This window comes from Microtus pennsylvanicus, chromosome 1 (assembly GCF_037038515.1).
Source record: "Microtus pennsylvanicus isolate mMicPen1 chromosome 1, mMicPen1.hap1, whole genome shotgun sequence".
Taxonomy (NCBI): Eukaryota; Metazoa; Chordata; class Mammalia; order Rodentia; family Cricetidae; genus Microtus; species Microtus pennsylvanicus.
In genome coordinates, this window is record NC_134579.1 from 73,514,743 (window position 1) to 73,652,679 (window position 137,937).

The 137,937-nt window shown below is 48.8% G+C and overlaps 8 protein-coding genes across 37 annotated transcripts; 2 read left to right on the top strand and 6 right to left on the bottom strand.

Moving 5' to 3' along the window:
• Positions 1-3,503: 3,503 nt before the first annotated feature.
• Psmd2 (proteasome 26S subunit ubiquitin receptor, non-ATPase 2) lies at positions 3,504-15,054 on the bottom strand. The gene is made up of 21 exons (XM_075968474.1): positions 14,872-15,054; positions 14,418-14,474; positions 13,970-14,134; positions 12,379-12,500; positions 12,009-12,233; positions 11,593-11,751; positions 11,301-11,445; positions 11,094-11,154; positions 10,549-10,695; positions 10,321-10,427; positions 9,441-9,568; positions 9,060-9,147; positions 7,562-7,724; positions 7,343-7,444; positions 7,015-7,160; positions 6,680-6,763; positions 4,941-5,109; positions 4,767-4,861; positions 4,513-4,639; positions 4,004-4,122; positions 3,504-3,841 (listed from the first exon to the last, which is right to left on the bottom strand). The coding sequence occupies exons 1-21, from the start codon at positions 15,004-15,006 to the stop codon at positions 3,659-3,661; spliced, it is 2,727 nt and encodes a 908-aa protein (XP_075824589.1). The 5' UTR covers positions 15,007-15,054; the 3' UTR covers positions 3,504-3,658.
• A 5,454-nt stretch (positions 15,055-20,508) lies between these two features.
• Positions 20,509-55,128, bottom strand: Ece2 (endothelin converting enzyme 2). Of its 10 annotated transcripts, XM_075968566.1 has the most exons (20): positions 54,894-55,128; positions 48,811-49,094; positions 35,927-36,013; positions 35,448-35,583; positions 35,054-35,269; positions 34,031-34,155; positions 33,774-33,920; positions 33,550-33,615; positions 28,997-29,185; positions 28,090-28,232; positions 27,615-27,729; positions 25,888-25,998; positions 24,404-24,502; positions 24,227-24,304; positions 23,389-23,492; positions 23,107-23,217; positions 22,915-22,982; positions 22,562-22,752; positions 22,377-22,472; positions 20,858-21,723 (listed from the first exon to the last, which is right to left on the bottom strand). In XM_075968566.1, the coding sequence occupies exons 1-20, from the start codon at positions 55,087-55,089 to the stop codon at positions 21,547-21,549; spliced, it is 2,739 nt and encodes a 912-aa protein (XP_075824681.1). In that variant the 5' UTR covers positions 55,090-55,128; the 3' UTR covers positions 20,858-21,546. The 10 variants fall into 10 exon arrangements, with proteins under 10 accessions (XP_075824617.1, XP_075824681.1, XP_075824602.1 ...); XM_075968502.1 differs by lacking the exons at positions 20,858-21,723; positions 48,811-49,094; positions 54,894-55,128 and adding exons at positions 20,509-20,694; positions 36,318-36,544; XM_075968487.1 differs by lacking the exons at positions 48,811-49,094; positions 54,894-55,128 and adding an exon at positions 44,332-45,170.
• On the top strand, positions 45,345-46,640 carry Camk2n2 (calcium/calmodulin dependent protein kinase II inhibitor 2). The gene is made up of 2 exons (XM_075968580.1): positions 45,345-45,658; positions 46,431-46,640. The coding sequence occupies exons 1-2, from the start codon at positions 45,490-45,492 to the stop codon at positions 46,499-46,501; spliced, it is 240 nt and encodes a 79-aa protein (XP_075824695.1). The 5' UTR covers positions 45,345-45,489; the 3' UTR covers positions 46,502-46,640.
• Positions 55,129-55,935: 807 nt separating the features above from the next.
• On the top strand, positions 55,936-61,515 carry Alg3 (ALG3 alpha-1,3- mannosyltransferase). Of its 2 annotated transcripts, none has more exons than XM_075968757.1 (9): positions 55,936-56,103; positions 58,227-58,326; positions 58,405-58,552; positions 58,646-58,806; positions 59,238-59,358; positions 59,987-60,192; positions 60,344-60,419; positions 60,968-61,113; positions 61,268-61,515. In XM_075968757.1, the coding sequence occupies exons 1-9, from the start codon at positions 56,037-56,039 to the stop codon at positions 61,428-61,430; spliced, it is 1,188 nt and encodes a 395-aa protein (XP_075824872.1). In that variant the 5' UTR covers positions 55,936-56,036; the 3' UTR covers positions 61,431-61,515. The 2 variants fall into 2 exon arrangements, with proteins under 2 accessions (XP_075824872.1, XP_075824863.1); XM_075968748.1 differs by having other exon boundaries at positions 55,938-56,140.
• A 104-nt stretch (positions 61,516-61,619) lies between these two features.
• Positions 61,620-77,545, bottom strand: Vwa5b2 (von Willebrand factor A domain containing 5B2). Of its 18 annotated transcripts, none has more exons than XM_075968636.1 (22): positions 77,440-77,545; positions 76,842-76,930; positions 76,228-76,472; positions 75,856-76,004; positions 75,604-75,774; positions 73,087-73,306; positions 72,760-72,917; positions 71,695-71,826; positions 71,340-71,464; positions 70,815-70,970; positions 69,940-70,050; positions 69,652-69,860; positions 69,457-69,568; positions 68,836-69,021; positions 65,269-65,446; positions 64,869-65,182; positions 64,233-64,422; positions 63,783-64,136; positions 63,009-63,146; positions 62,846-62,926; positions 62,541-62,770; positions 61,620-62,456 (listed from the first exon to the last, which is right to left on the bottom strand). In XM_075968636.1, the coding sequence occupies exons 4-22, from the start codon at positions 75,992-75,994 to the stop codon at positions 61,908-61,910; spliced, it is 3,753 nt and encodes a 1,250-aa protein (XP_075824751.1). In that variant the 5' UTR covers positions 75,995-76,004; positions 76,228-76,472; positions 76,842-76,930; positions 77,440-77,545; the 3' UTR covers positions 61,620-61,907. The 18 variants fall into 18 exon arrangements, with proteins under 18 accessions (XP_075824751.1, XP_075824827.1, XP_075824810.1 ...); XM_075968712.1 differs by having other exon boundaries at positions 62,541-62,746; positions 77,440-77,540; XM_075968695.1 differs by having other exon boundaries at positions 62,541-62,746; positions 64,869-65,185; positions 77,440-77,535.
• Positions 77,546-94,681: 17,136 nt separating this feature from the next.
• Abcf3 (ATP binding cassette subfamily F member 3) lies at positions 94,682-106,069 on the bottom strand. 2 transcript variants are annotated; one of them, XM_075968770.1, is made up of 21 exons: positions 105,924-106,069; positions 105,554-105,701; positions 105,351-105,430; positions 104,340-104,386; positions 104,022-104,119; positions 103,801-103,923; positions 103,412-103,678; positions 102,743-102,823; positions 102,594-102,653; positions 102,439-102,495; positions 102,323-102,345; positions 102,155-102,210; positions 101,850-102,050; positions 101,681-101,757; positions 97,054-97,098; positions 96,846-96,978; positions 95,968-96,056; positions 95,750-95,841; positions 95,438-95,570; positions 95,234-95,321; positions 94,682-95,146 (listed from the first exon to the last, which is right to left on the bottom strand). In XM_075968770.1, exons 1-21 carry the CDS (start codon positions 106,000-106,002, stop codon positions 94,988-94,990), a joined length of 2,136 nt encoding a protein of 711 aa, XP_075824885.1. In that variant the 5' UTR covers positions 106,003-106,069; the 3' UTR covers positions 94,682-94,987. The 2 variants fall into 2 exon arrangements, with proteins under 2 accessions (XP_075824885.1, XP_075824896.1); XM_075968781.1 differs by lacking the exons at positions 103,801-103,923; positions 104,022-104,119; positions 104,340-104,386; ... (1 more) ...; positions 105,554-105,701; positions 105,924-106,069 and having other exon boundaries at positions 94,684-95,146; positions 102,743-102,848; positions 103,412-103,511.
• Positions 106,070-109,323: 3,254 nt separating this feature from the next.
• On the bottom strand, positions 109,324-118,257 carry Ap2m1 (adaptor related protein complex 2 subunit mu 1). The gene is made up of 12 exons (XM_075968792.1): positions 118,138-118,257; positions 115,942-116,058; positions 114,120-114,385; positions 112,947-113,029; positions 112,559-112,564; positions 112,259-112,394; positions 112,020-112,161; positions 111,539-111,658; positions 111,303-111,438; positions 111,105-111,202; positions 110,502-110,613; positions 109,324-109,914 (listed from the first exon to the last, which is right to left on the bottom strand). The coding sequence occupies exons 2-12, from the start codon at positions 116,013-116,015 to the stop codon at positions 109,780-109,782; spliced, it is 1,308 nt and encodes a 435-aa protein (XP_075824907.1). The 5' UTR covers positions 116,016-116,058; positions 118,138-118,257; the 3' UTR covers positions 109,324-109,779.
• Positions 118,258-119,397: 1,140 nt separating this feature from the next.
• Dvl3 (dishevelled segment polarity protein 3) lies at positions 119,398-136,540 on the bottom strand. 2 transcript variants are annotated; one of them, XM_075968814.1, is made up of 16 exons: positions 136,147-136,540; positions 130,975-131,044; positions 130,416-130,537; positions 130,191-130,300; positions 129,887-130,019; positions 129,632-129,725; positions 129,378-129,447; positions 128,428-128,567; positions 128,244-128,320; positions 128,085-128,152; positions 127,830-127,979; positions 127,256-127,387; positions 126,917-127,084; positions 122,275-122,490; positions 121,778-122,188; positions 119,398-121,000 (listed from the first exon to the last, which is right to left on the bottom strand). In XM_075968814.1, exons 1-16 carry the CDS (start codon positions 136,305-136,307, stop codon positions 120,969-120,971), a joined length of 2,154 nt encoding a protein of 717 aa, XP_075824929.1. In that variant the 5' UTR covers positions 136,308-136,540; the 3' UTR covers positions 119,398-120,968. The 2 variants fall into 2 exon arrangements, with proteins under 2 accessions (XP_075824929.1, XP_075824921.1); XM_075968806.1 differs by having other exon boundaries at positions 129,887-130,022.
• Between the last annotated feature and the right edge of the window lie 1,397 nt (positions 136,541-137,937).

Consider the following 137,937-nt stretch of genomic DNA (forward strand, 5'->3'; position numbering starts at 1 on the left):
GGTTTTTCAAGACACATTTCTCAGTAACTATGGAGCCAATTCTGGAACTTACTCTGTAAACCAGGCGGGCTTCAAACTCAGGAGATCTGCCTGCCTCTGCCTTCCAAGTGTTTGGATTAAAGGCGTGCGCCACCACTGCCCAGCATAACTAAAATATTTTAGAGCCCACCAAACTTCCTTCTCCCTTTCCCCTCCCACTTCCACTGCTCCAGTTCTGACTCTATATCCTACTCCTTATCAAGTGGCTCTGACACCCTGAGCTTCACCCAGACACATCCTCTTACCCACTCTCATTCAAACAGTCCTCAGGAAGAGCTCTTAGCAAAACTTGGCTTTTAGACCTGGCCTGAACTTAACCTTCTTTGTTCTTTCTTTTTTTGTTACTGTTGTTTGTTTTGCTTTTTGGCACAGGGTTTCTCTGTGTAGCCCTGGCTGTCCTGGAACTCATCCTGAAGATCAGGGGGCCTTGAACTCAGAACTGCTTCCCAAGTGCTGGGACAAAAGGTGTGCACTGTCACCACCTGACCTCAGCCTGAATTTCTAGCTTAATTTCCTTCCCCACATTTTCTTAGACTCTATATACTTAGCCAAGCAAAATTAAATATGGTTTCTGGAAACAATTAACTTTCCTCCTGCTTGCCTTTGCTTCTCCAAGCCACTTTCTACCTTCTTTGCCTCTGTATGTCCATCTTTCTCCTAGTCAGACTCCCCTGCCTGATCCAGGTACTTATGCACTTTTTTTTTTTTTTGGAACGTGGGAAGACAGGCACTATTGGGCACTGGACCTAGTGCCTTGTGCATTCAAAGGCAAACATTCCGTGAGTCTATATCCCTATTCCTCTTTGTTTTCTGAGACAGGGCCTCACCACACTGTCCATGGTAGTTTTCAACTCACCATTTCAACTAGCCCAGGCCAGCAGTGAACCTTCTATCAGACTCCTAAGTAGCTGAGGTTAGAGGCCTATAGCACCTGGTTCTGGCCTTAGGCCATCTCAGTGGTACCAAGTACCTCTGTTCACATTCCTCTACAATACTGATCACAACATAAACATACCACAATTGCTTTCATGTGATTTCTTTCATTGCATAATTCAGGGAGGGTAGGGACGCGATTTCACTCTGTAGACCCGACTGGCCTTGAAACCTTGGAAATCTGATGCCTCAGCTTTCTGAGTGCTGTGATTACAGGTGTGAGCCAGCACACCTGATTTACATTTGTTTTAAAATTTATTACATTTATTGTGTGTGTGTGCACATGTGCCAGTCAGCAGACAACTGCTAATAGCTGGTTCTCTTTCCACCATGTAGCTCCAGATATCATATCAAGATCAGGTCATCAGGTTTGGTGCAAGTGCCTTTACCTACTGAACCACCTTGCTGGCCCTGGTTTTTGTTGAGACAGGAACTCATATAGCTCAGGCTGATCTCAAACTCAGTATGTAGCCAAGAATGACTGCTTCTATGTACCACCTCACCCAATTTATGCAATCCAGGGGACTAAACCCAGGGCATGTAAGGCAAGCACTCTACCACCAACTAGACATATCACTAGACCACATTAAACTTTTTTTGTTGAAGACAAGGTTTCAATATGCAAACCAAGCTGGTATCTGCCTCCAAGTGCTCTAACTTACCTTATTGTCACTACATCTAGAAACCAAGTAAGGCAATTAATTTTATCACTATTAGACAATAACAGGCTCTTTCAGTCAGCAGTCACATTGAAGGGGCAAAATAATAATAATAGGCTTGCTGACATCCAAGGTTAAACCTTTCACACAGCTGCCAAGTGAGAGGAAGATGATGACTATGGAGCCCTCAAGTCACTTTGCTTCTCCAGCTAAGTTACTGGAGTACTCCTGCACCCACAAAGCAGCTCATAACCATCTGTAATTCTAGTCTTGAGAGATCTGATGCCCTCTGTGGCCACTTTACACACATCTAAACACAATATCCCTATATACCTTCTCTGAAGAGTGGATGGGGTGAGGTGGGGGAAAGGTAGAGGGGATGGGAGGAGGGGAGGGAGTGGCAACTGGGATTGGTATGTAAAATGAAAGTTTTTTTTTTTAGAAAAAAAAAAAAAGAGCCGGGCGGTGGTGGCGCACGCCTTTAATCCCAGCACTCGGGAGGCAGAGGCAGGCGGATCTCTGTGAGTTCGAGGCCAGCCTGGTCTACAGAGCTAGTTCCAGGACAGGCTCCAAAGCCGCAGAGAAACCCTGTCTCGAAAAACCAAAAAAAAAAAAAAAAAAAAACAGAAAAAAAAAAAAGAAATCAAGCCAAGTATGGTGGTGCACACTTTTAATACCAGAACCTGAGAGACAAGCAGATGATCTCTGAGAGTATAAGGCCAGCCTGGTCTATATTCCAGGACAGGGCTATTGCCCCAATAAACCATAAAAAAAGAAAATTAAAAATGGTGGCCTTTTTTTGTTTGTTTGTTTTTAAAACCAAGGGGGGATTAAGCATCAAATCCCAGAGACATTATTACCATAGTGACTAAGGCATTAGATATATTTCAGGTCCCAATCCTGGTCTCTACCTCTCATGTGACCATGAGCAAGTTATCAACCTCTGCGGAAAATATAGGTCTATACTCACCTCTGAAATTGCCGCAGTCTCAGAGACATAAACAACAGTTATTCTCCCAATATAGCACCTATTTAGTACCAGCTACTATTCAGAGATTAATTCAAGGTAAGTGGTAGGTAAACATTACCTATGATTATTTGGTAGGACTATATATGCTACTACCACTGCCAGGCCAGACACACACGTCCACACGGGACCAGGTCTCAGAGTGGTGGATTATACTTGTACTAGCCACACCCAGAGTGAACGCTACCTATCAACAGTGACAACTTTCCCAGGAAGAGGCTACTTCTCTTTCCTATGGCTCCAACTGGCCAGTCAAAGTCAAGCTTTCAAATTTCTCCAATAGCCCAGAGATCCTAGCATGACCAGATCACTTAAGCAGCAGCCTTCTAAGAGGAACACAGAATGGATCATAGGGGATAAAAACATCCCTCTGGCACACACACCAAGAGAGAAGAGTGGGGCTGTGCATTCTCAGGCACCTTTTCCCAAAGACAGAAAAAGATGGGCTTGAAGGGAGGAGTGCACAAAATCCTAAGTCTTTTAATGGCTGGCAGTGAGAGTTTACACCAAAAAACAAACAGATGAATCTTCTAGAATATTCTTTAAAGTTGGATGGGGTAATGTACAGTCTGTAATCTTAGCATCCTCAGAGGTGAAGGCAGACCCAAACTAAAAGATATTAAAAGACGGCGCTTGGATGCAAAGGCGGGCAATTCCCTTGAGGTTGAGGCAAGTGTTGTCTACATAGGAAACGAAATAAAAATACATCAAATCTATCAACTTCTTAGGGACTAATGACCTTAGTTTCTTTTAGGCTCAGTATTACTGTGAAAAATGCTTTCTCATATCCTCTCCACTCTCTGGTCTAACTCCAGGCCATGACACCCAATAAATAGACAGTGACCTTGGGGATAAAGGTCTTTATTCAACAAAGTTATCTTACTTAGTAACAAAACAACAAGAGGTAACAATTCCCCCAAAGATCTGGAACAGTATCCACCCCTGGCAGGCAGCATGGCCTGCTAAAAATCAGTTGCAGCCCAGGGTCTCTAGTGGCCACTTAAAGGTCATAGTTGGGGTTCTTCCGGAGGATAACAAAACCTTCCAGAATGGGGGTAACGGGAAGAAACTCCTCAGTGGCCAATTCTGCCCGTTCCCCATGGGCCAACAACACCGGCGTTGTGTGTGTCTGGAACCCTGTGATTGTTTTAGGCTTTCCAGCCTGGCCCACCACATCCACTGCCTGTGGGATGAGAAAATTGAAGTAAAGGGTTTCCAGAAGGGAGAGAAACAATATCCCCAACTCCCCTCATTGTCCACACCAGCACATCAAAAAGGATTGTACATACACTGTCCAACTTCTATGGTATACACTGAGCCCTCCTTTCTCTACCCAGTTCCTCACCTGACCCACACGGACAGAAACTGGCAATGGTCGCAGCTCCTCATCAAATGTAACCAGCATTCGGGGCTGCATGGCAGCCACCAGTCCATACAATACATAGTGTGATTTGCCTAGAATGACTGAGGGAAGAAAGCACAAAGAACAATGACTTGTAGACACTGGGGCAAACCTGGCCTGAACTTTAGGAATCTATCCCAGCCCTGACCCATTCATCTACTAAGACAAAATTCTGTTCTTTGTATGCTACACCACATCCCTAGCCCAAGATGCTTCTACCCTTCCTTGCTCACATCCCTAAGCCTGAAAATCACTTTTCCTAGTCACTGAGGCACTGATTCCTCTTGAAATCTTTTGGGCCAGATCATTAAGTGTGAGAAGTTAAAGTCTCAGGAGGCCTCCCACAAGCTCAGTGAACCTAAAAAAAGAGCTAACTTGGCATCTTGATCCTGACTGCCAAGGTGGCCCTGCTAAGGACACAAGGCACATGTGCAGCAGGAATAGGAACTCACTGTTTCGGACATCCAAGAAGGAAACAAGCACAGTGAGCAGACCGGCCACAGCTACTTGACTCATGAGCTGCCGATCACTGTGGTAGGGGCAGAGGGTCAGTGTGCCCTTCCCTAAATGTGTCAGACCCTGCAAAACAAACAGAAGTTGAGAAGTCAAAGCTTAGAAAAAAATATTCCCTTCTCTCTCAGGCCGTCCTACATCCTAACAGGTACTACTGCTGCCACACTAGAAAAAGGAGACTCCTATTCTTTACCTGTGCCAAGCGCACCATGAAGAGGTTATTGGGGTCCTTGGCATGATACTGGGCTAACTGGCGCAACATTGCAGCCAGACGAGCATTATTGGTACCTAGAAAAAGGAAACATTACCAAAACTTACAAAAAGAACCTTCAATCTTTCAGTCTGTTCAAGATTTTCCTGTACTTACCACTGCCCACCATGCCCATGGCAAAAATGGAGTTATAGGAAACTTCTGGATCAGCATCATGAGAGAATTTGCTTAGAGTATCCAGGATGTTGAGTCGAGGATTTGAAACAGAGATTAGTGCCAGTGCTAAAGGTACAGCACGGCGGAGGGTGGGCTCCCCATACCTCAGCTGGTGAAAAAAAAGAAGCAAAATAACGCATTAGAGAACAAGGTAAAACAAGCTCAGGGCTAAGGCAGCTACATGGGTAAGACTGTCTACGTGAAGACCTGAGGTTGAATACCTAGGACCAATAGAAAAGGCAGACTAGCAGTGCAGACATCCACAGTTCCAATGCTATTAGAAAGAGGTGTATAGACAGAGCAGCTCTGGAAGCTCTAGGACCAGCTAGCCTGGTGTACTCTGATGTGGGAGTGTCATATATCAATCTGTTGATTTCAATGGTTAAGCAATAAAGAAACTGCTTGGCCCTGATAGGTTAAAACATAGGTGGAAGGAGTAAACAGAACAGAATGCTGGGAGGAAGAGGAAGTGAGCTCTGAGAGACACCATGCTCCCCTCTCCCAGGCAGACGCGAGAGCTCTGCTCTCTGAGGCACACGCGATGAAGCTCCGACCCAGGATGGACATAGGCTAGAATCTCCCTGGTAAGCCACCTCGTGGGCTACACAGATTATTAGAAATGGGCTAGTCCAGGTGCAAGAGTTAGCCGAGAAGAGGCTAGATATAATGGGCCAAGCAGTGTTTAAAAGAATACAATTTGTGTGTTGTTATTTCGGGGCATAAGCTAGCCAGGCGGCCGGGGTGCTGGGGACGCAGCCCCGCCGCTCCTATTACAACAGTACTCAGAGGAGAAATGTATGAGATTGTGATGGTTTGAATAGAAATGGTCCTTATAGGCTCATATATTTGAGTGGCTGGTCATTAGGAAGTGGCAATACAAGACAGATTAGGAGGTGTGGCCTTGTTAGAGTAGGTGTGGCTTTGTTGGAAGAAATGTGTCACTAGGGGTGGGATTTGTAGTTTCAAAAACCCAAGTCAAGTCCAGAGTCTCTCTGCCTGCTGTCTATGGGATCTAGTTGTACAATTCTCAGCTATTCTCTAAGTTCTCAACCTGTGGGCTGCAATCCCTATGAGGTTGAATGACCCTTTCACAGGGTCACCTAAGCCCACTGGAAAACAGATGTTTACATTACACTTCATAACAGTAGGCAAAATTAGTTATGAAGTAGCAACAAAAATCATTTTTTATATCTAAGGTCACCATAACATGAGGACTGTAGCAACAGGAATGTTGAGAACCACTGTTTAACACCATGTCTGCCTGCGCTGCCATGCTTCCCATCATGCTAATAATGGACTACTAAACCTCGGAACTGTAAGCAAGACCCACTTAAATGCTTCCTTTGTTAGAGTTGCCATGGTCATGGTGTCTCTTCACAGGAATAGAACACGGACTAAGACAGAAACCCTGTCTTAGACAAGGTCTAGGCACCTCTTGGCATTTACATATGAGTATGTGTGGCAAACCAAGTTCAATTACAGAAACAGGCTAATGGATCAAAAGGGACTTGCTTCTTCACCAATCTCTACCAAGGAACTCTAAATCACCAAAGCTAGAATTAGCCAGGGATAAGGTGTGCCATGGTGGTGACTCAGACATCATGCATGCTTAAGGCCTTGGGTTTAATCCCAAGTAACACACACACGCACCATATTCTAGTGTACTCTGTGCTACTCACCAAGTGACCAAAGGTTCGTAGCGCCATCTCTGCACCGATCTCTTCCCCCATAGCAATAAGTGCAATCCCCAGAACAGCTACTCCCTGCAATTCCAGAGGCACAAATACCCAGTAAGTTCCAGGAACAAAAACCAAGTCACTAAACTTGACCCATGGCTCATCTAGGAAGAGCTATGCGAGAAGGAACACCTTGCCCTTCATGGACAAAACTCAGCCCTGCTAGTCTGTCATGTGGCAGTACCTAGGGGAGGAAGCAGAGGCCAAAACAAAGCTAACTCCACTCCACCCCTCCGATCTACGCTTCTCTTTTCTCAGAGTGCCTGCTGGTCCCACACCTGATGTGCTCCCATGTCAGCAGGGGCTTCCTTCTTATCCTTGTCCTTCTTCTCCTTCTTGTCCTTGTCCTCCTCCTTGTCCTTGGAGTCAAAGTGCTCACTACAGATGTGGAGGAGCTGCTGCACCTTCAGCACATTCCCAGAGCCTTCAATGGGGTAGCGAGTGAAGAGATAAAAATGAGAAGACAGCAAGAAAAAGTATATTCTGTAAATACAAGAAGCCTTTAAAAAAAAAAATCTAAAGAGCAGAAAGAAAGACAAAGGAGAAACAACCTGAGAAGAAAAGGTCAAGAGAAAAGTGGAGATGCTGAGAAACTGAGGCACAAACCTGCATAGGCACATACATCCACCAGAGTGTTCGCAAAGCTACGGAATGGTTCCGATACAACCTCCAGTGCAGCCAGGATTGCCTCGATAGCTTCACCCTTCCCTATAGGAGATTCAAAGAGTCCAAGAACACTGGTTTGCAACCGCTTAGTCTGACGCATAAACCCTCCAACTGTGTCCAATTACTGTCAGGCCTTTGATAAAATAAACATTCCCTCACCCAGGTGATTAAGGCCCAGGCCAAGAGGAAGCCAACGAGCATAGGTATCCTTGAGCTCAGTCTCCGATTTCTCCATGATGGTCTGAAGGATGGTGGAAGTGACATCCCCATTGCAGGATCCCACAGCTATCATCCCACAAGCTAGAGCCGTCACACCTGCTACCTAGAAATAAGAAAATCAGCATTATACACAGTAAAATGTCCTTTTGTTTTCTTTGTTTGAGACAGGAACTCACTATGTAGACTAGAATATCCTGGAAACTCAGGTCTCCCAGTATGTGCTGGATTCAAGTGTATACCACCATTCCCAACCACAATAAGGTACTAAAATGCTTATGTATCTTTATTCAAAACCCAATTCTTCTGGTCCACTGTAAGCTATTCTTCCTAACCATACTGGGTAATTATTTCTATAAAATCAGTGAATACTTACTTACATGTCAGACACTGTGCCAAGCCATTTGCATACTATTTTATTACATATACTTATTTAGTATTCACACACAAAGTACATGTGTGAAGTCAAAGAACAATTTGCAAGTCAGTTCTCTCCTTCTACCATACAGTCATCAAGCTTGCCTGGAATCCCAACAGCCCTAGTCCTGCATACCTCTAAACACTTAGTCCTTACAACGCCATAAGATAGGTGATAGGAAAAACTGAAGCCTAAAGAGATTGAGTTAATTGTCCAATATCTTCTGCTTGCAAGTACAAGCAGCAAGATTTGATCTTGGATTTTTTTACTCTAAAATCATTGGTAATCATACAATATTTATCACTAAAATGACTCTGCAAAAGCAAGGAAATTTAAGGTTAGCTAATGACTAGAAGTGAGAATCACTGCTGTGGCTTCTATCTACAATGTTCTCCAAACCACATGCAAGGCCTGAACCTCTTCTGCGTGTAAGGTCTTGAGAAGTAGTGGAAATTAAGGGGCGAGGCTTATTAGGAAGTCTTTGAAATCATTTATTCCCTTGAAGGGATAGTGGGGAAAACATAAAGGGGGAAAGGAGGACCCTGGGTCCTTCCTCTGCTTCCTGGCTTCCTGCTAAAGTGAACAGTTCTGTTCCACCATGTGTCTTCTGCCACGATGTGTTACTTTGGTATAGTGACAGAAAGTTGGACAGCAGAGTCATCCACCCTTAACTTCCTTAGAACTACGTGGTTTGACTGGGGTTTCAGAGGCTGAGGCTCAGTACAATATAACGTAACACCAAGTTTCATTGGGGCTCTAAATTCTAGTCTGTCCTTTTCCCCATTTTTGAGGGAGTGGGAGTGGGGTAGGGTAAGAGTAACAGGGTACTTGATACACAATTTATTCTGTAGCCCAGGCTGGCCTGGAACTCACAGAAATTTTCCTGCCTCAATCTCCCAAGCACTGAGATAAGAGCCATGCACCATCACACACAGCTTGAAATTGCAGTTCTAGGAGATTGTACTGAGGTGCTCCCTAACCCCAACACACCTCCTCTACCTTTTCCACTAGAAAATTACTCACCTCCATGCTGGACTTGGAATCTCCCATCACAGGCAGCAGCAGTGTTAGAACGTCTTCCCGATTGGAGCCAGCATAGGCCAAACCTAGTCTACAGAGTCAGGAGATAAAGTCCCCAACATATACCCAGGGACAAAGTAAAAGAGAATAAAAGTAGAACTGGTCACCAACACATTCACCAAGAGCCAGATATTCAATGGCACATGGCAGTCTTTAGCAATATTTTCTCTATAGAGTATTAAGCTGAGCACTAGCAGAAAGAGAAGGTGCCTAAGAAACGTAAGAATTTAAAAGTAGACAGATATAGATTAGATAGATAGATAGATAGATAGATAGATAGATAGATAGATAGATAGATAAGGGAAGAGCAGCAAGAAACCTTACCCAAAGATGGAACCAAGTCTCATGGTATTGCTGTTATGGAGAACATAATCTGAAAGCAGTGCCAGAGCAGGGTCACACTCATTTCGGACCCCAGAGTTCACGATACCACAGGCAAGGAGGGCTCCCGACTGGAAAAGGCAAGCACACGCTTTATTAGGGTATCTTCCCTCTTAACTACAAAGTGTGCAGCATGGCCTCTCTGTGGCACCTGCCTTACCTGGAATAAAAAACGGGGCATGCCTCATGTGGTCGTTTGAATTGAGACTGGTCCCCATAGGCTCATATATTTGAATGCTTGGTCCCTAGTTGGTGAAATTGTTCTGAGTAGGATTAGGAGATGTGGCCTTATTGGAGGAAGTGTGTCACCGGGGGTGGGCTTTGAAGTTTCAAAACCTCAGAAAATGCCCACTATCTCTCCTTGCCTCCAAGGATAAGATGCAAGCTTTCGGCTATTGCCCTAGCACCATCCTGCCTGCCTGCTGTCATATTCCCACAATGACGGTAATGGACTGACCCTCTGAAGCTATAAGCAAGCCCCCAACTAAATACTTTCTTCTTCTTTGATTCTTTTGTTAGTTTGTTTTGTTTTGTTTATAGAGACAGGGTTTCCCTGTGTAGCTTTGGCTGTCCTGAAATCTGTTCTGTAGAACAGACTGGTCTCGAACTCACAGAGATCTGCCTTGCCTGCCTCTGCCTTCTGAGTACTGTGATTAAAGGCATGTACCACTACCGCCCAGCTAAATATATTCTTTGTAAGTAATCTTGGTCATGGTGTCTCTTCCCAGAGATAGAAAGTAACTAAGACACCTCATCAATAAAAAGGAGGCATTAGAACATGAGAAGAAAAAGTCCCCAATGAATAAATTTTGAACGGACTAACCTTGATATAGTCCTCAGAGGAGTACAGGTACTTGTCAATCTGGGTGAGGCCACCATCCACATCCCACAGCAGAATCATGCCAAGGGACGCAGCAGCACTTAACATCCCTATGACAAGGAAGAGCATCAGCTTTAGAAGAGTATACCCAAAGAAACAGCTCCCCTAGGAAACTGCTGTGGGTTCTCCTCAGTTAACACCTGACTGCATGACAAAAAGAGAAAATTATACCATGGTCCTTGTTCTTGTACAGCCATTTGTTGCCATCATCAGTCAGCAGTTTATCTTGACCAAAGGCTGCATTCACAAAGCCATTCACAAAAGAAGAGGCCAGGTTCATCCGGGCGGAATCCACCTGAGAGCCACTGCCACCAAACCCTGTACAAGGGGAGAAAGAGACAGTTTAGCATAGGACCTGAAAGGAACACAGTTTGGTAGGCAGTCCTCAAATTTTTTTTTTTGTTGTTGTTATTGTTGTTTTGTCTTTTCGAGACAGGATTTCTCTGAGTAGCCCTGGCTGAACTGGAATTTGCTCAGTACAGCAGGCTGGCCTTGAACTCAGAGATTTGCTTGCCTCTATCTCTACCAAGTGCTGGGATCAAATGCATTCACTACCACCGCCCAGATTCAGTCCCTTAGTCTACATCTCCATCAATAACCTGGACACAAAGTTCAAGGGAATTTGAAGTTCTTTATAAGTGGGTTAGCCAAGACGTTATTCCCAATATAACAGAAACAAGTAACAGTCCCTCCAATCCCCACACAGAGCTACTCACTGTTATTCTCTAGGTGGGTTTTGTAGATGTCATCAGGCACCTTGGGTTCCATGATGTCCAGCTAAAGAGAAGCCAGAGGGTCACAACTGCCTTCTCAGTAATCCCCAATCTGTCCCTCCTGCTATCCAACTCAATAGCAACTTTAACCAGGAGTCTAGTAAAAGGTATCTAGGAGGTATAATGACAGGTAAGAGCAGAGACTCTCACCTCCCGAGCTAAGGCCAAGAAGTTGCTGTTGAGCTGGACGTTGGACATGATCTCTGTGAGGTCTTCATACTCCTCCACGTCTTCGCTCAGCTCCAGGAATACTCCATGCCGACCCAGCATGAATGCCATCTGCTTCTGTACCACCCTATGGGGAGAGCCACCAACCTGCTCATCCCACTTACTATGGGACAGAAAATCTCTCATGCTCTCCCCACAAACTGTCAAGTCTCTGATTTTCACACACACTCTCATGCACAAACTTATCTATTCCTTTACCAACTTCTCTACATACACATCCTTGCAGGAGGTGAAAATGTCTTCTACCAGTTCCATGTCATTGAGCATCAATGCCAATCTCAGAGCTTCAGGGAAACGGCTAAATTTTCGGAACACACCCAAGGCACAACGCAGTAGGGCAGAGTTCTCAGGTTCTGGTACGTAATTCACACAACTACAAAAGCATACGTAATAAAATTTCAGAAAGTGTCTAATTCCTTTACCCAAATACATACTCAATGCCTACTATATACAAAGCAGTGTACTGTGTTCTAAGACACTAAGGAGACACAAAGTTTCTGTCCTCAAGAAATTCATGGCATCACCAAGTAACTATAGCCTAAGGTGACCCTAAGATCACTCCGGGAGAACAGGAATGGACTAGTGCTGAAGAAGGCAGGCCTGCTACCCTCCTCTGCCATGCTCACTTACCTGGTGAGATACAGGCAGACCTTTGAGTATGCATTCTCATCTATGTCCTTTTCCAGCATGTCTACCTGCTCAATTTCCATGAGCAGGTCACAAGCCTCATGCTCTGCATTATGAGCCATATTGTAGGGGACAATTTCCTTCACCAAGGTAAGCAATGGCTCCCGTTGTGCTTTCTCTGCATCATCCAGCTCTTGCCACTCCTTAGCCACTTCTCCTGCAAGATGTCTATGGACAAACACAATCATTAGGGAAACAGGTCCCTGAAGTCAAGGACCTCGGTGTCTGGGGAATTCAATACATTGCTATTTCCCCAAACCAACAGAATTATGCCTCCAAGTCCTTTCACACTACCAAGAAGAAAATATCTTACCTGACATACTCATGACCCCATGATGCCAATTCCTCCTGGGAGCCCACTAGCCGATACTTGAGGCATTCACGCTCGCCACTCATGGTCATGGCCAAAACAGAGATGATGTCAGCAGCAAAACACTGCAAGGAAACCGATCTTTTAAGGTCAAAGCCAGCAGTCCAAGGAAAACAGTATGAGACATTACAGAATCAAGATCACTGTCCCCAAAATTCACCAATAAAATTCACTATAATATAATTCACTAATATAGTGTCTATACTAAAAATTTCCATGTGATCTAACCTAAGCCTCAGAGAAATTCTAAAGTGTTTTCTGTTGGTATTGTTAGCTCCTTCTGAAGCCAACCTAACAAACAACAGGGAACTGGTGAAAGATAAAGACTTGAATTCATGGAGACAGTGGCTCTCATTACAATGCTCAGTTTGGTCTCACTCAAGAGATGCTAAATGGTTGGGATCAGAAGTACCCATCGTAACTAGCAAAAATTTTTATTTTAATAGTAAACTATTAAAAGGTTTTAATAAGCCAGGCGGCGGTGGTGAGCGCTTTTAATCCCAGCACTCTGGAGGCAGAAGCTGGTAGATTTCTGAGTTTAAGGGTTTATTTAAAAAAAAAAAAAGGCCCATAATCTAGGGGTCTGGAGAACTGGCTCAACAGTCAAGAAAATATGCTGCTCCTGCAGAGGACCTGAGTTCAGTTCCCAGCACCCACACAAGGGTTCACAATAGTCTAACTTAACTTCAATTCTAGGGGATCTGTTCCCTGCTTCTGGCCTGCACAGACACTACATGCAGGTAGAGTACATACATCATACAGGCAGGCAGAACACTCATCCACATAGAGTAAAAATACATCTAATAAAATTTTCCATCTGGCAATGATGGTGCTTACCTTTAATCCCAGCACTCAGAAAAAGTTTGAGGTCATCCTGGTCTACAGAGTGAGTTCCAGGTCAGCTATGGCTACACAGAAAAACCCTGTCTTGTGGGGGGGTGAGGGGGAAATCCATGATCTATTTCAATCAAGTAACTACTGCTTTATGATATATATAGGAGGTCAAGGACAAGAGCAAACTCATTAGGAGACTACTCAATAATCCACTCGAATTAAAAACGTCTGGGGCTGGAGAGAGGGCTCAGAAGTTAAGAGCACCAGTTGCTCTTCCATAGGACCCTAGTTCTATTCCCAGCACCCACATGGCAGCTCAACACTGCCTGTAACTCAGGGATCTGCCATCCTCTTCTGGATTCTGGAATGCACATACTGCACAGACACGCAGGCAAACCACCCACACGCATAAAATAAATAATAGCAAAACGGAAAGAAAGAAAGAAAGTAAGTCAGTCAGGCATCATGCTGGTCTAGGCCTCTAATGCCAGCACTCCAGAGTCTAAAGCAAGAGAAGGAATGCCAGAGTCAAGCTCAGTCTAGGTGGCACAGTGAGTCTGAGTTTGAGGTCAGCCTGGTTTATGGAGTGAGTTCCAAAGCCAGAGCTACACAGAAACACTGTCTCAAAAAGAAAAAAAAGAAAGAAAGAAAGAAAAAGGAATTCTTCAACTGGACAGACTCCCACCATATTCTGAATTACCTTATTCTCCCCAGGGGCCATGTTCTCATAGATTTCCTTCAGTTTGCCATAGTGTGGACGCAGAAATTTGAGAGGCTTGGGTACTGAAGTCATGGAAGTTGTAGAAGAACGGATTTGTCTTCTCAGTTCCTCCAGAGCTGGTCGGTACAGGGATGTATCCTTTTCCTGATCAGGGGATGACAGGGTTCAGACCAAAAGGAGCCACATGCCTCCACATCATAACCCAGACATAATTAACCAATGCTTTGCTCAAAGACATAACTGCTCTCTCAACTCCTGCAAATTGCCCGAGACGCAAGACCCCATTCAAACAACCTTTGTAACTCTTTGCCCGCGAATTAGCATGCTATCTTATATGCGATGTCTAGTTGTTGCCTCCAAATGAAATAGAGCAAACAAGTAGGAAACACCCGAATACATCCCCCTCTCAAGTCCAATCTGGACTCACCCCAAGTCGCTCCACGAGCATCTCCAGTTCATCTTGAAGTTGTTTGTCCTCCTCAGACTGAACGGTTGGGGGAAGAAGCTCATTAAACCAAAGAATCCTGACCACATTCCCCTCCCATTCACCCCGGGACAGGCGGAAGAGTGTGAATGTAGCCTCAGGAGGGGCCAGGTGGACAAGAAACGGGAGTAGGGTGTCAAACAACACTGCTGAAAAGGCAGTCTAGCCAGGCAGGCTCTCCTTGAAGGCCGTTCTAGAAAATTACGGCGAAGACCCACGAAGTGGTGGTGAGGGTCGCAGGGGCTGGCAGTCCGTAATGAGGGGGGCATCAGGGCAGGGTCTCCCCATTCTGTGTCTCCCAGGTGTGGTGGGTCGTAGGGAGTCGGGCCTGAGGCCTTCAAGGCAGCAGTGACTCAGCCCAAGGCCTCCTCCCCGGGCTCCCGAAGCTGAGCCTCACCAGCTCCTGCTCTTTGTCTTTGTCCCCGGCATCCCGTCTCTCCTTGCCGCTCGACTTCTCGTCCGCGCCAGCGGGAGCTGTTGCTGAGGGTTGTTGGGACTGCACCGGCGTCTTGTCTCGTCCACCCTCCTCCATCTCTACCACCACTGCCGGCCTGCTGCGCGCGCACCTGCTCGCACCGCCCCTTTTCCCAGACGGCCTCGCGCCTCTTCCTCCGGACCGGAAACGCTCTGTGGAATCCGGGCCCCGCCTCCTGAAGCAGGCCGGGAATTATAGTTCCGGCCTCCAGCTCGGACCGCTAGTGTAGTGTTTCGGTGTCTCTGAACTCAGTCCTCGGTGGAACTGCCTAGCTCTCCTTTCCGGTAGCTTCACCTCAGCTGGATGCATGGGGCGACAAACGGACAAGACTCTTGAACTCTTGACTGAGATCTGTGCGACGGCCTCACACCGATCTGGAATAGTAACCAACTTTCCCCTCTCGAGGATGAGTGGTGCTGCCTGAAGCTTACTTATCTATTAGCGCGGGGTAGCCTCAGGGTCGCTATATAGCAGAGAATGGCTTTAAACCTCAGGTCCTGCCTCTGCCTCGGGAGTGCTGGCTTGCAGACATGAGCCGCCACCCCGCTGCTGCTGATCTTTAAAACCTATCACTTTTTCACTCAGTGCTGCATTCTAGGCATAACTATGCCCACTCCCAACCTCTCGACAGAAGGTGGACAGCCCGTAGTTGCGCTGCCTGTTCTGTCTTTAGGATGACCATACATTTTCATGCTTGCTTTAGTTCTCTGTCAGGAAACTCTACCAGTTTCTGTTTCTATGACTTCTACCATAGACCTTGGAATACACACACTCTCTGTCTGTATAGATATACACATAGATAGAGATATACCAGATATCAGTACGTTGGAGATGACTTGGATGTTGTGCCATAAAACAGTTTATCAAACAGCGGATGAGTTCAGATGAAGATTATGTGAAAAGATGTTGGGATACATTGCAACTTTTTTTTTGTAGGTATAAATTGTTTTTGAAAGAAAAACTTGGAAAGATGAGAGAACTCAAGCTTTAGAAAATATTAAAACTGAGTTCTGGCCAGACTGTGGTGCCCGCCATTAGTCCCAGCACTCAAAAGGCAGAGGCAAGCAGATCTCTGTGAGTTTGAGACAAGCCTGGTCTAGGGTGATTCCAGGACACCCAAGGTTATACAGATAAGCTCTGATGTGAAGAACCGAAAAACAAAGCAGAACAAATTCTGTCATGTACCAGTTGTGTTGTGTTGTTTGGTTAAGCTACCTAAACTCAGCCTATATTCCCCTATGTGAAGTATGAAATGTTTCTCTTGTAAGAACAAAATGAGGGGCTGGAGAGATGACTCAGCCTTTAAGAGCATTAGCTGCTCTTCTGGAAGACCTGGGTTCAATTCCCAGCACCCATGTGGCAGTTTTCTGCTGCCTAGAACTCAAGATCCAGGAAACTCAACACTCACACATAGACATACATGCAAAAAAAAAAAAAAAAACCCACCAATGCACATAAAAATAATTAAAAAAAAAAAAGAACAGCCTTTAATCCCAGCGCTCAGGAGGCAGAGGCAGGCGGATCTCTGTGAGTTTGAGACCAGCCTGGTCTACAGAGCTAGTTCCAGGACAGGCTCCAAAGCCACAGAGAAACCCTGTCTCGAAAAAGCAAAAAAAAAAAAAAAAAAAAAAAAAAAAAAAGAACAAAATAAGTCATTAAATATATCTAAGCCAGGCATGGTGACTCACTTTTTTTGTTTGTTTGTTACCCTGTTGAATTAAAAAAAAAAAGTCTAACATAATTCTCCCCACAAGTACCATAGAGAATCTATCAAAAACCCAGAGCCAGGCATAGGAAATCTTTAGAGTAAGCCAGGGGAGCCCAGGAGACTCCTAAAACTATGAGCTTTTGCTGTCATTCTTGGTTGCCTTCCAGAGCTTGAAGGTAAGGCTTTCTTAGTGAGGACACCACACGCTTCACAGGACTTGGAGGAACCGGGTGGACCTGACCTGGAAGCCTTCTCCCTGGGTACTAGCTCTCCTAGTGTCTGAAGGTCCTGTGCAAGCTGCCAAGGAGAAAAGCAATCAACAGTCCTGCCCAGCTGTAAAGGGTACGAACTGCAATGACCAGCTCAGTGTGATATTTCCCGGGGTGCAATAGTGGCATTTATATTTGGGGGTAACCAACAACCGCCTGATTGGACTTGTGGACCACTCAATAGGAGGGAATTCATGCCAAGCACTGTAAACCTAGCCAATAAGGATTGCCATTTTCTGTATGTGATATTTTCCTAATAGCCAGATGTTTTGTGGAGATTTTTACTGCTAACTTTAGGAACGACAGCAGATGTTTCATTCACTCTTTTATTACCGCCACCCAGGTGGAAATTGTATTATGTCCCTTCCACGTATATTCTGATCGTCCTGCCCATTTCACATTTCTGAATATTCTCCACCCGCCCCCCAAGCTGTCTTTCCGAGTGGTTATTCCATCAGTAAGGAATGCCCTTCTGTTTTCAGTTGAGAATTTCTACTATCCTCTGAGCTCCAGATCAATGTTCCCTTCCTTTTTCCTTCCTTGCTTCTCAGGTTATGCATTTCTCCTGAGATCCACCGTACATTTGACACATATCTCTCACACCTTGTACTCTGAGCTCCTGGAGGGCAAGGGACTATATCTGGCTAATCTTTGTATCCTTAGTACCCAGCTAATGCCTGGTTTGAAGCAGGTCTTAACAAACATTTAACAGATGGCTGGCTTTGCATTGGTCTTTAGGTCATTTTTGTATATAGTAAGAATTTTGGGTTTCTCCCTGGAGCCCAGAGCAATGAATTAGAAAACTGTCAGGATTCTCCACTGGTAAACCACGGGCGTCCCCTTTGAAATTGGGCTTATTTTTAAGAAGTACTCTCTACTAGTAATATTTCTAGAGTTTTATCAAGGTGAAATCATGTTTCTTGGCAGGCTTCCTTATTTTGGTTGGGATGAGTTACCCAATGGGATAGCATAGATGATCCAGTATTGTTCATTTTCTCTTCTGCCACAACACAACAGGCACATAACAGAAGCCATCATTCATCAACTTGACAGGGCTCTTGAGGCGAAGATCACATCCATTACCCGAGGCTCACTTTGCCTTACCTCTGGAACCAGTTCCCTGCAGAGTGCCCCACAAAGAGGTACTCCCTGCTGTAACTTTGATTCACTGGGCATAACTTTCCTGTAGCTAGCTGGTTGTGCAGGTGCCTGGCCCAGGAGACTTGTGTTGCATGGAAATGCACCTCCTGCTGGTGATGGTCCCACTCAGCCTGAAGAATCTGGCTGGAAGACAGATGTCTGCATTTGACTTACAAGATTAACAGTGGTGATGTAGACACCCAAGAGTTTTTTGTCAGACAGGGCTGGCCTCCAGTTCAAATCTCTAACCGAGAATGATCTTGAACGTCTGATCCTTCTTTGTCCACCTTATGACCTATGATTACGTGAACGCATGCATGTCAAAGTGCACATCTTTGTGGAGTCTGTTTTCTTCTTCCACCCAGATGTGGATTCTGTGGCTCAAACTCAGGTTAACCACTGGGTTATCTCACTGGCCCCAATCAGGGTTTTGTCTTGTTTTGCTTAAACAGGGTCTCACCATGTAGCTGGGATGAAATCACAAAAATAAAACAAACAAACAAAAAACCCACCTGCTTCTGGCATTACAGGTGCATGAGACCACACTTGACCTAATCCAGGTCTCAATGGAAGGCAAAGTTTTATCTTGCCAAGTGTCAGTGTGCTCTAACATTGTGAGTCTTACCCTATGCTCAACAGCCAACTTCCACACGTTATTTATTAGTATCTCTTTGGGTTCTGGAATTTGCAGAGCCCATAAAGGCATTTCCCCCAGTATGCAGATGAACCTAGAACCTCATTCATGTTAGGCAAGCAGTCTACCACTGAGCTACAGTCATAGGCCCTTGACATTATTTTGAGACAGTGTCTTACTAAGTTATTCAAACTGGCCTCTGACATCCCCCTGCCTCAGCCTCCCAAATAGATGGGATTAAAATCCTGTATCATTATGCCTGGGTTGAATTTCTCTTTCAAGGCATTGAAGCTGAATGATCTCAGAAATAATCTTACCCAGTCCACTTATTTTACAGACTGCTAAGACACCAAGACCTGAAGAGGGAATGAGCCCTGCCTGGTGTCATACGCTAGTGGGTGACAGAAGCTGGCACCAGAGCCAGTTCTCCGGAAATGAAAGCTCTCCTCTTCCCAGCACACTTTGCCATCTACCCTGTAGTTGAACCTAGAGGTTTGGAATTAGCAGTGTGGTTCAGTGGTTCAAAAGACATCTTGTTCCTTCTGCCCTCTTTCAGTAAGCAGCTAGCACATCCAGGTGACATGACATGGCCCCATATGGGAACAGCCTGGCCCACTGAAAAACTGGGGTAGGACACAAGTTGTGGGGTAAATATTAGTGACATTCGAGAGACCAGAGACACCAGAAGCAATTACAACAAGCCCTCATTCTGTTCCTTGCAAACCTGACAAACTCACCCTTGATGCTTGCACCTCCAGGAGCGTGTGTGTGTGTGTGTGTGTGTGTGTGTGTGTGTGTGTGTGTGTTTACTGGGAATTGATCTCACGACCTCAGGAAGAGCAGCTACTGCTCTTAATCTCTGAGCCATCTCTTCAGTCCCGACTCGTGTGTATGACTGGACTCTTTCCACTGTTTTGCTGTCATTCTTATTTTACAGATGAAGAAACTAAGGCTTACCGGATTTAGGTCATAATTATCAGAGCCCCCGTTTCAGATTTCTTTGGCTGCAGTAATAGGGGTTGGGGCTAGGTCTGCATCATGGGAACAGAGCACTGGTAGAAAGTGGTGGCTGTGGGGGCATGAGTTTGTGAGCGTGAAAGTGAAATAGCTGGCGTCCCCAAAGGACAGAGACCTTTTTTTTTTTTTTTTTTTTTTTTTTTGGATTTTCGAGACAGGGTTTCTCCTTATTTGGTTCCTGTCCTAGAACTAGCTCCTGTAGACCAGGCTGGCTTCGAACTCACAGAGATCCGCCTGCCTCTGCCTCCCGAGTGCTGGGATTAAAGGCCTGAACCACCACCGCCCGGCCCGACAGAGACCATTTTATCCCCAGTGCCTGAGACACAAATTACTGGTAGCCAATATATCATTCGAAAGTAAATTTAAAGAACAATAAAAGTTGGGTGGGATGGCAAACGCCTTTAATCCCAGCGGTTTGGAGACAGAAGCAGGGAGTTCAAAGCCAACCTGATCTACAGAGCGAGATCCAAGCCAGCCAGGGCTATATAGTGAGATCCTGTCTCAAAAACACAAAAACCAAAGCTGACCTGACCGTCTACTCCCCAGATTCAGTGACAGAATGGCCACAGAGGCAGTGGGGAGCTGCAGACCCTTCTAGCTGTGACCGAACAGACCCAACTGTGCGTCTCTCTCAACCTTTGCCTCCCTTGGACTTCAAATCTCAGTCCCCTATTTCTGCAAGTAAACCAGTATCGGAAGAATTACTACTGTATTGTTGTGGTGGTTTGAAGGTAATTGCGCCCCCACCACAAGCTCATGAGGAGTAGCACTTTTAGGAGGTGTGGCCTTGTTGGAGGAAGTGTGTCACTGCGGGGGTGGGCTTTGAAACTTCAAATATCCTCAAGCCACTCCCAGTGTCTTGGTTCATTTCCTGTTGCCTTCTGGTCAAAATGTAGAACTCTCAGCTCCTTCTCTAGCACCATGTCGGCTGTGTGCCACCATGTCCTGCCGTGATGATATGGACTAAACCTCTGAAACTGTAAGACATCCCCATGAAATGTTTTCCTTATAGGAGTTGCCGTGGTCACGGTGTCTCTTCACAGCAATAGAAAACCCTAATTAAGACAATTGTAGTTGCTCAAATATTGACCGGATGAGAGGATGAATAAGGAAAGGGAGAACTGAAGGAAGAGACAGGCTGACTGATATGGATCTATTTATTAGCAAAGGGTCCTATAAAGCCAAGACCACACCCTCCCCACCCTCTGCCCTGCAAAAATAAACACTTTCCTTTTCTCTACTAGATCTGCTCTTCTGTTTGGCCCAGGGACGAGCGGCCAAGCCTAAGACTCGCGCCCTAAGACACAGGGAACCAACACGAACTGTACATACACATTTCTCCTCTCACCCGAGAGCCCTTGGCCTTCCACTTGAGTTCAGTTGCTCTGTCCTTGAGGGGAGCAGCAGTACTAGGAGGAGCACAAGGAACATAGGTGGGGGGAGCCTGAGGGTGGGGTTGAAGGGAGTTGAGCTCATTTCTATATAGTCTGAGTGTGCCTGGGAGAGATGGGCATGCCCCAGGCATAGCCTCTTGGTTCCCAAATTAAGTAAGCTTGGAGCCAAGAGATGGAACCCTCTTTGTAGGAACTGGCACTCTGCCTAGACGTCCTCCAGGGTGACGCATGAGAGGATGTCACAGTAAATGGGGGGATCTCTGCTAGAGGCACTGGCGCCCCCAAAGCAGAGGCACGATGTGGTGGTGGTGGTGGGGACTAGATTCATGTCCCTTGTAGTGTGGAGAGACAACCATACCAACTGATCTTTACTTTCTCCTAACTTGGAAGCCGCGGTCCCTGGCCACAGTTGCCCATTTCTCTCCCAACCCGGGTCTACCACACCTCACACAGCTGCCCTGGGTTCATGGGGGAGCCGACAGGGCAGCCGAAGTGCCGAAGGAAGTCACGGGAGTTGGAGAGAGTGCCCAGCACTCGGAAACGGGCAGGGCTATGGGGGTCGGTCACCAGCCCCTCGTGAGAGCTCTCTGGTGTGCGGACCGAGCACCACACCTGCGGGCCAGGACAGACATGGGGACATATGGTGTCTAGTGTGGAGCTGAATTAAGCCATAGCTGCAGCTACAGCAGAGCCATCTTGGTCCAGCTGGTGAGCTCAGGAATTGTCAGGGCCACTGCAGGAGGCTTGGCCAGCTCCAAGGGAAGGCAACAAGCCTCCTCACTTCCTCGAAGCCGCTAAAGAGCACCTGGACACTGGGTAACCCAGCATGGGCATGGCTGTGGGGAAAGGCTGAGCCCTTTAAAGATTACTCGCTGTGGTTCAAAGTATTTGAAACAGGTCCTGCCTGGACACTAACTCTGCTTCTTATATTATTCCTGGGTGACCCTGAACAAGATATTTTGTATTCCCAAACTACAGTTTCTCCACATTCCTCCATAGTAATAGGAGGGGACCAATGCTTGCTCCTATCCACTCCACTAAAGTCAGCAGCCCTCCCCTTTCAAATACAATCCCGCAGAAGACCTATCTCTGCAGGCTACTTGCAAGGGCTCTGGACACCAGGGTTCCTCTCAATGCACTTCCCAGGCAGCAACTGTGGCCCCATTTCCCAGTGCCTTTCCTGCATAAGCCCAGCTTCTGCTTCTAATGGCATTCTTTGGAGGGAACGGATAGGAGACATAACCAGTTCTCCCAAGGGGCCATACCTGGGCAAATCCCACAAAGAACAGCTGGTGATTGGTGAGCCCGACAGCTGGCAGCTGCTGCTCTTCCCCATGCGTCCGCAACCATGCTTCGTAAGCCTAGGGGAATAATAAGAAGCAAGTCCACCAGTGCCCGCCCGCTTTCCCAAGCGCCCTTCTACACAGCCTAGGAGACCTCGGCCACGCACATTGTAAGCAGCCTTCAGGCCCCCGTTATCGGCGATGTTTTCCCCCAGTGTCTGGAGTCCGTTGAGTCTCTCTCCATTGACCTTGTACTGGCTGTACTGTTCTTCCATGCAGGCTGTATGGTTCTGGAAAGCCGTCAGTGACTCATTTCGCCACCACGGACGCAGATTCCCTTCTTTGTCGTACTCACGGCCTGGGAAGAATTTGTCTTTGCATTCCATCAATAGGACAACTCATCCACAGGGGATCAAATGCCCAACTAGCCCTGACAAGATGACATCAGGACCCCTAAGGTTTGTCCCCAATATCCCAAATCCCTGCGGTAGTCACTGGAAATTCTAGACCGAGTCCCTACCTTGGTCATCAAAGGCATGTGTCAACTCATGGCCCATCACCACGCCGATGCCACCAAAGTTCAAGGCCCTAGTACATGAGGAATGTAGAATCAAAACATGGCAGGAACATCTCCTGGTTCCCCTCCAGTTCTTCTCCCGGTTTGCCCACAGGGCCAGGCTCCAGCACCCAGACCCTCCTGCCCCAGACACACTTTGGGTGGTTGTGAGCATAGAAGGGGGCCTGCAGGATGCCAGCAGGGAAGACGATTTCATTCTTGGTTGGAAGATAGTAAGCATTGACAGTCTGGGGCGTCATGCTCCACCTGGGGGAGGAAGATCGAGGCTAGCGTTCCTTCTCTCCTCATGCTGCCCAGCCCGACAGCCCAGGCCTGCCTTGCCCACCTCCAGCAAGGGCCTTGGGCCACTCCTCTTCCCACCCCCAGAAGCCCTGGTCTACCTCTCGAGCTGCCCCTTGTCTGCCCGCCCATTCTCACTGGTCTCTGCTGGGAGGTTTGCGGAGCTGGTCAGCCATCACCTTAGCAGAGAAGTTGTACAGATTCAACATGTTTTGGAAAAAAGAGTCTTCAGAGACTTCATACTGTGGGAACAGTGGAAGGAAGAAAGCGAGAGACAACATGTTGGAGAAGGGGAGAGGCCCGGCAGGACCTCTCCAAGCAAATCCCAGTCTCCTCCGCTGTAAAACGGAAGGAAACGGCTAACTGACAGTGTGTTAAAGGTATTTATGCTTTGAGTGTTGTTCTGGATTTTTGTTGCCCTTTTCGAGACAGAGTCTCACTGTTAGAACTTGCTGTGAGGACCAGACTGACTTCAAACTCACTGCTTCCTGAGTGCTGCTGGGATTAAAAACATGGGCCACCACCATGCCCAGCTTTCCCCTCCCCCAATACAGGGTTTCTCTGTGTAGTGCAGGCTGTCTGGGAACCTGATGTGTAGACCAGGCTGGGCTCTAACTCAGAGACCTGCCTGCCTCTAGGACTAAGGGTGTGTTCCACCACTGCCTGACATTGTCTTTTAACATACATTCTTTTGCTCTTATCACCCTCTGAGATAAGTACTACTGAAGCCCCATTTTACAGGTGAAACTGAGGCCCAAAGACATCCTGTCCAAAGATTACACGGTAGAAACATGATCGCGTTCTCCAGATGGCCACACTCATTAATGCTCTATTTTATTACCATCTGGCCCATGTCTGGCATAGAACCCATACTTAATCAATCTAATTACTTGTGTCTACTCTGTTGAGGAGTGCTTAAACTTTGATTACTGAGGCCGGGAAATAATGGTCCATGACTCTGAACAAAGGTACTCACCCCATCATAAACATCATCAAGCTCTTTGGGCTCCAAGATGAAGTCAGGGAAACCAATCATATCATAGATGGCATCTGCCTGAAGAGACCATGTTAAGGGTTTCCCTCCCTGCGCCCAGCAAAACTGTATTGTCTATCACCACCTCAAGATGGCGCCCCAGACACAGCCATGGCTCACTTTCTCCTTAGCTGCCAGCCGGGTCTTCTCATCCATCCAAACCAGCTCTCCCAGGGTCTCCTCAAATGCAGACCGGATTTCGCTGATCATCCCCTCGGCCTGGGAGGGAGGGTCACAGGTCAACCTCCCCCGGCGGCACTTACTGCCTCCCTGTTTCCCATCCACCCTCAGGTGCCATCTGGGTCTATCCGGGAGACACAGGGTTATGAAGATTCCTGAAGAAAGGCTGCCCAGCAGGAAGGGTGAGATGTACCGCAGGTGACAATATTGTTATTGTGGGTGGCTTTTTGCTAATTAATTCAATAAACATTTGAGTTGACAGTTAGGTAAATTGGTATTATAGCTTCATATACTACATTTGATCTGGTTATGAACAAAATGCATGAACAGAAGTTGTACAATTGAAAATTGAAGAAAACCAAATGTCTGTAATCTCATCACACAGCTGTCTTCTTTTAATAGTCTGGCTATTCCTAGTGTATTTCCTAGCCCAGAAAGTCATACAAAATATAGAGTTGTGTTATGCAATGTGTATATATTTTTGCAATCTACTTTTTTCCTGCTTAAAAATGTATCACTACACCAGGTATGGGAGGTAGAAGCAGAAGGACCATCACAAGTTTGAGGCCAGCCTGGTCTACAATAGTGAATATCAGGCTAGCCTCAGCTCATGCTTGGGTTTCTCGCTTGGGGGTAACAAATTTGGCAAGCACATTACGGGCTTCAGATGCAATACTGGCACCATCAGTCTAAACAATAAAGCCAGGCATAGTTGTTTGATTTAAAAAAATAAATTTTAGCTGGGCAGTGGTGGTGCATGACTTTAATCCCAGCACTTGGGAGGCAGAGGCAGGTGAATCTCTGAGTTCAAGGCCAACCTGGTCTACAGAGTGAGTTTCAAGACAGCCAGAGCTACACAAAGAAACCCTGTTTTCAAAAAAAATTAAAAAATAAGTAATTTATCTTCAGTTTAAAAGTAGAATCATGGGACTGGGGAGATAACTCAGGGGTTGGGAGCACTGGCTACTCAACCAGAGGACCCAGGTTCAATTCCCAGCACCCACATGGTAGTTAACAACTGTCTATAACTCCAAGATCTGACACCCTCGTCCAGACATACATTCAAGCAAAACACTAATTCACATAAAATAAAAATAAATTAATTAAAAAATGAAAGTGGAATCCTATTCCATCCTATTGTTATTTATTTCTCTTTCACGCCATGGCTGGACATTTCACCTTGTTTCATTTCTCCCGACAAACAGCTCCCCGACAAACGTCTACTATTTAAGCATACCTATTATTATCTCTTAGCATTATTTTTGGTAATTATATAGGTAACGTAAATCCAGTATAATAAATCACACAATTACAGAAAGCTAAGGAATTCTCCACCCCTTTCCCGGGTTTTCTATGTATGTACATATATGACCATCAGACTTTTAAACAAATTAAAGGGTAGTTTTAGAAGCCTGAAGACTCACGATTTCCTTGCTTTGTCGGTCAAATGTGGCCTTCACAAAGAGCGAGCCCAGAGCAAAGCCAAGGGCATCATCTGTATTGGAGATGCAGGTCTGCCACCTCGGTGTACAGGACTGTAAAGGGACAAACAGCAGGGTGCCCAGAGTGAGCACTGACCTCTGGTCTGAAGGCCTCTCTCCCTCTCTGGGGCTAAGCCTCTCAGCTGGGCAACAGACGCTTGCGGTGCCATTTCTCCTCCAGACTCCAGAGACAAGTAAGGCAATATCTCAAACTACGCCGAGCCCAGAAACAAAGCTTCAGAAGAAAAGACATAGGCAATTTATTTATTTATGCAGTATCCTGCCTGTAGACCAGAAGAGGGCACCAGATCTCATTATAGGTGGTTGTGAGCCACCACGTGGTTGCTGGGAATTGAACTCAGGACCTCTGGAAGAGCAGTCAGTGCTCTTAACCACTGAGCCATCTCTCCAGCCCTCCACGCTCAGTTCTTACTCCAGCTATGTTCCTAATCGTCGTCCGTGGATTTCAGATGTTTCTTTTTTATTATGTTTACTTATTTAGGGTGGGGGACACTCTGGCCTACCACGGTCCAAATGCGGAGGTCAGAAGACAACCTAAAGGAGCCACCATGTGGGTCTTGGTGGCAAGTCTCTTCACCAGTTGTTCTGAGCTATCTTTTTTGTTTTGTTTTGTTTTTTTGAGACAGGGTTTCTCTGGGTAGCTTGAACTATCCTGGAACTTGCTCTGTTCCAAGGCCAGTCTCAAACTCATAGAGATCCACCTGCCTCTGCCTTCCAAGTGCTGGGATTAAAGGCGTGCACCACCACTGCCCGGTTGTTCTGGAGCAAGCTTGCTGGATCATTGCTCTGTTCTACAATCCGGGCTTCAATGCCATCAGTCCACCTGAAACCTGGACATCATTCCAGCTCCCTTTAATGCCTCCCTCCCAATTCAGTCCGCCACTAGTTACTACTGGCTCATCCTAGTCATTTCTTGTGTGGCCTGTCACCAGTTTCCTGTCCTGTAACACTGTCATCACTTGTCACAGTCAGACTTCTTAACATAACTGCCATGGATGTCACATGCCCACCTTACCAAACTCCGTCTGCAGCCCTGTTCTCAAGCTCCTACCAGAACCCCTGCAAACGCACCCAGCTCCTCCAGTCCTCTGTGAATTTGCGTATGTGTTCCTTATGCCAGGAATGCCTTCCTCCCCCACTTTCTCAGGAGTTTATTCCTCACAGAGCATCTGAGAAAGTGTTCCTGCTACCTCCTCCATGGTTCCCCACATAGAGTGTGCCTCTCCCAGCTTGGGCTCTATAAGACAGAGGAGGTTTTCACTCAATATGCACAATTAATACTCTCAGAATATATGCATTTGTTGGTAGTTTTACTTCCCATACTTCATGGGGATTCTTAAAATGAAGACCAGCACGTGATCATCTTTATCCTCCTCATCAAAGCCGGATGCCTATGCACACCACCTGCCAACATTCACTTAAGCAGCCTGGAAACTTATTCCTGTTACAGACGAGGAAACGGAGCACCGCAACTTGCTCACATCCCCAAGGTGCCATAGGCTTAAACACGAAGGAACTAAGACTGGAAACTACGACAGCTTGATTCCGCACCGTGTGCTCATGCGCCACGAAGAACTGTTCCTGACACCCTGTGAGCAGGTAGCACCAGCCAGGGCAGCTCAGAAAGGAAGCAGAGTCAGGTAGCCCACCTTCTTGGTGCCATAGAGGGTCTCCAGCAGCTTCTCCTGCGCAGACTCAAAGCGCTGGTCGAGGCTTGAGGTCGTCTTCTGCACCAGGTTCCAAATCAGATAATTGTTCAGGATGCTATTTCCATACCAGAAGATAGGGAAAGACATGTGGGGAACCCGTTCCACTCTCCAGCCAGTCCCCAGGACCATGCGGGCTATGGGACTCCTGAGAGGAGCACCTGGGCCACAAGCGCCTGCAGAAGTCAGCTGGGAGCAAGGGGTAGGACTAGAGGTCACAGACGGACACCCTGGAACTGCCTAGGGGAAGAGTCCACAGACATTCTGCTTGAAGTTTGGAAGGTTCGGGGCCTGATCACTCGGTCTGTGTGCCAATTCACTGTGATTGGTCCTTCCAGAAAACCCCAGAACCCTGAGTCCCCTCCACTACCAGTCTCGCCCCGCCACCCCACCCACCCCTCCCACTCCCCAGTCCCACCTTGGTTCAGTGCGGTTGATGAGTTCCGACACCTGCTGTAAATACCCAGTCCCGTACACCACCACAGGCTCAGAATCTGCCAGCTCGAGCGGAGACAACAAGAAAGACAGGAACTCCAGCCAGTCCATGGAGGGTGCTAGAGCCTGAAAGCAGAAACTCTTCAGGCTTCCCTGCTTTCCCACTGGGCTCCCAACAGACTCTCTCCCCCACTGATTTACTATAGCCTGGGCAGCCTTCCCATTGCTATAGTAACAGTTACTGGCTGCTTGGGGACCCCTTCCTGCAAAAAGTGCTTTTCCAGGCCCGAATGCCCTGCAGTCTGGGAGCCTAACCACTTATTATACGAGGAAAGCCACTATGTGTGATACTCAGCTTGGGTACAGAAATTTAAATATTTTCATGCTGGTTGATAAAACACCACTTCCCCAACACGTCCCACATACCTGGCCTCTTTCCTTTCCCAGTCTTTCCATAATTCATTACCAAAAGGGTTGGTACAGGAGGGGCATTAGGAGATACTTTCATACACATTCTGATTATTTTGTAGGTATCTCATCAATTTGTTTTTCCCTTTGCTTCCTCGCTCGCTTGGCCTGGAACTAACAGAAATCCTCCTGCCTCAGTTTCCCAAGTGTTGGGGTTATAGGTGTGAAGTACCATGTCTGGCTAAACATTTTAAATACAATCTCTGTAGTCCTGGACAACAGGAAAGAAACTAAAGGATGGCCTTGAGAGAGGTGGCTTAAAATGTTGACCATCTTTCTTTTCAGGGTAGCCATACACATCTGGAACCCTCACAACATCAGGAAACGGGAAGGACTGGCTTCCTCGGGAGGATAAGGAAACGGGGCGGTCTCTGTCAAGGGCTGCCCTCTCCCTAACATCTCTAGCGCCCTGCCTAGCCCACCTGCAACTCCGAGATGCTCATCTTGTGATAGATCTTCTCTTCATCGCGCCGCTGGTCCTGGGGCACAGTGATGTTAGCCAGTTGTATCTCCAGCTCCAGAACTTGCTGCATCTGCTCCCGGGTAGAGGCTGGCTGTCCACCCAGCAGCACTCCCAGCTCCTCCATGTAGTCCAGGTAGGCTGTGAGCACCTGCGAAAGCCCCAGTCATCCCAAAGTCAGCCGCAAGCCCTGCCCAAGCCTAAGGTCTGCTCTGGCCCTCACCGCTTGCCATCATTTCTTTGGCTTATGCACTTTCCGGAAGTCTTGGTGGCTCTGTTTAATTTCTGATCCGCTGCTGACCACTGTCTGCTTTGACTTAATTACCTGTGCATTTATCATCTGTTCCCCCTCAGTGGGCACTGTTCAAATTTTGTCAGCTGTTCTCCGCTGCATCCCAAGAGCTTGGATCAGGGCCAAGCACAGAACGGGTCCCCTGTAAATATTTACCCAATGGATGGACTCCCATAGTCCTTTGCCTTCTCATTCCCTAATGCCCTTCTAATTGCCCCAATCCATCAGGGCCATGTGCTTTTACTTGAACAGTTGAATGCATCCTGTAGAGTGTCTACCCCTTCGACTCCCCTCTATCTCTTGTCCTAACAGGCCTCCAATGTGCTTTTCTCATCCTCCCTGTATCCAAGGGAGAGAAAAAGCACAGAAACAGAATATTTATCCTGAACATTATATATCCACAGACCAGATAGCTAAGGGGCTTGCATATAATGTATCTTGCCCAACACCCTCATAGCAATTCCATAAATCCATACAAGTTCCAGTTTCCATAGAGGGAACAAACTTGAGGAGATGAGGTAAGGACTCCAATCACAAAGGACCCCTGACAGGTCAGAGGGTGTGGAAACCTGAGCACTACCTGGGCCCAACATGAACTCAGGTTGCTTCAGGCCAGGCTGGCGCCATCAGGACAAGGCCTGTTGGCTTTGCTCGCCACTGGAATCTTGGGTTCAAGAACAATGTCTTCCTATGACAGTTGTTCACCCAATATTTGTTGAGGAAAGGGGAAAAGCAAGCAGATAGATCATCAGCTCTGGCCCGCAGCCACCTCTGTGGCTCCCCTCCTTCCATTTAAAGACAGGATCTCACTATATAGCCCAGAGTGGTTTTGAACTCACAATTCTCCTACCTCGGCTTTCAAGTGCTAGAATTACAGGCATCAACCACCATGCTGGGCTTTCTTCCTACTCCTGAAGTAAAGTCTCACCTTGGGCTCACTCAAGGCTAAAGGCCACTGCTTTTCTTCACTGAAAAGTGTCTGATCCCTTGATATTCACTCTTTTGTTGTTATTGTTCTTTTGACTTCTCGAGACAAGGTTTCTTGTGTAGTTTTGGCTGTCCTGGAACTTACTCTGTAGGCCAGGCTGGCCTCGAACTCACAGAGATCCGCCTGCCTCTTGCCTCCCAAGTGCTGGGATTAAAGGTGCGCGCCACCACCACCCAGCAATAGTCATTCTTTATCCTACAAAACCACTCCTTTCTCCCACTCTCTTCATTGCTGCTGGTGTCAGAAGGGTATCAATATTCTAGCCCAGCTTCTAAGGGGGCTGTAGTTAACCCAGTCAAGGATCTGTGAGGACCTTTCTCATCCTACCTCCTTGTCCTCAGTTTAAGGCTTACTTCTGAGCCCTTGAATCCTCCACACTCCTAGCTATGATCCTATCTCAGCCATTGCACAACAGCTTCCCCTGTTAGGGCAAGAGGCTTCCTGCCTAAGGAAACCCAAGATGCAATGAAAATCAAACACAAGGCCTGTTCCACAGCAATGGGCAACATGGTTCTTCCGTGCATTCTCCTGCACACACACACATAAACATACAAGCATGTATGCAGGCATGGCCTCCTACTCATATTGGGGAGGAGACAGCCGTTGAGAGTAGGTTTTCTCATATCACCTTGTGGGAGCTGGGAGTCGAAACTTGCACCTGCTGGGCCATCGTTCCAGGGGCCCATTTCCCTTCTTTTGGAGTAAAGCCAAAACTTGCCAGCTATGGTAATGTAATGTGTGAGTGTAGTCCTAGCACTCTGGAGGCTGAGGCAATAAAATCACTAAAATCCAAGAGTAAAGACCAGTTGGGATACACTATAAGATCCTGTTTCATTTAAAAAAAAAAAAAAAAGGAAAGAAAAAAATTAAATTCCTAAATTCTGTCCAGAAGGACTAGGTCACCTTCACCTCTGTCACTTCCTCTCTCCTTCAGTCTGACAACAGGCTGTCCACCTTCCTTCCTCAGAGCCTGTCAGAGCTGCTTCCTCTGTGGGCCCCTCTTCCTCTGTGTCAGCCTACCCTCCCCCTCTGTCAGCGCTAGTTCCCGATTGGAATCAAATTGGGAGCCTCAGGTGTCTCCTCTGTGGTTGCCCCAATGACTGTAGCCAAAATATTGTCTCAGGCTGTTTCACACCCCCTCCCCCACGGAGGGAGCAGCACGGTCTCATTCACACGTGTCTAGAGGAGGCTCTGGCTGAGAAGTCGGGTAATGTTAATGAAGGCCTGGCAGAAGGACACAGGACTCTCCAGCTGGTCTACTCAGCAGGACACTGTTTCTTCCACTGCCCCCACCTATCCCACACCTTTGTCTACGTGTTAAAGGAGAAGCCCTGAGCTTCTGCTTCCCTTCACAGTCCTCGCCAGCACTCCAACAACTTCCGTGGCTGCCAACTGACCTCTCACACAGAAGGTGGCCGCCTTCCTCAAACTCACACGTCTAAAGTGAGAGACTCCCCCACACTATCTGTTCTACACAGGAGCAGCGGCTGCTACCCTACACCTCAAACCCATGCTTCCCTTTTTACAGAGAAGGAACGAGCCTCAGAGACACCAAACAGTTACAACAAGCAGGAAAGCTGAACTTAAAATCCAGGTCTAGTTTCAAAGTCGCTCCTTGTCCTGTGATATCACACTGTCTCCAAGTCCCCAAGTTCTCCAGGCTGAGTCTTCTACAGATACCACGGCACTCAGCCTTATAGCTGCGATCATCCTCAGTGCTTTCATCTTCTAACATCTAGTAATCAGCAAGCCATGATTCTGGCTTGCTGTCTTGTAACCTCAGTTACTCACTCCCTGCCACTCCCTCACCTGGGCCCTTACTGACTGAGCCCAGGCACTGCAGAGACTCTTGGCTCCAGGCTCCTCCCTCCAATGCATCTTCTTACTCCACACAGACTGACTTCCCTAGGCAGTGCTAACCACATCCCTCCATCCCTGCTCTGGAGCCTGGAGGCGACTCTTTGGGGCTGCAGAATGAATCTCTGAAGCCCTCGAAATCTTCTCCATAACCAGTCATTGGCCACCTTCTCATCTCCCATGTGCTCAGGAGCACATCCCGACAAACCATGCTTCTGGTTTACATACTTCAAACACATCCAGCCGCTGTGGCTTCGGCATTTTGCCCAACACATTCTCTCTACACAGAATGCCCTCTGTTGCTCCCTGGACCTTTCCCCATGGTCCAAACACACTAAGCCTTCTCTCTAAATACGATGACCTCTGTTGATTCTTTGTAGTCTTTTTTTTCCCCAAAATTACATCTATTTACTTATTTATTTATTTATTGGTTTTTCGAGACAAGGTTTCTCTGTAGCTTTGGAGCCTGTCCTGGAACTAGCTCCATAGACCAGGCTGGCCTTGAACTCACAGAGATCTGCCTGCCTCTGCCTCCCTAGTGCTGGGATTAAAGGTGTGTGCCACCACCAGCCAGCCATTTATTTATTTATATTTGTGTGTGTGTGTGTGTGTGTATTTGCCTGAGTGTTGAGGACAAAGGAAATCTTGGAGAAGATAGTTGTCTCTTTCCATCATATGTCCTAGGGATTGAATCCAGATCACCAGTTTTGACTGCAGGTGCCTTTACCTGCTGAACCATGGTGCTGGCCCACTTCTTTGTTTTTATAGGGCCCAACTCAAATGTGATCTCATAACGGAACTTCTCGATGCCTGCATCTCATCTAAGTCCTAGAGACCTATTGAACGTGTTCTCAGATACTTAGGTCCATGTATCTATTGATATCAAAAACTTCCTGTGACAGTGACTTTGAAACCTACATCTCAGAATTGCTCCCGAGCATCTGGCATACAGTAGGTGCCCATAAAACATCTTCCCAGGGCTGGGGATGTCTAGCATGGGGGAGGCCCTGGGTTTGATTCCCAGCACCACAAATGCAAAGAAAAGAATTTTTTCTGGTGAGTTCGAGACCAGCCTGGTCTACAAGAGCTAGTTCCAGGACAGGCTCCAAAGCCACAGAGAAACCCTGTCTCGAAAAACAAAAAAAAAAAAGAAAGAAAAAAAAGAGATTTTTTTTTCTGGAAGAAATAATAGGAAGAAAGGAAGAGAAGGAGGAAGAGAAGCAAGTCAAGGAGAGAAGAAGGAGTAAAGGAGAGTCGGCTTGCTAGCCAGGCGCACAATAGCCTCCCGTTCCCTACTCTGGCCCTAGGCAAAGAGAAAAGTACATAGAGATTAGCTAGCTCAGCAAGGATGGGGCAGGAGTTCTAGGATGTGCCTTACTTTCTCATTGGCAGTTCTATTTAGGTAGTAATCTCGAGAGGGCAGGAAAAGCCCAGACTGGTCCACCTGCAACAGCAAGAGGTAAAGGTTAGTCTCTCCCACTTTAAACCCAAGACTCCTGTATATGGGGAGGGAGGTATTCCACCTTCCTGTCACATTAGAGGGGAATCTTGGCTCCCTTGGCAGAGGGTCCATGAGTTCCTACCCTTTCCCCAGCCAGGCACCTGGATGACATTGCTGTTGGAACTCTTAGAATCAGCACTGACGTAGACAGTGAAGAAGGGGGTGGCTCTATAGGTCCCTGCGACTGCCTTTAGCACTTCCATGAAGTTGTCCTCGTCCCAAGGCCCTGTGATGTTCCAGCCACCGATCTGAGTAGAGATCACAAGTGAAATCTCTGGTCCAGGGATTGCCAAAGCTTCCTTGGACCACATCCTGTCCCTCCTGCTCCTCTTGCCCGAAGCCCACCCAGGGCCCCTGCCTTGTCAATGAGGTCTCGAAGTGGCTGAGCTCCTAGCTTCTCAATACGCTCCAGCTGTAGGCAGGACAGGTAGAAGCGCCGTGTCTTTCGCTCAGCTTCACTGCTGGAATTGAAAGTGGTATTCTCTGCAATGGGTAGAACACAGGAGAGGATCCAGGGAGCAGTTAGATTAACTGCTGTGAGGGAGCTGCTGGCCTTCATTCCTCTCCTGGCTCACATAGGTGTGTGTGCGCATATATGTATGTATGCATGTATATATGTGTGTATGTTTGTATGTATGTATTATTTTATGGTACTGGGGATTGAATGTAGGGCCTTTCACATTGCTAGACAAGTACTGTACCACTGAGCTAAAATTCCAGTCCTCTTTTTACTTTTGGTAAAGTCAAAAATAGGGTCTTAATAAGTTTCTCAGGCTGGCCTTAACCTTCTAATCCTCCTGCCTCAGTCTCCTGAATAACTAGAATTATTGGTGTACAGTAACAAGCCAGGTTCTCTCTCCCCCATCCCTGTCTCTTTTGAAAGTAGTCTCACTATATAGCTCTGATTGGCCTGGAACTTACTCCATAGACCAGGCTAGCCTCAGACTCATTGGGATTCACCTGCTTCTGCTCCCCAAGGGCAGGGATTTTGAAACCACTATGTAGTAGCCTTGGCTGCTCTGGAACTCACTCTGTAGACCAGGCTGTCCTAGAATTCATAAGATCTACCTACCCTGTTTCCATGGCTGAGATTAAAGGTGTGCACCACCCATTAAGACTGAAAGACCAAAGTGGAGCTTTCTTCCTCTGTTTGTGGAGACCCACATAGAGGTCTCCGTTCTTCTCAGAGGGCCACCCTGTCTAAGACAGCTCCAGTTATCAAGAGCTCCTGCTCTCTGCATACCCTCCCTCAAGAGAGTGTCACGGAACGATCCATCTAGTTCTTCACTCGTGGGTATTTGTTGAGGACCCACTCAGTGCTAGACCATGAGTTAGACATGAAGCCCAAGATGGGCACAGCACTCCTGAAGTCAGCCCTCACCAAGCAGGTGCTTCAGTATGGCCTGGTTCTGGTCCCAGAGGCTGTTGAAGGTGTTCCAGCGGGAACGCCCGTTGGGCAGAGGGTTTCTTCTAATCCAGCCTCCACAGGAGAACTGATAAAAATCCTGACAGGGGCTCACCCCACGGTCCAGGGATTCCAGGATTTTCCCAGCCACTCGAATGCAGGCTTCTGTGAGGCAGGTGTTATGGGTTGGGTCTGTGGCAGGAGACAGGTAAGGAGGCTGTCAGTCAGGAAGGGAGAAGAAAGCCTTTGGGGGAAGGAAATGAGATCAGGAAGTTGGCAAAGCTAGCCCCAACGAGAAAAATATTTAGAGGTCCTTCGATTTCTAGACCCCACAGCTATGAGGTGTCCTGACAGGTGTGGACCCACCTACCTCTGTGGTACTGGACCCACAGAGCCACGAGGCAGCCCAAAAGAAGGGCAGCCAGGACTAAAGAGAGGCCTGCCAAGCCCAGCTCCAGCTGTGTGTGTGAACCCAAGAGTCGTCGTGTCCTCTTCTGGAACCCCACCTGGGGAGGACAGGACAGGGAGCAATTGAGCCGCATTGCAAGGACCCGAGATCACAGAAGTCCTCCTAGCAAATAAATATGAAGATACAGCCTGTTTCTAGAAGCAGGGAACATTTACATAGCTAGTGGGGTTAACTTCAGGGCTCAAGAGCAAAGAGGCAGGGGAGCCTGTTTTGTGCAACGTCATGGCTTTGAATGGCCTCACCCTAGTCCTGGAGCAGAGGCCAGAGATGGAGTGGAAACCTGGGGAGATGACCCACCAGAAGAGCCCAGAGCACATAGTTATGGCAGGCGTCAGGCCAAGGGTGAAGCCTGAGGAGAAAGGGGGAACCCCCTTGCCCACCTCCAGTGAGTCCTGGGTGGCCCTGCCTTCTACTGGAGTCTCCGGTGCTTCTTCATCCCGAAGCTTGGCTCGTTTGTACTCCACCATCTGCAAACAGTTCAGGAGCGCCAACTGAGGTCAAGCAGCTAGGCCTTTTGCCCAAGGCCCTGCCTGGGGGACTGTCCCTCGCTGTCCGGCTCCATCCTACCTGCAGAGAGGGCCCTTCCCAGGTGCCGGGCTCTCAGGCTGGGTTCCCCTCTGACAGCATCCTTCTCTAACCCGCATCAGAAGCCCCCATCTCCGCAAGCCGGAGTCCCTGCCAGACGCCGCCAGCTCACTCACACCCGCCCCTCCACACTTCATGCCCTCTCCACCCGTGTCCTCTCCCCTGGAGCCCAGGGCCACCACTCACACTGCCTCCGCCACCCAGTTCATGCAGCGCGACATTCATGGTGTTGTGGAGCAGGGCCCGGCCGCGCCTTAGGGCTGGGGGAGGTTGACCCGCCCAGGAACTACGGCCCAAGCCACCCGTTGAGCCCGGGCACGGCCCTCCATCACAGACACTGCTGCAGCCCCTGGCTTGGCCGCCGCGGCCCCGGCTTTTTCAAGTCTCCCCCACCCAGCGGCGCGCCCGGGGGTGGGAGCGAGGGGGAGGGGCGGAGCGCGCGCGGCTCCCAGCCAGCATCGGCGCCCAGACCGATATTGTGGATATTATGTTCCCCGCAACCGCTGCTCTCCATCAAGTCTGAGAGCCCCTCAGGCAAGTCACCCATAATTTGCTGTCCTTTGGTTGAGGCCTAATCTCTGCTAATATTCTTTACCTGAACTCCCAAACTGCAGGCCTTCTCCGACACTTTTTAAACACCATAGAGGAATCATGCCCCTGCGAGAAGCCTCTACCTACTAGCCTCTCTGCAGGGTTATTTTACAGCCAGCACATAGAGACAGACGCCACAGGCAGTTCACGCCTATACAGGTGTCCACAGAACGTCTACAAAAGCACACAGACTCCAACCACAAGCCACACAGAAACGACTACACTGAAGATTCACAACGTATATATATGCAAAAGGCCACTGTCTCTGGGGGCACACACAAGCACATATCAAGGGTTAGGACAGCATGCACTGTGCACAGAGCCCCCACTAATGCCACTCTTGCACATTGCTTCAAGATGGCACTTTTACTCTCCAAGATAATTGCTGTCATCAGATCATCTCATAAAGGGAGGGTTACAGATGGTGACAAATTGGCAGGGAAAAAAACAGCCATGCACAGATATTTAAAGAAAAGACATGCTAACACTTCTAACTCAGGCAAGCGATTTTATTTGGGAGGTTTACAAGAAAAAAAATAACACCCAGCAATATTTAACTGATACGCAACAGTGTGGCATCCATGCATCTGCCATCTGCCTTCCATATTGTCATTCCTTAAACAGGCAGGGGAGTGTGACAGTCTGTTGCACCAAGGAGTGCTTCATGTTTTTTACAGTGCTGGGGAGGGAACTGGGGCACTGAGTCACAGCCTCATCTTCCTCTCCCTAACCCCACCAAGAGAGTACAAGAATTTGATCTGAGGAAGCTTTAGGTAGCGGCAGTGAGTGATCATTTATTGATTCTTCACCTCGGTTCTCAGACATCGGGCTGCAAGTGGTTCCAGCATGGAATATTCCTGTGGCTGAGAAAGATGCATGATGAATGGATTTGGCTGAGAATGGCTGGGCTACTTTCTGAGGCACTTTCTCAAATCCCCAAATTGCACGGTTTCAAGCAAGATAAAACCACAGTGTTGCTATTAGGATGAACAGTTCTGGATTCAGACCCAGCTTCCCCATCTGTAAAATGGAAGAGCAGTACCTACCTCAAAGTGTGTTTCTAGAATGAAATGAAACCGTGCCTGGAAAGCGATTGGCACATAAGGAGTATATTATGGTTTAATCTGGCTTTTCAGGTACTGGGTCTTGAACCAAGAGCCCTGCATCTGCTGAAAGGTAATCTACCTCCTGATTATTGGAGGGCTTTAAAGGACTGTTCTTGAGGGTGGATTGATGGCTCAGCGATTAAGAGCACAGGGCATTCTTCTAGAGGACCGGAGTTCAATTCCCAGCAGCCACGTAAAGGCTCACCAGTAACTCAAGTTCCAGGGGATCCAACACCCTCTTCTGGCCTCCGCAGGCATTGCATGCACGTGTCGCACAGACATACATGTAGGCAAAACACCCATACACACAAATAAATAAAAATAAGCAAATAAAATTTTAAAAATGAAATTAAAGTTTAAATACTGTTTGGGGGGATAACTTGTTTAAAATAAAGACGATTTTGGCTGAGTATAGTGGTGCACACTTTTAGTGCCCGCACTCCTGAGGCAAAGGCAGGCGAATCGACGCGAACTCAAGCCAGTCTAAGTCTACACACATACTTCAGTGTGTGGTGATTTGAATGAGAATGGTCTCGAAGGTTCATATATTTGAATGCTTGGTCCATTCCAATTGGTAGAATTGAAGGGGAAGGGGTAGGAGGAGGTGTGGCTTTGCTGGAGGAGGTGTGTCACTGTGGGTGGGCTTTGAGATGCAAAATCGCAGCCAGGCGCTGGAGAGATAGTTCCTCTGCTGTTAAAGGCTAGACTCTTCTCTAGATGAACAACAACAACAACAAAAGGCTAGGCTCACAAGCTCACAACCAAAAATCCCAGCCGGGCGGTGGTGGCACAAGCCTTTAATCCTAGCACTCAGGAGCCAGAGGTAGGCGGATCTCTGTGAGTTCGAGGCCAGCCTGGTCTACAGGAGCTAGTTCCAGGACTGGTTCCAAAGCTACAGAGAAACTCGGTCTTGAAAAATAAACAAAAATCCCACACCATTCCCAGTTAGTGCGCTCTCTCTCTCTCTCTGCCTCCTGCTTCTGGACTGTAACTTCTCATCACTGCTCCAGCCCCTGCTGCCTGTTGCCAAGCTCGCCACCATGGAGGCCCTGGAGTCACCCTCTGAAACCGCAAGCTCTCCTTAAACACTTTCTTCTATAAGGTGTGTTGGTCACAGTTGTCTTTCCACAGCAATAGAAAAGTAACTAAGACAGCTGTTCTAGGTCTGTTACATATACAGGCTCATTCATCCTTGTGATACAGTTACTAATTGGCTGAGGTAGGGCCCAAATTCAGGGCTTCTGACTCTTTCAATCTGGAAGGCAGATTGGAAACATGAACCAAAAGGAAGTCGCTTCCCCAATACTATCGCCACTCGTTTACTATATCTCCTCTAAGAAGCATAGAAAGAATCACATCTGTTTTGAAACCAGGCTAAGGTGGGATCAAATCTAGGCTCCGTTTCTTATTAGCTGACATCTTTATCGAATTACTGGAAAGCTCTAAATTTTCCTTGCCTGTAAAACAAAAACAACCATCCCTACCTCAGAGAACTAAACGCCACCACCTGCACACAAGAATCTAGTATTTTTATAGTGGTCTCAGATTCACTAATACCGATCTTGAATTTTTTTTTTTCATGTCTCCTTCACGTACAAAATCAGTTTTTAGGTCCATAACTGCTCCTGTTTACATTTTTAAGTACCATGCATTAGAAACTTGGAGATACTTCTGTTGTAGAATATTATTTTAAGGCCGGGCGGTGGTGGCGCACGCCTTTAATCCCAGCACTCGGGAGGCAGAGGCAGGCAGATCTCTGTGAGTTCGAGGCCAGCCTGGTCTAGAAGAGCTAGTTCCATGACAGGAACCAAAAAAAGCTACGGAGAAACCCTGTCTCAAAAAATCCAAAAAAATAAAAAAAGAATATTATTTTAAGATGTGTTACATTTGTTTATGCTGTGGAACATTTGTTTGATGATGCAAAGATGTGTCGCGTCCTTTTATATTTCGTTTGTTTAACTCTGTGGAGCTGTGTTACTTTGCCTGTCTAAAATGACTGAATGGTCTAATAAAGAGCTGTACAACCAATAGCAAGGCAGAAGAAAGGATAAGCAGGGCTGGCAGGCAGAGAGAATAAATAGAAGAAAAAATCTTGGAAGAGATGACCGAGGAACAGGATAATGAGGAGGACCCGAGGGGCCAGCGACTCAGCTATACAACAAGCCATAAAGTAAGAAGCAGGCTGGGTAGTGATAATGCTTTAATCCCAGCACTCAGGAGGCAGAGGCTAGAGGATCTCCGTGAGTTCGAGGCCAGCCTGGTCTACAGAGCAAGTTCCAGGATAGGCTCCAAAGCTACACAGAGAAACCCTGTCTTGAAGAAAGTAAAAAGAAGAAGTAAAGAAAGGAATATAGCATATCGAAGCTAAAATCCCAGAGGCAAAAGATAGACAGGATAATTTGAGTTAAGAAATGCTGGCAAGAAACAAGCCAAGCTAAGGCCAAGCACTTATAAGTAATAATAAATTCACATGTATATTTATTTGAAAGCTGTGTGTTGGCCTTTATAAGAGTCAAAGAAAAAAAACCATTTCTATTCTCTAATTCTTCCCTTTATGTTTGGCATCCATTTTTCTCTACTCTATTTTTTTCCTCCTTTCTCTGTTCTCCCTTTTCTATGTATCATTCATTCATTTGTTTGTAACAGGGTCTGAGGATGCAATCTAGGCTGTCCTCAAACTTTGTATCCTCCTGCCTCAGTGCCCAGGGTATTTGGTTTAGTAGATATACAGCATCAAGCCTGGCTTTTTTTTCTACCACCCTCCAGTTTTCCTTTCTTTTAATTGATCTGAATGAATGGGAAGACCCTTCACTCCTAAATTTACAAGGACAGTGTGGTCATGATGGAAAGAACGCTAACAGTCAGTACTGACAAAGATGGGGAGTGTGGTTACCTCCGTACACTCCGCATACGGTTAGCTTATAAATTCAGATATTCTTTGTGCTATGAAAGGTGCAAAGGAGTGCTCAGTCTGATCCAGAAGGCCTGCTTCTAGAAAATTATGTCATAAAATGTTATCCAAAAGATGTCAATCAAATAGCTTTTGTTCCAGAACAAATCACACCAAATTTAATGGGTAAAGTAAGAACTAAACACGAAAACTAAACTAAGTAAGATCCCAGCACTTGGGAGGCAAAGGCAGGCTTGGTCTATAGGGTGAGCTCCAGGACAGGCAGGGCTGCACAGAGAAACTCTGTCTTGAAAACCCAAAATAGATAAAGTAAGGACTATTATTTTTCATGTTCAGTGGTTTAACTGGATGGCTCTTCGGGGGCTGGATAGTCTAGAATACTTAGATGGCCTTATTTGTTTTGTGGACATTGATTGGGACGACCAAATCCTATGTAGTTACTCTTCTTCTATACCATGCTATATCAAAATAACAAAAGAAGAGAAAAGTTGAGCTAAGATTATTCATCATTAGAGCTCTCACCAACAGCAGCAACAACAACAACAAACCCCAAAAGCTGGGGTCACGCTCCAGTGCCCAGCCATCTTTCAGACCTTGGCTCCTTCCCATTTGCTAGGTGTTCCCACAGGGCAACCCAGTCCTGTGGTCAGAGTCGGACTCAGGGATGGAGAATTAGGCTCTGCTTCTGTACTGGGAGAGCTTCAAAATATTAGTTTTTTTCCCCCACATTTGTTCATCGCAGCATTATTTATAATACCTCCAAAATAAGGAGGAAATAATGAATAAGTATAGAGGGCTTGCTGAATAACTCCAACATCCATACAATGGGACACTGAGCAGCACGTGCAAATGATAGAAGAGGAATAATCGATAGGAGAAATTGCCATAAAAATTAAGAGAGACAGGATTTTTAAATTTTTCATTTTTATAAAGCAAAATAAACAAATACATGCAAACACAGGTTGAAAAAAATGTCAGAAGGATGTAAAAAAAAGTTTGGTATGAATGTGCCCAATGATGATATTCATTTCTTTTTATTTATTTATTATATGCATGCTTGCGTATGCCACAGCACACATGTAGAGGTCAGAGGGACACCTTGTGGGTATCTCTCCTTCCATCACGGGGATTGAAATTAGATCCTGACAGCACGTGCCTTTACTTACTGAGCCCTTACACAAGCCTGATCTTACTTCCAAGCTCTTTGGGTCTATATGATAACAGCTACCATTTCTATATGTTTTCCTTGTTAATTTAATCTTTACAATCTAATAAAAATATATCCCACTAATATAATTGTCCTGTAGTACAGATGAGAAACATAAGATACTGGGAAGCTTAACAATTTGACCCAAATCAAATAGTAAATATAAGGCAGGATTCTGGTTTGAATCTAGACTCCAGACTCATTAATCACTACATGAATCTATCAAAGTCAACTGAGGTGTCTGGGGCTCCAGTTCGATCCTTGGTAAATGGGTTCTATCAGCAGAGGGGTTTTGTTGTTTGTTTTCCCTGCTGGGGAACCAACCCAGAGCCCTATGCAAGCCTATTGTGCAAGATGGTCTATCGATGAACTTCATCCCCAGTCCTGGGCTTTTTTGAGACAGGTTCTCAATGTAGTCCAGGCTGGACCTGAACTCTCTATGTAGGACAGGCAGCGTGAGATCTTTAGCCTTCTGAGTGCTGGGAACAGACGTGTGCTACTATGCCCCAGGTGAGGGATTTTCAATTTTAAAATATTAAAAATGCTATTAACACTTCAAATTTTATCAAAGCAGTGATGAAACACATCAAACTTCTGAGTAGAGGATCAGAATATAAAGACCTTTCCTCACACTTTGATGACAGAAGTGGAACTTACATATATTCAGCATTACAAAGTCTTTACAGTTCTGCCCTTGGGTCTTTTGCTTAACTACAATCCAGCATGCACAGGGAGACAAGAATAGATTAGTTAAGACAGTTATTTAAGGTTTGGAAGGGGGTTGGAGAGATAGCTCAGTGGTTAAGAGCATTGCCTGCTCTTCCAAAGGTCCTGAGTTCAATTCCCGGCAACCACATGGTGGCTCACAACCATCTGTAATGAGGTCTGGTGCCCTCTTCTGACCTGCAAACATACACACTGACAGAATATTGTAAACATAATAAATAAATAAATATTTTAAAAAAGGTTTGGGAGGTTCAAGGCTAGCCTGGTCTACACAAATTCCAGGTGTATGTAGTGAGACCCTGTCTCAAAGAAAACAGAAGAATCTAACCAACCGAGTGTTGTAGCACACCCCTGTACTCCCAGAAACATTGGAGGAAGGCTGGGGAGGGGCTTATCTAAGCTATATAACAAGTTTCAGGCTAGCTTGGGCTACATAGTAAGACCCTGTCTTTAAAAAAATATGAACGAATGAATTTAGGTTAAATTATTATCCTTATCTCTCTCATTCTAGAGAAGGATTTTGTTTCACTTCCCATACAGTATCCACCGTTGGCAAGAACCCCAGGGCTCCTTCTTCCACAATTTAGGTGAGGGGCTGCTCAGTTCCTGAAACAATGCCGTTTAGCTCAGGACCAACGCGTAGGCTCTGTGTTTTCTCCGTGTTTTAGACTAGAGTACCAGCTCAGAGAGGTGCGTAGGACACATTCTCACTGGGTAAGATGAAGGCTATACAGCCAAGGTTTTATGTGGTTTTCTTTGTTTTTCTAAAGTTATAGAAGTAGAAATGCTTTTTTTTCCTTTTTCGGGTTTTTTTTTTTCTTTCAGGTCAGAGTTTCACCACGTAGCCCTGGCTAGCCCAGAACCCACTATGTAGACTCAGCTGGCTAAGACTCACAGAAATCAGCCTCGTTGAATGCTGGGATGAAAGGCTAAGGCTACCAGGACCAGCACAAAAACCGTGAGTATTGGGTCCTAGACTCGAGGTCGTTCCGGTAATGGCAGATGATGGATTAAAAGTCATTGCTGTGCATTTTCCAAGGGGAGGGAAGCGTTCTGGGTTCTCTAGTCACCCAGAGTTACTCCCTTCTTCCTTCCAGATGCCAGGGACCTTCTCATCACAGGGCCTAGCTGGCGGCCCCCCTCCCAGCCACGAGGACGGAGGGCAGGAGTGCCCGAAGAAACCTCTGATCAGGCTGAGACCCGCCACGGGAGAAGTCCCTCGCACCTTCTCCCTACCTCTCAGGCCCCATTCTGACAGCAGATGTCTTTGCAATTAACACCTGAATAAGTGGTGCTGAAGGGAGGAAAGCCAGCACCCAGCAATCTCACTAGCTGCACAATTTGGCCGGACTAAAGGGAAGGTGTTGTCTTGCTTGGGACGTGGACAGAACCAAAGGCGTCATTAGAATCTTTACCAGCTCTTCGCTGTGAATGAGACACACCCTCCCTCCTAAGGCCAGTGATTGCGCCAGAGCCCTCTCGCGCCAGAGAGCCTGTGACGCGGCGAATGACTGCTAGCCGGGCGGGGGCGGGGTTTGGGGGGCGGAAAGAGGTAAAGGGAAGAGTACGTGTTCTGGTCTGTGGAGGGGGGGGGGGAAGAATTCTACCCTGGGCCCCAGCAACAAGGGCGGGGGACACCCTGTCCCTCCCGATGCTTACTAGCGCGCGCCTCGTGCTCAGGCACTTCGGGCTTCCCTGCGTCATCCGCATCCAGGGCGCCCGCCGCGATGCTGCCATTCATTTCTCCCACACTGCCAGCTTGAGCGAGCCTCCAGGGCTGAGGGAATCGCGTGGAGCGACTGGCGCTTTGAGTCTGGATTTTGGCGCCAAGAGCGGGCCTAGGTTTTGTGGGGTGTCTACTCTGTTGCGCGCTGCGGCTGCGGTGTTAAGATCCTACAGAAAGGCCGCAATGTAGTCTAGTGGGGTCAGACCCGATAGTATTCATACAGGGGCCAAGTGTGGGGACAGATACAGAAAGTCCAAACCCGACACAGAGACCAGATCAGGTGCACAGACGTAGACTGACAGATGCAGACAGTCGAATACAAATTGACCAGTTGCTGCTGGAGACCTGCGAGCATCTAGGATACAGGGACGCGCCAACCACGGTGGCACCACCCCCAGGCCCGAGTTCTTCCCGCGCTCCGGTCGGCTGGTACCTTCCCCTGTCTTCACGCGTATTCCGCCCTCTCCAGGCGCCCTTCAGGGTCCGGGCCGTGTCCACTGCCAGTCTGGCCACCGCCTTCCGAGGCCCCGCCGCGCCCCCAGCTTTTGGCGCTCGGCTCCCAGGCGCGCTTCCCTAGCCGAGGAGTCTGACCCTCCCCTTCTCCCCTAAGCACTAGGCTACCCACTCTCGGTTAGCTCTCGCCTGCACCGGCCGCTGCGGTCCTCCCGGGCCCACGTGGCGGCCATTCCGGGCCACATCGCGGGAACCTCCCACGGCTGCTCGCTCCACTCCAGGGATCACCGGGCTCGCTCGGACCTCTGGGCCCCGCCTCTTTCCGCTGGCCGGTGCCCGCCCCGCCTCCACCGCGCCCCGCCTGCCGTTCTCTGCCGCAGTCGGGCGCTCATCGTCATTCCGCTCTCGCCGCCGCCGCCGCCCCCGCCCCGCCCCCGCCCGGTCCCCGCCGCTGCCGCCGCCGCCTGCCCAGCGGCCCGGGAGGCGGAGGCGCGGGGGAGGAGGCCCCGCTCGGCTCCGCAGTCCCGGATGCTGTATGACTTCATCCTTCCGCCGGCTCCCCTGCTGAGCTAGGGCCGGTCCGGCAGCTAGCCTCTGCCCGTGCCCCGCCGCAGTCCCTAGCCCGCCCGGTGCCCGCCATGTCCGAGATCCTACCCTACGGTGAGGACAAGATGGGCCGCTTCGGCGCAGACCCCGAGGGCTCCGACCTCTCTTTCAGCTGCCGCCTGCAGGACACCAACTCCTTCTTCGCTGGCAACCAGGCCAAGCGGCCCCCCAAGCTGGGCCAGATCGGCCGAGCCAAGAGAGGTACGCGGCCCGGGCCCGGAGTCGCCGCCTGACCCAGAAACCCTTCGCCCGGCGTCCTCAGGCTGCCGTTCCCGGTCAAGTGGCAGCCGCTCTTGCCGCAGACCAGCGCAGCCAGCTGCGCACCCGCCCGGGGTGGGGAGGGTCCCTGCTGTGGAGTTGTCCCATTCTTTTCCTCTCCCGGGAATACAGTGTCCCGGATTCGAAGCTCGCCACTTCTGGAAAAAGAGCCCTGGCTCCTGGTCGAGGGGGAGGGGCCGCTTAGGGTATTTGGGGCTGCTTGGCACTGGGAACGCAGGATGGTGGGCCGATTCCTTGGGCTAAGATGAGTACGTGGATGCTACTGGAGGGCAAGGAGGCCAAGGATTCGGTTGTCTTGTTTGTTTGCACGGGCAGGGGACTCCGGGTGCCAGTATCAGGACGGGGATTCAGGTGGAGGAGAGGGTTACACACCAGGTGGCAGTTTCATCTGAGCCCAGTATGAGGAGGGGTCTCTGTCGAAAGGAGAGATTTCCGATCAGTTTAGGTGGAGGAAGGCTCAGGTGACAGGAAGGCTCGCACTGGGAATCTTTGGAAGAGGGGTGTTCCCACACAGGGAGGAGGTTTGGGTCCCAGGTCTGGTAGCAGGTAGGGTCCGCAGAAGAGTTCGGGTGGGGAGGGCATAGGTTTTCGAGTGGTGTCGCGGGAACATAGCCAGCAGAGTAGATCTGCGCGGGCCCCACTCTCGCCGCCGCCCCCCGAGACCACGCGGCTGATGCGCTTTCTCCCTGCGCAGTGGTGATCGAGGATGACCGGATAGACGACGTGCTGAAGGGGATGGGGGAGAAGCCTCCGTCCGGAGTGTAGACGCGCCGGCTCTGGCGGCGGGCTCCGGGCCCAGCCCCGCAGCGGCCAGGAGCACGGGCCGGCGATGCGGCTGCCGGCGCACCCCCGCCCGGGCCGAGGTGCCTGCGGGCGGGGGCTGCAGGGCCACGCCGCCGCCGCGGGGTCGGTGTTGCTACCGCCGCTGCCAGGCGCTCCGGAGCTGTCCGCTTCAGCACCACGGCGGCGGCGGTAGTGGTGGTGCGGACCAGCCCGGAGCCCGCCGACGCACTCATGCACTTTAGAACCTCGGGCCGCAGCTCCACCCCGCACACCGGAACCGACACAGAGACCCACGGCCCCCAGCCCGCCCCCTCCCGCACGGCTCCCCTGCCCCGCCCCTCCTCCGATCAATCTGGTCTGCAGCCCGGGCAGCTGCGGCGGCGTCGGACTGCGCGGCCAGGGAGGTTTGGCTGCATATTTGCATGAGCTTCCTACCCACCTCAGCCTAGCCCTCCGGGTCTTTCCTCGACTGTACCCCTGTCTGGCGTGACCCCAGCCTCTTTCTAAGGGACTTCCTCAGCACATTTGTATTTTTATATCCGATTCTTTGTTTACTGGCTCCTCTCATGGTTTGTGCCCTTCCCCCACAGCCTCCGCCATGCTCTTCTGCGCCTGGCAGATAGGACAGGTGTTGAGACTGGGATGGGACAAGCCCCCAACATGGTAACTAACCACATGGCCAGTCTGCCCAAACCTGACCCCAGGAGGCTCATTGGGAGACTCCTCCCTCCCAAGGTATCACCTTTTAAGGGCCCAGATCTGATTTTACCTTGGACCCCTTCATGCTATCCCTGGGAACCCAAATGGGGACTGCTCAGTACCTTTGGATGACACCTGTGGACCTGAAGATGTTTTCAACCCAGGGTTGTCCTTTGTAAAAATGTTTCTCCATCCTCAATGTAACAGGAGTGTGTGAATAAACACAGACCTCCGTGTGAGTGTGTGTGCATGTGTGTGTGCTACTTCAGTCTGCTGGGAGACAGGTGTGGACAATCTTGAGTGCAAGTTCCCAGTGGGGAAGTGTTAGCAAGTGAGCATTAGGAGGGCACCCTTGTATGAAAAGATTGTAACTATACGGCTTCCTTAAGTACACTTATAGCCTAAGCAGGACAGGTCTCCAGTGTTGGGGCTGAACTGGGATCAGAAATATAAGCAATCTAAATTCAAGATCTTTGGCCTCTTAAGGATAAATTTAGATTGGATAGGAATATCCAAGGTCGGTTGGTTTGCAGAGAAACTGTGTTGAACTTTACCCCAAAGTTCAACAAAATCATAGGACACTGTATGTTGGAGGAGATGCAGGAACCCTGTAGGAAAAAAACAAAACAAAACAAAAAACCTAGAAGCTAGAAACCTGGGATTTGGGACTTAGTTGGACTCATACTGTATTGGTTGATAGGGGCTCGATCCCACCAGCACTGTTTTATGCATGAGACCTCTGGGATTTGAGTAACCAATTCCGCAGCCCCAAGTTGGGAATTCCAGCTCCCTAGGAGTTTAATGTACAAAGGCACGGAGGGCTTGGAGACTATGCTTCCAGTCTCACAGATGAATGGCACTGAGAAAGTCTTCGTTATCTGAGTCTTGGAGGAAGCAGGGTGAGGCAGGAGGACTGGGGGGTGACAGGAGCTGGGCCCCCAGGGCCAACTGGGTCACGCTGAGCTCTCTGCCCTTCTGCATGACGTAGAAGTGGAAGTGAAAACCACTGCCATAGGTTGTGTGCCTCAGTGACCAGCCATAATGGGACTGAGCATAGTGTCTGCTCCGAAAGTGGGGACCCGCAGAAGTCATTGAGATGAACCGGCCTCCAGGAACCAGCACCCGACTCACCTGCAAGGCAGACAGAGAAGCCATCAGTGTGGGATCATCTCCAGGTTCTCAAAGGTCAGTACCACCCACAATGACCTCCTAGTCAAACCTGTCGTCCAGGCTTTCTGTGAGAATAAGCCACCTTCTGCCTTTGGCTGTTCTATATAGGGCTCAATTCTGAACAGGGAGGGGGCATGGTCATGCAGGAGGTACGGCTTTCCTCTCAGCTCCTCACTCCCCAGGCCTGCGTCACCTGTCTGGAGCCTGGCTACCACCTCTCCCCTATGTCCAGTCAGTATCCAACCACTGGTATATGTGAGCCTGGTCACTCCAGTCTCATCTGTTCTTCAGAAGACCATACTTTTGAAGGTGACGTGCTTCGAGTCTTACTTTCTGGTCTCTGAGATCTTCCAGGCTCTTGAAATCCAACCCCTTTCCCCAGCATCTCGGTCTCTGTCTTTGCTGTCCTGTTGTTTCCTCACCTCAGTCAGCACCTGGTCCACAGTGTGGACACCTTCAGAAGAAACATTCCAGGGGTCCCGCTCCCCTGCCAGCAAGGCGTCCAGTGTACCCTTCTCGAGTACAACATCAAAGGAGTCACCAGGGAAATCCAGCGCTCGCACATCCATGGTCTCCCAGCGTAGACTGGGCACGTGGGCGTAGCGAACTTGCATAGCTGCCACCACGACTGGAGAGTAATCCACACTGGTCACGTTAGGGAAGCCGCCAAGGAATAGCTCGTAGCTCAGAGCACTGTTCCCACAGCCTGCCATGGGAAGTGGAGTGGGTAGCAAAAGGGCTGGGTTAGCTTTGGTTCTCGCGCTCTATGGTGATTTATCCATTGGCTCCGTTTTTTCTCCATTCATCCTCTGACCCAGCACCAAGTACTTAAAGCAACAGGGTAGAGAAGACTGTTGAGCTTTGGAATCACACAGACTTGGGTACCAACCATCTCCCATTCTCAGCTACGTGGATTAGGGTAAGTTGCTTCAGTACCAAGAACTTGGAATTTCCATTTGAGAGAATGACAAACAGTCAGTAGCTAGCCTACCCACAGATATAATGCACTAAGTTTGAGAGCTAAAATCATCTGTGGAGTTGCTGGGGGAGCTTGGAACTCAAGATGTGGATTCTACTTTCCTAGTTACAAAGTCACAGAAAAGCATTTGAATCTCGGGGCTCCAGTTTCCTCAAATTCAGAATGTGTAAAATATTGGCATCATGAGAACCGTATTATTATTACCCTAATGATATCTCTAACCTTTTCGAGGATCTTGGAAGATAACGACCCCTGGAAGATGTCACATTAGGGGTTATATAATCTTTTTCTGATGTCCAAGGCAGAATTAATGAACTAAGGGAAAACTAGGTAGAGACATGCAGAGAAGCTGATCCACTGTACTAAACATAAGTATGGGACACTTTTGGTCTCTGCTGATTGAGTACCTGCTCTGGAGAGGGAGCTAAATGAAGAGGCTTCTTTCCTGGCATGCACAAAGCCCTGAGTTGGATCCTCAATGCCACATAAACAGAATGTAGTAGTGGATGCCTGTAAGCCCAGCAAGAGGATCACGAGACATCCTTGGCTACACCGCAAACTCAAAGCTAGCCTAGGCTACACGAGACCCAGGTGTTTGTTTGTTTTGGTTAGTTTTAAGTGTGTGCTGTCCAGGAGCTTGTACCCTGACAGGAAGACCAAACGCAGTATCACAGCTACCATATAACGCAATGAAGGACAGACTAGCATCACCACACAGGTGGGCAACTGACCCTACTTCAGGTGAGCTGCCAAGAGCTTCTGAGATACTGACAACAGCCTCTCTTCAGAAGAGTTGAGAAACAAGTAGTGTCTTGGGGGGTAAAGTATGGAGCAGGAGAGTCTGGAGTAAATTTCTACAATACAGTCTCTAAGCTAGGTATATGGTGGTTCACACCTTTAATCCCAGCACTTGGGAGGCAGAGGCAGGTGGACTCTGTGAGTTGGAGGCCAGCCTGGACTACATGATGAGACCCCCGTCTCAAAAACAAAACCACCACCACTAACAAAAGAATGCAGTCTCTTAAGAAGGCAGGGCCAAGGAGAGGGAGATGGAGATTATGAAAGTAGATGCACAGCCCAGTCAGCAACCTGCTTTGAAAGATGCGTTGATACGGAGAAACCCTGTCTCAAAAAAATCCAAAAAAAAAAAAAAAAAAAAGAGAAGAAAAGAAAGATGCGTTGGTCTCTTGCAGGTCTTCCTGTGGCCAGTGTTGGGCTGAAAATGGGGCTGGCTACATAGCAGCTCTCCGCAGGTCCCATACAAGGATCTTTCCTACGTAGGATCCAGATTGCTTTGAATCCTTATCTGTCTGTGTCCTAGAATCCCGAGATTAGGAATTCAAGGCCAGCTTCATCTACACATGAGTTCCAGGCCAGCCTCTGTTATATAACACCATGCCTCAAAAAACAAAAACAAGCTTGGCAGCACACACTTTAATCCCAGCACTGAGGAGGCACAGGCAGGCAGATCTCTGAGTTCCAGACCGGCCTGGGCTACATAGTAAAATTTGCCTTAAAAACAATAACAACAACAAACTCATATTTTAAAAAGTTCTTTCTTTTTAGATAGGCTGGCTATGCAGAATAACCTTGAACTCTGGTCTCCTTACTTCTACCTCTGGAGCCTGGGGACTCCATTCAGGTGTGAACCACCATTCCCAATTCATGTGATGCTAGGAACTGAACCAGAATGCTAGGCAAGCACTCACCCAGCTAGCCCTCCCCCACAGCTAATTACAGCTAATAGCCACTGAACGCTCAGGATGATGCTAAGTAATGTGTAAGAGTTCTCTGTTTATTTTCAATACAGATTCATGCAGAAATAGTATTTTAGATGGAGAAATCGAGGAAACATAGATAAGGAACTTTCCAAGGCCTCATTGTCAGAAGTGGAGCCAGAATTTCGGCCCACACCTGTCTCACTCGAAGTCAGAGCTTTTATTTTATGTATTTATCTATTTAGGTTTTTCGAGACAGGGGTTTCTCCGTGTAGCTTTGGAATCTGTCCTGGAATTCACTCTGTAGACCAGGCTGGCCTCAAACACACAGAAATCTGCCTGCCTCTACCTCCTGAGTGCTGGGATTAAAGGCGTGCACCACCATCTCAGAGCTTTTAAACATCATACTCAACTGCCTTCCAGTTTTTAAGAGGCTGGCTCAAGTCCAGTGGTGACCCTCCAGCGGGGGCTACGTTAGCACGACCATTAGGCTGTAATTCATTATGTAGTCATTCCATAGTTCCAATTGCCTCTCCCTGCCTGCTGCATAGCAAGACAGCAGAACTCTAAGTCAGAGAGCCTCCTTAGTTCATCGTATGGCGCATGATGGCAGCAGATGCTGTCAACTTTTTCCTCAGACCCCTGTACCCCTTTTGTAAGTTTTGGTAGCTCCCCAGGTTTTGGTATGTATTTGCTTCTAGTGATTTTCATCTGTGATGCTTCAGGCTGAAATCACTCTTGGAGAATTTTTGCCTGAGAACACAATTTTGTTTATCTTCTCGCCTTTTCCCATTCCTACCAGTTTCTCCGGGAAGCTACTACTGGATGAATGACTTCTCAGGATTCTTTCTGGGGAACTCAACCCAAGACTATGACTCACAGTAGAATCAGTATCTTTTTTTATATAAGTTTTGGGCAGTTGTAGTGACTCACACCCATAATCTCAGCACCCAGGAGTTAAACACAGACAGTTCTCTGTGAGTTTGAAGCCAGACTAGTTTCATGCCAGCCAGGACTACACGAGACCCTGTCTCAAATAAAGTTTTATTAGACAGCATCATTTTTTTAATGTACTGTCTATCACATGTATCTATTACTATAGCAGAAAAATATTTACTACCTGGCCATGTTCACAACTGGTTTATAGACCCCCTAGCCTACAGTAACTATTAATAGTTGTTACTAGCTTTAGAAGTTGATTAAATTGCCGGGCGGCGGTGGTGCACGCCTTTAATCCTAGCACTCGGGAAGCAGAGGCAGGCGGATCTCTGTGAGTTTGCGGACAGTCTCCAAAGCTACAGAGAAACCCTGTTTTGAAAAACAAACAAACAAAAACAGTTGATTAAATAAGTCAGAAGGGCCCAGCATTTTGTCTGGCACATGCCAGGTGTTCTACTCCTATTTCTTGAGAAGAAATGTAATATAGGTGACTCCCCAAATTCTGAGTCCTGTTTTTAGATCTTGAATATCTAAGCTTTCTGAAAACCTTAACTTCTACATTTAGACTTTTCATCCCTCCTATCCAGGAAACTAAAACCTCCCAGTCAAGAAGACTTTAATGCGCAGGGTGGTGGTGGCACACACCTTTAATCATACCATTCCGGAGGCAGAGACAGGCAGATCTGGTATACAGTGCAAGTTCCAGGACAGGCTCCAAAGCTACAGAGAAGCCCCATCTCAAAACAAAAACAAAACAAAAAAACCGGGGGCAGGAGGCCTTTAATGCAGTGTCCTGCCCACCAGCAGCATGGCAATCAGTTGTGGAGATTGCTGGAATCTCCCGAAGCCGCATTGGCTGTGGCCATCTGCAGTCCCAACACTTGGAGGGTAGAGGTGGAGGATGGTTGCAAGTTCAGGGCTAGTCTGTCCTAACCAGTAAACCTCAGGCCTGTTAGTGCACAGAGCAAGACCTTATTACAAGAGAAGACAAAAGATGCCCCAAATCCATCTTAGAGTTCCCTGGAACTGGAATCTCAGGGTGTGCCTAGCTTGCCAGTTAATTTTGAAGGGCACTAAAGTTTGATAAACATAGTTCTACGGTAAATCTACAAATGAACACAAAAGTATATAACCACAGAATTCGGGAACTGTTTGCTTCTGGTAGGAAGAAGTTATGGGAAAACTACAAGGAAACTCTGAAAACACAGGAAGCTTTGTGACAGGTATTGTTCTCAATAGTTCACATGCTCATCTAGTCACTAAGAAAAATCTTGTATGTAAGCCTGGCAGTGGTGACACACCTTTAATGCAATCCCAGCACTCAAAAGGCAGAGGCAGGCGGATCTCTGTGAAATGGAGGCCAGCCTGGTCTATAAAGCAATGTCCAGGACAGTCAGAGCTGTTACACAGAGAAACCCTGTCATGAAAAACATCCCCTCCAAAAAAATCTGATATGTAAGTTCTCATTTCCTTATTTATGTTTTGTTTTGTTAAAATCAGGTCTCTCTATGTAGCTGTACTGGAACTTGTTGCATAGACCAGGCTGGCCTCGAATTCACAGAGATTCGCCTGCCTCCCGCCTCCCAGTGGTTGGAATTAAAGGTGCAAATCACCACACCCAGCTAAATTTTCTTTTCTTTTTCTTTCTTTTTTTTTTTTTTTCAAAACAGGGTTTCTCTGTGTAACAACAGTACTGGCTGTCCTGGAACTTGCTCTGTAGACCAGGTTGGCCCCGAACTCACTGAGATCCACCTGCCTCTGTCTCCCAAGTGCTATGATTAAAGGCGTGTGCCACCACCATCCGGCTCATTTTCTTCTTAAGGCATGGAAATGGAGACACAGAAACTTAAAGATTTTGTGCAAGATTACAATACCAGCTAAGCCAAGTTTCTTACATTAACTCCCTGCTCCCAGAGTCCAAATTCTTAGTCACTATGTTATGCTTTCTAGTCTTGATCATGTTCTACTCCCAAATTGAGTAGAGCAGACACACACATTATATTATTTATACTTTACATATGTATGTATAAGAGATATCCTTTATCTTTATCAAATATTTCACTTAAATGTATACAGGATTTAGAGGCAGAGGCGGGTGGATCTCTGTGTTCCAGGCCAGCCCGTATCACACAGTGAGACCTGTCTCAAACAAACAAAACAAAACAAAATGTATACTGACTTCTACTAAACAAAAATTTAAAAAGCTATATTTGGAAGGCAACTCTACTCATCCAGACTCATTCTAAGGGTTTCCAGCGGCTGACAGTGGGAGAGCTGGACCTCACAGAGATTTGCTTTACATCCTAGCCTAGCTTCTCTCTTTGAGAAATGACACCAACCTCAGCTGCAATTCCCCAGCAGACTCAAGGGGCGTTATCCTACCCTACTAGTGTTTAGAACCAAGTGTCAGCTGGAGCTCAGAGAAGTAACTCTCTTTACCTGACAATAGTTCCGGGTACCCACTGGTGCGAAAAGAAAACTCGGGTGTTATGCTCGAGGTGCCTGCACATGACTTGCTCCAGAAAAAATGGCAATTTTCTAGAAATGGAAACTGAAGCACACAATGGATTCATGACTTGTTCTATGTTACACAGCCAGTTATGTTGGGACTTGAAGTAGGTCCACAGATCGGAGCTCTCCATTGTCTGGGACAGGGTCATGCCCCTCGCTGGGACACTGAAGAAGTCTTTTATCCAGAGTACTGACGATCTCTTATGTCTGTTTGCCCTGGCTAAATACAGACGGATTCTGAAGGTACTGAGTCTTGGCTCCGAACGGGGGTGTCCTCGTACAGGAGAAAGGAGAAGGAAGAAAACGGATGAGGTCTGGCCAGCGACCCCCTGGCTGGGACAGCACCGGGACTACCCACCTAGCACGAGGATACGGTCCTCAGGACACAGCTCCGGCTCTAAGAGGGCACGGAAGGAAGCGAAGTCCCCGAACCATTCGTAGGGTCCAGAATCGGTTGCATCTTTGTAGCGCTGGTCCCAGTATTGGACTTCGCGGTACTGGAAGTTCTGCTCGGGTAACTCCGGAGAGGACACGGAAGTCCGAAGAGAGGCCATGCTCTGGGCTGCGCTGCAGCCAGGGCGGAGCTTAGGAGCCCAATCGCCGAGGTAAGAACTGGGAGGAGGAGCCTGTGGTTCCGCCCTCTCCTGCAGATGCTCGCTACGAACACGTGGAACTTCCGTCATCTTCTAAGCTCTGTTTTGAAAATCTTCCGGCTGGGAAGCTGAATTGTTTGGTGTCTTCACGCACTACCCTGCCTCTCGTAACTCGACCACATTTCCTCGTGTCAGACTCACCCGGGTTCATCGCGGCGTCCTTTCGTGTTCGGTTTCAACAACCCTTTCTATTAAGAAGCCAGATTAATTGGAGATTTCTTTCCCAAGACGTTTGGATCACCCGAAGGAAGGCGGGAGGAACACAGAAAGAAGCTTTGCCCGCTACGGTGAACACAATGACGCTCAGCACAGGCCAAGTGGAAAATTGGGCTTGGAGAACAGAAGCCAGAACTGTTATTTGCTGGGAAAACATCCAGATATACTAGCGTTTGTGTGCTGTGTACGGTACATCCACCGAGAAGACTGTGTGTATTCTTATCACAACAGAGTGTAGTTCTCCAAAGGAGATGCGTCCTAAGCGCTAGTTATCTCATTCAGGTTCATATACCCCCATTAGAAATATCTCCCACCACTGTATATAATAAGCAGTAGATGTGTATCCAATGGATCATTTTTAGCTAGAAAGCCTGGCGCGCTAAACCCAATTAAAAGAAATAAACTACAGTGGAATAAACATGGATTCTTGTGACTTGGAACAGCGTTTGGTCTGAGAGGACGCGCAGGGCAGAGAGCGGAACCTAGTATCTTAGGCTTGGTTTCCCCCGGGTGGGACCATAAGATTGGCGCACCGTCAAGATGGCTGCTGGGCTACGGAAACGCGGCCCGCCGGGTTCTGTCGCCCAGCCGGCAGGACTCTGGAAACAGTGGCTGCAGCGGGCCTGGCAAGAATGCTGCCGTCTGCTGCGGGAGCCACGCTACACACTGCTGGTGGCCTCCTGCCTTTGCCTAGCAGAGGTGGGCATCACCTTCTGGGTCATTCACAGGGTGGCATGTGAGTTCACTAAAGGGGAGAGACCTGGAGGGAGGGAGGGAGACTCGGACCTTTGACGCAAACTAGATTACAGAGCATTCATTTATCATTCAAACCCATATCCTTTACCCGAGCCTCAAGCCCGCTTTCCAGAAAAGGGATCGTATAATCTCTCTCATAAAGAAGGGCGGTGCCCTGGAGATTGCCCTCTGCGTTTAAAATCCAGCCTGATAAGAAAGCCTAAGCTAAGTCAGTTCTGGCTAGAGTTAGTGTGCTGTGGCTGCTGCTTGTCTGGATCCTTAGACAGTCACTTCCCTTCCCAGATCTGTTTTATTCATGCATTTAATTCTTACGTCTTGAAAGTCCTTTTGAAGAATGAAGACTTGTCACCTCTTGAGACCGTTAACTATTACCGGTGTCTTTTTTTCTAGGATCAGTTTACTTTTTTTTAAGTCTCACTGTATAACCTTACTGGTCTGGAACTTGCTTTGTAGGTGGTTTCAAACTCAGCAAGATCTGCCTGCTTCTGGCTCCTAAATGTTGAGATTAAAGTCAGGCACCATAACTGGCTTCATAAAGACCCTGTTTTCTAAAAAACGAGAGTAAGGAACATTCAAGAAAGATATTCACCATTAACTTCTAGCCTCCACATTCATGTACACACCCACCCATATGTGTGTACACACATGTGCATATGAACACACAAAAAAAGAGAAAGAGAGCAAGCCTGTTTCCTTTTAAGAACTGAAAAGGAAGGCTGGAAAGATGGCTCAGTGCTTAAGAGCACTGACTGCTGATCTTCAGAGAAACCGGGTTCAATTCCCAGCACCAATGTGGCAGCTCACAACTGTCTGAAACTCCAGCTCCAGGGAATCCAATACCTTTACACAGAAATATATGCAGACAAAACACCAGTGCACATAAAATAAAAATAAATAAATCATTTTTAAAAACACTGAACTGGGTGGTGGTGGTCACGCCTTTAATTCCAGCACTTGGGAGGCCGAGACAGGTGGATCTCTAAGTTTGAGGCCAGCCTGGTCTACAAAGCAAGTTCTAGGACAGCCAGGACTATAACACAAAGAAACCCTGTCTTAAAAAACCAACCAACCAACAACAACAAAAAACCTGAAAAGAATGCTAGGCAATGGTGACACACTCTTAATCCCAGCACCCTGGAGGCAGAGGCAGGAGTATCTCTAAGCCTGTGGCTAGCTTGCTCTCCAGAGAGAGTTCCAAGTCAACCAGGGCTACACAGAGAAACCCTATTTTGAAAAGCCAAAACTACCCCCCCCAAAAAAAAAACTGAAAAAGAGAGAAGTGTATGACAAACATGGTACTATTCCAGGAACCTAGGAAGGAGAGTAAATTTGGAATAGGAAGAAAGATCCATAAATTCAGTTCTAGATACTGAGTTTGAGATACCTAGATTCATGGGACTAAGAGAATGGCTTAGCAGGTAGTGTTTGCCATGCAGGTGTGAAAAAGTTCAGATCCCCAGTACTCTATATAAATGCCAGGCAGGGCTGTAGAGATGGCTCAGAGGTTAAGAGCATTGCCTGCTCTACCAAAGGTCCTGAGTTCAATTCCCAGCAACCACATGGTGGCTCACAACCATCTGTAATGGGGTCTGGTGCCCTCTTCTGGCCAGCAGGCATACACACAGACAGAATATTGTATACATAATAAATAAATAAATATTTTAAAAAAAATAAATAAATGCCAGGCAGGCATGGTTGTCTACCTGTAATCCCAGCACTTCAGTGGCAGGACAAGGGGATCCTTTGAGCAAATTGACTAACTAGACTCTGATGTACCATATATCTATATGATCTATACGTGCGTGTGCATATATATGTGTGTACATATATATACACATATGGTAGAAAGTGACGGAGGAAGATACCAAATGCCAAGCCTTCAGACACACACACACAAAGTATCTGGGATCACACACAATGCACTATGTGTGTTAGATAAGGGATAGTAATGGAAGAGAGGAGCCCTGGGAATGAGAACTCTGTGCTCTGGTGGTCTGAAAGCATGGGGGTTAGAGGCAGGCAAGTTCTGTACTCACAGGTAACTAGACTGTATTATCTCCTTCCAGACACAGAGATTGACTGGAAAGCCTACATGGCCCAGGTGGAGGGTGTCCTCAATGGTACACATGACTACACACAGCTGCAGGGTGACACCGGACCTCTTGTGTGAGTGAGATCGTGATGGGCTGGGAGGGTTCCAGTGTGATTGCCCTGGCCTGGGCTCATGTTCCCTTTCATCTCCAGCTACCCCGCTGGTTTTGTGTACATCTTTATGGTGCTGTACTATGCGACTGGCCAGGGCACTGACATCCCGATGGCCCAGAACATCTTTGCTGTGCTCTACCTTGTCACCTTGCTGCTTGTTTTCTTGATATACCACCAAACCTCCAAGGTGAGTCTGTGCTACAGGACCAGCTGGTTCTGCCCTCAAGTGGGTGATGGGGTGACTCAGGTTTGGGGAGCTGACCTTGGTGCCCACCTTTAGGTACCTCCCTTCGTCTTTTTCTTCATGTGTTGTGCCTCTTACCGTGTCCACTCCATCTTTGTACTGCGGCTCTTCAATGACCCAGTGGCTATGGCATTGCTCTTCCTAAGCGTCAACCTCTTCCTGGCACACCGCTGGAGTTGGGGCTGCTGCTGTTTCAGGTCAGTGCCCCTCACTTCTGGCCCCCTCTGTCACCATGGACATTCCCAAATCTCCCCAGTGTTCCTCAGCAGAGGGCATAAAGAGTGGTTAGATAATGTGGGTCACTCTGGGCCTCCCTGAACAAGTTCAAGATCTGTAGAAAGTCCCTTTGTCCCCATGCTGTCCTCAGATGGCACCCATTGTTGGAATTGACCCTTGAACCTTGTAAATATGTTACTCGGTGTGTGATCAGTTAGGCTGGACATAGGGACTCAATGTTAATCCCTTATTCCCAGGTCATCTTATACCCCTCTGGCAGTTCTGGGTGGGGACCACATCCTGGTGCTTGCTGGCCTGGAGAGAGGAATCTCTGGGGAGGTGGGTGTGTCTTTGCATGGGGCACACAGTCCTGGAGCTGATCTTCTGCCTTTCCCCCCTTTGTCCATTACAGCCTGGCCGTCTCTGTGAAGATGAATGTTCTGCTCTTCGCCCCTGGGTTGCTTTTTCTTCTCCTTACTCAGTTTGGCTTCCGTGGTGCCCTCCCCAAGCTGGCCATCTGTGCTGCTATTCAGGTGCCTCTTCAACCTCCCCTTACCCATGAGAAAGAGCCACTTTCAGGTCTCCTTAAATCTCTTAAGTCTTCCTCAAAAGCCAGCAGGCAAGAGTTTGGAGTTGATTCTGACCTGGGCAGCCACTGCCTTTGTCCTTTAGGTTACATGGCTTCTGGATTTGGCAGGCCTCTGAGAGGCCTCCTAAAGCTGCCTGCTTAAGACCTGGTGAATCAGCTGGACATGGTGGCATACACCTTTAACCCTAGCACTTGGGAGGCACAGGCAGGTAGATTTGAGTTCAAGGCCAGCCTGGTCTGCGCAACAAATGCCAGGCCAGCTAGGGATATAAAGGGAGGCTCTCTCTAAATACTTCCCTCTCCTAACACACACACACACACACACACACACACACACACACACACACACACACACACAAATGGTGAATTCTTGAGGAGGGCAGTGTGATCTCCTCCCTTCTATGCTGCTGTAGTGTCTGGGTCTGGCAGGGAGTGGGAGTGGAAGGCTTCCTGCTACTCCTGTTGGAAATACAGGAGCGTCTGGGTCTCCCATCCCACTGTGCTGTCCTAAGTCCTACGCTGAAGGCTGGGGTGAGTCTTAGCAGCTCTGCTGGCATCACACCCATCCTCAGGTGGTGCTGGGACTGCCCTTCCTGCTGGAGAACCCCATTGGCTACCTATCCCGCTCCTTTGACCTTGGCCGTCAGTTTCTCTTCCAATGGACGGTGAACTGGCGCTTCCTTCCTGAGGCCATCTTCCTGCACCGCGCCTTCCATCTGGCCCTGTTGGCCGCCCATCTTACCCTCCTCTTGCTCTTTGCCCTCTGTAGGTGGCACAGGTGAGAAACAGGGGTTACTATAATGGGAAGATTCGGGGGATGGAGCTTAGGCCTCAGGAGCTGCTTGGGGGTGATGTTAAGTTCACGGTGGTTGATCTAGAATTTGGCACACAATCGAAGCTTGCTAAATGTCTGAATGACTTCTCTTCAGAACAGGGGAAAGTATTCTGTCGCTGCTGAAGGATCCTTCCAAAAGGAAAGTTCCCCCCCAACCCCTCACACCTAACCATATCCTTTAAATCATGAAAAGGTAAGTTGTGATCTGTCCAAGTGCAGATGGAGGCTTAGCTGTTGGCCTCAGGTCAGGGTTAGGGTTGGGGAAGAGGCAGGAGCCCATTCATGGAGCCTGTCCTCTGCAGCAAACACTACACTGAGCACCTTACATGTCTCAGCACAGTTTAGTCTTAACTCTGCCTCTGGGGCCAGCACTGAGGGTGCCTGCACTCTTCTCAGTATCGTCCTAAGAGTCCATCCACCCTCACGGGTAATCCACCGGAGTTGGGAAGGTACTTGGATTACTTTTACAGAGGGAAGAATTAGGGCTAGGAAGTGAGGGACTAAAACTCCTTAGGCTTTGCAATCCCAAACATTCCTGTCACCCTCCTAAACTGAGGAACAGATCCAGAGAGGCTTAGAAGCTGGTCCGGGACATGCTTGTGGGAATGGCAGGACCAGGGCAGGCTGCTTTCTGACCCCAGAACTTTTGCCCTTCTTTTTGAACCCTCATCCTCCACCATGCTCTCTAGTCCTGTGCACGGCCTTAACTACCCTATTACAGATCGTCTCCACCCTCTTCACCTCCAATTTCATTGGCATCTGCTTTAGCCGCTCCCTCCACTACCAGTTTTATGTCTGGTATTTCCACACACTGCCCTACCTCCTGTGGGCTATGCCTGTGCGCTGGCTCACACACCTGCTCAGGTACTGGCTGGGACAACCTGGGAGAGTGGGAATGGGCTAGGGAACTTCTCCTCCCAAAGCTATGACCCTAGAAGGGGATGGTGGGTGAGTCTAAGCATGAGAAGCCCAGGAGCTACCGGCCTTGAAATGGATAAAATCCATTTCTCATTTCCAGGTTGCTGGTGCTGGGACTCATTGAGCTTTCCTGGAACACATACCCATCCACATCCTTCAGCTCTGCCTCCCTGCACATATGCCACGCTGTCATCCTGCTGCAGCTCTGGCTGTCCCCCCAGTCTTCCCCCAAGAACATCCAGCCTAGCCGGAAAACTCACTGAAATCCACCTCCTCCTAGGACTCGCCCAGGGTCATGGGTGGAATAGACTCTGTGTTCTTAGAATAAACCTTGCCAAGTCCACCTTTGTGCAGCCTACGTAAAGGTGATGGTTGTTCATGCCTAGACCATCTGTGCCTAGATGCTGTGAGATGCATCTTCCTAACATAAAACTGCGCCACCACCGCCCGGCTTATCATCAGGCAGTCTTAAGAGGCACTTTATTGCATAGGACTTGGGGCTGTAGCTCTCTCCTCTTCCATTGTCCTATAGAGAGCTCAGAGCACATGGGAGGGGTGTGTGTGGGAAGAGAGAAGAGAGCACAGGCAGGCACTTTCTGTGATGGCAGGGGTATTCTGGGGGAGGGGATGAAGCGCTGGAGGACAGCAGACACCAACTCATTCTTTCCCAGCACCAGGAGACTGGCCCTGGGTGGCAGTGACTTTGTGTTGGGGGTCGCTATCCAGAGCTACAGGCAGCCTTACACATTCGAAGGGCTGTAACACAGCAAGTGTAGCTGCAGATTCTGGTCCCAGTGTCGCAGTAACAAGAAGAGCCCCCGGGCGGCAGCTTTGAGGGCAGTCAGATCAAGGCCATCAGGCAGGTGTTGGGCCCTCAGCCAGCAGTCGGCTTTGGAAGCTGTCAGTTCCCACTCGCCAAAGGCAGCTGCGCAGCGGTGCTCCAGCCATGCCAGGGCCACTGCTGTGGCCCAGGTGCGCCCCCGCAGATCAGAGCTGCCCTGCCTTTCCATTCCTTCTGAGACCTCAGTATCTGAGCCGCGTCCACTGTCTACTTGGCCTGGACCCTCAGAGCCTGAGCTGGGGGACTGGCTGCAGGAGGCTGTGGCGCTGTCACCCTGGCCAATACCAGGGCCCAGAAGTGCCCAAGGAGATGAGGCTGAGGTGGGGCTGAGACTGGCACGGTGCGCAGCAAAGGGCGAGGCCCGGCACAGGCGCTCCTGAGGAATGCAGACAGCAGCACAGAAGGGTTCATCCAGGCGGAAGGAGCCTGGGGCCTCTTGCAGTCTCACCTGAGGAGAGAAGAGGTGGGGGGAGGGGAGCTGAGACAGAGCTCTGACTCCAGTGATGCCACCCTCCACCTCCCCAGTCCTCACCAAAGGCAGGTAGTCATGGTTGCTGCCATCACTGTTGCTGTCACTAGTCTGGCCCTTATTGGAGCTGCAGAGTCTGCGATGACGACCTAGGCTGAGCCTGGAAGTGGCCGAAGGCTGGCGGGGCAAGCCATGATGACCTCCAGTGGGGGATCTGGGCTCCCCCAGTGCTGATTTGGAGTTGTCATTTAAGTCCAGGTCCCAGGCACCTACAGAAGAGCCTCCCTGATGTCCTACAGAAGGGTCACCCAATACCAGCAAGAGGCCTAAAGGCCACTTGCGCCCAACCCACTGCCCTTGAGCCATACCTTTAGAGTGGACTGCTGTAGGCAGAGGAGCTGCAGCCAGATGGTCTTGGGAGGCAGACGGGCCTGAGAGCTCAGCTGGATCTGCAGGGGTACAGAAGTCAGTTCCGCTGGGTAGCCAGCGAGGTGAGGTCACACCCTCGAGGTCACCAGGGAAGGACCATACCTGAACTCCACACCTGCAGGGCTCCAGGCAAGACTTCCCTAGTGGAAGCATCTATAGCAACAGGGCAGGTAAAGTGGGATGGGGCAGAGCTGGCCTTGCTTGTCTGAACGGCTCGGAGCCAGGACCTTCTGACTCGGCCTGTGAATCAAAGCAGTGGCATGCTCAACTCCCACCATCTGTAGAAAGCTGCATAAAAAACACTGGAAAGCAGGGCTGGAGAGATGGCTCAGGGGTTAAGAACACTGGCTGTTCTTCTAGAGGTCCTGAGTTCAATTCCCAGCATCCACATGATGGCTTATGACCATCTATAATAGGATCTGATGCCCTCTTCTGGCCTGCAGGTGTATATGCAGAACACTCGGATATAAAATTAAAACAAACAAAAACCTAGAAAGCCAAAGGTGTATTTAATCCCAGCAACGTATGTGGGTGTTTTGCTTGCCTGTGTGTCTTTGCACTACATACATGCTAGTGCACATAGAGAAGAGGGTGTCGGGTGGAGTTACATATGGTTATGAGCCACCATGTGGATGATGGGAATTGAACCTGGGTCCTCTGGAAGAACAACCAGTATTCTTAACCACTGAGCCATCTCTCAACCCTAGTTTCCGTTATTTTCACTTTTTCTCATTACTCCGCAAAATTTCTTACCCTGTCGGTGTGGTGAGTCACCTCACATCCTTTGTGACACAATAAGGAAGAGAGTGTCTTAACACAAAGAACCATGCTTTCACTATTTTCTGTCCCAAGCCTCTGTGCCTAGTAGCAACTTACCTTGCTCAGCTGTGGTTTCAGCTCTTCCACGGAGAGCCAGCTGTTCGTTGTCGCGGACCACAGAGGCTGCAGTAAGCCTATGGAGTGCCTGATCCCACGCAGCTTCTCTTCCGGGGAGTGATGTAGGGTGTGAGCCATCCCCAGGACCCCAGAGCTCCTCCAGCCCTGCGCCCACCTCCCAGCACATTGGCTGTTCCCCACACAAGGCCCGGATCACCACATGACAACGTGGAGCCTGCGGGGGCAGAGGCTCTGCTGGAGCGGTTGGTTCCCCATTGGGTGGCACAGCCTTGAATAAGAAAGGTGGTTCCATCAACATATCCCAGTCCAAGGGGGCTGGGGAGAGCAGGTTTCCTGGAGAGAGATGTCGGGTGTAGGCAACATGGTGCGCTGTGCTCCATGTCCCCACGGCTTTGGTATCAGAAACCCAGCTTCCCATCCAACCCTTACCTGAATCATCTAGGCCCTGACCCAGCTGTTGTCCCTGCTCAGGGCCTGATCCATCTGGTATTGCATCTAGAGAGGGGTGCCGGGGTCTACCAGGAACTGGGTTTGCCCGGCCGGAGGGAGATGAGAGACTTCGCCCAGCCAGAGCTGCTCTGTGCCGACGGCCCAGCACCTCAGCACTCAAGGCTCCCACCTGTGTGAGATGTGGAAGGTCAAGGAATTCAGTTTCTGGCCATCGTAAAGTTGGCAGCTGCCGATAATTCTGTCCTCCAACTGTATTTCCCACTTTGGGTTGTTTCTTGAATATAGATAGATAGATGATAGATAGATAGATAGATAGATAGATAGATAGATAGATAGATAGATAGAAATATATTCACATACATACAAGAATCTCATCTTTTAACTTGCTTCTTCTTGGCATCCTTACCTTCCTAACTCCCTCAAACAGCCATTCTGACTCTGAGCGGTCATAATACCATGCCCCTGTGTTCTTCACTGGTTGTGATAATCATAGACATAGAGATTATAGAGACCCATCTATCTCTTTAGCTAGACTCAATAATGAACATTGCACACTGCATGCGGTAAATAAATGTTTGCTGGATACATAATGGATGAATGTGTGCTAGATCTCACCTTGAATGGAGATGGTGGGGCTACAGGCAGGGGGCAAGAACGGGAGCCTGCAGGTTCTACCCAGGTCAGGCTTCGGCAGCCCTGCTGAGAAGGGGGATCCAGGGGAAGGCTACCATTGGGAGAGCCGGGTCCCTGGGAGCCTGGGGACTCGCTGCTGCAGGTGGAGCCCGGGCCTGGCTCAGGGCTGGCAGAGCAGTGGGTAAGCACATACTGCTCCCGGATGTATGAGGACTGGAAGATGCGACGCCATATAGCTGTGTCAGATGAGGGGTTGGGTCCAGGGTCCGTGACAGGGTCTGTCAGAGCTTCCACGCCTGCTGGAGAGCAGGAGAATGGGCCCAGCCCTCATCCTTCCCCCTGCCCTGTCCAGCACAGCCACAAACACATGCAGGGTACTCACTCTGCTCCGAGTCTCCTGCAGCCCATGGGCTCGACAGCGACAGCTCTGCTGACACCGTGCCTGTTCCCGGTGGCTCTGCGGTGTGTGTAGGCTCGGTGCCAGGGCTGGTGACAGAGAATGCCTCCTCTGGAGATGGGAACACTGAACCGCCCAAGCTCTGCCAACCAGGCTCTTGGCCCTGGGGAAAATGGTATTGAGGAAAAAATTAACTAATCAATACCTTTTCCAAGTGTGTGTGTGTGTGTGTGTGTGTGTAGTTTTTTTGGGTTATTTTTTTTTTCCAAGACAGAGTCTCACTATGTAGCTCTGGATATCCTAGAACTCTCTATGTAGACCAGGATGGCCTCGAACTCACAGAGATCCACCTGCCTCTGCCTCCTGAGTGCTGGGATTAAAGGCAGGCACCAGTACATTCAGCTCCAAGCATAATTTTAAAACATAGGAAGTAAAAGCTAACAAGTAAGAAACAAGGGCCAGCAAAATAGCTCAGTGGGTAAAGGCACTTGCTGTACAAACCTGACCACTTGTGTTTGAGCCCTGGAACCAAGGTAAAGGTAGAAAGAGAACTGAGAGTACAGTTGTCCTCTGACCTCCACACGAATGTTATGGCATGCATGCATCCACATACACTCATGGACAGAAAAGTGGAATAGGATTTAAAGATCCTTTTATGATGATGATGATGATGATGATGATGGATGTGTTTGTATGTGTGCACAAGCCACAGCTCACTTTTGGAGGTCAGAGGACAGCTCAGCTCACAGGAGTTGCTTCTCTCCTACCATGGGGATTGAACTCAAGTCATCAGGCTTGGCAGCAAGTGCCTTAACACACAGACCTGAACAATGACAATACTAATTGCCAATTCTGCTAACGTAGAAGGAAGAAATCATCCCAGTTCCCACTCCTAGACAAAGAACTGTAGGCAACTAACGATTGCTGGGAGAGGGAAGATCAGTCTCACCCAGGGACGAGTCCCCTAATTAGTTATCCGATACAAAGTGGTCAGCCTTGAACTCATAAGCACACAAACAACTTTAAACAAATCGAGCAGGTTGTATTTATATAGTTATGTATTTATAAGCATATAACAATAATAAAAGGCCTTCAATTTGGGAGAAAGTAAGTGGAGAATTGGAGTGTTTGGAGAGAGGAAATAGAAGGGGAGAAGCAATGTAATTATATTTCATTAAAAATTTAGCCGGGCCTTTAATCCCAGCACTCGGGAGGCAGAGGCAGGTGGATCTCTGTGAGTTCAAGACCAGCCTGGTCTACAGAGCTAGTTCCAGGACAGGCTCCAAAGCCACAGAGAAACCCTGTTTCAAAAAAAAAATTAAAATAGCCAGGTGGTGGTGGTGGCACATGTCTTTTAATCCCAGTACTTGAGAGGCAGAGGCTAGAGGATCTCTGAATTCAAGGCCAGCCTGGTCTCTAGAGTAAGTTCCAGAACAGTTAGGGCTGTTACACAGAGAAACCCTGTCTCGAAAAACCAAAAAAAAAAAAAAAAAATTCCAGGTGGTAGTGGCACACACTTGTAATCCCTGCACTCAGGGGGCAAAGGCAGCTAAATCTCTGAATTCAATGCCAGCCTGGTCTATAGAGCAAGTTCTAGGACGTCCACGGCTGTTACACAGAAAAACTCTGTCTCCAAAAACAAATAAAAAGCCAAAAATTTTAAAAATTAAATATGAAAAATTTACAGAGATCCGGGCAGTGGTAGCACACATCTTTTAATCCCAGCGCTCAGGAGGCAGAGACAAGTGGATCTCTGTGAGTTCAAGGCCAGCCTGGTCTACAGAGCAAGTTCCAGAACAGGCTCCAAAGCTACACAGAGAAATCCTGTCTCAAAAAAAAAAAATTATCGAGACCAGCCTGGTCTACAAAGGGAGTTCCAGGACAGGTTCCAAAGCCACAGAGAAACCCTGTCTCGAAAAACCAAAAAAAAAAAAAAAAAAAAAAAAAAAAAAAATTAAATTAAAGAAAAAACAGGAGGCTGGAGAGTTGTGTCTGTGGTAAAGAGCAGTACCCAAGTCTGATTCCCACCACCCACGTGGTGACTCACAGCCATATGTAACCCCAATTCCAGGGGAACTGACACTGACACCCTCCACAGGCACCAGGCCCACACTTGGTGCACGTACATAGGTGCAGGCAAAACATTCATAAACATAAAAAAATGTAAAAAGTAAAAAGGAGCTGGAGAGATGGTTCAGCAGTTAAGAGCACAGGCTGCCCTTCCAGAAGACCCGGGTTCAGTTCCCAGCACCCACATAGCTCACAACTGTCTATAACTCAGAGGCTCCAACACTCTCATACAGACATGCAGGCAGAACACCAATGCACATCAAATAAAAATAATTGTTTTTTAATTTAAAAAAAACAAGTAAAATGAGGCGGGTGGTAGTGGTACACTCTTTTAATACCAGTACTTGGGAGGCAGAGACAGGTGGGTCTCTGAGTTCAAGGCCACCCTGGGCTACAGAGTGAGTTCCAGCACAGGCTCCAAAGCTACAGAGAAATCCTGTCTTGAAAAACAAAACAACAAAAATAAAATAAATTGAAGCCGACATGTTAACCTTGGTGGTAATAAAGCTGTTGCAAACCTGAGCTGCAGATTTGACCCTGAGCTTCCTGGCTGCCTAGCAAAGGACAACCAGGAAGCATGCATAGTTCCTCTAGAGAGATTTTCATAAAAAATAACAGTCACATCTCAAAGCCCTGTGTGCCAAATGTCTGCCAAGAGTGCTCAGAGAGTTCAAAGCCAGACTGGTCTACCAGAGTTATTCCAGGACAGGCTCCAAAACTACAGAGAAATCTTGTCTTGAAAAACCAAACAAAATATAATAATTTTTAAAAATTCTAAAAAGAATGATCCATGCAGTGGTGGTACCTGGTGTTTTTAATCCCAGACCTCTGGAGGCAAAGGCAGAAAGATCGCTGTGAGTTTAAGGGCATCCTGGTCTACAGAGCTAGTTCCAGGACAGGCAGGGCTACACAGAGAAACCCTGTCTCGAGGCTGGAGAGATGGCTCAGTGGTTAAGAGCACCGACTGTTCTATCAGAGGACCTGGGTTCATTTCTCAGTAGCCACATGGCAGCTCATGGCTGTAATTACAGTTCCAGGGTTCCCAATACCCTCATACAGATATACATGCAGGCAAAACACCAATGCACATGAATTTAAAAAGACAGAAGGAAGAAAGAGAGAGAAAAGAAACCCTGTCTCAAAAAAAGGAAGGAAGAAAGAGAAAGGGGGGGAAGAAACCCTGTCTCAAAAAAGGAAGGAAGAGAGGAAGAGAGAGAGAGAGAGAGAGAGAGAGAGAGAGAGAGAGAGAGAGAAGAAACCCTGTCTCAAAAAAGGAAGGAAGAGAGAGAAAGGGGGGGAAGAAACCCTGTCTCAAAAAAGGAAGAAAGAGAGGAAGAGAGAGAGAGACAGAGAGAGAGACAGAGAGAGAGAGAAAAAAAAGAAACCTTGTCTCAAAAACCCAAAAAGAAAGAATGACAGGGAAGGAGATACAGGGACTTCAGTTCCAGCAGGCCCACCTAGCACACCCCAGCCCGGTCCTACCCCTGGAGCACGGGACCGGAAGCCATCCACCCTGAAAAGTGAGCAGTAGCCGAGCAGCTGGTCCCCAGGGTACAGTGTTGGGATCTCCCGGGGGGTCAGCAGTGCCTCCACAGCATCAGGTACAAACCAGTCCACGGAGATGTCACTCAAAGCAGGTTCCAGCGCCTTCCGCAGAGCCTGCACCAGCTGCAAGGAGTGATGAAGGACATGGGGGAAAGGGATGTCACAGACAGACAGAACGTGCAAGATGCCCTTCCCCCAATGTCCTCTGCCCTGAGCTGGGGGGGGCCATAATCAGGCTGGGGTCAGGAGGAGTTGGGGTGTACCCAAGCAAAGGAACTGAGTAGTTGGTTTGTGTCCTGGCCTGAGCTTTGTCACACAGGTGGCACAGACTTGAAGGCTCAGGCTGGCCAGAGGCTGAGTCCCTATTCCTCGGCCTTCCACAGCCTCCCTCCCTCCCACTAGTACCAGTAGTTCCCCTGGCTGGTTTCTTGGGCAGAGAGACTGACAGAAGTCCAGTGAGAGTGCCAAGCTCACAGGGCCTGGCCAGGCTCTGTTTCCGAGTACAGTTCTGGAGAAAGACCTCCAGCAGCAGGAAAGCGAGCATAGGCTCCCACTCACCTTAGGCTGCAGTCTCTCCCCAGGCCTCAGGAAGTAGGCCTGCCCCCTGCTGAGGACAGACAAGCCGTGGAGCAGCTGGTGGCAGGCAGGTGCCAAGGCAAAGGAGAAGCACCTGGCAGAGAGGGGAGCAGCTGTGACACTCACGAGTACCTTAGGGGTGTCACTCTTAGCCACTTAGAGCTGCCCTCTCTATACCTGGCTGCACCTCTGTGCCACCTCATCAACTCCAGGGCTTGGTGTGTCGTGGCAGCCATTGGTGAGGCGGCAGTGATCAGGAAGAGCTGTCGAGGATGGGCCCTGTGCTGGGGTTGCCCTAAGGCCCAATCCAACACAGCCAGCACATCAGGGGGACCGCCGACGGCCTGAAGAGTCTCGATGCTCTCACAGATGAGCTGCACGGTGTCCTGCAGAGAAAAGGCTTAGGCTGGGCTGTGGTGAGCTGAAACATCTCCACGAAGCCCCCAAAGCCTGACACATACTCACATCACTGCAAGGCCGGCTCTCTGGGAAGAGGGGCTGTACCGATGTCCCAAATGTGGCTAGGTTGACAAGTGTCTGAGCTGGGAGGGATTTTACAGCCAAAACGATGGCATCCTGGGGAAAGCCAGGATGAGAAGCATGAGCCGCCCCACTGGCGGGTAGAGAACAAGGAACCCCAAACTGCTTCTCTTCTCCGGGTTATAATTAAGTGGGGCTGCCCGAGGTCATGAGAGATGCCTGGAGCATGTGAGTACGTGGTCCCTAGAAACACGAGGGAGCCTTGAAGAATATGAGAGACATTTGGGTGTGGGGTGCTCTGGTGGATCGGTGCCTGTCAAGTTTTCGTCTCTGTGCCCGGCTTGCAGAGTGTGACCTTTAGAAGAGACTCTTGAAGCCGGGCAGTAGTGGCACAGGCCTTTAACCCCAGTACTTGGGAGGCAGAGGCAGGTGGATCTCTGTGAGTTCAAGGCCAGCCTGGTCTACAAGAGCAAGTTCCAGGATAGGTTCTAAAGCTACAGAGAAACCCTGCCTTGAAAAACCAAAGAAGAGACTCTTGAACACACCTTTAATCCTAGCACTAGGGAGGCAGAGGCAGGTGGATCTCTAACTATGTCTAGTCTTTGTAATGAGCTTCATGACAGCCAAGGTTATAAATATGGAGATCCTGTCTCAAACAACAAAACGAAACAAAAGGCGTGGCTCCTGGAGTCTGGGAGAGAGACCAGGTGTAGGGATGAGGCGGAGGTAGAATCTGGCCCCTCTCTTGTAGACAGTAATGCTAAACAACAAGGGAACCCCTGACCTCGAGAGACTGCCACAGCCCACCCCAGCCTGCTGCTAACCCCCAGCCCCGTGCCCACACATTGAACCCCACAGGCCTTGTGTACTGCGCTGCTGCCATCTAACAGGAAGAGGAGCTCCCGCGTAGCTGCACTCAAGTGTCCAGGCTTGGAGCTCAGGTCTGGGCAGAAGCGCAGCACCAGCACGGGGTTCAGCAAGATGTCCTTATGGAAACGGCGCTGCAGGAACCACACCTGAGCACAGGAGCCGGAGTTAACAAAGCCAGGTGCTGAGTAGCTACGACTGAGCGCAACAGGGAAACCCAGCCTTGGGGCGTTTTTTCTATCCTATTCACCTAGAGGGGCCTCTTTTTTGTAGCAATTTAATGACGTCATGGCTGTTGTCTGCCTGTGTGAGACCCGCTCCCACCCTTGGAGACCTATCGCGGAGGGATCCACACAGGGCTTCCTGGGACTATTGGTTACCCTCTCTGTGATGGTGGGGTACTACAGCGAGAGTGTACTGAGAACAGAGGTCCCCCTCGTCCTGGCATAGGTTCATCTGCCTGCTTCTCACGTGCAGTTTTAGCTAGCTCCCAAGCGTGATCTCATAGCCAGCCATACCTGCCGTTCCCCATCACTGTCTCTTCGCTGCAGCCGCTGGAAGTCATGGCGGGCCCTCACTCGGGCCTCGTATTCTGCTGAGCTCAAGCTGCCAGCCTCCAGCATCAAGTGTGGCTGATGGGGCTCTGAGAAGAAGAGACACACCTCTGTCAGGTGGCCCCTGCCTCTGAACCCCAACTGCCCAGCCCTCTGTCTTCGGAGCACCCCTGCAAGTCCTCCCTCTTTGCTTCACGGGACCCATCCTCCGAGATGACTAGGTCCATCTTGCCGGGAGTTCTAAACTATAATTGAAAACTGCTTCCCATGCCTTTCATTAGCATAGCAGAGCTGGCCCACTGTGTGCCCCGTCTCTCACCACTGGGGTGCAAGAGGATCTCCAAGGCCCGATCACACGGATGGCCCTCTGCCAGTGTGACACAGATGGTGGCTGCAGAGCTGGCATGAGGGAGGGCATCTGCACGCAGGGCGTGAGAGGGACTCTCTAGTCCTGAGGAACAGAGAGGTAAAGATGAGTCAGAGCCCCTTCACTCGGGGTCCCAAGAGCACAGGTAATGGTGACTCTGGGCAGGGATTGTGGCTGGGTTAGTTATGTTCCAAGTCTGGTCTTCAGGCTTATATGGACAAGGAAGGCTACAACTGCTTACAAGGGCTGGGATGCGGGTTCCCAGTTCTGTGCTTGAACTGGTCAGAGGGTTACATATTCAATTAGCATCCTCCCCCCACCTCTTGCACAAAGAAAATCTACTCTGTTACTTGGACCACGGCCACTGTTAAGTATCGCTCTTTTTTGTTTGTTTGTTTGTTATTTGTTTTTGTTTTTCAAGACAGGGTTTCTCCGTAGCTTTTGGTTCCTGTCCTGGAACTAGTTCTTGTAGTCCAGGCTGGCCTCGAACTCACAGAGATCCGCCTGCCTCTGCCTCCCGAGTGCTGGGATTAAAGGCATGCGCCACCACTGCCCGGCTCTCTGTAGCTTTGGAGCCTGTCCTGGAACTAGCTCTTGTAGACCAGGCTGGTCTACAGAGATCTGCCTGCCTTTGCCTACTGAGTGCTGGGATTAAAGGCGTGCGCCACCACCACCCGGCCCAAGTATCACTCTTGACATATGTGAATGGAGTAGTATATAAATGGATTACATTGATAAAAATAGTGTGGGAGCCAGTCTGGCACAGGTAGTAGAGACAGGAGGATCAGGAATGCAAAGTCATCCTCAGCTATGTAACAAGTTCGAGGCCAACCTGGATTATATGAAAACCTGTTTTAAACAAACAAACAAATAAGCAATACCAAAAATACTATTTAGAGGTTCCCAAGACAGGTCTCTGTCTTCTTTTTAACCCCTCTTCTCTCACCTATGGGCTGTGAATTATTTCCCTGTCTGCCACACTGAGCAGGGTGGCCAGGTTAGGCCAGAGACACCTACCTGCCAGTAGACATGGCCCAGTCACCAGCATCTCGAAGGAAAAGGTGTATGGAGCAGGACAGTGGGCAGGGCCTGAGAACACGTCCGGAGGGGCAGTTGGTTGCTCCCAGGCCTGCCCTTCCTCCTCAGGGCTGCTTACCCCAAAGCAGCTAGTGGGGCTAGAAGGGAGCATGAGGAGGGTTGTTGGGCTACTGTGAAGGTCACAAGCCCTTCTGGCTGACTGATTTCCCCCCCACACCCTTCTTCACTCTGCCCATCCCTGGGGCCCCCTCACCCTTACTAGACCCAGAGAAGTTGAGGGAGGAAGGAAATCACCATAGGCCCAACCTGTCGTCACAGAGCCCCGGAGACCTGGGGGACCCTGGCAGGCCTGGCTGGGCCAGCGGGGTGAACACGGTGGGCAGGGCCACATGCATCACCCCATCAGGCCTGGAGGGCAACTCCCGGCTGCTGCACAGGGTCACTGTCATGGTACCAGCCGCAGCAACGAGGCCAGTGGGCAGCACCAGCGTGGACCGGGCTTGGGCCAGATCCAAGACAAGATGACCTATGATAAGTAAGGAAAGGGGTCAGAGAATGCTGGAAGCAGGGAGGTTGGGGAACAACAGTGGGAGGGGTGGAAACTGAGTCACCACAAAGTCTGGCAAAGCAGGACTTTGTGTAGTTGGCGAGAACATGAGACAGGGTGGCGCGTGAAGTGAATGGTGGCAAGAGCGTCCAGGTGATAGAGGGATCTGGGGTCAGCAGACAAGAGCACAATGACACCACAGTCAATGGAGGACTGAAGAGGGCCGCATCTTCATTCCTAAGGTCCTGGAGGACCCTTTCCTCCCTGTCTGCCCTTCCTGTTCAACCTTAGTTTGCAATCACCCCCAAGACCCTACCTTGTGGGCAGACACCTCCCTCTAGATTGGGAACCCGATGTGTCCCAAACCCTCTGTTCACAACCGATCCAGGGTCCCCCAGGTCCCCTAGAGTGGCTCCTGAAGTTTCTACTCTCAGAGAGGTTAGGGGCAGCAACTGCTTAGAAGCAGTTTGGAGAACACAGAGCAGCGTTCCCACACAGAGCACGGCTCTCTTTAGAATGGAGGCTTCTCTGAGGACTGGTGGGGTTGAAGCGTCACCGCTGCTGGCTGTACCATCTACAGTCTGGCCTCAGTTTACCTTGACAGCCCCACTTCGCCTTAGCTCACAACAATCATCTGTTCATCCTTGCCAGAAATACTTGTTGAATAAGTTAAAGGAAGAAAAAGATAAGAAGAAGGAAGATAAGTAAAAAAAAGTAGGCATGAGAGAAGAGACAGAAAGCGAGAGAGAGCAAGCCCAGCATGGTGACACACACCTTCAATCCCAGCACTCAGGAGGCAGAGGCAGGTGGATCTCTGAGAGTTTGAGGCCAGCCTGGTCTACATGGTGAGTTCCAGGCCAGCCAGAGCTACTTGGTAAGACCTTGTCTCAAAAATAAATAAAAATAAATAAAAACAACCGAACAAATAAGAACAGAGTGAGTTGCCCCTCCGCACAGCTGAGGGCGATGCAGTGAGAAGAACACAGGCTTTGAGCCTGAGCTCTGTGACTTCTAATTGTGTCATTTGACAATCCTCTTGGGACCCCTTCACTTCCTCACACATAAAACGGAGAACAAAATTATATCTCGGAGATTATGGTGAGGAATAAATGGACTAATGAATACAAAGCACCGAAACTTCAAGGGCCACGGCCATCACTTTCATTACCTATAGGGAAGCAATGCACATGACATACTTTTTGTAGAGAGTATGGAGCTTACAGGCTTTATAAGCTGAGAATCCTTTGGGCTCCTATATTGGTATCATCTTTGTTTATACCATCACCCCTAACCTCCACTTCAGCAATTCCTGCTCTTCCAGTTAAGTGCTGGTTCCTCTTTCTGGAACATTCCTGGGGCCAGAACCAAGACTTTATTGTTGCTTCTACCTGTCTGTGAGGCGTAATCCAACTCTCAACACCATTGGATTCTGTCCCTTTTCTTACCCGGTAGACATATGGGCAAGACTCAGAAGAGCATATAAATGAATAAACAAAAGGACAGGATGCAAACCACAGAACATAGCACAGGGCGGAACTTTCATCCCCTTCGGCACTCACTGGGTCCCTTTGTCCCAGGTTCTGTGTTAGGTAATGGGGCCTAGAAATGACCAAAGCACACAGCCCTGAGCACAGGCGCTAATGCTGCAGGAGAGAGAGACAAGCAGATGCGGTGACAGTTACTCTCCCTCTATAGCGCTTCTGGCTGAGGAGCAAGGGGAAGAGTGCAATCAATAATTTGTGGAGGACGAGAGAGAACTTCGTAAGAAGCATTTGAGTAACTCTCAACGAACAAGCACAAAAGGGCTAGTTAGATCTGGAGATGATAGAGCAGGAACTTCTGACAGTCCGTGGTACCTGGTACCCGAGCAAGGCTAGCAAGACAGAGTGAGAACCTGGTCTCTTAGGCAGGGCTTTGCATTTGATTCAGGAGCTAGTCAGTTCACACTGGGGACTTGGATCATGTGTATAGTCAAAGAGATAAGGGACTGGGGAGCACTCCCTTGGGAAAGAGAGTTCTCTGCCACATCCTAAAGAGATTATGGCCACCTGGACAGTAGGGGTAGTGTCTGGCTGCCTGGCTGCAAGCCTCTGACTTGGTCTGGGTCACATTCTTCCAGCACCAGGTCCAGGTCAGGTGTCCAGTCCATGATTATAGGATAAAGGGATGAATCAATGGATGGAAAATAAAATCGGTGTCTGGAAAAAGAAAGAAGATGGGCGGGAGGCACGAGGGTGCAGGAGCAGTGGCTGGGTTCGGGCTCAGAGCTTACTCACCCTGTGAGCAGCGGCGGGGCAGAGAGGTCCCCGGTCCGGGGCCCAGAGCACGGCAGCAGGGGGCTTGCAAGCGGCGCCGGCTCTGCAGCTGGAAGGAGACACGCCGTCCGGCTGCCTCTGCCTCGAAGCCAGATACCACCTCCGCCTCGGCCAGCGGGTACACGAACACGCCTGCAACCCGGATGGGGCAGATGAGCTGTCAACCTCCCACCCCGACCCTTGCTATCTCCCCTCGCCCGCACCAGGCCTCACCATCCACCGGTTGGGGCTGCGGGTTGTGGTAGGTGAGCCGAGCCCGCAGGCTGAGACAGGGTCCCTTGGCGTAGGCCCGGACACACGAGTCAGTGAGCGGCAGCGGCGTCCAGCTGGAGGGGCAGTACAGGCCGGGCATGGTGCCCACCCTGCGTGAACAGGGGCTGGGTGAGGGGCGCCCCTCCTTGCGTCCTGAAGGCTAGCTATGCTACCCGACCCTAACTATGGCTGGGGACTCAGGAGAGCAGAGGGCGCAGGGCTGAGCCGGGAGGGAATCCCCTTCCCGCCCCCTCCCGCCTCCAGGTAGACAGGTGGCGGAGCAGATAAGAAAGGGGGTGCGGGGATGGCAAGATGGGCATCCTCGCCTGTTACCTGGGTAGCCAGAGGGTAGGGCAGCTCTCGGCAGCGGGGGAGTGGAGGGTTAATGGTTAACCCTCCCGTCCAGGCGCCCGCCAGTCCCCCTGCGGGGATGTGTGTCGGAGGTGGGGGGGGGGTTCCACAGCTGTTCCTGCACCTTCTCGCGGCCTCGCCACCGCCCCCGTACCTGCCCCCTTCCTCCGGGCTCCCCACGGCTGCCAGCTGTCGGAAGTGGCGCGTATGGAGAGATGGAAGATACCCTGGAGAGCAAAGGTTTAAAGGGCCAGCATCGTTCCAGGCCGCCCCTAGCTCACAAGGGTCCCCAGGGCCCGGGTGAGACAAGGGCTGCAGTCTTTATCGCTCCTTGCCTTGAGACTGGAGTACTGAGAGAGGCTGCAGACTGGCTTGGAAGGTTGCAGTAGGAAGAACAAGAAAGGGACGTGAAAACGCGTCTGGGGAGGTCAGATGTACAGAGGTGTAGCGGGCAGCGGGAGTCCATGTGATCTGTCTAGAGCGCCTCTCCCTGCCCAGGCTAGCCTGAGACTAGATGGCTGCTAAGGTAGCCACCAGGGATGCTACAGGGTGGGTCTTGGGATCACCCCCCCCCCTTTGGGCAGTCCAAGCCTCACCGTCACTTCTTGGCGGAGTTGTGGGCGTCGCGACCAGACTAGAGTGGGTGATGCCTCCTCTGGGCTCCAGGCTGCCCTTGTCCCTGCACCTGCAGGGTCCGATTAGGAACTACAGCTGAGATCCGGTGAGCCGGGAGACACGCCAGTCCGGCTGCCGGTCGTCCCACCCGGGTTCCCAGGGGCCGCCTGTCCCGCCCGCCTTTGCCCCGCCCGCCACTGTGGTGGGGGCTGCGGCTCCGCTCCTTTGGGCACTGTACCCTCTCCGCGTCAGCCCAGGCCGGCGGAGCCCGGCGAGACTCCGCAGTGCAGAGACAGCATCCCAGCCGCTGCACGACCCCCACCAATGCCAGAATGAGGCCTCCGAGGCCCCACCTCTCTCCATCCTTCTGGAGGAGGTAGGGAGTTTCGTGAGCAAACCAGGGCGGCCGAGTCTTCAAACACACACCCCCTTCCCAGCACTGCAGTGGTCCACCCACCAGCACCCCGCCCTTGGTGGACTGCCATTCACTGCAGTGACCCTGCCTCGTAATTGCAGCGGAAACCAGCGTCCCACCATCTAAGCCTGGTTCCCGCAAGAAATAAAATTCTTCTTAGTTACCTAGAAACCTCCCCTTTCGCAGCATGTGCCTTCGTTTAACTGAACTCCGCTCAGTCGAAGCTCCCCATTACTGCCGCAACGGCCCCACCCGGAAGCAGCCTGCTCTGCCGTCACTGCGTTTTTTTCCCTTTCTCTGCTGGGAGTGGGGAAGATGTGCAGGATGGTTTGCTTACTCAAGGGCCTTGAGAATGAAGCCTTCCTGCTTTCCCAGGGGGCGCGGACTGTTCCTGTCACAGCAGTGACCCCCGCCCCCACCATCAGCGGAACACCTGAGGAAAAAACATTGTTGCATGAAAAACAGGTCCCTTGTTATTTGCAGGATTCTCGTGTGTTTGAAAGTATTCCACGGTGAAACGTTAGGAAATTCTGTAAGATTTTCCCCAGGACCTTGAGAGAAGAGTCTAAGAATCCAAGTCCAGGAGTCCAAGTGAGAGGATGCTGTGTTTGGGTTCACCCATGCAAGCACTCCGAAAGATGCCCTACTCCAGCTCCGCAAAGAGAATCCAAGTCCGAGAGTCCAGTGAGAGGATGCTGTGTTTGGGTTCACCCATGCAAGCACTCCGAAAGATGCCCTACTCCAGCTCCACAAAGAGAAGGAGAGTTGTGGGTGGGAGCAGCCGGAGGGAAATGGCTTTTTCAGTCAGACCCGGGCGTATCCACTCCCTGTTTATTAACTCTATTCAGCTAAACCCAGTTTCCATCACCATGCGTTCCTAGGAGTAACCCTTGCCTCTTTGAGCACCTGAGCCCTTCTCTTTTGTTAGTAGGACAGAAACAGCTTCGCCTTTGCCTGTTGAGCCATTTTCCTGTCCCATCCCCCTTTAGGTGTTTTTGTTGTTGTTTTTGTCTTTTCTCTGTGTAACAGTTCTGGCTGTCCTGAAACTCATTCTGTAGAGTAGCATGTAGCACGCTGGCTTTCAACTCACAGAGACCTGGCTGCCTCTGCCTTCTGAGTGCTGGGATTATAGGGATGTGCCATACTGGTAGTAAAACCAGGCTGACCTAAAATTTGAGGCAATTCTCTAAGCTTAGCCTCTCTAGTGCTGGGATTACAGGTATGGATGGGCCAGTGTAATTTTTGTTGGCTGTGAGACTGAGGTAAAGGGATTTTTGTTTATTTCTTTGTTTTACATATGGAGTCCAATTGCTCACACTATTTGTTAAAAATACTATTTGGAGCCGGGTGATGGCTACTTTCAGCACTTTAGGCCGGCAGATCTCAGAGTTTGGGGTTAGCCTGGTCTACACAGTGAATTCGGGACAAGATAGCTAGGGCTGCATGCAGAAACCCTTTTCGAAAAACAAAACAAAACTATTTGGGGATTGCTCAGTGGGTAAGATAAAGTGCTTACTGGCAAACCTGACAACATGAGTTTGACTTCTGGGACCCCACATGGTGGAAAGAGAGCATTTATTTCTACAGGATATGTGAATGCTTCTGTAGGCACGTGAAACGCAGGACATGCATGTATGCACGTGGTACCTAAAGGAGCCAGAAGAGGGCATCAAACTGGAATTTTGTATGGCTGTAAACCATCATGTAAGTGCTGGGAACCTAAACCTGGTTCTCTGCAAGAACAAGTGCTTTTAACCCCTTAGCCATCTCTCCAGCCCCAAATATATGCAATTTAAAGAAAGTTTAATACTATTTTTGGAAGGCAAAGACAGGAAGATCTTGACTTTGAAACCAACCTGGACTATATGAGACCTTATCTTAACCAAATAAAATATACAAAAATAAAATGCTTTCTTTTCCTCTATTGAACTGCCCCTGCGTCTGTCAAAAATAAGTTTGTGGGCCTATGAGATAGTGGCTTAGTGGGCAAAGGCTCTTGCTGCCAAGCCTGACAACCTATATGTCCCCAGAACCTATATGACAGAAGAATGAATACTGTGACATCATGTGCAACTCCTCCACAAATATGCCCGTAAAATAAGTAAAATGCTGGGGGCTAGAGAGATGGCTCAGAGGTTAAGAGCACCTACTGCTCTTCCAGAGGTCCTGAGTTCAATTCCCAGCAACCACATGGTGGCTCACAACCATCTGTAATGAGATCTGGTGCCCTCTTCTGGCGTGCGGGCATACATGGAGGCCGAACACTGTGTACAAAATAAATAAATAAGTCTTAAAAAAATAAGTAAAATGCAATTTTCAAACTTCTTAATTAAAAGTCTTCTCATTATGCTTGTCTAAAGGTAGTTTTTAGTTTTCCTTTTTAAAATTTTTTAATGATTATTTTTGTTTTATGTCTATTGGGTGTTTTGCTTGCATATACATCTGTGTGAGTTACAGACAGCTGTGAGCTGCCATGTGGGTGCTGGGAGTTGAACCCAGGTCCTCTGCAAGAGCAGCCAGTGCTCTAACCAATGAGCCATCTCTCCAGCCTTAGCTTTTTGTCTTCTATGATGCTTAGATATTTGTTATTTTGCCCAGATCACAGTTTTGCTTACTGAAGATAGATAAGGCAAGAAATTGTGTAAAATGATCTCCCTATTCTTGCTTTTCAAAATAATTTGAATTAGTTTAGTTCATTTGCTTTTTCATATAAATTTTAGAATAATCTTGATGTACTTTTTTTAAAGTTTAATTTATTATTATTATTTTATGTTCATTGGTGTGAGAGTCAAATGCCCTGGAACTGGAGTTACAGACAGTTGTGAGCTGCCATGTGAGTGCTGGGAACTGAACTCAGGATCTCTGGAAGAGCAGCCAGAGGTCTTAACCGCTGAGCCATCTCTCCAGCCCCTTGATGTACTTTTTAAGAGTGGCTTATATATACATTTTGGCTTTTTTCCCCTCATACAGGTTATCTTTACAAAGTCTTAGCTGGCCTGGAATTCTTGATGAACACCAGGCTGGCCTTGAACTCACAGACACGCACACATGCACACACGCATGCACACATGCACACACACATCACACCACACCAAATGCACTGTTCAAAAGGATGATAATAATTCATCAGGGCTGGAGAGGTGGCTCGGTGGCTAAGAGTGCTTGCTGTGTTTTCAGAGGGTCAGAGTTTGACTCCCAGAACCCACATGAAGCAGCTCACAACCACCTGTCTGCCAGCTCCAGGAAGTCAGATGCCCTCTTCTGGCCTCCGCTGGCACAGGTGCACAGATAAATACACAGAAATAAAAGTACATAAATTTATAAAAATTAAATTTAGAAGCATTTTAATTTTTTGCTACTTGTAAAATTGTGTGTGTGCGTGTGTACAGGTGGATGCTGAGGCCAGAGGCATGGTTCTTCTGCAGCTGGAGGCAGATGTGGTTGTGAGGCGCCTGGTGGGGGTGCTGCAAATCAAACTCAGATCATTTGGAAGAGCGATATGAGCTCTTAACCACTGAGCCACCTCTCCAGACCTAATTTTTTGTTTGTTTTTATGTGTATGAGTGTTTTGCCTGAATATATGTTTGTGCTCCACTTTTGTGCCTGGTGCCTAGGAGGCCAAAGAGGGGGTCAGATCCTCCAGAACTGGGGGATCAGATGGACGTGAGTTCCTGTTTGGACGCTGGGACTTGAAACCCAGTCTTCCAGAAGAGTAGCCAGTTCTCTTAACTGCTGATCTAATTCCAGTCCCAAAATAAAGTCGAAAGAAAGAAAGAAAGAAAGAAAGAAAGAAAGAAAGAAAGAAAGAAAGAAAGAAAGAAAGAAAAGACAGAAAGTCCCAGCCCAGTGTTGTGGCAAGTGCCTTTAACCCTAGCATTCAGGAAGATCTTTGTGAGTTCAAGGACAGCTTGGTCTACAGAATGAGTTCCAGGACAGACAGGGCTACACAGAGAAACCCCGAACAGCCAGGACTACTTGGAAAAACAGAAAAAGAAAAGAAAAGGAAAAACATAATTGAGTCCCTGGGGTGAGGAGATGGCTCAGCAGGTGAAGGCATTGCTGCCAAGCCTGAGTCCAATCTCCTAGACTCTGACCTCTACACACAAGCCACGGTCTGTGCACACCCACATCCACAAGATAAATCATAAATGTAATGAAAACAATTTTTTAAAGAATGCAGGCCCTGGCCAGGCAGTGGTGTCACACGCCTTTAATCCCACCACTCAGCAGGCAGAGAGAGAAGGATCTCTGTGACTTTGAGGCCAGCTTGGTCTACAGAGTGAGTTTTAGGACAGCCAGAGCTACACGGAGAAACCCTATCTGGAAAAATAAAAATGAAAAGAACCCAGCTGCCACCAGAAGAAAACGTCTCTGCCACGTGTTCAGGGACACTGGAGAGTTAGCCGGCGACAGCTAGAGCCTGGGGAGCAGATCGCGGAGCCTTGATGAGGCAGCACCCTAGACTGCAAATGCGAGCCACTGTTTCATTCAAAAGGAACATACTTTATTTGTTTTTAAAGATTTATTAGTATGTGCCTGAGTTTTGTCCGCAAGTAGGTCTGTGTGCCAGTGCGCGCCTGGTGCTGTGAATCCCAAAGAACGCATTGGATCATCTGGAACTGGAGCTCCAGATGGCTATGGGCTGCCATGTGGGTCCTGGGAGCTGAGCCTAAGTCCTCTGGAAGCGCAACAAGTGACCTTAAACACCAAGTCATTGATTCAGCTTGTAGAAAACCCTTTAAACCTATGAAAACCAAAAACAAGAATAAAACAAAACAAACGACGCTGCGACACCAAGGATCGCGTTAAACCTTATACTAAGTTTGGAAGAATTGGCATTCGTACTGTGTTGGTTTGAGATGGGGCCTTGCTATTGAGATGGGGCCCAGACTATTGTCTAAGTGGTCTTCCTGACACAGCATCCCATAACAAGTACTCCAGGCTGTAGGTAAGAGACCTTACCATCAGGAACTGCCTAGAATCTTCTAATTCAGTCACAGTGAACTTCTCGGTGTAGTTAGTTAGATGTACTTCATTCGCTTTGGGTGGTGGGGATCAAACCCAGGACTTTACTAATGCTAAGCAAGTTGTCTCCCACAGAGCTACATGCCAGCTCTTGTTTGTTTTTGAGCCACAGCCTGGCCTCAAACTTAATTCTCCTGCCTCAGATTTCCAAATGCCAGGGTGAAGGGTGATAGGAATGTATCACCACATGTGGTTAGTTTTTAATTTGAGTTTTTTTTATTTTTTTTAAATATTGGTGATCTCCAATGTGCTAATATATTCCCTTCAGCAACTAGGCTGTGGGGTACCTTTTCACAGACAGGGGTTTGTTCTTTTCTTTTTATTTATTTAATGTGCATTGGTGTTTTTGCCTGCATGTATGTGTGAGATTGTCAGGCTTGGAGTTACAGACAGTTGTGAGCCGCCATGTGGGTGCTGGGAATTAAACCCAGGTCCTCTGGCTGAGGAGCCAGTGCTCTAACCGCTGAGCCATCTCTCCAGCCCCTTAATTTGAGTTTTGTTTTGTTTTGTTTTTCGAGACAGGGTTTCTCTGTGGCTTTGGAGCCTGTCCTGGAACTAACTCTGTAGACCAGGCTGGTCTCGAACTCACAGAGATCCGCCTGCCTCTGCCTCCCGAGTGCTGGGATTAAAGGCGTGTGCCACCACCGCCCGGCTCTTAATTTGAGTTTTTAACTGTTTCAAAAATGTATCTGTTTTTCTGGGTGGTAGTGACACATGCCTTTAACCCTAGCACTGTGTGTGTGTGTGTGTGGGGGGAGACAGAGGCAGGAGGAACTCTGTGATTTCAAACCAAAAAAAAAAAAAAATCAAGGCCAGCATGGTCTACAAGTTCCAGGACAGCCAGGATTACACAGAGAAACCCTGTGTTGAAAAAGCAAAGCAAAACAAAAACAATCAAACAAAAGTACGTGTCTCTGTGCAATTATCCGAAGGGAATTTGACCGAAAGGGACCACACACCTTTAATACCAGTATTTGGGAGGCAGAGGTGTGTGCCACCACGGCCTGGCTCTGAGAGGATTTTCTGCAAGAGATTTTTAAAATGCACGTCAATATTTACATTAAGAAATACATTGTGAAAATTATTAAACACCTAAAAAGAAAAACTAGAACTTATCTTGCCAGATAAAAAAAGGGGGTCTACAGTAATTAAAGTAGAATGGTATCCACATGTGTTGGCACACACCTGTAAGCCCAGCACTCGGGAGGCAGAGGCAGGAGGATGGCTATAAGTTAAGGGTCTAGCCAGGGCTACACAACAAGATCCTGTCAAACGCAGCAAAACAAACAAGAACATAAGAGCAGGTTTGGAGAGATGGTTACTCTTCCAAAGGTCCTGAGTTCAATTCCTAGCAACCACATGGGGGCTCATAGCCATCTGGAATGAGATCTGGTGCCCTCTTCTGGTCTACAAGTATACAGACAGTCAGCACACTGTATACATAATAAATAAATCTTAAAAAACAAAATTTGGGGACTGGAGAGATGGCTCAGAGGTTAAGAGCACTGGCTACTCTTCCTGGGGACCAAGGTTTAATTCTCAGCATCCATGTGGTGGCTTACAACCACCTGTAACTCCAGTTTCAGAGAACCGGACTCCCTCTTCTGGCTTATACTGGTACCAAGCACACATGTGGCTCATAGACATACAAGCAGGCAAAAATACCCATACATATATATATTTTAAAAATGAGACTAGGGCCAGGCAGTGGCGGCACACGCCTTTAACCCCAGCACTCGGAGGCAGAGGCAGGTGGATCTCTGTGAGTTCGAGGCCAGCCTGGTCTACAAGAGCTAGTTCCAGGACAGGCACCAAAGCAACAGAGAAACCCTGTTTTGAAAAAACAAACAAACAACAACAACAACAAATGAGACTAGGGTCTCATAAGGCCCATAATGGCTACAACTCACAATGTACCCAAAAATGGCCTTGAATTTGTCACCCCCCGCTCTATTCCCAAGTGCTGTGTCCCCATATGCAGTTTATGGGTGTTGGGAATCCAACACAGGATTTCTGTGTGTTAGGTAAGCACTCTACCAATTGAGCTATTATATGGCAAGCCAGGAGAAGATATTTTCATGTATAGTTGTTTGAATGAAAATGGGCCCTGTGGTAGTTTGAATGTAATTGGCCCCCATAATTTCACAGGGAGCAGAACTATTAGGAGGTATAGCCTTGTTGGAAGAGGTGTAGCCTTGTTGGAGGAAGTGTGTCACTGAGGGGCGGGCTTTGAGGTCTCCTATGCTCAAGATACTGCCCAGTGAGACAGTTCACTTCCTGTTGCTTTCTGATCAAGATGTAGCCAGCACCACGTTTGCCTGCATGCCACCATGCTCCCCAACATATGATAATGGACTAAACCTCTGAACTGTGTGTGAGTCACCCAATTAAATGTTTTCCTTAATAAGAATTGCCAGCGTCATTTCACAGCAACAGAAACCTGGCTAAGACAGAGCTGGTACCAGGGACGGGGGCAGCAACTGCTGTGATAGGCCTGACTATATTTTTGTTCAGAGGAATTTGGACTTTGGTACTTTGAGTTAGGAAAGCAGTGGGCTGCAGTAAGCTTAATGGGCCATCCTAGCAGGGCATGGAAGACAGAAGTGCTAAGAGTTATTTGAATTGTTGGGGGCTTGCTCAAGACGTTCCAGGGAATTTTAGTATGTTGCCTAGAGATAGTTCTTTTTTTTAAAAATATTTATTATGTATACAATATTCTGTCTGTGTGTCTGAAGGCCAGAAGAGGGCACCAGACCTCATTACAGATGGTTGTGAGCCACCATGTGGTTGCCGGGAATTGAACTCAGGACCTTTGGAAGAGCAGGCAATGCTCTTAAGCACTGAGCCATCTCTCCAGCCCCGAGATAGTTCTTATGATTTTGTGTGTGTGTGTGTGTTTTAAATATTTATTATGTATACAATATTCTGTCTGTGTGTATGTCTGCAGGTCAGAAGAGGGCGCCAGACCTCATTACAGATGGTTGTGAGCCACCATGTGGTTGCTGGGAATTGAACTCAGGACCTTTGGAAGAGCAAGCAATGCTCTTAACCACTGAGCCATCTCTCCAGCCCCTGTGTGTGTGTTTTTGAGGCAGGATTTCTCTATGTATTTGGAGTCTATCCTGGAACTCACTCTGTAGACCAGCTGGCCTCAAACTTACAGAGATACGCCTGCCTCCCGAGTGCGGGGATTAAAGATGTGTGCCACCACTGCCCAGCTAGTTCTTATGATATTGCAGTGAAGAATGTGGCTGCTTTTTGCCCTTGTCTGAAGAATCTGCCTGAGCCAAAGTGAGGAAGTTTGGTTTAATTCTGTTGACAGAGGAAATCTCAACATCCTGGTATAGACTCTGTTGTGTGGTTATTACTGGTAACTCTAATGAAAAGTTAATAAAAAAGGAACAAGCCGAGCAAATAAAAATATAAAATGTACAGATTGAGAAAAAGGGTACCAGGAAGTGGAACTGCATTAAATCCTCGGTTCCAGGAGATAAACAGACGAGAAAATAGAATAAAGGGAGTGGTGGCCTTAAAGGAAGATCCCACCCAGCTAAATTTCCAATCTGTGAAAAAGGAACTAAAGAAAAGCTAAGAGCCAGGTGTGATGTGGTGCCCATCTTCAATCCCAGTGCTCGGAAGGCAGAGACTGGAGGATCTCTTGAGTTTGAGGCCAGCCTGGTCTAGAGATCCAGTTTCAGGACAGCCAAGTTTAGGCAGTGAAGGAAACCAGAAAGCTAGTGAAGATGTAATTGAACAAGGGGGCCATGTTCCAGCCCCTGTAAGCAGCAGAACTTGGCAGCTTTGTTCACATGGTTCTGGAGTTAAGGATTGAAGATACAGCTATGAAATTTGCCTCTGAGACCAAGAAAAGCCACTGAGGTCAGGCATCTGTCAGGGATCTCCCTGAACGGAGGCCTGGAGTGGCCATTGTGTGAAGCCTTGAAGTTGAAGCCTGCATTGCCTTGAAGACCCCAAAGTGTTGGAGAGCCAGAGTCATGGGCTACTTGCCTAGGAGAGCTGCCAACAGGGAGTGAGACCAGACCAAGAGAAAGAACTGTGCTGCAGTCAACAAAGCTGAAAGGAGTTGGAGATCTGAAGAGTGTTTTGACATCAGACATGGAGATGTAGAGCTTGGAGTTGCCCACCTGGTTTTCAGTCTTGCTTTAGTCCAGTATTTTCTTGCTGTGCTCCCTTCCCTACATTTTAGAATAGTAATATATATCCTGTAATATTATATATTGGAAGTGATATGTTTTTTATTTTGATTTTATAGGGGATTACAGTTAAGAGATTGCATGAATCTCAGAAGAGACTTTGGACTTTTAAACACTGTTGATACTGTGATAGATTATGAGGACTTTTGAAGTTGGACTGAATGCATTTTTGCATTATGACATGACTACAAACCTTTGGGGGCTAGGAAGTAGAATGTTGTGGTTTGAAATAAAATGAGCCCCCAAAGGAGTGGCACTAATGGGAAGTCTGGCCCTGTTGGAGGAAGTGTGTCACTGTGGAGAAGGGCTTTGATGTCTCCTATGCTCAAGATACTGCCCAGCGAGACCTTCCACTTCCTGTTGCCTTCTGATTAAGATGTAGCCAGCACCATGTCTGCTTGCATGCTATCATGCTCCCCACCATGATGATAATGGACTAAAGCTCTGAAACTGTAAGTCACTATTTTAATTAAATATTTTCCTTATAAGAGTTGTCGTGGTCATAGTGTCTCTTCACAACAATAGAAACCTTAAGACAGCCCCCATAGGATCGTATGTTTGAATATTTGGTCCCCAGCTATTAGATTGTTTGGGAAGGATCAGGAGGTATGGTCTTGCTGGAAGAGGTGTGCTACTGGGGGTGGGCGCTGAGATTTCAAAAGACTCCTGTGACTCCCAGTTCTTTCTCTACCTTGTGTTTGTGGATCAAGATGTAAAGCTCCTTTACTCCTCCGTTATGGAATCTAACCCTCTGGAACTGTAATACAAATTAAATGCTTTATTTTATAAGTTGCCTTGGGATTTTTGGCTCCTAAAAAAGCAAGAGCAAATCAAAGCTGGTATGAATGTGATTCAAGGGTGCCAGGGTTCACCCCAAGTGGATGGTAAATGCTGGCAGTATCATTCACGTGGTTGTGACTTTAGAACTGTAAAGAATATACAAGTAAAGGGGGCCGGGCGATGGTGGCGCATGCCTTTAATCCCAGCACTCGGGAGGCAAAGGCAGGCGGATCTCTGTGAGTTCGAGACCAGCCTGGTCTACAGAGCTAGTTCCAGAACAGGCTCCAAAGCCACAGAGAAACCCTGTCCTGAAAAAACAAAAAACAAAAAAACAACAAAAAACAAACAAACAAAAAAACAAAAACTACTCTATAAGTAAAGGGGTTGCAGAATCTTCCTCTGTGGCTAAGGAAAACCTCTGAGCCCAGGCATGTGGCAGGGGAGTTCCTGTGAGTTCCTGTGCACTGAGAAGCTATTGTGTGAGGCCCTGCAAGATGGTAGAGGTGCCAGAGCTGTGGGATGTCTACAAGGGAGAGCTGGATACAGAGAAAAGAATCAGCCCAAGAGGGAACACGTGTGCAGTCAGCAAAGCTGGAAGAGCAGAGCCATTTAAGTCCTTTGGCAGCACATGACTACATGGAGGCATGGAGCTACAGGCCTTGGAGTTTGCGCTGAGGGATTTCAGTGCCCCTCCCCTCTAGCAAGGTGTGATTATTTACCTATCACTTTTTCCCATTTCTCCCTTTTCCTTCCTTCTTTCCTTTCTTCCTTCCTTCCTTTCTTCCTTTCCTTTCCTTTCTTTTTTATGGTTTTTCAAGACAGGTTTCTCTGTAGCTTTGGAGCCTGTCTTGGACTCACTTTGTAGACCAGGCTGGCCTCGAACTCACAGATATCCACCTGTTTCTGCCTCCCGAGTGCTGGGATTAAAGGCTTGCACCACCACCACCTGGTTAAATAAAGGGTCTTAGTATATATCTCTGGCTGTACTGGAACTCACAATGTAGACCAGCCTGGCCTAGGCCAGATTGGGTTCAAACCTGAAAAGATCTAACCACCTCCATCTGCTTCTGCCTTCTGGGTGCTGGGATTAAAGGGGTGAGCCACTATGCCCAGCTTATTTATTTGTTCCTCGTAAAGACTTACCTTTTTTTTGTTTGTTTTGTTTTGGTTTTGGTTTGTTTTTTTGAGACAAGGTTTCTCTATAGCTTTGGAGCCTGTCCTGGAACTAGCTCTTGTAGACCAGGCTGGCCTCGAACTCACAGAGATCCGCCTGCCTCTGCCTCCCGACTGCTGGGATTAAAGGCGCCACCACTGCCGGGCTGTAAAGACTTATCTTTGACTGGACTCAGAAGCAGAAGTTCTCAACAAGGACATACTACACCTCTTGTCAATCAGTTCCTGGTGTTTGCTTTAGCTCCATCCTCTAAGCCCAAAGTCTAGACTACTCTGCAGCCTCCTTATCTTTCTTGGTGCATTCTTTCTTCTGAGAAGTACATCTAAGTTTGTGTTGCAGGACATTAGAATAACAAGACACTGAATATTAGGTGCTTTGGTCCTGGGCTTATTCTTAAAGGAGTTTCTGACAGCATATCGGTAGATACATTTTCTTCTTTAGAGAGATTTAAAAGCTCAGAAATTCTGCTAGCTCTTTTGGGCCCCAGCAAAAAAGGTACAGTAGCATGACTGCCTGGGAATATCCTCTCTCTCTCTCTCTCTCTCTCTCTCTCTCTCTCTCTCTCTCTCTCTCTCTCTCTCACAATAACCAAGTTGAGAACACTTAAAATGACATCCACAATTCAACCTGAATGTTACAGGTAGCCCACCAGAGATGGTCACTAAGGCATAGTTTATAGCCAATTGAAAGTCTTTATGTCAGCTAATGCTAATCTCAAAGATGGGCGGAGAAGATCACCAACCCAAATCATTATGGCCAAATTAACTAAAGCAAACAATTATTAAAGCAAGCTTTTGTTTTGTTTTTTAAGACAGGGTTTCTCTGTGTAGCCCTAGCTATTCTGTAACTCAATTTGTAGACCAGGCTGGCCTCAATCTCAGAGAGATTCACCTTTCTCTGCCTCCTGACTGCTGGGATTGAAGGCATATGCTACCACCACCAAGCTTAAAGCAAGCTTTTTAAGTTGTATACACAGAAAAAACAATTGGGTACACAGGCTGCCTCTCCCTTAAGTAGGGTTCTAGAGGTCAGTCAGCATTGGATGTGAGGAAGACAAACTTTATAGCTCAGGAGTTTCCATATGGGGAAGCTGACAGTCAAAATAGACAGGGTTACAGGAGCAGAACCTAAGCATGGCCAGTTAATCATAACGTCCTCCTGAAACAAAGACACGGTTGCAAGGTGGGCATAGCAAGGAAGTCATAACAACCTTCTGAAACAAAGGTAGGGTTGTAAGAGGATTAGAAACAAAGACCATTTCCCAGAACAGGCAGTAGAGAACCATTTGTAGCTAAGGTCACAGGTGGGGCATAGCACAATCCTTGAGAAAGAGGTGTAATCAAATGAACCTAGCTTGCCTTTACAATAAGATGGCTTTTAAGCCAAAAATGGAGACAGGCTGGTTCATCACAGGCTGGTCTACACTCCGATACTTGGGACTCAAGTGTAGCCCCGAGTGTTTTAGGGTAAGGGGTTTTTAAAGGCAAAAAACTATATCCAGTTGCAGGGAGAGGTTTTGAGCAAGCAAGACGTTTAACAGAAATTAAGTTAGCTGGAGAATCTTGAACTAAAATAGAGTTGGGTAATTTTCCACACAATTCTCCATTAAGGAGACCAGATTCTAGTTAAACCTGAAATGGCCTCTGCAAGAATCTAAGATGGAGGGACCTCAGCAGTGTCTTTCTCTGTCGTGTGAACAGACTTCCTCTCTCCAGTTCTCCTTGATCTAGAACAATTCCACCCCTACTCAACAGCAGACACCTTGCTTCATTGGAAAACCTTGTTCTTCCCACCACTGGTTGGGACCACGTGACCCTTCCACTCTTCACCCAGAGCATCTCTGCTTCACCCAGCTACGCCTATGGCCAGTGAGCGTCTCACAGAAGAGTACAAAGTTTGCAAGCAAGTATTCATTGCGGCCTTCAGGGAGTTTCTGACAGCAGGCGGCTGGGAAGGATATACTCAGCTTCATCTTGACTCATCCCCCTGCCTAGGAAGTGCCATGGAGCTGGGGAATGGGACACATATCTGAACTTGGAATTTTTTTTTTAATATTTTTTTTAAACAGTGTAAGACCATAGGGGGCTTTTGAACTCGGTTTGTTAAATGCATTTTGCACTGTGGTATGACCACCAGTCTATGGGAGACAGAGAGGGGAATGCTGCTGAGTCACAGTGCCCCGTGAACTCACACACTCGAATACTTGGTCCCCAGTTGGTGGAACTGGGACGGATTAGGAGATGTGGCCTTGCTGGAGGCGGTGTGTCACCGGGGGTGTGCTTCAAGATTCAGAACACTCAGTGCCATTCGCAGCTCTGCCGCCTACGTTTGGAGGAGGATGTAGATCTCAGCTACCACTCCATGCCCCGATGGTCATGGATTCCAACCCTCTGCAATCATGAGCTCCAAACCAAATGTTTTCTAAATTGCCTTGGTCATGGTGTTTTTTTTTCCTTTTTTTTTTTATGGCAGTAGAAAAGTAACTAAGACAGATACACATGGAGCTGGGGGAAGAAATGTAACTTTGTCTGAAGCATCCAACTTGTTGTGATACTTTGTATTTAGATACCTTTAGGATTGATGAAGGCTGGCGCAGCTGGTGAGAGCACTTACTATGCAGGCTGAATATCAAAACTACGGAAGTACTTAGAAAGCCAGGCATGGTTGTTGTAAATGTCTGTAACTGAAACTTTGGAGGTTGGGGGGGGGAAGGGGGGTGGGATGGGGGGAGTGTCTCAAGAGCTCGATGGACAGCCAGCCTAGAGCAAATAGAGAGCGTCTGCCTCAATGAGAGACTCTGCTCATGGTATAAAGTGGAGAGACAAGGACATCTAATGTCCTGTGTTGTAGATCATGTGGTGCCCAAGGACTAGGTACAAAGCAAAATGGTCTTGGTGACAGCCTGGCCCATGGCCATTCTAGAGCACGCTTGACACCTGACCAAGAGCACCCATGATGCAAAGCCCGCAGCAAACCTGATCAGACAACCAGAATTCTGGTCGCTGCCTCTCCCGAGAATATATATAGGAGGCCCTGTAAATGTACTTGGACAAGGTGAAGCCAAAGCTTTAAACCAAATCAAAACCTAGTGAGAACCAATAAAGCAGTGAGGCTCACAAGTAGTCACGATCACCATATTGGCTAAGCCTTGAACTACTAGAAACCAAGGAAGTCAAGCATGGGGCATATCTTAGCAACCTTATCCCTCTCTGAACAGCACACCTAGCAACCTGTTAGCAACCTAGGACTCCCACTAGCACCAAGCTGCACATACATGCGCTCCAGACAATGGAGTAAGTAGCCTTTGTTATTCACAGCTATCAAACGTAGGCATTTCTTTTTTCTTTTTTTTGGTTTTTTGAGACAGGATTTCTTTGTCCTGGAACTAGCTCTTGTAAGCCACACTGGCCTTGAACTCACAGAGATCTGCCTGTCTCTACCTCCCTAGTGCTGGGTTAAAGGTGTGTGCCACCACTGCCCAGCATCTAGCTTTTTAAAAGCATGGTCTGTGTGCCCAGGCATCACAATACACAGTGCAGGTCAGAGGACAACTCAAGTCTTTATATTTCCAGACAGGGTTTCTCTGTGTAACATTTCTGGCTGTCCTGGAACTTGCTTTGTAGACCAGGCTGGCCTTGAACACATCGAGATCCACCTGCCTCTGCCTCCTGAGTACTGGGATTAAAGGTGAGTGCCACCAGCCTTCCGCGGGAGGTCAGATTCTTTCCCAGCCTTGGTTCACTCTGCCAGCATCTCCTACAGGCTTTGGCATCCACTCTGCATGCTCAAGCCCAATGGAGAGATAGGCTCAGGCAGAACTCAACAAAATGTCTACTAGACTTCAAGATTGTAACAGCATATGGGAGTGAGCAGCTTGTGGACTGGCCGAAATGCCTTGCCTTGTGAGAACTGTGCTGAGAACCAGCCAAGTTACCCAAGTGATGCTGGTGAGGATGGTCAGGCCGAGAGAGGCAAGCAGTCCATGATTTCAGTGAGTTTAAGATCCTGGTCAGCACAAAGGCCAGACGTAGGCAGAACAGCTCCAGGTTAAGCAGTTACAGGACTGCCCCGCCCCTAGCTGGTATCAGTCAGTGCAGTGGGTGGTTGCTGCACAGAATGCCCTCCAGTGCAGGGCTGCTTTCCACACGTTTTCTGAAATAGGGCTGGCTGCCACCAATCTTTCCATGCCCTGGGTCACTAACTTTCAGTCACTGGCATCTCATCTCCAGAATTCCTGCAGCGTGGGTGGGCTCTTCACAGTTCATGGAATTCCAGTCACCACCTAGTGCCGCCCCCTTCCCATAGGCTCCAGCACACTGAAGACAGCCTGGGTGCCTGCACTCTTTTTAAGGTCCATGATTAGCTAAAGAAATGTCTTCTTAGCCGGGCGGTGGTGGCTCACGCCTTTAATCCCAGCACTCGGGAGGCAGAGGCAGGCGGATCTCTGAGTTCGAGGCCAGCCTGGCCTAGAAGAGCTAGTTCCAGGACAGGAACCAAAAATCTATGGAGAAACCCTGTCTCAAAAAATCAAAAAAAAAAATGTCTTCTTTTTGCAATCCTTCTAGTCATTGTGGGCACCCAGCAAACCAAACCCATCCTGCATGCTTTTATACTGTGTGGTGGCTAGTCCCTTAACAGTGCCACAAAGAACCCAGGCTCAGGTGGTCTGCTTTACTCTTCTGGAACCCCTTCCACTGACAGCAGAAGTGCTGGATCTGTCCTCATACCACCCTGAATTCTGATGTTCTCGGTGCTCCAAGCTCTTCCAGGGACCATAAGCATCTGCATGACTCCTAAGGGGCTTACAAAGTCAGAGGGACTTGGGCTGAGCATGTTAGACTGACAGACATAGGGCCTATGGTTCCCCAATACACTTCTCTGTGGGTTTCGAGATGGAAAAGCCTCCATCACTGCCGAGGTACATGCAGCCGTACACAGGGATGTCTGAGGGGTGGACAGGTCTCACTAGCCCACCAGCACCAGCTCTGTGGTCACTAGAGCCTTCTGGATCTGGGAATCATGCAAAGGCTTGTGTGTTGAAGGTCTGCCCCAGTGTGTGCATCCAGAGCTCTGGCTTCCAGGATCATGCGCTCGTGTAGCAGGGAGGATCTAGCTGAGGGACTGAGTCCTTGGGAACCCACTCCAGAAGTGCGAGAGTGGCACTCTGAGCTACTGTCTCAGCACATCCCCCACACTGTATTCTGTCCCAGCCCACGCAGGCACATGAGCAACACAGTCAAGCGCCCTTGGGCCAAAGCCTCTAAAATCATGAGGCAAAATAAATCTTTCCTTGCTTTAGTGTTTCTTGTGAGGAACTTTCTCACAATCCAAGGCTATCTCACATTCTCCCTTGCCCCACAGGTTCTCTTCCCAAATTACCTAGACCACAACATTCAGCACAACTTGAAGACTCTTGGGTTGGAAACTCATGACTACAATTTCCAGTAGGCTAAGGCAGTCCCTCTGTTGACTCCATGTTAACGTCTACATACTGATTAACTGCAGCAGCTAAGTCCTTGAGAACTTACAAGCCAGACTCTTGTTAACACCTCTCCTCCCTCTTTCATAAAGGGATGGGTCTCCCGGGTCAGGCTGGTCTCTTAAATGGACCCAAATGAGCCTTTGGCTTCAGCCTCTGGGGTGCCTGGGACTATAAGCCCATGTGACTGCATGTCTTCCCCTCTTAGAAGTCTGCTTTATTTGAAAAGAATAAAGTGTTGAAGTGTCCTATTTCTTTCAGTTAGACAATTCCCTACTTCCCAGGCTCCTTCTGCATGATTAGAGAAAAAAACCAGAATGTCAGATCGCTAATGCAAACTGGGAACAACAACAGTTTCTCTTGAGCCTGAAGGTTCAGATTAGAGAAACTGGAGGCTGGGTCAGAGTCCCTGGAGAGAGCAGTTGTTGAGCCATGTATGAGGCCAGATTCCAGAATCAGTTCAAATCCCAAGCAGCAGGGGTTGAGACAGCTGAGGCCACATCTAGGCTAGGGTGTAAGTACCAGTAACCCCAGAACCCTGCTTTCCATTCCTCCAGCCCGAGCCCACCCAAAGGCCAGACAGATGCCATCTCCCAACAAGAGGAAGGCTGGCACTGCCGTTGCTCTGTATGCATGACATTTATATCCTAGGAAAACACCAATCAGAGAGCCCAGAACCAACAGCAGAAAACCATGGCAAATCCTGCCCATGAAAGAGCAGAGATGAGGCAAGAGAGATACAGAGGATATTTAATTTACATAGCAGCCACATGGGGCCCTGTCAAGCTGGGCATTCGGGTACTTATAACCCCAGATGGCACCCCTACCCTTTTCCGTCAGAGCTGTCTCCACCAGCCCTTCGATAGGCCTCCCCACATTGTGCAGAGGACGCTCCAGTTGAAAGGAAAAGAAATCTGGGAAATAAGGCTGTCCCCAAATAGGGAAAGTCCCAACTCTGGAGTTGGTTGCCTATACGGTAGCTCAGGGGTCTCGCAAGACCAGTCCATGTCCTAGGCACAGTCCTTACTCAGTCGGCGGCTCTAGAGGAAGCCCTCCCGGCGGAACTGTTCTTGGAGGAGGGCACGGTACTGGTCAAATCCTCCCTCAACCCGGGTCACACTGCCTTTCTCACACACCCACAGCTCCTGGCACACCAGCCGGATGAAGCGCTCGTCATGGGATACCAGAATCACGCCACCCTGAAAGACAGAACAGGAGACTCAGGGGAATGGCTATCAAGTGGTGCTGAGGCCTAGGGAAGAACAGTCAGGCTAGAGCAGGCTCACCCTGAAGTTGTTGAGAGCATGGCCCAAAGCCTCAATTGTCTCCATGTCCAGGTGGTTTGTGGGCTCATCCAGAATGTAGAAGTTGGGGCTGGAAGGGAGAACACAGAAGTTACAAGATGGGAGACAATGAATTCCTATGGCACAAATATCAAAGAATCATTTTGTAATGGGCAAGAAGCAAGAACCCAAGAAAATAAATCTCACCAGGGCATGGTCATCTGAGCAAAGGCTACCCGGCTCTTCTGGCCCCCAGATAAACTTGCAACAGGGCGCATGGCCAGTTCCCCAGAGATGCCATACCGGCCCAATTGGTGTCGATATTCCTCTTCGGGTCGCCCTGGAAAAGGCCCCCACATCAGACGGGCTCTTGGCCCAAAGCTTTTGCTATTCCCTACGTTCTTCTCAATGTCCAGGCTCTTATACCCAGACTTAGGCAAGCTGCTTAGGCTGACCGAAGACAGGCCTAGGTGCAAGGACAGCTAAAACGCTGTTGCTGCAAACCCTACCCTAACATACCAGGGAACTTTCGAGCTAGGAGTTCCACAGCGCTGACGTTCAGGTCTAGCTGTTCCACGTGGTGCTGGCTGAAATAGCCTATCTTCAGATTTCTGGAGGCAAAAAGAAAACAGAAGGCACCGCTGTGGAGTAGTACAGGTAGCTGAATGTGTAGAGAATGCGTACAGTTCACAGCAGGGAAGGGTGGGGAGTATGTGTGTGTGGGGGGGTGTCCTTACCTGTGGGCATGCCTGATACCTCGAACAGGAGTCAGGTCCCCCATGAGCAGCTTCAGCATAGTAGACTTCCCAGCCCCGTTCTCTCCAACCTGAAAGAAGCATGAGCATGTTTAATGAGTGCACATGTGTGGGGGAAGGAAGGAAGAGGAGCTCTGGGTAGTCCCAGCCTTTCAACCAAAACCTCCGAGGAACTACCACCACATGCAAAGCCGCAAAGGGAACCGATACTTGAGTACTTGCAAAGGGCAAGAGTTACTTCTTCCGGTAACCAGAAGTGGCGTGTCCCCATGCATGGGTACATCTGGGTACAAATATGTGCATGTGGAGGCCCAAGGCAACGCAGGATGTCTTCCTCAAATTTTTCTGCAGCTCACAGTTGCACTAGCTGGCTAGCCACCCTGCTCTGGTGACTCCCAGTCTCTGACCCTTGCAAACAGGGATTGAGCGCTGTCATGAGCACTCAACTGTAACATGAGTTCTGGGGACTTAATCCTGGCCCTCACTTTTGGCAGAAAGCACTTTCTACTTGCTGAGCTATTTCCCCAGCCTTTCTCTCCCTTCTGAGGAAAGATTTCCTAAACCAAGCTATAGAACAGCATACTCTACTCTAAATCCTGACTTACAACCTACGGTCTTGCTTTAATGTCTCATGGCTGACATAACCAGACCAAGAGCAGTAAACTACTGTTCTATAATTTATGGAATGCTGCGAGCCAGACTTCTCATCTCTGAGGTGGCCTGTGTGACTACAGAGGACAGCAGCAGTCTAAGTATAATTTTCAGGCCCTGTACTCTTCCTTCTAACGTCTCAGGATTGTCCAACCCACGCTTGCTAAGACAAACAAGTCCCGGGACACAGAACAGAGGAGCAACCGTACCACGCAGATGCGAGACTCAAGGTCAGCAGAAACAGACAGGCGGCTGAAGATGACGTGTTTAGGGTCATAGTAGAAATCCACCTCATCTAGCTGCAGAATCGGTGGTGAGAACTTCTCGAAGCCATCAGGGAACCTGCAGGAGGTGCAAGTGTCAAGTGTGGAGACAGCCAGGAGAGACTCCCCATCAGCTCCCCGGCTTAGAACTCACTTCATCACCACCTCTGACTCCTTGTCCACTGGCTTTAGCTCAGGTCTGAGGAGAGATGGAAAAATGATTATTTAACAAGATGTGAAAGTGGAAAAGAGAACACTGGGGGTGGGATTAATGGAAAAACCACAAGGAAACCTGACACACACACACACACACACACACACACACACACACACACTCATGCAACATGCAATCATCCTAACACACACACACACACACACACACACACACACACACACTCACGCAGACGTGCAATCATCCTAACACACACTCACACGCAATTATCCTAACTGCAGGCATCGGAATAAAGGTCATGATGACTCAGGAGTAAAGAACTCCACTATGCAGAAACACGATAAGACTTAGGCTGGTTACAGCACAGAGAAAGCAAGACAACTGAGACGAAGCTTCTGCCCTGCTGGCTGGTCCTCGGCGCTGGGAGATGGTAAGTAGGCTGCTGAGGGAGGACTGCTATCAACAGTCCTTAGTCATGGAACCATGTGCTACACTACTGACTGGCCAAGTAAGGTGTGCCCACTGGCAAGACTACTATGGACTAACCAACTGCTTCTCAACAGGAATTGAGGCCTGCTTCATACGAGCACCTCACATCTGTGCTGTAAACCAGATCAAAACAGGGGGCCAGGGAGGTCACAAGCACTAGTGTGGCAGCTACAGCTATTTGTTACATCACGACGTGCCCATCAGATTGCCTTCTAAACGATGTCTATCCCCATAGGTTAGTCAGCTTCAGTCTGTGGTCAAGTGCCGAGGACAAGCAACTGGTGAGTGCTGAGCCATCCATGGGATATAACATTCTCTCAAGGGCCCAGGGAACATTCTCTATCATTAACACACTCTAATAAAAGCAGTAAAATTCAGCTTGGTGTTGAATGTGGTAACACACCCACAATATTACCATTTAGGGGCCTAGAGCCAACTTACATAAACATTCTGTGCCATGCAGAGAGACCTGACTCAACTAAATGACAAGAATTATCTAAACTTAAAAACAGAACTCAGTTCCTCTTACACAAGGAAATGCTTGGAGAAAACAGACTTGCCAGTCCTTCAATTAGCTAATGCTACAATGTATTCTTCTAGCTCACAATCTCTAAGAAAGAGAATCATCTTTTTTTGTAGCTTAAAAAATAAACAAACTTGGGGCTGGAGAGATGGCTCACTGGCTAAGCGCACTGGCTGTTCTTTCAGAGGACCTGGGTTCAGTTCCCAGGACCTAGCTCAGAACTGTAATTCCAGTTCCAGCGGTCTGACACCCTCACACAACATCCATGCAGGCAAAATACATGCAGGCACATTAAAAAAAAATTAAAATACATATATAAGCTAGGTGCTTTTGATCTTAGTACTTGGAAGGCAGAAGCAGGCAGACCTCTCTGAGTTCAAGCCCCACATGTTCTACATTGCAAGTTCCAGGCTAGCTAAGACCACATAAAGGGTGTATGCAGCTTCAAACAAAAAGTAAAATAAAAATTAAAAGCATATACATTAAAAATATATACATATAAAAATTTGAAAATATTTATTTTCTTATATGTATGGGTATTTTACATGCATGTAAGTTTGTATGCCAAATGTATGCAGTGCCCATGAGGTCAGAAGGTGTCAATTCTTTTGGAACTGGAATTACACACAGTTGTGAGCTATCATGTGGGTGCTGAGAACCAAACCCATGTCCTCTGCAAGAGCAACATGCATGTCTTTTACTGCTGAGACATCTCTCCTGCTCTAAAAAAATATTAATGACATTTATTTGCCCACGGTGACACACACTTTTAATTGTAGCACTTGGGAGGCAGAGCAGATGGACCTCTGTGAGTTTGAGGCCAGCCAGGGCTCTATGGTGAGACCTTGCCTCAAAACAAAAAACAAACCCCAGAAAAAGTCTGGAACCTATTCCCTCTTCTACTATGAGTCCTGGGGATAAAACTCGAACCATCATGTTTGCCACGGGTACCTTCTCCTGGCTGAATGGTTTCCCAATAAAAAAAACAAACAAAAACAACAACAACAACAACAACAAAAAAAAAAACCACCCCAAACCCCATCTTTCAACAGCTTTAAAAAAACTTAAATCTGTGTTCTTCCTTTATGTTGTACATGTGAGGAAAGGGCTCACCAACTTGCCTGAGCTGGCTTTGAATTTAGAAGTCCTTGGCTTTGGCCTTCCCCAGTTCTGAGACTACAGCTCTATGCCTCCAGCCCCCAGTCTGTCTTGGTAGCTTTTACCCTTAAGATATAATAAATGTTTCCATGTCAGAGTTGTAAGCCTTATGAATTTACCCTCCCAGAATTTCTAGAACGACTCCTTCAAGATTAAACTCTCAATGACTAATTTTATTAGTCATGGAACTGCTTATCAAAACCACAGTGAGATGTTGCTTCCAAACTATTGGGGCGGCCAAGAAAGCAAGAGTTAAAAACAAGTGCTGGCAAAGACATAGGACAATGACAGCTCCTATACTGGAGGAGGTATATAAACTAATACCTCTGTTTTAGTACACAGTCTGACGAGCCAAAAGTGGAAGTGATTCCAGCTTGTGGGAAGCAGATGTACCTGAAGTTTGAGGCTAGCCTGGGCTACAAAGTGTCTCAAACCAAAAAACAAAAAGAGTGGTCTGGACCTGCAACCACCCACAGATCCTTTCTGCATTGCATCCAACTATTCTACCCAACCAGACTTTCTAAGTACTTTCCCACGGTCTAGCCTCACCTCCTCACCAAGAAAACTTCTCTTTGCAATGGAGAGAGACCATTACAGAAAACTACAACCAATCAAAACCCAGTGTTGTAGAACCCAGTCCCAATACATCCACAAAACATGCAAGAGAACCTTTTGGAAGAAGGGAAAGACTAAGAGCCAGAGGAGCAGGGAGTTTGCTCTGAGACTGTTTCCTAGCAATGTCAGAAGCACACCCATAAAGTCTCAACAATATGACTACCCGAACGTGAGTTGAACGAGAATGACGTCAACAGACATGCCAAAGTGTGTGTGGGTGTGTGTGGGGTACAAGCCTAAACCCTACACAAAGAACTATAGGCAACCAAGGAACACTGACAGTAGGGGAACAATCTTCCTCAGGGAAGAGCACACCAACTGGTATCCAGTACCAAATGGTCAGCCCTGAAAACACAAGTAACATTATACAGATTGAACAAGCTATACTTAGGAATATATTCATGTACATATGCACATGTAACAGCAATTCATGAAAAAAAAGAGGCTATGAACTGGAAAAAGAGTAAGGAGACATATAAGGGAGGGTTTGGAGGGAGGAATGGGAAGGGAGAAATGATTTGATTATAATCTCCACAAAAGAAAAAATTCATTAAAAAGATGCAAAAAAAAAGAATTCTGATATGACTTGTAGTTGTTTTTTAGTGAGACTTGAAGTGTGTCCCATGTAAAATAAATGTATAAAATTACTGAATTAAAAAAATTGGTCTGGAAGGGCTCTAGGGATATAAAACAGTTGCTAAAATGCTTGCCTACTGTGCACAGGTCTTAGTTCCAATTTCCAGCATGCACAAACTGTGTGTGGTGACATAAGTCCATAATCTCAGCACTTGGGAGGTAGGAGGATGAGGAGTTCAAGGTCATCACTGGCTACAGAAGACTTTAAGGCCACTTGGCAGGCAGACCTCTGTGAGTTCCAGGACAGTCAGAGGCCAGCCAGGGCTATACAGTGAAACCATTTTAACAACAGCAGCAGCAACAAGACCCCCTCAAAAGTTAAATTACCATGTAAAACAGCAAATCTTAGACATGTACCTAAGCAAAAACAAATGTTTGCTTAGCAACTTGAACACAGGGGGTTGGAGGGATGGCTCAGTGGTTAAGGGCACCTACTGCTCTTGCAGAAGGCCCAGGTTTGGTTTCTAGCACCCACATAGTTGCTTAAAGTCATCTGTTAATTCCAATTCCAGGAGACTCGCCTCCAACTTCTGGCGCTTGACCAGGAGTACACACACACACAGACTTTACATACATGTAGACAAAACACTCACACACATAAAAAAAAATCTTTAAAAAAATAAAAATAAAAAAACTCGAATATAATCATGTTCACAGCAGGCCAGCTGTGGTGGCTTGCATCTGTAATCTCAGCACCCAGAAGACTGAGGCAGGAGAACTTTTGTAAACCGGCAGTCAGTCTTACAGACTCCCACACCCCCTAGAAAGTTTACAGTTGCATTCATTATTCCTAAAAACAAAATGGGAATAACCTAATGTCCATCACCTGACGCAATAAATGAAATGTATTCGAGTCATGAAATGGAGCATCATGCCACCACGAAAGGCGGTGAAGTGTTAACATTATGACATGGATGACCCTAGAAAACATGGCTCTTAGAGAAATCAGACACAGGTGAGGCTTAGTCTGCACTAGTCTTAAACTTCAGGACGGGGAGAAAGAAAGGCTAGACAAAGCAGATAGAGGCAGACAATACGTCTGAATTGTGGCTGCCTAGCTGAGATTAGTGGTTGGAGTAGAGGCTGGCTGCTGGCTAGGGGAGGCCTAGAATGGAAAGGCAAGGTCAGCTTACAAACTGAGGAGAGGAAATGAAGGAGTCGGTGTCTGGAAGAGGACTCTGTACTCACAGCTTCTCCAGCATCTTGAGTTTACTCTGCACTTGAGACGCTCTGTTGGCATTGTACCGAAAACGGTCTATGAAGACCTACAAGAAATGGGCACTCATCAGGCTCCCTCACTGCCACCGACTGATGCCATGGGATGGGACTCAGTCCTGCCTCCCCCGCCCCTGCACACCTGGATGTGCTGGCGGTACTGCTGCTGGGCCTCATACTCGCGCTGCTGATTGAGGAGCCGCTCCTGCTTGCTCTTGATAAAGGTTTCAAAGTCCCCCCGGTAGCCGTCTAGTCGTTGGCTGTGCAGGTGGATGATGTCCGTGGCAATGGCGTTCAGGAAATTGCGGTCATGAGAGACAACTAGGATTGTGGAGGGCCACGTCTGAGGAGCAACAGGATGGGAGGCTGTTTGGAAGGGTAGCCAGCCCCCAGTGTCTTGGAGGCAAACTTTATTCAAACCTACCATAAAGCCGTAGTTAGACTCACCTGTAGGTAATTCTCCAACCACAGGATGGCCCTTACATCCAGCATGTTTGTGGGTTCTGGAGAGGAAATAAGAAACACATACTTGGGAATGAAGGGCTGGAGAACTAGAAAAAAGAACGTTATCATCCTTGTCTAGTTCCAAAGTCAGAGCAACTCATTCAGACTCACCGTCTAATAGCAGGAGATCTGGCCTAGGAAAAAGAATACAAGGCATGAGGTTTTACGGCAGGAGACTGACCAGCTTGTCGTGTTCAGTCTCACATTCTCAGGCTCAGGAGACTCACCTGGCAAACAGAGCCCGGGCTAAGGCCAATCTCATCCTCCAGCCACCTGAGAACTCCCTAATGACAACAGACTCACATTAGGGGTGGGTGTTCATCAGGACAAGCAGGGCCAGAGCCAGCAGCATTCAAAGCCAAGAATGGCCAAATTTACCCACCTGGTAGGCTGTTGTTGCATTTTAGGGGTGAAACCAAGTCCTGCGAGAATGACCGATGCTCTGGGAATGAAAATGAGAAGACTCCAATTGAAACAGTTCAAATCTCATTTGAGCAACTAAACAGGAAAGCAAGTGGGAATTTTAAATACCTGGCAGGTGCCTTATCGGCCTCAATCTCCTCCAGTTTGGAATAGACTTCTGCCAACTGTGCAGCTTCTGAGCCCTCTGCCCTGGGAAGGAAAAAGACCCAAACAGCTTGTATAAAGACAGTCTAAGAGGTAGTCGTGCACCCTCTAAGTTGGAAGGCAGGCCACCGGGAGAGAGGGCTTTACAGTTCCATAAGCCAAACTCCAAGCTCTGCTGCTCACTTGGGAGGCCCCATGAATTATGGAGACATTTTGTAAAAGATAGTGTCTTAGTGTCCAGGTTTCTATTGCTGTGGTAAAAGCAACTTGGAGGGGCAATTTTATCTTATAACTCTCAGGGAAAGTCAGGGAAGGAACTCAAGGTAGAAGGTGAAGCAGAGCCATCCACGGTGGAACACAGCTTTATGGGCCTGTTTCTCCTGGCTTGCTCAGTCTGCTTTCTTATTCAACCCAGGACCACCAGCCCAGGGGCGGCACCACCCACAACTGAGCTGGGTCCTCCCACAATCATTAGTTAAGAAAATGCACCACAGGCTTCACCACAGGCCAATCTGATGAGGGCATTTTCCACTGGAAGTGCCTCTTCCCTAGTAACTCTAGCTTGGGTCAAGTTAACACCAATCAACCAGGACAGACAGCTATTGCTTGTACCCTCTAGCCTGAAGCCTTCACCTGCCAGCAGCAATCTTGACACTGAGCTCCCGTTCCTGCCGTAGCAGGTCTTCCCGTACGGTGTCACTTTCCAGAACACTCTGCAGGGCAGGGGTGTCATCTCCAGCAACTTCCTGTTCCACATGCAGCAGGGAAATATGGGCTGGAACCCTCAGGCTCCGAGTGGCCAGCATCTTTAGCAATGTCGTCTTCCCCAGACCATTGCGTCCTACCAGCCCATAGCGTCGGCCCCATGCCAAGTTCACATCTGCTCCAGTCAGCAGTACCCTGGAGGGGTGGCAGAAAAGAGGTGAAGAGTGATTCAGGAGCAGGTGCAAAGAAAAGTTAACACTCCATAGTTCCAAATACTCTTCTAATGATAAAGATCATGCCTCTGGTCATTCCCTCACCTATCCCCAAAGGACACATCGAAGTTCTCAATTCGCACATCATAGGACTTGTTCTTGCCAGATGATTCCATCCGACTCTCTTTTCTGCTGCCTGCCTGGCTAGCGGATGCCTCCTCCAAGACACTTACAAAAGGAGAAATGGACAGGATTAAGGGCTCCTGACAGTCCTTGAATACCAGAACCCGTCCTGCTCCCTTCTGAGTACTTCTTCCTAAACTCACAGAGGGCTGCTGGTCTTCAGAGTTTCCTTCTCTGAACGCTTTTCCTGCTTTGCCTTCAGTCGAGCTTCAGCCTTCTCCAGTTTCTTCGCATTCACTGTCTGAGTGAATTCCAAACACAGCCAGCTCATACTAGGGTACAGGTTTGAAAGGGAACTCCAGGGACCACTTCAAACAAACCCTTACAGCTTACCCATGATGATATAGAACCAAAGACTCGCAGGAAGACACATCAGAACTCCCCCCCAATAAATCCACTATTTAGACAGTCAACTCTTACGCCCACCATAGACACAGCCCCTTTCCCTTTCTGCTCCTCACCGAGGACTGTTCCCTCTTTAGCAGTCCTGGAAGTTTGGTGTCACAGTCTGTAAGTGATAAGAAAGGCAGTCACCTTCTTCAGGGAAGGGAAATGAAGACTTTGAGTAACAAGAACCAAGAACAGTTTTTAAGAAAGATTATGCCAGATAGTAGTGGCGCACATCTTTACTCCAGCACCCGGGTGGCAGACACACAGATCTCTATGAGTTTGAGACCAGCCTGGTCTACAAAGTGAGTACCAGGACAGGCTCCAAAGTTACAGTGAAATCTTGTCTCAAAAAAAAAACAAAACAAAACAAAAAAACAAAAACAAAGCTGCCCTTTCCTGTTTCTAAATGGTAGTGCATGCCTTTAATCCCAGCACTGGGGAGACAGAGGGAGGCGGATCTCTGTAAATTCAAGGCCAGCCTGGTCTACAAGAGCTAGTTCCAGGACAGGCTCCAAAGCTACAGAGAAACCCTGTAATCAAAACCAAAAACAACAACAAAACAAACAAGACAGTATTATGACACTGGAATAGATGATTATTCGCCTTGAAATAAAGAAGAAAAAGATCTCATATTTAAAGACAGAGGCTGAAGTACTCTTACAAGACCATGCTGTTGGTTAAAGTACAAAATTGGCAAAACAAAGTATGTTTAGCTCAAGGCTCTATGCCTCCTACTATAGGCAATAGCTTGGAGAACCTTCCAACCCTTCATCACAGTTTCTTTTTTTTTTTTCTTGTATGTTTGTTTTTGTTTTTATTTTTCGAGGTAGGGTTTCTGTGTTGCCCTGGCTGTCTAGGAACTTGCTCTGTAGACCAGATTGGTCTCGAACTCATGCCTGCCTCTGCCTCTGTAATGCTCGGAGCACCACTGCCCGGGTCATCACATGCTCTTAGGTTCACAAAATACCACAAGCTCCTTCAAGCCGTGTAGTAGAAGAGATGGACGGAGTCCCGAGATGCAAGGAGCAGGTGGATAGGGGTGGAGGCATAAGGCAGCTAGTTCAATCTCCCCTCCATCTCACCGTAGTTTTCCATTATCTTTGACAACTGGATGGGGGCGTCCAGTAGCACCTGGCTGTTTCCCTGGTTCTGTGGCTCAGCCCTGCGTGGGTAGGGATAAAAAGCAGTCAGTTCGGAGAAAAGATTTACAGCCTTCAGACCTTCCCCCACGTTTGTACTCCGTTCGCCTCCCCCTGCCCATCAACTCCTTTCCCTTGGCACCTACAGGCGTAGAGTGTTGTACATGCGCTGACAGACAGCCCTGATGCCCGCGTCATCCTTGCTGTCCCCGGACACTTCTTGCAATAGTTCGCCGACAGCTTCCACCAGGTCGTCGACAGACTCGAAGTCCGCGCTGCCGCTGTGCAAGACGCCTGGGCCGGGTACCGCACAACAAGAAAGACATCGGGTGTCTTTATATGCGAGCAGTCTCAGTGTTTGATCAGCCAACTCCGGGCTCCAGACCCCACCGGCCCTCAAGATAAGAGGTCACACAGAGGAGAGACTAGACAGCAGTCTGCTGCACTGTCCACCCTCAGTCTTCCCTCACGACCTCCACTTCAGCCTCCCCCGGCAGTTAATTCCGTTTCGCTCACCGGTCACGTAGTCGAAGACCTGCCCGTCAATTTCTGGGAACTCGCTCCGCAGGATGTCGGCACAAGTCGCCATATTCATTCGGGATCTCGACTGCGCAGTCGTGATGAGACCTAGGCCTAGGACCGCCTCCTTGCCCTCCCCCCTCCCCGAAATCGCACCCCCCTTTCCTTCCAAGGCGCAAGCGCAATAATGACGTAAGAAAGCAGAAGCCTGCGTGGAGCCCAGGGGGCGTGGCTAGCGGGACTGCACGCAAGCGCCGAGATGTCCCCAGGCACGGGGGCCTCTGCGCCTGCGCAATTCCTACTTCACGAATATATTCGTCACCTGTGCGGGTTTTTGCTGCCTTCTGGAAAGCAGAGATGGAGTTGAGGGGTGTGGCGGAGTCGCCTGACGTTTATCAGCGCGAGCACAGTGGGTGCTGGGAGGGGCGCCTCGCCTAGAGACAGACAGCTGTAGAAGTGAACTGCTTTGCTAGCTTGGAGCCTTCCCTGCAGGCGCGTGCCGCTGCACGCCCACCCAGGCCTTTAGGCCTCGGCGTTCTGCTGACTCACAGCAGCTCAGTGCAGTCTATCGGTTTCGTTTCGTCCAGTTAGTTGGCCCGCTTGGTGATGCCCACCCAGCCTTCCACCCTCCCCTGCCTGCTCTGTGCTCAGTTCCTTCACACTCCATAGGTGTTCAACCAGGTCATTGAGAATTAGGCTGTTCTGTTCTTCCACCACTCCAAGGCACCACCGCCCACCGCCAGAAAACCCGATCAACAAGAAGCCCTTTATACATTGTTACTCTGGATCTACAGACAAAGCAGATTTTCTTACATCCTGAATCTGGGGATGTGTAAAAGTACCACCCATCGATTTGCTCAGGTAGATTTTGTTTCTAGATAACACTATGAAAATTCTTCCTAATACGCTCAAATTACACCCGTATTCTTTTTCTGAGACAGTCTTTCCAGATAATTCAAGCTAACCTTGTCTGTCACTCAAGTACTGGAACTAAAAGCATATGCCACCACACTGGACTGCCCACTCATCCATCTTAAACATTACTGCAATGGGGAGCCAGTCTTGGTGTTTAAAGTTTAAAAAGCCTATAGCAGCATGCCTGAGGATATAGCTAAGTTGGTAGAGTGCTTGTTTAGCATGCCTGAAGCTCTGTGTTTGGTCCCCAGTACCTCATAAAACTGGACGCAGCAGCCTACGTTTGTAACCCTAACATTCAGGAGGCAGTGATGGTATCAAGAATTCAAGGTTGCTGGGTAGTGGTGGTGCACACCTTTAATCCCCGTATTTAGGAGGCAGCAACTCAGATCTCTCTGAGTTCAAGCCCAGCCTAATCTACAGAGGAAGTTCCAACACAGCCAGGACTAACTACACAGAGAAACATTGTCACAGAAGGAAAAGAAAGAAAGAAAAAAGGTCACCCACAACCACAAAACCAGCATTGAGCCTCTAAATCTAATCTAATAACCATTTTACCGTAAATACAGATTAGGGGTTGGAGAAATGATTCAATAAAGTGCTATCTATGCAAGCATTAAGGACCTGAATTTGATCCAAGTAAAAAGTCATCTGTCAGGAATAAGTGATTATGGTCTATTTCCAGTATAAGGTATACTTAGTGCTCATCAATGAGTCACATGTAAGCACGAGGTACGATATCTCTGCTTTCCCTAGAGGCTATTACCTGCTACCTGGCAGGTTTACCTTAGGACTGAGAAGTTGGTGAGCTACATAACTGAGCCCATGTATCAGGGAAGTGGGAAGGGATCTTCAGCACAAGTTGGGTGGGGACAATGCTAGAAAGATAATGGAAAGGACTGCAACTCTCTGGAATATCAGCTTATGAGAGGAAAAAAAAGAGGGCAGGATTTTTGTTCGATGCCAAATCAGAGGGTCAGCCAGCCATGTTTGCCTCTTCTCTAGGCTGATGACAGATTCTGCAAGGTCAAAAAATAAAGTGCTTTGCTTTAAGTCTCTAGTACCCTTATTATGAAGTGAGGGCCACTGTTTTTCACACAAAGTAATCACCTTGGGCAGGCAAAGACAAGAAAGACCATTGCTGGAGCTTACTAGCTTATCAGCTGAGCCAAATCAGAGCTCCAGGGTTGGTGAGATATTCTGACAATTAAGGTGGAAGGCAATTGAGCACGCTCAACCCTGACCTCTGGCCTCCACATGTGTGCACACACACAGACACCACACTAAAACCCAGAGGCTGGGAGAGATGGCTCAGAAGTGAAGAGCACTTGCTCTTTCAAAGGATTGGGGTTTGTTTCCTAGAACCCACACAACTGCTCACAACTCTCTGTAACAAATCTCAGAGGATCCAATGCCCTCTTCTGGTATTGGAGAGTACTGCATGCATGTGGTGCAGGCAAAATACTCATTAACATGAATAACCAAACATAATTAGGGGCTAGAGAAATGGCTCAGGAGTTAAGAGCACACACTGCTCTTATAGAGGACCTAAGTTTAGTTCTTAGCTTCCACATCCAGAAACTTATAAACTGCCTACAACTCCAGCTGCAGGGGATCTGATACCAGAACTGGATCCCAATGCAAGTGTAGAAAATTTTATAACCTCAGTTAAGTTACACACTAGAGTTGGCCATGAGTTGATTACTGTTGAAGCTGGGTGACAAGTTGTGGTTTGTTATTATTATATTAATTTCTGCTTATGCTTGAAATTTAGACTGTCTGTCTGTCTGTCTATCTATCTATCTATCATCTATCTATCTCCTATTTAAAAAAGCTGAAATCTGGCAAACATACTTTCTCGGTCCTAACACAGGACAGTCCCGTTGGGAACTCTGGAGGGATGAAGATTTTCATCAGAGAAGTTTGACAAAATGCATAGGGAAAATAAATCTTTCCTCTGGTGGTTCATACAGCAAGACTGGAACCAAGCTTAAAAGAGAAATGGATGAAGTTCAGACATTAGCTTCTCAGGATAGTTGCAAGAACAAACACAAATCTTCCTTGATATGTGCTAATTAGAAAAACTGCACATCTACAGCACTGCACTTGGGAGGTGGAGGCAGAAGCTCTGAATTTAGTCAGCTGGGCTTGCACAATGAAATCCACCTCAAAGCAAAGCCTGGAGTGGAGGCACGTGTCTGTAATACTGGCACTTGGGAGGCAGAGGCAAGGGCTCAACAAAAATTCAAGGCCAGTCTGGTCTATATAGTAAATTCTAAGTCAGCCAGGGCTACACGTGGCAAGACCCAAACAAAGCCTGGCATGGCAGTACACACTTTAATCCCAGCACTCAGGAGGCAGAGGCAGGCAGATCTCTGTGAGTTTGAGGTCAGCCTGGTCTACACACAGAGTTCTAGGACAGCCAGGGCTTCATAGAGTTACAGTCCCACCCCAACAGCCCCATTGACACTTAGCCAACAACTCCACTCTACAGTTTATTGGGTTTAGAACTGGACCAAGTCACACGTATACAAAACAAAGCATACTATCCCAAAGCAGAGTAGGGATTAAGGGCTGGGGATCTGTTACTGGCCTTTGGGGGAGTTCTGAGGGGAGGGGTAGTCAACCTTCCCACTGCAGAGGTGTGGCCACAGGGTAGAAAGGAGAGGGAGCCACTTGGCTTTGGTCACAAAACTCAGGGCCTGGCACTAAGCCAGGACAGACAGATGGAAGAGAAGAAGCCTCAGAAACCACCCTGCCCAGGAAGCCAGGGACTGTCGGCAGTCCCACTGTGGCGGGTTCAGACCTATACTCAGGGGCTGCTGTAAAGGAAAGGCAGCAAAGCAAGAGGGAGGAAGGACACTGACGAGTGGTCACTGGGGATACTTGGACCTGTGGAAAGGGTGGGTGGGGAGGTGGGCCACCTGCCACTAGGCAGCTAGCAGCGGGTTTCATAAATGCCACTTCGGCCAATGTATCGCACCCATTTGATGACATCATGGTCACTGTAGTTCAGCTTCGGTTCGAATACCTTCAGGTAGCGCACCTTGAGGCCAGAAGGCGCAAATGGCACCTAGGCAGAGGACAGCTCCAGTTAGGAACATGGCCTTCCTATCACATCGGCTCTACTCTGGCAAGTTCCATGGTTCACCCCCCTCATCTACCACAGGGTTTTGTGAATGGCTGGGGTCCAGAAGTAACAGAAGAATGTTGGGGTGGGGAGCCCACTGGAGGTTACCAAGTAGAGTTACTAGGGATCATCTCATGTCTGAAGAAGGCCCAGCTGTGATGATAACCATTCCTTTAAATGTCAGGAGGTAACCAGAGAACTACCTTTGAACATACTTATTCTTGTCAACACTATGGACTGCATAAATTAAGTGGAGAAAATGCTATGTCTGATTCACACAAACAAAGTCAGCTTGTCTTAACTGTCTTTCAAATAGTCTGTTTCTCAACAACTGTTTTGAGACAAGTCAAGAGAAGTCAGATTAAATTCCAACTTCTACTAAGAGGCTTAAAGAGAATGGGTATATCAACTCAAGATAATTCCCAGCCAAGACCCAGTTCCCTCATCCCTAAGGAGCAGAGACTGATCTCAACCATTGCTGACTTTCCCAGCACACACAGCCATGGCACTAGGCCTCCCCTCTGCTATACCTCAAAGTTCATGGAGATGGGGGGTCGAGCCCATTTCTTCTTATCATTGGTGGGCAGAAGCTCAATCTCCGCGCTGATCTGTGATTCCTTCATGCCTGCCATGCGCTTGATCCTAGGAACACAGGGATAATGGGCAGGAAGAGCCTGTGGTAATTTGGAGACTTTTCAAAGCAGGGATTGCTTGTTTTAAGCATGGAGAGGGAGAGGGAGTAAGGGCACACGAGCTTATGGGAGGTTCCAGGACAAGGATGAGAGATCGGGACCCTGAGAACTGTTACATCTTAAACACTTGGGGCTTCAATTTCTTCTTAGATAGATGGGTAAACTCTCCCTTACCCAGACTGTATGCTTCAGACACAAGACAAGGGCCAGTGGGAAACACTTTTGAAAGAGACATATATACAAGCTCAAGAGCAGGCGCGCACACACATGCGCACATATGCACACACACTTTCTCTCTCGGCTAACAATATAAGCACGGGTTCCCAGGAAGCAGGCACACTTCTCTCACCCCATAACCCACACAAGAAGACAGAAGGTTAGACTTAACGAGAAGGTACACTATGGCATCTTGGGCCTGGCTGTGGCCTCCTCAAGACTCACTTCCATACAATGGCGTTCTCGCTGGCCTTGTACTTGGCCTTCCCCTTCATGCAGATCACCTGCACCCCGCTTGTGTTCAGTGGGGTTGGGATCCTCACCTAGGAGTGACACACTTGTCAGTGAGCTCTATGAAGGACTAATATCATCTATCTCTACTCCCCGAGTCAAGTTTTCTTTCTCCAAGTCCCCCGCCCTCACCTCAATCTTCTGGGCCAGAAGTGAGGGCTTGAAGTTGGACTTGATGACCACCTTGACCTCCAGTTTGGTGCGTCCCACTTCCCGCACCAATGGGATCACCCGGAAAGGAAGGATGATGTCCTTGGTAGTACGGTATCTTTGGAGGGGAGAAGAGTTTCGATAGCGCAGGGCTGGTCCCACTCTCTTCCTTCCACCCCTCCCAGGTGCACCCCTGCCTCCTCACTCCCCAGTGGCACCTCATGAGTTCAAACTCTCCATCAGGCGGGATGAAGCTGATGCTTCGTTCAGAGTCAAACTTGCTGAGTCGCACACACTGGTGGAAGGTGCAGTCATCAATGGCAATTGATTGTTTACCACTGCAAACAGAAGCGGAACTCTCACAGGTACAGTATGTGCCAGACTAAGAGACCACAGCAGACTAGCCACTCTGGTTATGGGACGCTATCATCAGCGTTCTCACTTGGGAATCCGGGCCCTGCATTTCGAAGTGAGGGAGAGCCTTCAGGTTCCTTATCACCTGAGAACCCTGCTGCTGGGGACCAAATAAAGGAGCTGGCTCTTTGAGGACAATGACAGTACCATCATTGAATGCTCTTGGAAAGAGATTTAGCAATTCCAGAAGAAATGAAGTTTAAAAGGAAATCTGAGTCACTAGGCCTCACTGAATTCTCAAAGGCCCACCATCTTTGTTTCCCTTGAGCCCCCAGAGTCCGGTACCTCTTGCCTGTTTCATCAGCTGTGCCTTTGCCCTGCTTTTCAATGACAATCTTGTCATTCATTCCAAACTTGCATTCAGGCATGCCACTCAGATAACTCTTCATCACCACCCGGCCTGACACATGGGCACTTAGCACCTGCCCTGAGGACAGACAGAGAAACAGGGCAGCAGCTGAGCCAAGCAGCAACGCCAGGCTCTGCCCTGTCCCCATTAGTTTTTTTCATGAGATGGCACTTACCTTGTGGGGACATAAGCAGGTTTACACTCTCCAGAACATCTAGGAAGAGTTCATTTCGGCGATACTTGATGCCTTCCCGCCGCCAGCCGATCTGCCCAGTCACCTGGCTGGTGATCTGGGATTGCTCTTCTTTTGTCTATATGATGGAAAGGTAGCAGATGACCTTACTCCTCTCCCCACTCCAACCTCACCACTCTCCTTTCTGTTCACTACTCTATAATCCACCTCCCTCACAACCTTTACAGGGCAGGGCTGGAGAACAGAGCCAAGTTAGGATGGTAGACATGAAGAACAGCTTACCTGATGCTAGAGGCCGCAGGTCCAGCAAAGTCACAACAGGGAGCAGCACAGGAAGCAAAAAAAAAAAAAAAAAAGGAGAAAGCTATGAGGCTTGAGTCCTAGAGGAGAGCCCCGTGCTCTTCTGAGGAACACAAGGCCTCCACGAGGCCACAGCCCTTGTCCTTGGTGTAGAAGAAACCAACTGAGCAGTATTCCTGGTAATGGAGAGGCTGAGTTGGCAGTTTCTGGAATAGGAGAGCTACCCAGGACAAAGCAGGCCTGCAGGAGGCTGAGGCCAGCACTTCCTGTCTAGGACAGGCTCATGAGTCAGCTAGGATAAAGCTGGGGACCAGTGGGAAGGAATGAAGTTTGGGGTGCACCCTCCCTGTGTTTTGTACAATTCAAGTACCTGACTCTTGATGCCCTGCTGAGTGATGAAGGTTTTCAGTGCACCTGTCTCTGAGTTCTGTGGGTAGCCAAAGTCCAGAATCTCTGCAAAAAGAAGGAAATTGTAGCTGGGCAGTGGTGGTACACTCTGGAAGCACAGACAGGTGGATCTCAGAGTTCAAGCCAGTTCCAGGACAGCCAGGACTAAACAAAGAAAACAAAACAAAAAACAAAACAAGGCAGGGAGGTGGTGCTGCATGTCTTTAATCCTAGCACTTGGGAAGCAGAGGTAGACTGATCTCTGTGAATTCGAGGCCAGCCTGGGCTACAAGAGCTAGTTGCAGGACAGGCTCCAAAGCTACAGAGAAACCCTGTCTCGAAAAAACAAAAACAACAGCACTCGGGAGGCAGAGGCAGGCGGATCTCTGGGAGTTCGAGGCCAGCCTGTCTCGAAAAACCAAAAAAAAAAAAAAACCAAAAAAACAAACAAACAAAAAACCCAAAACAAACAAAAACAAGGATATACTATAAAGGAATTACTAGCCTCTAGAGAAAAACAAAGGCTCCTTCCTTTATTCCAGTCCTTCCTCTGGCCTAGGTAGACCTGGCTAGCCCAGGTATTGATGCCTCTGTGTAACAATCTGCAGTAAGGTCTTTCGGCTTAGAGCACTCAGCTTATGATTTGCTGTTCATAATAAAACTTTTTTTTAATGTAAAAAAAAAAAAACACACAGAAGAGTCACATGGTCAGTGGGTAAGAGGCTAAAAAAATCATGAGTCCTCATTTTCTCCAGAAAACAGCTGTTGTTAAAGGGGAAGCAGTGACACAGCCAAAGGGACCTCTAGGCCTTCCTCTTCTCCAGGCTCTGCAGCAGTATGAGATGAGAGCTGGGAAGACGGCTGTGAACTAGGCTCAAACTGCAAAGGAGAGGCTAATACAGGCTCAGCCGCCGAACTCTTCATGCTCCCAGCCCCAACGAAGACCAAAACTTCCACAGCACACCTGCTGGCCTATTTTTGTATTCTACTTCAAAGTAGCCTTCAGGCCTGGATGTGGACTGGCTGTGTCAAAGCCAGAGCTCATCATCTAAGAAACCAGAGACTCAGAAACAAAGTTCAGAGCATGCAGGAGTCTCCAGATCCCTCCCCAGTTAGGTTAATCCCCACCAAGGCCATCAGTCCCCAGATGCCTCACCATCCAGCAGCTCGTATATGAGCACAAAATTGTTCTTGATGTTTTCCTCACTGATCTTGCCAAAGTAAGCAGCCATTACATCACACATCTTATAGAGGAATTCGAAGACCATGGCAGCATTGACATTCTGCTTGGTGACCGCTGCCAGCCAGATGTTGGACCGCTTAACATGGAAGAAGCTGGTGCGAGCGATGTTTGTGACAGGGCTGCGCACCTGCTGCCGTGCATGGATCACGTTGACCCGAAAGGCATCCACTGCATTCCTCCTGGGGGGAAAGGAAGCAAAGAGTCTGCTCAGCATCTAGGCAGACCTCATGAGAGTCACCTACAGACGCTGCAGCTCCACCCTCCATACCACTGAAATGACATATATCCCCAAGTCAAGGCTTAAATTACTAGGGCTTCCCTTCTTATAGGCTCATGGAAAGAAGGCTATGAGAAGTAGGGAAGTCAAATGATAATAACGGCAGGGTAGGTGGAGCTTTAATAAAGTGACTCCCAGGCCTGACTTCGACTTCCCGGATATACCTCAGCTGCCACCTCTCTAGCTTTCCAGGAAGTTCCAGGTCCTGAAGAGAAAGAAATCTCTATGGGGCCCACCAGTGGGGAAGACCAACTCCTCTAGAAGTTGGAGAAAGTTAGTATGACCTCAGGGAGGACTAAGATCTGACTCCAGAAGTTAAAGGAATAAAAAAAAGATGAAGGAAAACAATCATGTGGAGCAAGACCCCCTACCCGCCTGTACCTGAGTGGCAGCATGACTGGCTGCTTACCTATTGCTACATCAGCCAATGAGATGGGATGAGAGAAATGACGCCAGCAAGAGGAGGAGAGTGACAGCAAGGAGAGAGAGGGTTAGACGACACACAACACAACAAGAGCGCGAGGAGGGGGGCGCACATACCAAGAGGAGAAGCAGACAAACAGCCAACAGGTAGAGAGCACACCAAGGCATGCAGGGAGTCATGTGGCCTAGCTGTAGCATCAACCAGGACCATCAGAGGTGGGGGGAACAAGAAGGGGTGGGACCAGCCAGGCTCACTCAGGCTAGGCATTGCCACAAAGTCTAGCTCAGCTTCACCACCAAACAATGGATACAGCCACAGAGGCCACACCAAGCTAGCCCATCAGCCAGGGAGACAGGAAGATAGGACAACTACGACAGATCTATTCCGTGACTATTTAGCTCAAGCTGTCTGGGAAAGAAAATCAAGGTAGGAAGTAGCAGAGGAGCCTAGGTTCAGGTTAGAGCAGTGGAGGATCTCTTATTAGTCAGCAAAGAGCCATAGCGTGAGATAGAGCGAGAAGCAAGGCTATAGTGAGCTCTTTGTAAGGTCTGCGGGACTTAGGACTTGGAGCCATTCAGGTCCACCCAGGCGAACTACAAAGGCAGCATGACCCTTAGAGCGCTTCAAGCCTTTTCACATCCAGGAAGGGCCCAGAAGAAAAAAAACAGCTGAGTCAACAGACCAGAGAGGATTTTACGGGGGTCTAGCGAAGGCTCTCAATATGAGGAGCATTTTGAAAGCAAGCGTTAGATGGATTAGTACCCACCCTGCTGCTAACTACACCCACTGGAGATAGCACTCCCTCCTGAAAGGAAGACAACCTGACTGGGAAAAAGCACTCATCTTTAGCAACCAGACCTCAGAGATACAGGAAAAAGAAGGGCAGGAATTCCTAAGCCTGGGAGCTGGGGGTGTCATTCCGAGGGCCTGAGCCTAGCTGCTAGGCCAGTGCCTAATGGGAACCAGGCTATATTGCATGCTCAGGCTGAGGCCACAGGGAGGTGCGGGCACAGCATGCTCAGCTAAGAACTTACCCGATGTCATCTCTGTAGACCCGGGAGATGAGCACCTCCCCCTTGTGATTATAGATGAATAACCCTCCAATCATGGTGGCAGCTCAGTCTCTGGGACCCATTGCTCTGAGAACAGACCTAGGAAGGAACAGTGGGATTAGGATAAAGGAAATCTTCAGAACCCTTGCCCAAGTCCCCAGTGGGACTGTGCAGCGTGCTCTTTTCCTGACTCAGTCCTCCAGCAAGTGACTCTGCAGCTCTCCCAGGGAAGCCCCTCCCCCTCAGCTAGGCTCCAGTTCCTGTTTATTCCACACTGGATAGGAGAAAGAAATTTCAGAGTGTGGGGCCCAGGATTGAGGCCATTTTCACCCAGCCTCTTCTGAGAGGCCGAGCCAGAGAATAACCCCCACTCCTTCTCCAGTGCTGAGCTCAGCGAGGTTTCTTCTCAACCTCCCACTGTGCAGACTCTCATTCAGGCTCCTGCCAGTGAGTCACTGGCCTGCCTGCTGATGCAGGAATGGCGGTAGGAATTTCTCTAGTTGGCTTGGGCCTGGGACCGCCACCAGGCACAACCTTTAGAGCAAGCACTACCCCTTCCAAGAAGGCGGCAGAGCATGAACCTCTAGAAGCCTACACATTCCAGGAAAGGGTGTGCAGGATGAGGATAGGAGGGGGAGAGAAAGCAGGCCCAGGGGCTCTAACACTGACACAGGAATGTGGCTGAAGCAAGGCTCCTCTTTCCCAGGCAGTGAGATAAGCAGGCAAGGGGGCAGAGGTCCCAGTGCCGGCAAACCACACTCAATGATCCAAGTTGACTACAGTCCTTTTAAAAAAGGCTTAATTTTACTTTCACGTGTGTACATGCCAGTGTGGATGCTGTGTGTGCGGAAGCAGTGGTGAGCCACCTCACCTGGGTGCTTGAATCTGAATCAGGTCTTCTGGAGGAGCAGTAAGTACTCTTAAACGCTGAGCCCCTGTGACACTTATTTCTGGTCACAGTCTTTCAAAATTTCAAAGTGCAATAAAAATGAGGTCCGTGTGTAGCATTAATTTTGCCATCTACATTGTGACTCTGGATCTGCCGGTACCTCACTTCAAGCCTGATGTGTATAAGCAATGGGCAGGGATAATAGAATGCCTCAATTGTTTAAATTATTTGGGTCAAAACTAGTTTAGACTGTTTGAGAAAAGGGGTTAATCTGGTTCTAGATTTTCTGGATTAGCCCAGGTATTAATTTCACAGGGGTTAGTTTAACAGACTTCCTGAAACTAGAAAATAAGCCCAAGACCAATGACAAGTCTGTTAAGGCAGTGGACTCATTGGCATCTCACAGTTCCAGAGAAGCTGAGAGGAAAAAAAAATGCAAAATGGAGCCTGAGCAAAGGACCAAGTCCACAGGTATCAAGCAGTAGGTAGTTCAGGGCATTTGAACCCGCGGGTGCGGGTGGGGGTTGGTGTGTGTGTGTCCTGGACAGAAATGGAATATTTAGTTAAGGGAACAGTTAGCTGTAGTTGCTAGCAATATACTAGGGTGACCCCACAGCAGCAAATACGGCTGTGGGGGGTCCCTGGAGAAGTTCTTCTATGGCAAAGGTCACAGGAGCTTTTGAGGAGCAAAAACCGGCGGAGAAAGAATGACAGTAGAAAAAAGGAAAGCCGAGAGACAGGGCCTACTCTGCGGCTCGTGAGGCAGGAGAAGGTGGTGGGGTTTTCTTAGCCTAGGGAGGAGATATCCAGGCCGGGAAGACAGCACGCCGGCATGCGGGGGCTGTCACAAGTCTGAGGGGAAGGAGCCATGGGGATAAATAGGAGGAAGGACTATCGCAAGGTTCGAGACCTGTCACTGTTCAAGGGAGTGGCACAAGGAGATGTCACTGTCCTGGGGGGGATGGGGGCAGAGATGGGAAGCCTCCGGGTTGAGCGGTTGTCAGGATTCTAGGGATGGGGGCGCCGCGCGGCGTCCCGGCTCTAGGATTCGGGCCCCTGTCTCTCCTCAGAGACGCCGGGCGGGTCACTGGAGGGCGTCGCTCCCCGCCCTGGCTGCAAATCGCGCCCGAGGCACCCCCGCCCGGGCGTCCGCTCCCTCCCGGGTCTGAAGGCTGAGGCCACTCCCGGGTGCGGGCAGTTTTCCACCCAGCGCGGTGCAGGGCACGGCGGGCGGCCACGGTGCCCTCACCGGTCCGCTAAGGACCCATAAGTCCAGCTTCCCAGCTCACCTGGAGTCAGCAGCCCCCACAAGGCCGGCCTGGCCACTCTCGGATCCCAAGATGTCCGCCCGCCCCCAGCTCGCCTGTCCGCTGCCTCGGCTTTCACTGCAGTGCTCCCGCCCCGCCCCGCCTCGATCTCAGCTGCGCCTGCGCGCTTGCCTCCAGGGCGACTACAAGTCCCATCAGCCCCCGCAGCTTTCAAGCAGCTAAATCAGAGCGCCCTAGGTTTAGCAAAACTACAACTACCGACTACCTTCGAGAAGGAGCCGTCGGCGGGCCTTATGCGTCTTGCTTGCGACACGCGTCGTGGTACACTCCACCCATTCATTTGCTTCACCGAGTATCACGGGAAGTGTAGTCTCTTCCATCTTTTCTGTTCCTAGTTAGATTGTTTCGGTAGGCTTCGAAAGATCAAAGGCTGTTTGTCGAAACCAGCTGTAAATTTTGAGTTACTGAAGTCTTTTATTGTCTCCAGATTCCGAAGACTGGCTGTCTTCACCTTACAAACAGTGCTGAATTTACTGCTCTTTAACACCAACATTGATTTTCCCAAGGTGTATGTATCTATTGCAGTCACGACTGAGCCCTTTCCCGGGGACAATTAACCAAAGACAAAGGGTGGGGAGGGAGACTAATTCTCGGCAAAACTAGTAAACGTTTTTCTCTGAAACCCGTGACTGTGATGCACTCCTTTAATTGCAGCGCTCGGGAGGCAGAGGCAGGAGTTTTAGGCCAGCCTGGTCTACATAGGGAGTTTCAGGACAGCCAGGGCTACATAAGATCATATCCACCCCAATTTAGTTGTGCATGGAACTAAGAAATTCCGTCTCCCATGACATCCAAAATGAGAGAATGAGGTGGAGCCAACCCTGGACACAAACAGCCTACCCGGTTCTCGCCAAATCAAGAAAATTTGGTTCTTCTCTCAGTAGGCAGAGATGTCTTATTGCCTGAGCAGGCCCATGACTGCTAAGGCGGGAAGGAAGCAAGGTGGAGGGCCGGGCAAATCTGGTTGCTAACCTTACTATTGCTAGAAACCTCCTACCAGAGGCCAGGGCAGAGCAGGATGAAGACCTGACATTTCTCAAAAGATTAGCACTTTAGAACATTATTCAATGATCAAAACTGATACTTCTAATCCTTGAAGCACCACTGATGGTTTCATGTATCTCTGCAAAAGCTTTGTCTTCCCATCTTACCCTAAATGTTTGCCAGTTTAGAATAAATTTGTAATGATAATAATAATAATAATAATAATAATAATAATAATAATAATAATAGCTACCATTTATTGAGCACCTACTCTATTGTGTGCCAGGCACTGTGCTAGGCACTTTTCGTACAATATCTAATTTAAATCCTCACAACAACCCTGTGAGGTAGGTATTATTATCGTCATTTTACATACAGGAGGACTGAGGCTCCAGAGAGGTTAAATAACTATTACACAACCAAAAATGGTAGAGTTGGAATTCAAGCCCAAACCAACCTGACTCCAAATCCCATGCTCTGTAAATTAAAAAGGAGGAAAGGAACTTGAGAAAGAGTGGCAGAGAGGAAGGGTGTGATATGCTGACTAATGCCATGTAGGAAGAAGGAATGAAGCCCATAAATGTCTCTGGCTAGTGGGCCTCAGTAGACTGTGATGAAGGTCACAGGACAGGAATTCAAAAGGAATAATACTTGGCGAGGGACATATGGACATGCCTATGGAGATGCCCCGTGAGTAATAAAGAGATCTGAAGAGTGGGGGAAGCTGGGGCTGGGAATACATATTTAGAAATGGCCAGCATATCAACAGCAATTGGAAAGAGAATAAATGAGACAGTTTTGGAAAGAAAGAGAAGTGAGCCAAAGATGGGATCATGGAAACACTGGCACCCAATGCAGGAGCACCATGGAGGGGTTCTCAAGAGAACAGGACGTGGCAGTCAGAGAGGACTGAAGACAGGTGAAACCAAGTTATGCTTCTAACATAGCCCTTTGTTCATTAAAATCCTCGGAAATATTTGTTAAATGAATGTCAAAATATCCCTACCTCAGTTTGCCCCCAAACATAGGCTAAGGACATCCTGATGGAGGGAGGCATTTTTTGGGGACTGAACCCCAGGGCATGCTAGGCAAGTACTCTACTACAGAGCTACATCCCCAGCTCTGACACCTTTGCCCTGAAAAGTCTGGGTAAGTCAACAGAGTTTTAAAGAGAAAATTGTGACAAGGTGGAAAACAATTTTAAAAATAACTGGAACTGTCTGGAAGTCCCAGTAGTCCTCTTGTATAACTTCAACTGGCCTGTGTTTCCTGGCTCTGCTTTCAGATACCATGGTGAAGATGAGACAGGGCAGGCTGTAAGGGATTCAGGGGCAGGAGGGAAGTAGAGACGACCTGTTTGTTACCTGTTGAGCCCTAGCTTTTGGGCTTTATCCAAGTACCAAGTTCTCAGGAACATGTGCGGAAGGCTTGAGGGCAAGCAGAAAGGGGAGAGGGCAGTTAGGGACCAGCCCCACTATCTAGGAGATGACTTGGAGAAAGGGTCCAGCCCTCTGGGCAGGGACCAGCCCTGAGGCTTATGTGAACTTGCATAGGCACACGTGTGTGTGTGTGTGTGTGTGTGTGTGTGTGTGTGTGTGTGTGTGTGTGTATGTGTCTGTGAGAGGGGGTGGGGAGAAAATTTCTCTACTTCCCTCTGGAAAGAACAGAGGTGTTATTCTGGGTGAAGCTGAGGTCCTTCCCAGAAGCCTAGTGACCTTGCAGTGTGGGTGTGAGGGATGGACATCCTTGGGGATGCTGAAGCAGAGTTCCTGGTCTCCTTGGAGGCTGGGCCTCCCTTTCCTGGGGGCTCACAGAAAGTCAAACAGCCCGAAATTCTTAGCTGCTCCAGGCCCAGGGAAATTTGAAGGAAGAAAAAGAAGAAAAAATGTTTCAGGCCCAGAAATTTGATGAGCCTATTGGTTAGTAGGGTTAGATCCGAGGGAACTAGCACACAGGGAAGGCATGGATGGGGGTCCAGACTCAGCAGAGATAGTCCCTGGAAGCCACCAGTGGCCCTGGCACCTGAGGGGGGCTCTCAGGGCTTCTGATTGGGGCTGGGTTCAAGCAGGGGCAGCTGGCATGGACGCCTCCTAGAGGTGGCTGCAGCTGGAGGAGGGTGAAGGGCTGAAGCAGTGGGCAGGGCAGGAAGGGAAAGACCATTTTCGTTCGGTGTCAGTATGGTGGGGTAAAATCAAGATCTCTGAACACATGCTTGAGGAGATGGGGAAAGGGTTCTGGGGAGGGGGCAGGGAGCAAAGGTGGCCATAAGGGTGTGACACCACTGGGCTCAGCTCCTATGTGAGAGGAGCATCGGGAAGAAAGACCAGCAGTGCAGAGGCAGGAACATGAAAGTCCTGGGAAGCCCGAACTGGGTGGAATGGGTGCTGGTTAGTGGGCAGAGGCCCCAGCTGGGCCAGAGGCAGGTTAGGGGCTGTAGCATGGATGAGTACCCCTCACCCTTGCGGCTACCAGCAAGCAGGAGCAGTTAGTTCCATTTATTTCCCTTTTAGGTACCAAAGTAAAAAAAGACCGACTGATGGAGAAAGGGATGCAGCCGGCTCAGGGGGGGTGGGAGCGGAGAGGAGCCCTGATCACATCACATCCACAAAGAACTCACTGGGGTTTCCCATTGCCATGCGGAAGGACTGTCTGCTGGCTGTCAGTTCCGGGGGCACTGAGGCCAGGTCACGGCCTGGAGGCGCTCCTGGGGGCCCCATGGCTGCAGGCGGCGGGGTCATCATAAGCATCGGGGGACCGTAAAGAGGAGGCACTCCGGGCGGGCCATAGCTGGGGTGCGTGTGGTGGCTGCGCAGGCTGCTGGTCAGCGAGTGGTGGCTGCGGTGGCTGTGCTCACTGGCCGCTGGGCCTGAGCGCTCGCTTGGTGCCCGCTCCCGCGGCCCTCGCAGACTGCTGCGTGTAGTGTGGTCTGATTCACTGCCACTACCACCTGATTTGGAGTCCCCAGCTTTTGGGTCCTTCTCCTTGCGCCGGTCGCTGCCACTTCGGTTGGAGCCACTGCTTCGACTGCCTGTAGGGATCAAATAGGGCCAGGATGGAGGCACAGAGGTGGCCAGGGTTCCCTGCAGCTTCCTTCTGGCTGGTTCTCTGACTTACCTTCACTGTGCTGACTGCTGGCGCTGCCCCCGCCGTAGCTGTAGCCTAGTTCTGGGAAGCCTGGGTGTGGATTGTAGGGATGCGGAGGTGGTGGGTACTGGTAAGGGAAAGCCATAGGCCAAGGAGCAGCCCCTGGGTGCGGCAAAGGAGCTAGTGTGTCCTGGTCAGAGGCGCCGCTGGAGCCATCATGGTCGTGAAGTGACAGGTTGGCCATATCTGTGGGAAGGAGGACTCGGTAAACTGGTCTGTTTTGTGTCCCACACCCACAATCAGGAGGTCTCCAACCAAAGATGAAATGCAAGCAACAGTGTTAAATTTATGGACAGACTGAGAGGCCTGCAGATCTCCTTGGCCACTCCTAATAGCTCTACAGCCAACCCCCACATCTAATACACAATGCCGTTAAATTTCAGAAAGGCTGAGGCAAGAGACTCAATATGAATTCAAGCCCAACCTGGGTTACATGGTAAGTTTGAAGCCAGCCTAGGCTCCATTATCAGATTGTCTCAAACAACTGAAAAATAAGAACTCCAAAATGAAACAAAAACAAAGCAGAAATAAAACAAACAAAAACGACCCCATCCACCCATACACTCTCATGTCTTTTGCCGTTTTCTCCTGGGTTGAGAGGGAAGCAGAGTCAGGGAATGTGGAAGGCTGAAGTACTAGAAGCCCCCAGGTATGGTAGCACTGTGATTCATGAAGCACACTACACATGGGGCTGGAACGGTGGCTCAGCGGTTAAGAGCACTGGTTGCTTTTCCAGAGGACCCAGGTTCAATTCCCAGTACCCACATGGCAGCTCACAACTGTCTGTAACTTGCTCTCTGGGGTACCCAGCACCCTCTTGCAGGCAAAACACCAATGCACATAAAATAAAAACAAAACCCAAAATAACATTACCCAGAAACTCACAAAGGGGTAATCGTCACTTCTCTGGGCGCAGAAACAAAAGTCCAGAGAGGTTAAATGAGCAGCCTGAGTTAACCTAAGCTGCAGACAGAAAGGAAGCAGAGAGATGCTCATATACTTGCCTTCTCAGATGAATGAGGAGGGGGGAGTCTGGGGAAATTGGAAAACTAAGGTGAATGTTTTCTCCCAAGACAAATAATAACTTATTATTATTAAAAGTCCAGGACGAGGCTGGAAAGAAGGCTCAGCAGTGAAGAGCACTGGCTGCTCCGGCAGATCTGGGGGCTCAGATGGCGGTCACAACCATCAGTAACCACAGTTCCAGGGACCCAGCAACTTCTTCTGGCCTTCTTGGGCATTGCATGCATATGGTGCACAGACACACGTGCAGGCCAAGGATTCACATACAAAAAATAAACACAATTCTTAAAAATAAAAGTTCAGAATGAAGTGGGTATGGTAGCCCACTCCTTTAATCCCAACACTCAGGAGGCAGAGGGGGCAGATCTATGAGACTTCAAGACTAGCTTGATCTACACAGTAATTTCCAGGATGGCCAGAGAGCTATGTAGTAAGGTCCTGTCTCAAAAGCGGAGGAGGGGTCCAGAATGGGCTGGGTGGGATGTGTGTACCTGTGTCATTCCAGCAGGATTGGGAGGTCAAGCAACCCAATATACAATAGGTGGAGGGGTAAATTAAAAGAGAAAGAGGAGTTGGCAGAATCCTAAATGAACACATTGTCTCTTAAGCGCCTCCTTTGTAGAAGCTCTTGCCTTGATCCCATTTTCCTGGTCCTGTTGTGGAGAGTGGGGATGGCACAGGAGGGGCCAGAAAGAACTCCCGTCCTGCTTACAGCCGGAGCTGGCACCGGTGCACTGGCACCACTATTTCCTAACTTTCTTCCACCCTTGAACTTGTGCACTAAAGGTAAGCATCTTCACAAGAGCTAGAACTTCCCTGAAGGGAGTTTATAAAGGGCTACCAGGACTGATTACCCTGCTAGGTCATACTCTGCTCTCGGCACATCAATTCTAAGAAAGCTATAATTGCCCCCATAGAGGCCATCTATACCATTAGATCTTCTTCCAAGGCCCAAGGTGATCCAGCCAGCTTTGCAGGAAGAAGGCAGGGTATGGGGCTCTGGAACTGTTTATGGAGCCTGCCAGCCAAGCCACTAACTTGTGCAGAGGCCAGAGGCAGCATGCAGGCAAAGAAGGAAAGCAGTGGCCTGTGCTTGCTCAAATACAAACAGCTGCTGATGTCTGCAGCCTGTAGGCTGCTGTCCTGGGGACCAAGAGTATACTTCAGGGCGAGCACAAAGTTCCTCTTTGAGCCTACAACATTCCCAGCTCAGCAGACTGTGACCCCTCTGCGAAGCAAAAGCCTTTTCTGCTACACACATCCTGAGCTGAACCTTGGGTGGCCTAGGTGAAGGACCTAGTTGGGCCCAGCAAGAAAATATCTTTTGAGCAAAACTGCCTTAGCTGTCTTGGAAGCTTTGTATGTTCCCAGAAGTCTAGGGCCTTGTACTGATGTCTGCTAACAATATTAATAATAAGATGTGTCTATGAATTTCAGATAATGGAATGTGAAAATCAAAAGTGTACCTTATAATCAATTAAATATATGAACAGTAGGCAGCTTTTCCGGAGTACCTCTTGTGGGTCACACACTGTTCCTGTTCTAAGCAGTTTACATACTTCATGCTGTGTTCGAGACTGCCCTATAGCCTAGGTTCTACTTCCTCCACCTCTGACTTAGGAGTTGGAGCACCTACTGATGTTCACAGGAAGGGGTGACATTTGACCCAGAACTGCCACAGTCCAAAGTCCACCATGACTCTGTAAGAGCTGCTGAGGGCCAGGAATCCTACCCTCTATGAAGGGACAGTGTTTTGTAATATTGGCCACTCTAGTCCCAGAAGCAGTCTGAGTTAGCCGTTGGGTGCCAGCCAGCACCACAGGTATGAAGGAAAGCTCTTTTGGGCAGGTGTCTGCTGGTGCTGGGGCTGTGGCTTAGCTGCTGGCACGAACAAAGGTGTCTGTCTGAGGTCATCTAGAGGCTACCGAAAAGGGTCTCCACAGGCTACTTGGCTTAACTATTCTCAAAGGCCCTCTCAGGATCAAATTTAAATGCCTTAGTGCAGGTTGCAAAGTCGTCTGCAACCTGACTGACAATTTCTCCAGCTTCATTCCATGGTATGGTTCACCCCTGGGTTCTTAGAAAGACAGGGCTCCCTGGCCAATCCATATCCTGACCCGGTAGTATCTGTTGGTGCATGGTCAATGGCAGGATGAACAATGGTTTTGGAGCATCACATACCTTGAGTATGTGTTATGTACCCAGAGCAAGTACCCAGAGCAGTGGGAACTACAACTGCAAGACCTGAATCCAAAGCCTAGCTTCTTCGTTTCTAATTCTGTGCCCTGGGGTAGACTATTTATACCAGTAAATCAATCTCCTCACTTGTTAACATGAACAGTACCCATGCCCCTCCCCAATCGGGAGGTGAAGACTATGGGATGGAAAGACTACACTTCTGAAACTACTGTTTCCATGTCAAGACAGAACAGCGCTTAGAGAATCTGAGGTTCAACAGAGAGATGGAAGACCAATGCTGATATCACAGACCCCAGCTCTGTTAAGTCTACCTAGATTTCCTGGAGACAGCTACTATATCATACCCTTTACTGCCATCACGACACACCCTAACACCATCACATCACACCCTCACTCCATCACACCCTCACTCCATCACACCCTAACACCATCACATCACACCCTCACTCCATCACATCACACCCTCACTCCATCACACCCTCACTCCATCACACCCTAACACCATCACATCACACCCTCACTCCATCACACCCTCACTCCATCACACCCTAACACCATCACATCACACCCTCACTCCATCACACCCTAACACCATCACATCACACCCTCACTCCATCACACCCTCACTCCATCACATCACACCCTCACTCCATCACACCCTCACTCCATCACATCACACCCTCACTCCATCACACCCTCACTCCATCACATCACACCCTCACTCCATCACACCCTCACTCCATCACATCACACCCTCACTCCATCACATCACACCCTCACTCCATCACACCCTCACTCCATCACATCACACCCTCACTCCATCACATCACACCCTCACTCCATCACACCCTCACTCCATCACATCACACCCTCACTCCATCACATCACACCCTCACTCCATCACATCACACCCTCACTCCATCACATCACACCCTCACTCCATCACATCACACCCTCACTCCATCACATCACACCCTCACTCCATCACATCACACCCTCACTCCATCACATCACACCCTCACTCCATCACATCACACCCTCACTCCATCACATCACACCCTCACTCCATCACATCACACCCTCACTCCATCACACCCTCACTCCATCACATCACACCCCCACTCCATCACATCACACCCTCACTCCATCACACCACACCCTAACTTCCATGATATCACACCCTTACTCCTATCCAGGAGACAAGAAGGTGGGGGATTCTGGGTATGGTAGTGGCATGCACTTATAATCCAACACTCAGGAGGCTGAGGTAGGATTTCTGCAAGTTCGAAGTCAAGCTGGCTACACAGCAGGTATCAGGTCAGTATAATCTACAGAGCAAGGCCCTGTCTCTAAAAAAGGCAAGAAGCAAAGGTGATGGGGAGGCACGTACTGCCACAGAGGTCACCAAAGATGTAGTAGCACTGCTCGGAGAACGTGATTTTGTTGACAGTATGGCGGATGAAACCGGCTTTCAGCAGGTTGCTGGCGTACTTGCGGGCCTCCCGCCGGTCTGTGAATCCTTCCACGTTGTGGTACAGCCAGTCCACCACGTCTGAGCCTGGGGATAAGGCAGCCAGTTGATTTGGGTTCCTCTGGCTTCACAGACGCTGTGAGGCTGGGGCAATTAATAGCTCAAAGGAGTAGCCCAAGGGTCATGTACCTCTCCCCCACCCAGCCCTGGTCCATGACTCCCTACCCTTCCCTTCATCTCGCTGTAAGGTTCTCTCACCAATGAAAGCATTGGGAATGGTAATCTTGAGCCACATGCGGTCTCGAACCTCCAACCCTGATTCAGGGGAGGCCATGGCTTTTACGATGGCTGCCATGTCACTGTGGATTGAGAGGTGGAAGTCATCTAGGCCTAGGGGGAGAGGTGGAGTAGTAAGGCAAAGAGTCACCATGGAGTTAGGAAGACAAGAGCGGCGTTCCCGCTCCCCCACTCAGAATAATTCAATGACTTCACGAAGGCACTTAGTACAGTGCAGATGTACATTTATGATAATGAGTGCTTACTTTATGCCACACAGTAATGATGTTCTACTGAGACCTCTTGTTAAACCACAGGAACCTGGTGAAGTATATACTGGTAGTCCCACTGTACGAGAGTAAACTGAGGCTCTGTGGGTGCTCACTGTGCTGAGGAAGCACACAGTATCCAGTGCAGTTCTAAGTGCCCCTGGGGAGGGCTGCGGTGTGAGGTGTCTGGACTGGGGAGACTCTCACAGGCCCTGCAGTGCACAAGCGGCTCACACCAGTCCTCACACCTTGTCTGCAGGGCCCTGAGGACAGGCTTGAGTACTCACGTTCTGTGTCAGGGATGGAGCTGGTGATAGAGGAGCTGGTGGAGGTGATGGTGCTCAGGGAGGGGCTCATGCCATAGGCAGGGAAGGTGCCTGTCATGGCTGCAGTGTGAGAGACCCAGGCTGCAGGGTCAATGGGCCGGATGGGCTCACCTGCAAGGAGGAGGAGTCGCAGGCTGCCCATCTCCCCTCAAGAGAGGCGGGACAGAGTTGACGTATGCCAGCACCAACTTTGGGCTGAATCCCTGGTCTACTTACTCCGGGGTAATGTGAAGCAGCCACGTGGACTTGGGTCCCAGCACTTGGCTACAGTCAGAGTGATGGGCCTGAAAACAAGGCAGGAGGTATGAAGGCCAGACCAAGCCTCCCTCCAGAAATGCCTTCCCCATCCTCCCCAGAATCCCATCCCGTTCATACCCTGGTTTGTGTACGATCTCCCGAAGTACTCGGACTGCATCGTCATTGCTCATGTTCTCAAAGTTGATCTCATTTACCTGTGAAAGAGGGCAGGGAGTGAGATAACAGGGGAGCTGGGCCGAGGGTCTTCCTCCAGACAGCGGGGACGTCTCACTATGCTACCACCCAGGGTGGACACTGATACCTGTAACAGCATGTCTCCTGGCTCAATGCGTCCATCGGCCGCCACAGCCCCACCTTTCATGATGGAGCCAATGTAGATGCCTCCATCACCTCGCTCGTTGCTTTGGCCCACAATAGAGATGCCCAGGAAGTTATACTTTTCTGCAGGGAATAATTTAACACCTTGAGCCAGGCAGGGCCCCTACCCATTAGTACAGGGCAGAGAGAGGTCCTGACTGACATACTAGCCATGTAAATATTACTATATAGTGTGCACTTAAACATGCTTTCAATTTTCCTACTGGTTACAAGGCAGGGACTCCGGATTTACTTTTACAGATCAGCAAAACCCATGTGTCCTTCCTAAGCCAGTAGGTGGCAGGAGTTAAACTCAGACTCAAGTTAAGCTCTTTCTGTCATATTTATCCACATTTAAATTTTTTATTACATTTTTTCTATTTATTTTGCACTCATTTGTATTTGTGCGTGTGTGTGCAGGTCAGAGGACAACTTGTGGGAGTCAGTTTTTCTCCTTCTACCATGTGGGTTCTGGGGACTGGACTCTGGCCTGGCAGCAGGCCCACCTGCTGAGCCACCAGGCACCAGCTGTTGTCTAAAGAGTCAGAAGTCAGAGAGCAAGCAAGGATGCAATGGCAAGATGAGCAGGGACAGGGCTGGCTCTCAGAAATCCCCTCTCTCAGGAAACCTCTCATGGTACCACAGTTCTCTGGTTATCTGCTGAAGCCCTGACAACGAAATACTAAAATGATCACATTACGTGCAGTATTTATAAAAAACGACAACACGAGAACAGGGAACAAATATAGTCCTTCCTGTTTTGGATATGGAACCCAGGACCTTGTGCTCTGCCACTGAGATCCCACCCCAAGTCCCAGAAAATGTGTGCTGTAGTTCCCAGAAACCCCTTACGCCGTCCCAGCAGAGGCACTGGACCGTGTTCAGCAGACTCACCCATATTGAGAGTGACCGTGATGATATTGAGGGACATGGTGGAGTCTGTGATACTGCTGAAGGACGAGGACTGGAAGAGACAGTGGCTGTGAGCAACAGGCAGGGTGGGTGTTCCTCCTCAGCCCACCACCCTTACCCCTAAGATTCCAATCACCGAACCAAACAGAAGGGCTTCGAGGAAGAAAGAGCTGTGGTCCTGCCTGGGAAGGACTCATAATCTGCCCTGCTCATCCTGAACACGGAAGAGCCCATACCCGCTCAATCCGGGAGACCTTCTGCTTCCGCCGCCGCCGCTTGTGTCTCCTCATCAAACGCGAGGCACTGCTCTGTTCTGTGGAGCTGCTGAACCTGTGGGGCCCAAAGTCGTTCCCCACCAGGCTGGCCCATCCTGGCCCCAACACAATGCCCACATCCCTCCCAGAGGTGAAGCATCAGCAGGATTCCGGCCTCCTCATGGGTCACTTGCCCTCCTCACTCCCATCCCAGTACCTATGAAAGGCAAGCCCCACCTGCTGGTGGAGTCATCCTCATCAGAGTCAAAGAAGCTGGTAGTCTCCAGCTCACTGCTCATAAGGGTGGATGAACTGTCATAGCCGCCCGGCTCCCGCCGCCGCTCCCCCTTTGCAGTTCCATTGAGCCGGGCTGCTGCAAGAGAGGTAGGCAGCTGAGTCTATGCAAGGCCCAATGGAGGGAAGAAGGGATATGTGGCGGGCAGGACAGCGGCCAGGCATATCCAAAGCTCAGGAAATAGGATAAAGGGGCAGGGAGCTAGCTGGAATCTGCGGGGAAGGGCTGGAAGTGAGGGATACAAACCATGTTCTGGGCCATCCCTCCGTCGGGGCCGCTCCCGTTGGGCAGACACCAAGGAGTCGGTCTCCGTGTCATTGTCCAGGTTCTCCTGGCTGCCTCCACTGGCATGAGGGCTAAAGGGGAGGGAGGACTTGTTGGAGAAGAGAAGAGGCTGGGAGCTACCCAGCCCTGGGTTGAGCTGAGGTGCCCCTTCCCCTTGGGTCATTCCCTCCTTAAAGTCACACTTACTGAAAGGATGGGGGTCGAGAGTCCCCAATGCCTCCGGTGCGCTCCATTGAAGGTGGCAGCTCTGCTGGGTTGTCAGCACAGAAGGGGGCTGGCTCTGGGTGAGAGCCCTCAGCGGATACCAGCTGCCAAGAAGGAAATGAGTGGTCACAAGGGTGCCAAGGCAAGGCAAGATGCTGCTGCTAGCACGACATCAAAGGCTGGAGGGAGTGAGACCGAGAAGACAGCCCCATGCAAGGGCCACGTGCACAAGGGGGAAGGGCTGGCAGGCATGGGTGACTGTAGCAGAGTCGGGGCACAGCACAAACGACAGAGGATGCCAGCTGGCAGCGGGTATCTGGACGGACACAGGAGACCTCTGAGTCTCCACCATGTCTTCCTGTTCCTCCCTCCACTATTCTCACAATTTTATTAAAGGCTGAAGACTCTAGATTAAGAAATTATTAGAAAACTAAAGGTAGATTCAGATACAAAGGCATAAAATCCCTAAATGCAATCTCAGCTAAGCCTTTCCTCCTCCAGCCAGCACGGGGGATACAGCTAGAGGCCAACGGCTCCTTACCCAGGACACCACGCGGCCATTGAAGCAGGGTAGCTTGGCATTGTCATCCGAGATCTCCTCCTTCACCACTCTGCAGGGAAAGGGGGATGTCAGAGAGACTTTCTGATGTGGGAATGGAGGGTGCCCATAATCTGAGCTGTCGTTTACCCCAAGTGGGAGATCAAGCCATCAATACAAGGCTGTTCAGCTGTGAGGAGGGGCTAGGGACATATCCTTAGCACCTCCAGGAAGTAGAACAGAAAAGAAGCTGTGGGGAAGATCAGAAGTCAGGAACACACACTATGCTCTGGGCCAACTGTCTTGCTAGAGCATCAACTCAGCCCTCAGGTGACTGGCAATTCTAATGGCCCCTCACCACACCTCAGCACCTCCAGAGCGCTTGTCCTAGTCCCAGCATGACCTTCAGCTGGGAAAAGGCACACTTCTTACTGTTCTCTTCTCAGCTAGGAATCCTGACTTAGTTCTGAGAGCTGTGGATAAGGAGCTTAAGGGAGTGGAAAGAGGAGAGAAGGCATTCACAAACATCCATGTGGCACATGTCTGGGAGGCTGAGGCAGGAGGATTATGAGGTGAGCCGCGACAACAGAATGGGATTCTGTCACAGAAAAACAATGAATAAGGACGTAAGGAGGCTGAAGATGGAGCTCGTCCATCTTGCATGGTTGTGCATGCCTGTAATCCAGAATTAAAAGAGGTGGAGGCAAGAGGACCAGTTTAAGGCTGTCCTTAGCTTTACAGTGAGTTTGAGGCCAGCTTGGGATACATGAGGACCCTCACCCTCACTCCTGCTCCGAAGAAAGGAAGAAAACTATCAGTGACAATTGGCTTTATCGAGTATGCATTTCAGGCCCAGCAGTATGCTAAGCACGCATACACTGTCTCATCCACACTCACAAGGATGCTATAGGGAAGAAAAGTGGGAAACTGAGCCTAGGTTCAACCAGCCACCTAAACACACTAGTAACAAGTAGGAAGCTGGCGTTTGAATCCGTTTGTGTGACTCCACATTTCTATGTATTATATCTTCTATTGCTATACTCAGAACATATAATTTTACTAAAATAAAAGCTGGGGGGTGGTGGCACACACACCTAATCCCAGCATTTGGGGGTAAGAGGCAGATGGCTCTCTGAGTTCGAGAGAAGTTCCAGGACAGCCAGGGATATACAAAGAGACCCTGTCTCAAAAAAAAAAAAAAATTATAGCCGGGCGGTGGTGGCGCACGCCTTTAATCCCAGCACTCAGGAGGCAGAGGCAGGCGGATCTCTGTGAGTTCGAGACCAGCCTGGTCTACAAGAGCTAGTTCCAGGACAGGCTCCAAAACCACAGAGAAACCCTGTCTCGAAAAACCAAAAAAAAAAAATTATATATAAATATATATTTTTACTCCAGCCTCATTAGGTAGACAATATAATTCTCATTTCATGAATAAAGAAACTGACATTTGGTAACTTATTTATGGTTACAGTACTAAGAGACGTTAGAGCTGAAATTGAACCCCAGGTTGTTTCTGACTTCAATTCTCTCTTCACTCTATGTCGCATTTTTCCCAGTTTGATGACAGATGTAATGGGTCTATGGGGAGTGGGGGGAAGTAATGTGGGGCGTGAGAGACCATAGAATGTGGCCATGGTGTGCAGCTTGGCCTTGGGAATGCGAGAGAGCCGGAAGTTAGATACCAACTCTGGTGTGGGGCCAGAGATGGATATAGAAACTGTTGTGGACCATCACACTGTCACTCACCCCAGGGGTACAGAGTGAGGCCAATGTGACCACAGGTTAGAGGAGGACACATGCTTAGGGGTCTGGGACTACAATGGAGGGAGCTGTGAGGTTTAGACCCTGGGACAGCGGATTCCTTGTGGTACATTCTTGAGTTTACGATGAAGCTCCCAGGCCAAGGCTGCCGGCCTCCTTCCATCCAGCTCCCTATTATTGCTAACCCCACAGCGACCCTAAGAAAGCAGCCCAGACCAACCAGCCAGTAGGGCCATTGGGTTCCCCAGGCTTGCATGGTAACCTGGGCTCAAGAGCAAAGAGGGTACACGTGACACACAGCATGGATTTTGGGTCCTTGTGGTAGGAAAGTTCGGTTGAGTCCCCCATCACTCCATCCTCCAGATGTTTCTTCTCTTTCTGGGGTTACCACCGGGTCTACAAGCCTCTGCTGACTCAAAATGAGCAGCTGGACTTCAGCTTGGGAGGAACCTTCGACTGGACCCTTGTGGTAGAGCTGGGTAGTCAGGACTCCACAGCAGTGTCTCTCCCTGACTCAGATGAGGTAAACAACACTGGGCTCAGACACCCATCCTGCCACCTAGTAGGTCTCCCAGCTTAGAGACATCAGTTAGCTTCTCCAAGCCTTTGTCTCATCCTGGTAAGCGAGACTCTTAGAATATAACACAGACTAGTTACTGACTATAGTTTTAGTGAAATTCACAGTCTCTCATTCCATGCAAGCCCCCTTTTCTTTTCAAGATTTTTATTATTTTTTAGAGTGTGTGTGTGTGTGTGTGTGTGTGTGTGTGTGTACAGGTGTACAGGCGCATGGAGGTCAGAGGACAACTTGTGGAAGTTGGATTTTTCTTTCCATCATGTGGGTCCTGGGGCTAGAACCCAGGCCATCAGGCTTCACAAGGCAAGGGCCTTTCCTGCCTCTCCCAGGGAACCTAAGAGAGCAAGTCTACCCCGAGCTGGACAAACATTTTTGGAGACCAGATGGGAGTTGTGACTCCTAAGGCCTCACAGTCTGAACCTCTGAGGCTAAGGTGTAGCAGGCTTCCTCCTCCTGACATGCTTTCTCTCTTGTCGGCAGGGTCACTGGCCTAGGCTAGCAGGAGAGCTCTGTTCCTTTCCCAGTTAGCCAAGGGTTACTATTTTTTTGAAGAGGAAAATACACAAAATGGTCATTTATATAGTATTCCTCACTATTATGTCTACCTCCTTCCCTCCCCCCACCCTCACACACACATACACAGAGACACCTACAGTGGTGTGATCAGGACCTTAGCTTTTGGAGTGAGACCCCCGTACAACCAACCTGTCATTTACTAGCTCTGCAACACAGGGGAAGCTATTTAGGCTTCTTGCAGTCTCATTTCCTCATTTGCACAGGGGGATATTTGTGCCTATTTCGTAGGCTGGTAGGAGTCAGGGATGAAAGATGCGCAAAGAATCAAATCACTGTCCGACTATAAGTAGCATATGATGAGCTTGTAAAATAAAAAATGAAATAAACTGTGAGTAGGGTCCTCTACTGTTAGTCCTCTGTGATAGGAGAGCCTACAGGGTCTTTCGCTCATTTATCCTTGGTGTGTGTGTGTGTTGGGGGGAGGTAAACCAACCAATTAATCACACCACTTCACTCTTAGCATTGTTCTCAACACCGCTAGAACAGCCACTGATAATTTTGCAAAAGGTGCTTCAAGGACCACAAATGGATATAAGATGGCTTCAGGTAGTACGTGATAAATGTTGTTTACTTCAATAGTTCAATATTTATCTGTAACGTGGTTTAGAAATAAATAAAATGGATAATCAGGCCTGTAGTTAATACCACTGTATTAGTTTAGTCAGCTAAGGAAAAAAAAAGAGTTGATTTAAAGAAAAATATTCTGTGAGCAGTTAGCAGATGCAATGGGGGCCTTTTATAATTGTAGTTAGTTCTGCTCACACAACCTTGGGAAGGCAGGAAGCAGCCCACGGTGGTCTGCTTGGGAGGCAGAGGCGAGTGGGGGTGGAGATACAGGGCTATTCTAATCTCTCCAGGCATCTGGCCCAGCATACCCTGAAATATTATCCCAGTTCCTTTAGGCCCTGTTCTCCTTATTTCACTCGAGTAAGGCTGAGACACCCACCCAGTATCTCCCAACTCTCCCAGATAGATCCTGAAAAGATCTTTCGACCAGGTTTGCCTACTCTAGACTTAAGACAACCATCACCACACTGGAGTCCTCATCCCTGGGCAAGAATGGAATCAGGAACAGTCCCATCTGCTCTCCACTGGACAAAACACTGCTACACACAGTATTTCAAGAGCTCATCAAACGCTGAGTTCCAGGAAAAAGATGGCAAATAAGGCAGACAGGAGACAGAAGGTGCTTGCCTCCTGGGGCCTGGAGGGCGGGCCTTGGGAGAGAAGCCAGACTAATGAACACTGGGGAGAAGAATGCTTCCCCTCACCCAGCTCTAGGGCCTCAGCTGCAAGCACAGAGCAGCCTCAGGCAAGTGCATCAGAGGAACCTTCAGGCCTGCATGGTGTGTGTGTGTGTGTGTGTGTGTGTGTGTGTGTGTTCTCCATGACCTCTAGGCCCACTGTCCAGTTAATGTGGGCAAGCCTCAATCCCTGAGAGGGGTGTGAGTGTATATGTGTGTCCCCTCTCAGGCCAGCTGCTACAGAACCCTCAGGCTCCAACATTCCAACCTCCCTTAAAGGGGCAGTCCCTGCTTCTAAACTGCAGCTGGGTAGGGAGGAGAAGACAAGAGAACACCAAGAGGCCCTCCCTGGCTTTCCCATCCAGGCTCTGAAGCCATGCAACATCTCCTCTGGGATCACCATCTGGCGAGAAAAGGCCCCAGCACCTGGTTAGTGAGGACTCCTCCTCCTCCGGGTCAGGCAACACCCCATCGACCGAGGAGAGAGGGGAGAACGCTCGCTCAATAAACATCAGGTCCAGCATCCAGCCTGGCAGACCCCCCACCCCCAGCCCCCACCAACTCCTTCTCCAGTTCAAAGTCCCACCGGCTGCGGCCTTAGATACAGCACACTCCAAATAAGGCTCTGAGTTGCAGAGCTCAAAGGATGGGGAAGGCAGGCTATGTGTCAATATACCCCAACTCTATGCTTAAAAGGTGGCACCTGGAAGGAGGGCTGAGGACTTTGGAGTGGAGTGGAAGGGATGTACGTCTTACGGGGGCCGCTGATCCGTGGGGAGTATCGAGGCTTGAATGGTGAGAAACGATTGTTTAGGGTCCCACTGGACTGGGAGGGCAAGGCCTCCAAGAGGCGATCGGGAGTCCCTCAAAATCAAGTGGGTCCCAAGTGACCGAGTCACTCCCTTGCTGCAAGCGGGGCTAGAAACCAGTGCAGCGAGGGAAGTCAGAACTGGCTGCGTTGGCCCCCAGCACGGAGCGGCAGGGGCTCCCCGGAGGCGGGGCGGGGACCATCCTCACCCAAAATCGTCGTCCATAGACTTGAAGAAGAACTTATAGCTGGGCCTCTGCAGAACGCCCTTAAAGTCCGCCAAGGTGACGCGCTCGGCGGGCAGGGGCAGCTTCACCAGGTACGGCGTCTCCTGCCCATCCAGGTGGTAGATGATCTTGGTCTCGCCCATGGCTCCGGCCTCGGCCCCGCGGCGCGCGGCCTGCTCGGGCAGCGGGGCCGGGCCTCTCTCTCCGGCGGCGCTCGGCGCGGCCCGCTGCTCAGCCCCGCTCAGCCGCCGGCCGGGGCGCCAGCTCCCTTGTTCTCCGGCCGCTCCCGGGTCCCAGCGCCGCCCGCCGCCGCTTCCGCTCCCCACTCCCGGCGCTCGGCTGGCGACCGCGACTCTTCCGGTGGCCTCGGCCCTCCCGACTCTGGGCTGAGTCCAGCGCTGGCCCCGCCCCGCCCAGACGCCTAGCCGCGCTGGCTGCACCGTCGACTGCCCGCCCACCCGCCGGGCGGCGCTCGGTTCTTGGCGCTCCGGGTTCAGGCCGCAGCCGATGGAAGTCTCAACCGGGTGGGCCCAAGAGAACAGTCTGCTGGCTCCCGTGCAGCCGGGAGGGGTGGAACACAGGTGCCACCTTCTGCGGAAGAGGATGGATTTGAAGACCTAACTGGACCCCCAAAGGAGGATGGCTTCGGTGTAGATCTTTGGGTTCTACTGCCAACATCATTGCTGTCACAGGACCAAACTGAGCTCCTTGTGGGCTGAGCAAGTTCAAGTTCTTATCCTTATAACTTCAGCGCCTATGCACAAGGAGTTTGAGAAATGGATTGGGCAGATGTGGTGGTGCATGCCTTCAATCCCAGAACTCAGGAGAGGCAGGTGAATCTCTGAATTCGAGGCCAGATTTGTTTACAGACCCAGTTCTAGGACAGCCAAAGGTACACAACGAAACCCTGTCTCGAAAACCCTACCCTGCCCCGACCAAAAAAGAAGAAGAAGAAGAAGAAGAGGAGGAGAAGGAGGAGGAGGAGGAGGAGGAGGAGGAGGAGGAGGAGGAGGAGGAGGAGGAGGAGGAGGAGGAGGAGGAGGAGAAGAAAGAAAGAAAGAAAGAAAGAAAGAAAGAAAGAAAGAAAGAAAGAAAGAAAGAAAGAAAGAAAGAAAGAAAAGAGTGCAAACAGCCAGGCTTGGTGCATACATCTTTAGTCAGATCTCTGAGTTCTAGGCTAGCCTATGGAGCAAGTTCCAGGACAGCCAGGGATACACAGAGAAACCTGGTCTCGAAATATAACACACACACACACACACACACACACACACACCCGCCTATATGAAAAAAAATAAAGAAAAAGGGGGCGCAAACAAGCACGTGCATGACTGGGACAGTAGGTGTCAAACCAGAACTAGGTACAGCCAGTCTGTGGTTCAGCTTCTCTGTGGTATACATTTGTAACAATGAATACCAGGGTGGCTTGGAAACTTCCGGAAACCCTCCTGCCTCGGGCTTCTGAGTTCTGGGATTACCACGTGCTATCATGTCTGCATTTTGGCTCCTATTTTTATCACCTGAAATGTCAGGACCTCCTCTGCTGAGAAACCTCTTCATATCACCTTTCAAGCGCCCTCCACATGATACACAAGGCCCTTCATAATCTAATGTCAATCTTCCTCTATAGTCTTTCTCATTATATCATAACCAAACGTTTGGTTATGGGCAAAAGAACATAATCAGTAGCAGTTACATAACATGTTTTAAGTTCCTATCCTTCATTTAATTTTTTCTCCAAGTAATGAGTATTCATAACTAAGCAATATTAAAACA

Coding starts and splice junctions, on each gene's coding strand:
- Psmd2 (XM_075968474.1), bottom strand. CDS start 15,006: ATGGAGGAGGGTGGACGAGACAAGACGCCGGTGCAGTCCCAACAACCC. Junction 12,234..12,378: donor TGGGGTCATGAGTATGTCAG/GTAAGATATTTT, acceptor GTTTGTCCATAG/ACATCTTGCAGGAGAAGTGG. Junction 9,148..9,440: donor AGACTTGGTTCCATCTTTGG/GTAAGGTTTCTT, acceptor CTGACTCTGTAG/ACTAGGTTTGGCCTATGCTG.
- Camk2n2 (XM_075968580.1), top strand. CDS start 45,490: ATGTCCGAGATCCTACCCTACGGTGAGGACAAGATGGGCCGCTTCGGC. Junction 45,659..46,430: donor GATCGGCCGAGCCAAGAGAG/GTACGCGGCCCG, acceptor CTCCCTGCGCAG/TGGTGATCGAGGATGACCGG.
- Ece2 (XM_075968566.1), bottom strand. CDS start 55,089: ATGGCCTCTCTTCGGACTTCCGTGTCCTCTCCGGAGTTACCCGAGCAG. Junction 35,270..35,447: donor GTGGGTCCAGTACCACAGAG/GTAGGTGGGTCC, acceptor CTCCTGCCACAG/ACCCAACCCATAACACCTGC. Junction 21,724..22,376: donor TCTTTGTGGGATTTGCCCAG/GTATGGCCCCTT, acceptor CCTGGCCCGCAG/GTGTGGTGCTCGGTCCGCAC.
- Alg3 (XM_075968748.1), top strand. CDS start 55,945: ATGGCTGCTGGGCTACGGAAACGCGGCCCGCCGGGTTCTGTCGCCCAG. Junction 58,553..58,645: donor TATACCACCAAACCTCCAAG/GTGAGTCTGTGC, acceptor GCCCACCTTTAG/GTACCTCCCTTCGTCTTTTT. Junction 59,359..59,986: donor CCATCTGTGCTGCTATTCAG/GTGCCTCTTCAA, acceptor ACCCATCCTCAG/GTGGTGCTGGGACTGCCCTT.
- Vwa5b2 (XM_075968594.1), bottom strand. CDS start 75,994: ATGCCCGGCCTGTACTGCCCCTCCAGCTGGACGCCGCTGCCGCTCACT. Junction 71,465..71,694: donor GATCCTCTTGCACCCCAGTG/GTGAGAGACGGG, acceptor TCTTCTTCTCAG/AGCCCCATCAGCCACACTTG. Junction 64,137..64,232: donor TCAGGGCCTAGATGATTCAG/GTAAGGGTTGGA, acceptor ATCTCTCTCCAG/GAAACCTGCTCTCCCCAGCC.
- Abcf3 (XM_075968770.1), bottom strand. CDS start 106,002: ATGAATATGGCGACTTGTGCCGACATCCTGCGGAGCGAGTTCCCAGAA. Junction 103,679..103,800: donor GATGTGTCCTTTGGGGATAG/GTGAGGGAATGA, acceptor CCACCCCTCCAG/GGTACTGCTGACTGGAGCAG. Junction 102,346..102,438: donor GCCCGGGCTCTGTTTGCCAG/GTGAGTCTCCTG, acceptor TCTTTTTCCTAG/GCCAGATCTCCTGCTATTAG.
- Ap2m1 (XM_075968792.1), bottom strand. CDS start 116,015: ATGATTGGAGGGTTATTCATCTATAATCACAAGGGGGAGGTGCTCATC. Junction 112,162..112,258: donor CCTGCTTATGTCCCCACAAG/GTAAGTGCCATC, acceptor GTCTGTCCTCAG/GGCAGGTGCTAAGTGCCCAT. Junction 111,659..112,019: donor GCTGATGAAACAGGCAAGAG/GTACCGGACTCT, acceptor TTCTGTTTGCAG/TGGTAAACAATCAATTGCCA.
- Dvl3 (XM_075968806.1), bottom strand. CDS start 136,307: ATGGGCGAGACCAAGATCATCTACCACCTGGATGGGCAGGAGACGCCG. Junction 130,301..130,415: donor TCTCGACCCCCATCCTTTCA/GTAAGTGTGACT, acceptor CCTCCCCTTTAG/CCCTCATGCCAGTGGAGGCA. Junction 127,980..128,084: donor CTGCTTCACATTACCCCGGA/GTAAGTAGACCA, acceptor TCCTCCTTGCAG/GTGAGCCCATCCGGCCCATT.